Source organism: Hemitrygon akajei, chromosome 1, assembly GCF_048418815.1.
Source record: "Hemitrygon akajei chromosome 1, sHemAka1.3, whole genome shotgun sequence".
Taxonomy (NCBI): domain Eukaryota; kingdom Metazoa; phylum Chordata; class Chondrichthyes; order Myliobatiformes; family Dasyatidae; genus Hemitrygon; species Hemitrygon akajei.
Genome location: NC_133124.1, coordinates 206380172 through 206524350, shown reverse-complemented (window position 1 = coordinate 206524350; position 144179 = coordinate 206380172). Strand labels below are relative to the sequence as shown.

Sequence of the window (144179 nt, the reverse complement as noted above, 5' to 3'; positions counted from 1 at the left end):
GTCATTCAATGTCTGTAGTGAGATGCTGAAGATGTTCTATAGGTCAGTTGTGGAGAGCGCCCTCTTCTTCGTGGTGGCGTGTTGGGGAGGAAGCATTAAGAAGAGGGACGCCTCACGTCTTAATAAGCTGGTAAGGAAGGCGGGCTCTGTCGTGGGCAAAGTACTGGAGAGTTTAACATCGGTAGCTGAGCGAAGGGCGCTGAATAGGCTACGGTCAATTATGGAAAACTCTGAACATCCTCTACATAGCACCATCCAGAGACAGAGAAGCAGTTTCAGCGACAGGTTACTATCGATGTAATGCTCCTCAGACAGGATGAAGAGGTCAATACTCCCCAATGCCATTAGGCTTTACAATTCAACCGCCAGGACTTAAGAACTTTTTAAAAGCTATTATTAATGCTTTTTGAGATAGTGATTTAGATGCATATCATATTTTTTACTGAGTTAAGTATTGTATGTAATTAGTTTTGCTACAACAAGTGTATGGGACATTGGAAAAAAAGTTGAATTTCCCCATGGGGATGAATAAAGTATCTATCTATCTAATGTTAAAATTGTACAAGGCATTGGTAAGGCCGAATTTGGAGTACTGTGTACAGTTCTGGTCACCGAATTATAGGAAAGATATCAACAAAATAGAGAGCGTACAGAGGAAATTTACTAGAATGTTACCTGGGTTTCAGCACCTAAGTTACAGGGAAAGGCTGAACAAGTTAGGTCTTTATTCTTTGGAGCGTAGAAGGTTGAGGGGGGACTTGATAGAGGTATTTAAAATTATGAGGGGGATAGATCAAGTTGACGTGGATAGGCTTTTTCCACTGAGAGTAGGGGAGATTCAAACAAGAGAACATGATTTGAGAGTTAGGGGGCAAAAGTTTAAGGGTAACACGAGGGGGAATTTCTTTACTCAGAGAGTGATAGCTGTGTGGAACGAGCTTCCAGTAGAAGTGGTAGAGGCAGGTTCGATATTGTCATTTAGAGCAAAATTGGATAGGTATATGGACAGAAAAGAAATGGAGGGTTATGGGTTAAGTGCGGGTCAGTGGGACTAGGTGAGTGTAAGCGTCAGCATTGACTAGAAGGGCCGAGATGTCCTGTTTCTGTGCTGTAATTGTTATATGGTTATATTAAAAATCCAGTTCACTAATTTCAGTATAAAAAATTCATTCTACTTCACTCCTTGTTTTCTACTGATTCATTTATTCTACATGCCACTGGAGACAGATTCCATTTATTTACTCTGCCAAAATCCCCTTGCCTTTGAAAACCACTGTTAAATGGCAGCATGATGATGCAGCAGTTTGTGCTGCTGTCTGACAGCTCCAGGGATCTGGGTTCGATTCCCACCTAGGGTGCTATCCGGGCAGAAAATGAACACCCTCTTTGTTAGGTTATGGTTTTCCCCAGGTGCCCCAGTTTCCTCCACTTCTCAAGGATGCACGTGTTGGCAGGTTACTTGGCTACTCTTGGTGTGTAGGTGAGTGGTAGAATCTGAGGGGAATTGATCGGAATGTTGGATGAGGAGAGAATGGCTTTATTGTAAGGCTTGATGGACAATGCAGACCTGGTGGGCTGAAGGGCCTGTTTCTGCACTGCATGGCTTTATAACTCTTTGAATTCCCATGGGAATGAACTGACCAACTCCAAGACTTCCACATTTTTCTGTAAAGCAAGCTACAGTAGAGATTCCCGGTGAGGGAAATGAGGGGGAGTTTCCCAGCCATTCTGCATACCATGGACAGAGTTTCCTCATCAGTAATTCTACATTACAGTACACCAGTACTCCTTACCAATCTAAATTTTCATTCCCATGGTCAGAACCTAAGGAATCTACTTGTAGTGCAATAACATAGAAGCATAGAAAACCAACAGCACAATACAGGCCCTTCGGCCCACAAAACTGTGCCGAACATGTCCTTACCTTAGAGTTACCTAGGCTTACCCATAGTCCTCTATTTTTCTAAGCTCCATTTACTTATCCAGGAGTCTCTTAAAAGACCCTATCATTTCCACCTCCACCACTGCCGCCGGCAACCCATTCCACGCACTCAAATCTCTCTATGTAGAAAACGTACCCTGACATCTCCTCTGTACCTGCTTCCAAGCACCTTAAAACTATGTCCATTCGTGCTAACCATTTCCGCCCTAGGGAAAAGCCTCTGACTATCCACACGATCAATGCCTTGATCAATACTTACCGGCTGCCCGGCACGTTCCTCGCTGATTTGAATTGACACAAACAACGCGCATCATTGTACGTTTCGATGTACATGTGGCAAATATGGCTCATCTTTTTTTTAAAAAAATCTCTCAGTGTATCTGCAAACTTGTTAGACGAAACACAGCGCAAGCTTTAGCTAGTCCTGTTGCATTGTTTTCAGTTCAACAAGGTCCCTCTGGAAGGCTCGTCCAGAAGAGGCACAGGACCCATGGTGACTTGGCTGCTTGGAATCAGATTTGGCTTGCCCATAGAAGGCAGAAAGTATTTCTTTAACTTCATGAGGAGAAACATCACAGTAACAGGCCTTCCGGCCCAATGAGTCCATGCTGTCCAATTTAAGCTATGTGACTAGTTAACTGACTAACCCGTCTGTCTTTGGAAAGGTGAAAGGAGGTCAGAGCATCTAGAGGAAACCCACTCAGTCACAGGAAGGATGTACAAACTCCTTATGGACAGCGGGGCAATTGAACACAGGTCACTGGCATTGTAATAACAAAATGCTACCGTAGACACAAGAGGTACTGCAGATGATTGAAATCTAGGGCAATACAAACAATTTCCATTGGCCGTTTCTCCTCCTGCTGCTCCCTCCGGATTCTGCGGGCCACCCTCGCTGCTATGCGAAGATACCACAGCTCAGAGCCCTACTGTTCATTGCCTGCCATGGACAGCAGTCCTGACAATGGGCCTCAACTGTTCACTCCCATCCATAGATGCTGCCTGACCTGCTGAGTTCCTCCAGCACATTGTGTGTATCGCTATGCACGCTTGCCACCTCAGGGCACGTGAAATGTACCTGTGGCTACAATCGCATTACAGATCACCATGTGAAATAGGCCCTTAGTCCTGGTCCCTGAGTCTTATTTGAGCTGGAGACCATTAACTAGTGGTGTTCCATACAGGTCATTACAGGGTCCTCTGTTACAGTCGGTTTGTGCGTAAGTTTGTTGACGATACAAAGATTTGTGATGTCCTGGATAGTGTAAGTCTCCAAAGGGCACAGAGCAATATAGATCGGATGTAGTTATGGGTGGAGAAATGGCAAATGCTGTGTAATTCAGGGAAGTATGAAATGTTTACTTTGAGAGATTGGATGTAAAGGCAAAGTACACAGTTAATGGCAAGATTCTGAATAGTCAAGTCTATTGTCATTTAATGTACATACCATGAAACAAAACGTTTCTCCGGACCTGGGTGTAATGCACAATAGTACACAGAACGCGCATATAACACACAGTAACTTATTTTGTAGCCTGGGGAAAAGTACACACTTTTTTGGATCTTAAATTCCTTTATCTGTTTTAGATATTTTAATGCAGAAAGAGGGTGTTAAAATAAAAACGACAAAACAAATTTTAAAAAGCAGTTCCTGCTGTTACAATCTCAGCTTAATTTCGGTCCACACCCTCGTTACGTATGCAGTATGAAAATAAATAAAACAAAATATACAAAACCAATACGTAGTGGCAATTCTGAAAGAAACAATACAAAACAACATTAGAATCCCACCAGCTCTGTATCTTATAAACAATGTCAAAAATATGAATAAATACATCTCATTTTAACTAAGAGGTTAAAGTGACTTTGGCACACATGTTCTTAACTTTCAAACACATATAGGCTAACCCTGAAACGAGTTCTCCTCCTCACACTACTAGGCCGAAAAGGAAATTCACACACCCACACAATCCTGCCCTGATAAATTTACTATCGAAAATCTTTCCTCACCAAACCTAGGAAAAGCACTCAAGCGTCATTCTTCATAGAGCATAGCAATTCTTCCCTCTACTCCACACGTGCAAAATGACATCATTTTCTCTTAAAGGCACAGGCAGCCATTTTAGCATTACCGGGGTGAATACACAAGTGCACTTTAAAAATAAAAAAAGATATTCAACAGTCACCTGGTTATACTTATGAATGTAAGAATAAAATCTGTAGATGAATTGCGCATAAATAAACAAGGTAAATTAAATATAATGTACAGAACCGATTAACCCATGACACTTTGAATGGAATGTGGCTGGGAGTTCGGAAGCCTAATGGCCTGAGGGAAGAAACTCTTTCCCATCCTGATTGCTTTTGTTTTTATGCATCGGAGTCTCCTACTTGCTGGTAGAAATTCGATGAGGAGTCTGGGTGGTTTGGTGGGATCCTAAATAATACTCAGGGTCTTGAATATGCAGTGCTCCTGATAAATGTCCCTGATTGTTGGTAGAGAGATCCCTATGAACCGCCCAGCCATTTTCACAGTAGGAACTTCAGGTTCAATGCTCAGCTGCTCCCATAACAGATGGAGATGCAACTTGACAGGATGGTCTCAATGGTGCTCCTGTAAAATTCAGCTTAGATGGGGGGAGATGGGTATAAGTTCACGGAAAGTGTCTGCAGAAGTGTATGGGGTAGTGAAAAAGGCATGTGGCATGCTTGTAGTCTGAGTTCAAGAATCAGGAAGTTAGGCTGCATCTGGAATATTCATGAATTTCAGTTTGCCCCGTACAGGAAGGCTATGGAGCCTATGGGGACATTCTATGCTGTAGGTATTTAGGGTGCATGTGCTATTAAGAAGAGGTTGAACAAACTTCTTTTCTCAGGAACAGCGGAGGCTGAGGGGAGATGTGAAAGAAGTTTATAAAACCATGAGAGGCAAAGATAAAGTAGACATCTCTTTGCTTTGGCTGAGTCGTTCTTCAGTCTAGTAAATTTACTTGCAAACATTTCATCACCAGGCGAAGAGACTGATGATGTCTCCCTGGTGACAAAATGTCTGTAAGTAAATTGTTTGCCAAGATCAGAGAACAACTCAGCCCAACCATCAGCCACCCGAGCTTCACATTTTTTCAAATTATTTCCAGCATCTCTATCTTTTCTCTAGGGTTAGAATGTCTAGTACTAGAGGGCAGGCATATAAGATGAGATAGATAAGTTCAAAGGAGATGTGCAGGGCAAAATTTTTACTCAGAGAGTGGAGGTGCCTGAAATGCACAGTCAAGGATCATTTAAGGACCATAGGGTCATGTAAGAGCACAAACACAAGAGATTCTGCTGATGCTGGAAATCCAAAGGAACACACACAAAATTCTGGAGGAATTCAGCAGGTCAGGCAGCAACTCAGGGAAGAATAAACAAAAGCCGTTTCAGACCGAGACCCTTTGATGAAGGGTCTTGACTCGAAAAACTACTGTTCGTTCCTCTCCATGTTGTCTGACCTACGAGGCATTTAAGAGGCTCCCAGATAGGCTCATGAGTATGCAATGGAATGGAGGGATATGGACCATGTGCAAGAAGAAAGGAAGATGGGAAATTTTGCTTAATTAGTTGGGCACATTATCGTGGGCTGAAAGGACCAAGGAAGTGATAGATGGAATACAGTGTAAGGAAGTGTATGGCCATGCATTTTGTTACAAGAAATAAAAATGTAGACTATTTTCTAAATGGAGAGAAAATTAAAAAATCTGAGGTGCACAGGGATTTGGGAGTCTTCATGAAGGATTCCCTAAAGATTAATTTGCAGGTTCAGTCAATGGTGAGGAAGATAAATGCAGTGTTAGCAGTCATTAGAATATAAAAGTAAGGATGTAATTTTGAGGTTTTATAAAGCACTGGTGAGGCCTCACTTAGAGTATTGAGAGCAGTTTTGGGTCCCTTATCTAAGAAAGGATGTGCAGACACTAGAGAGGATTTCAAAGGAGGTTCACAGAAAAGATACAGGGAATGAAACACTTATCATATGCGGAGTGCTTGAAATTCAGAAGAATGAGGGGTAACCTTGTTGAAACCTATCGAATGGTGAAAGTCCTTGATAGAGTGGATGTGGAAAGGATGTTTCTTATGGTAGGGAAATCTAAGATGAGAGGACACAGCCTCAGAGCAGAAGGACATCCATTTATAATGGAGATGAGGAGGAATTTCTTCAGCCAGAGGCAGCTTTGGATGTCAAGTCATTGATTATATTTAAGGCTGAGGTTGATAGATTCTTGATAAGTCCAGACATGACGGGATATGGGGAGAAGGCAGAAGACTGGGTTTTGGAGGAAAATTGGACCAGCCAGGATCAAATTACGGAGCAGACTCAATGGGCCAAATGGCTTACTTCTTCTCTTATATTTTATGGTCCACAATTGTTGTGCTGGGAATGCACATCTCACACAAACTCTCATTGTTCCAGAACACATTCTATAAAATCAGGAAAGCTCAACAATGCCTCTGCTTTCTGAGGTGACTGAAGAGACTCGCGTCATTGTACGGATGTGCTGCAGAGAGCATCCTAACATACTACACCACTGCTGTTACGGAAGCTGCTCTTCTGTGGACAGGAAGCCTCTATGATGGCCCAATACATCACTGGCACCAGCATACCTGCCGCGAAGGACACTCCAGTGCTGACTATGATGATTTCCCCTAATGTGCAGGTGAGAGACAGGATATGGAGAAGTTCATGGTGATGGGTTTATTGTCACATGTAGCAAGGTAACATAGAAAGCTTTGTTTGGTATGCCATCCGTACAAATCATTTCATCATATCAGTACATTTGGCAGTAAGGCAGTGGCTTCACCAGCTACAGCACTGTCTCTTCCCCAAAATACAGGAACTTTAATATTCATGGAGAGGTTTTCAAAGGAGAGGTGATTGGTTGTATTATGAGGGGTGATTGATACGTTTGTGGCCTAAGGTAAAAGGAGTCAATTTTAGAAAACCTAGCACATTTATTTTTCCTACATTTACACACTTAGTCCAGCGGTCGTGGAGCATACGGATCCCTTCTTTGTAGAAGTTGGCATCTTGGACCTCCAGAAAGTGACCCACAACATGGGATGTTGACAAGTTTGTGGCCTGAGGTAGAAGGAGATGAGTTATTAACTTCAAACTTTCTGCATTTTCACCCAAAGAGTTGAACTACACGTGCATGTAATGAGAGCTGTATAACTCATCTCCTTCTACCTTAGGCCACAAACTTATCAATCACCCCCCCCCCCCCCACCCCCGTACATGTAAGAGTGGCCATTACTGGAGCCACAGTTTGGAGATCACTTGTAAATTCAGATTTTCAGAACAACAGAAATACCCTTTGCTCTGATTTCCTCCCACGTTTATTCCTGATTGAATGACTTAATATATTCATTGATTCTACAGCGATGGTGTGTAAACTTTGGACATTCTCCGCAGATCAGTGCACCTGTGTTGATTGCTTCTGCAAAGAGACAGACTTGAGGGACCAAATGTCTGACTCCTGCTCCTAATTCCAAATGCCTGGACATTACTGCTTTAACAACATCCAACACCCATACGTATGAACGAGAGGCCATATTATTATTAAATGCAGGTATCCCATTTGAGATTATGGGGTTCTTTAAGCTCTCTTTGTATTTATCACTTTTATCCAATTTGGGGTAATTGGATTAGCACTGGGTTTTTAATGTCTTGCTCTATCGCTGTCTTTGGGGATTATTGCTTCGTCTGGACGCTGGGGCTGCCTGATTGGCCCTGAACTCCGATGTGCTCCAGGGTGTATTTCAGTGGGGCTCTTCTTGCACGTTGCTCAGTCATTGTGGATCATTATCTGGTGAAGCTCTGACTGACATCTTCTGTGTATCATGAGTGATTTAATTTCTTCCAGATTCTCTATAGTTTGCCCAAGTTCATGCAAAGATTCCCACCTAAGCTAGTACTGTTTGCCTGCATTTGGTTCATATCCTTCTAAACCAGGGGTTCCCAAACCTTTCTACGCCATAGACGCCTACCATTACTGAAGGGTCTGTGGACCCCAGGTTGGAAACCCCTGCGCCTCATGCCTTTTAATTATTTTTTTTTGTACTTGCCTCCAAGACTTTCTCTGGCAGCTTTTTCCATATACCCACAATCATCTGCATGATTACCCCTCAGGTCCCCTTTAAATCCTTCCCTTGTCACCTTAAAAGCTAAGCCCTCTAGTGTTTTGATTCCCTTTTCCTAGAAGAAAAGACCATGTGTGCCTTCTATCGGTGCCTGTCCTCATTTTATACAGCTCCACAATCTCATATCTTAGTCTACTATGCTCCAAGGAATAAGGACCAAGCCTGCCTAACCTCTCTCTAGAATTCAGTCCCTCAAGTCCTAGCGATGTTTTCATAAGCACAGGAGATCCCTCAGGTGCTGAAAATCCACAACAACACACACAAAATGCTGCGGGAACTCAGCAGGTCGGACAATGGTGTAGTGAACTACATATACCTGTCTGGACACGCCCCCTGATGACTGCTCCTGTGGCTCCTCCCACAGACCCCTGTATAAAGGTGATGGAGGTCTGAGCCCGGCCTCTCGGTCTCCAGGATGTAGTATAGTGGTCACTCACTGCTTGTTCCTTCTTCCAGTCAATAAAAGCCGATATCTCGCCTTTACGTCTCAGAGTGAGTTATTGATGGTGCATCAAATGGAGAGGAACGTTCTTGTAAATCTTCTCTGCACTCATTCCAGTCTTAAGTACATCTGTAAAATAGAGCCTATTTGTTACCCAGGGGTAGCATATACTTAAAAGGTAAAGGATTACAGAAAATAACTTTTGGATTTCCAAGTTTGATGGAGAAGATGTTGGTATTAGTGTGACAAAATACCTTGTCTTCAGCACATATATATCGCTAGGGTGCCTAAGACTTTCACACAGTACTGACGTAATTTTGTGTATTGCACTGTACTGCTGACACAAAAACAAAACAAGTTTCATGACATTTGTGATTTTGATATGGGTCCCTAGTGTGGACTGGGAGTGGGAAGGGGGCGGGGAGAGGGGAATCGTCTTTGGGAAAAGGGGAAGGGAGAAGGGAGGGAATGGGAAGCACCAGAGAGACAGTCTGTACTGATTACTAAACCAACTGTTTGGAATCAAATGAACTTGCCTGGTGTCTCAGGGCTGGGTGTGTCTCCACCCACTCCACCCCCGCCCCAGCACTTCTTCTCTGCCACCTGTCCCACATGGCTCCCGTGGTCTCCGCCCTCACCATTCCCAACAGTCTTTGTTCCTGCCAGATTTATAAACTCACTCTCCGCTCCATGGTGACAGGAGGTACTCTGCATAAGTCTAGGGCACCCTAGCTACTTTTGCACAGTACTGTACATCCCTATGATCTACAGACTGGTATGCCAAATGGCCACAGTAAATTGCCTCTGGTGAATAGGTTAGTGGTTGAAGTTGGGGAGAGCTGATGGAAATGTGGGGAGATTGCTGTAGGATTAGTGTAAGTGAATGCTTCATGGTCAGTGCTGAGTCAGTGGGCCTGTTTCGGTGCTGTATCACTCTATAGCTGGTGGGATTTTAGTGGATGCATTTACAGCCATCCTTTTTCCCCTTGGGTCTTTACAAAATCACGAGCCTTTCAGCAGTGGACATTGAGACAGCCTTGACAATACTGTTCTGGATGTAATGGTTATCACAGTGCTTTACAGAACAGGCGACCTGTACAAACAAGAGAAAAATCTGCAGATGCTGGAAATCCGAGCAGCACACACAAAATGCTGGAGGAACGCAGCAGGTCAGGCAGCAACTATGGAAAAAATGTACAGTTGTCGTTTCAGGCCCAAACACAGGCCCCCCCTCACTGCCTGTAAGGAGTTTTTACGTTCTCCCTGTAACCACGTGGGTTTCCACTGAGTACTCCCGGTTTCTTGCCATTGTCCAAAGACGTACCAGTTGGTGGGTTAATTGGTCATTGTAAATTGTCCTGTGACAGTTGGAGGTTGCTGGGTGGGGTGTTTGGAAGGGCCTGAAGAGCCTACTCCACACCGTATCTCAATAAATAAATAATATTTTGTGTCTGTAGTTCACAATGATGCCGCAGTGCATTATATGTCCATGGAAACTTCTCTGCCTGAAGCATTAATTGTTCTCTAGTTCCAATGGGCCCACTGAAGAAACCAAATCAATGTTGTTTCTGATAACCTTTTTTTAATTGAGTGCCAGAAACAGAAGAGATGCAGGCTGTACAATTTGAACTATTTCTTCACCTACCTTTTCCAATATTTTTATTAGTTTCTACATAGAAGAATACAGAGTACAAGAACATGTATATAAAAGCTCAAAGAAGATTTTAAAAACTACCAATTACATTATATCTGTTCATAATAACAATCCCATTACTCTGTATCATTGTAAGTTAATCAATAGTTATATTGAATTATACTAATTTATTATAAAAAAAAGAATCTAACCCCTACCAAGACCAAAGCTGTTTATTAAGGAGAAAAGAAAGTAAAATACCTTCTCATATAATAAAAATTAATAATAGCCAACATCTGAGTTTAAACGACTAATTGAAGGTTTTGAAAATAATTCAGAAAAGGTCCTCACAATGTTTGAAAGTCTTGACAAGATTCAGAAATTGAACAACGAATCTTCTCTAAATCTAAACCTGACATAATGTCACATAACCCTAGAGCATGAGTAGGAGGAAAAACGTCTTCCCATTTAAACAAAAGCGTCCTCACAGCTATAAGAGAGCTAAAGGCCAAAATATGTAAATCAGATGCCTTCAGCTTAATACGTTGTCTGCAACAATACCGAATAGGGCTGTCAGAGGATTAGGCTTAAAATTGACTTTTAAAAGTAAGGAAAAAGTTTGAAAAACTTTCTTCCAATATTTTTCAAGACTCAGACAAGTCCAAAACATATGGATTAATGAACCTCCTCCATAATTACATCTGTCACTGTAGAGAGATATATCCGAATAAAAACGGGATAGCTTATCCTTAGTCATAGGAACTATTTCTCCACCTATAGAAGATAATTAACCACATTTCAAAATTACTGCTTGTAAGCAGGAACTGCAACAACTCCAGTCTTTCAGAACAACACACACACACACACACACACACACACACACACACACACACACACACACACACACACACACACATTTGAGGATATTTGAGGAGCTCTGAAGGTCAGGCATCAACTGTGGAGGGAAATAAACATTTTGAGCCGAAATCTTCTTCCCAAGACTGGAAAGGAAAGGGAAAGAAGGCAGAAAAAGAAAGTGGGTGGAGGGGAAGGAGAACAACTCTGGCGGGTGTTAAATGAAGCCAGGTGAGGAGGAAGGTAGTCAGAACCACCCAACACATTAATGACACCATGCCACCCACTATCAAGGACACACATAGAAACAGAAAGGTTATACTAAGATAACCAGACCGTATTCCAGAAAATCTGACCAATTGGCTGTCCTTCTCCTACCTGCATACAAGCATAAGCTAAAGAACAAAGCTCCCAAGATTAGGACAACAAAGAGTTGGTTGTAGGAGGCAGAGGAATGGTTACAGGATCACTTCAGGTCAGAGGACTGCGGATCTGAATGAATCCACCATGGTTATCATGGACTTCATAAAAAACAGTTGTAGACAAGTTTGTCACCACAAGATCATCCAGAGCCCTCCCCACCAGTGGACACATCTACACGGAACATTGTTGCAGGAAAGCAGCATCCATCATCAGGGACTCCTACCACCTAGGTCATACTCTCTTCTCACTGCTGCCATCAGGAAGAAGGTTCAGGAGCCTCAGGACTCTCACTACCAGATTCAGGAGCAGTTATTACCCATCAACCATCAGGCACTTGAACCAGAGGGGATAACTTCACTCAATTTCACTCGTCCTGACACTGTAATGTTCCCACAAGCTATAGACTCACATTCAAGGACACTTCATCATATGTTCTTGATATTTATTGCTTATTTATTATTATTATTATTATTATTAGTAGTAGTAGTAGTATTAATAATAATAATAATAATTTCTGTATTTACATAGCTGTCTTTTGCACACTGGTTGAACACTTAGGTTGGTGCAGTCTTTCATTGATTCTATTATGGTTATTATTCCATTAAGGATTTATTGAGTATGCCCACAAGAAAATAATCAGGGTTGTGTATATGGTGATATGTATATACTTTGATAATAAATTTGCTTTGAACTTTGAAAGGTGCCAGTAACATCACACACACCCTGACCATGGACTGTTTGTCCCACTCCCTTCAGGGAGAAGGCTATGGAGCATTCAAGCCAGGACCACCAGACCCAAAAAGAGTTACTTCCCCAAACACCTCCAGCCACTAACTACACACTACTTTATTATTTCCCATCAGTCACCTGTACAGCCTAGCGTTACTTTATGGCTTTCAGTCAACCTATATGTAGGAGCTATCATATAGTTATATTTATTGTGCTTTTTATTATTATTGTGTTCTTTACCTTTGGTGTTTTTTTTTGCTGGGAGAGTTAAGGTAGATCCAGTAGGTAAATTCCTTACAGAGGACTCGCCCGAGTTAAGTTTCTAGTGTTGAGACAACCTCCCTCCCTGGACCAGTGAACCTCCCAGAGGTGGTTTCTACACTCTAAACTTTGTATAATGTTGTTTACTTTGTAAATACATGCTGGAATTTATGTACTTACACACATTGTATTCCATACCCAAGCTTTAACCTCTGTCTGTCTGTCTAGGTACCATATCCGACGCGGACATTGGTGACCATGGTTTTCCATACAGATCTATCCCTCGTTCTTTGGATGACTTCCATTTCCTCAATGTGTAGCCACCTGGCTAGGCTTTTGATGTACATAAACTGAGGTCTTCCTCAAGGTTTGCTCCCCTCGATCTTTCTAGAGAGTGTGAGCTTTTCTAGTTCATCTTTCCGCATGATGTGTCCTAGGAATCTGAGTTGCCTTTCTCTTATTGTTGGTATGAGTGATCTAACTGCCTGGGCTCTTCTGAGAACTTCCTCATTTGATGTGTGTGTGGTCCATGATATTTTTAACATTCTCCTGTAGAACCATAATTCAGCTGCTTCAAGTCTCGGAGCTTATTTTTTATATAATTCTTTATTCTTATAATTGTGGAATTATGTTGTTTTAGTTGCACGTCACGCCAACACAACACAGCAAATTCCTAGCATATGTATCTGTGTAAGACAAATAAAGGTGACCTTGATCCTTAATCCTAGAAACATAAATGAGCACAGTCCCCTTTGCAAAAACTAGAAGAGTGTTAGACACATGAAATAACAGACTGCCGGAGCTCACAGAGGGTTACAGAACCAGCATGTCGACTGTTTTTCTCTCCACAGTTGCTGCCTGAATTGCCGAATGTTCCTGGCACATTCTGTTTCATATATTCAGCATCTGCTATTTTTTTTTATTCCTAATATTCATTCACCTGTTCCACTTCCTCAGAATGATTTGCATAGGCCGGGAAAACGTTTATGAAACGTTGGTCAAACCCCAGTTCGACTATCGTGAGCAGTTTTCAGGCCCTTATCACAGAAAGGATCCGCTGGCATTGGAGAGGGTGCAGGGGAGGATTTCAAAAACGGCCCCAGGGATGAAAGGGTTAACATCTGAGGAGCATCTGATGGCTTTCGGTCTGTTCTCTCTCGAGTTTCGAAGAATGAGGGGGAATCACATTGAAGCCTACAGAATACAGAAAGGCCTAAATAGTATGGATGTGGAGAGGATGTTTCCATTAGTGGGGGAGTCTAGAAGCAGAGGGCACAGATTCAGAATAGAAGGATGTCCTGTTAGAACAAAGATGAGGAGGAATTTCTTTAGCCAAAGGGTGGTAAGGCTGTGAAATTCATTACCACAGACGGCTGTGGAGGCCATGTCATTGGGTATATTTAAAGTGGAGGTTGGTAGGTTCTTAATTAGTAAGGGCATCAAAGGTTATGGAGAGAAGGCAGAACACTGGGCTTGAGAGGGATAATAAATCAGCCATGATGGAATGGTAGAGTAATCTTGATGGACTGAATGGCCTAGGTCATGGGGGAGTTTGCAGCGAGAAGAACTTGCTGGTAAAGGGTCAGTTCAGTCAGCCTGTAACATTTCTCTGTCGCAATGCTGATTTGGTGACTCAGAGACCAGTCACCCCTCACCGGCAAATTTCATTCACAGAGCCAGACAGGAATTACTCACAGACAGCTGCACATTAAATATTCATCAAACTGAGTATATTTCTTCTCTTGTGAAATTGACCAGGTTCCTCATCTTTATTTGAAGCTTGACAATTGAATTGTACTGGTCTATTTCAACAGACTGCCTGCAATTCTAAATGCGTTCTCTCTGTTTATTTTCATTTCAGCTGTAAATTTCGTCCCTTCTCATGAGTTACAGCGGTTTATAGACTGTAGTGTATATTGCAAAACTGCATTTGTACACCATTGACAGTGTAGTGAGTTAAGATGTACTGGGGTTCTAAAAAAAGAACTTTCCTTCTGCCTTCCAATTTTCTATATACTGTCTGCAATTTTTCATTGATTCTATCATGTTTCCTTGCACGCAAGAAAATGAATGTATATAGTGATATGTGCGTACTTTGATAGTAAATTTACTTTGAACTTTGTTAGCTGCTCTACAGTCACACTGTTGAGTTAAGTGGTTCTCCGTTGAAGACTCACTTCAGGCACCGGGAGTTCTCCGGAGTAGAAATGAGGAGAGGGGTTGTCTTCCCGATGGGATGATCTTCTCCTCTGGAAGTAAAAATTCACAAGGCACTTTTTCAAGACAGGCATTACCAAATCATTGTTTATGGTTGCTGCTGTGTACAAACTGACTGCTGACCATATTACAATGACAAGTGATTTAATTACACCTCAAAGGCTGCAAAGTTCCTTGGGAAAAGAATGAATTTTGTTAGAATCAAAGTCAGGTTTCATATCATTGGCATAGGTTGTGAAATTTGTTGTCTTTGCAGCAGCTGTATACAATGCCTGATAATGGGGTTGGGTGGGGAGTGGAACGTGAATTACAGTAAAGAAATAAAGATTCAAAGTGCATTTATTATCTAAGAATTTATAAATTAGACAACTTTCAGGCAGTTGCAAAGCAAGGAACCTGAAAGAACCCAATTAAAAAAAAGACCAACCCCCAGTGCCCCAGAGAAAGAGGGGAAAAAAGAAAACAAATCATGTAAACAGTAGAAGCGAGCAACAGCAACAACATTCTGAACCAAACTGAGATCCAAATACCTGGAGCAACGCAAAGCCTCAGTATTAGCAGGGCAAATCGCCGCAAATTTCATAGACAAGAGGTGCAGCAGTTAGGGGCAGTCTCATAGCCTTAGTGTCATGGAGAGAGGAGCCCCCAGACTATCTAGGCCAGTGTTTAAATTATCTGAACCGCACAATAGGACCTGGACCCACCACGACAAGTTACTCCAGGCCTAGATTTCCCTGCCACAGGAGCCATTCTTGACCTTTCCTAATTGGCTCAGCACCCAGAGTGTTCCAACCTCACAGTACACCATGCCTTCCAGTCTATGTTGGCCGGATTTAGGTTGTCCAAACAGCATATTGCACCTCACATTAGGACCTGGGCCTCGCTGAGGCGAATTGCTCCAGGCCTAGAACATGCAGCCCAGCGATCCACTTCAGACCTCAATTTTACTGCCAAAGAAGCTGCTCTCAACCTCTCCAAATCGGCTTGGCACTTAGAACGATCCACCTTCGCATCTTCGCACCCAGAATTCCTCTGTCCCATCTTCTCCCCTCTGAATCATTCACTCCAACCAGCATGGCTCCAACACCAAAGAGCATCAATTTTCCAGCGCACCAGCAGGGCACATCTCGCGAATTTACTTTGCCTTTGCTCGCCTCCTCACTGTTTGCAGTGATAGTTCACGACAATTTACTTCAAAAACAGCGTTATTACCAATGTTTTTAATCGAATTCCTTTGCTTTTGAACCACCATTAAGCTACCACACATCTTCAGTGGCACCGCCTTGAACAAGAGGCAATCACCTTGATACATATTAAATAGTTTAGTAGTTTATTAATAGTTTAATATATAAAATTGAATAAAAAAATTTAAAAAGTGGTGAGTTAACCCTTACATACTGTTTGGGTCAAATTTGACTCATTTTGACATTTGACAGCAGTAATAACACCCTAAATGCCATTTTTTAGCTGAAATTTGATGACTTTTCCTAAAGTGACCCAAAATGCACAAAAATGAAAATATTTAAAAATGTTATACTTTTGTACAGGTGCAACAATTTTTTGTACATTGAGGCAGTTCCGGGTCAAATTTGACCCGTATCTATTGAAATGGATTTTAGATCTCTGAAACATTAATTAAAGATTAATCACCCATTTATTAATGTCAGATAGGCTATTTATACATTCTAGATAGATCTGTGGTTCAAAACTTGGTAAAGACACTTGTTATAAGGGGATTCTTGGGCCGAGTCAAAATTGACCCGGACCATACTATGAAGGTATAGAATATGAACAGTATGTAAGGGTTAATGTTCATGGGTTCAATGTCCATTCAGAAATCGAATGGCAGAGGGGTAGAAGCTGTTCCTGAATCATTGCTTGTGTGTCTACAGGCTCCTGTACCTCCTTCCTGATGGTAGCAATAAGAAGAGGGCATGTCCTGGGTGATGGGGACCCTAAATGATGGATGCCTCCTTTTGAGGCATCGCTCCTTCAAGATTATATAACAAAGATCAGCTTTATTTGTCATGTGTACATCAAAACATCGATACATCCAGTGAAATGCATTGTTTTGCCTCACCATTGAAGGCAAGCCCTCTTCTCATTACTACCATCAGGGAGAAGGTACAGGAGCCCCAGGATGAACACTCAATATTTTAGAACTTCATCCCCTCTACCAAGAGATTTCTGAACAATCCACAAACACTACCTCACTATTTTGCTCTTTTTTCCCACTATTTATTTATCTTTCATATATTCTTATTGTAATTTAAAGTTAATTTTTATATCTTGCACTGCATTACAACAAATTTCACAACATATGTCTATGATGAACCCAATTCTGATCTGAGGGAACATTAACACACAGGTTTACCAAAGTTCAAAGTAAGTTTAGTACCAAAATACATATATGTCACCATACATAAGCCTGAGATTTGTTTTCTTGTTGGCAGACTCAGTAAATACAATTATTGTAATAGAATTGATGGAAGACCGCACCCAGCACAGCAGACAACCAGCGTAGGAAAGACAAGAAACTGCGCGAATAAAAAAGAAAAAAAAGTAATAATAATAAATAAATAAATAAATAAATATGGAGAACATGAGATGAAGAGTCTTTGAAAGTGAGTCCACAGCTTGTGGGAACAGAACATGAAGATACACGGAGTTGTGGATGGAGCTGTAGGTGGTCGAAGGTTTCAAGAGGATATAGACAGGCTGCAGAACTGGGCAGAAAAATGGCAGATGGAGTTCAATCCGGACAAGTGTGAGGTGATGCATTTTGGAAGGACAAACCAGAAGAGTACAGGATTAATGGTCAGTTACTTAAGAGTGTGAATGAACAAAGGGATCTTGGGGTTCAAATCCATACATCCCTCAAGGTCGCTGCGCAGGTTGATAGGGTAGTTAAGAAGGCCTATGGGATGCTAAGCTTCATTAACAGGGGGATTGAGATCAAGAGTAGAGAGGTCATGTTGCAACTCTACAAATCTCTGGTGAGACCGCACTTAGAGTATTGTGTTCAATTCTGGTCACCTCATTATAGGAAGGATATGGAGGCTATGGAGAGGGTGCAGAGGAGATTTACCAAGATGTTGCCTGGTTTGGAGAACAAGTCATATGAAGCAAGGTTAGCAGAGCTGGGACTTTTCTCTTTGGAGTGTAGAAGAATGAGAGGGGACTTGATAGAGGTCTACAAGATTATGAGAGGCATAGACAGGGTGGATAGTCAGTACCTGTTTCCCAGGGCACCAGAGCAAACACCCTTAATATGTACAAAATTAAGGGAGGGAAGTTTAGGGGAGACATCAGGGGTAAGTTTTTTACACAAAGAGTTGTGAGTGCCTGGAATGACTTGCCAGGGATGGTGGTGGAGGATAAAACATTAGGGGTATTTAAGAGCCTCTTGGACAGGCACATGGATGAAAGAAAAATGGAAGGTTATGAGGTAGTGTGGGTTTACTACTTTTTTTTTGAAGGATTATATGGGTCGGCACAACATGGAGGGCTGAAGGGCCTGTATTGTGCTGTAGTGTTCTATGGTTCTATAGTTCCATGTTGGGCAAGGGAAGTTGAGTGAAGTTATCCTGTCTGGTTCAAGAACCTGATGGTTGAGGGGTAATAACTGTCCCTGAACCTGGAGTTGTGATTTCTGAGGCTCCTGTACCTTCTTCCTGATGGCAGCAGCAAGATGAGAGCATCACTTATTTGGTGGGGGTATCTGATGATGGATGCTGCTTTCCTGCAACAATGTTCCGTGTAGATGGCCCAGTGGTGGAGAGGGCTCGGAATGATTTTGTGGTGACACGCTCGTCTACAACTGATTTATAAAGTCCATGACAACTATGGTGTATTCATTCAGATCCATGGACCCAAAGCGATCCCATAGCCACTCCTCTGCCTCTTACAACCAACTCTTTGTTGTCCTAATCTCAGGAGCTTTGTCCTTTAGCTTCTGCTTGTATGCAGGCAGGAGAAGGACAGCCAATTGGTCAGATTTACCAAAATATGGCCTGGGCATGGAATGGTAGGTATGGAATGATTGAGGGGTGATAACTATTCTTGAACCAAGTGGTGAGAGTCCTGAGACTCCCATGCCTTCTTCCTGATGGTAGCAGTGACCTGGGTGGTGGAAGTCCCAAATGATGAACTCTGCCTTCCTGGCTGTCAGGTGATAGTGAAGAACTCGTAGTCAGGTTCTTACCCTCTTGAACATGTCACATAGATCTGCCCTAAAGTCAAATCAGGAAGCGATGAGTTCAGTGGGGGTGGAGGAAGGTGTCAGCTGAAAACTGGAAGTGACGCAATGTGTATTTTGAAATTGAGAATGTACCACAACTCCTAAGGGCAGCTCTCATGTATTGCCACCCTTCCACTGCTAACTCAGAATTTCCACAAATTATGAACCCCAACTTGTATGCCTTTGGAATATGGAAGGTAAGTGGAGCACCCAGAGGAAACTCACATAGTCATGGGGAGAACGTACAAGCTCGGAACTGAATTCCAATCATTGGCACTGTAAAGCATTCTGCTAACCACTACCCTACCGTGTAATCAGCTTATCTGTTCTTGGTCTCTTTGTTAGTCATTCATTCTCAGACTGAATTAGGCCATTCAGCCCATCGAGTCTGCTTTGCCATTCCATCATGGCTGATTTATTATTCCTCTCAACCCCGTTCTCCTGCCTTCACCTCCGGGGTTCCAGTTCAGTCTGTCAGTACGCTGAGAGCACATCTAGAGAACTGTGCGTTGCATTGGTGCCTTGACTTAAAGAAGGTTGTAAATGCATCAGGTACAGGTCAGAGAAGGTTTAGTAAACTGATTACTGAAATGGAAGGTTAAGTCAAGTCAAGTGGAGTTTATTGTCATGTGCATAGATGCTGTTCAGATACAATGAAAAACTTAATTGCAGTAGCATTACAGCCATGTAGGTACAGATATCACACAGAATATAAATTATATATAAATTATACTCTCAATGGCCACTTAGCTACTGAATCTCTTTGCCATGTCTGCATGCTTTTATGCATTGAGTTACTGTCGTGTAATTGGCTGAATAGATATTTGCATTAACCAGCAGATGTACAAGTGGACTAATAAAGTGGGCAATAAGTGGATATAAATAATACAGAGGAGAGAAGACTGCCCAACAACCCACCTATTTAGCGCTAGCCCAATCACAGGATAATTTACACTGACCAATTAGCCTACTAATTTGCACTATGGGGGGAAATCAGAAAACCCAGGAATTCACAGGGAGAATGTACAAACTCCTTAGCGACGGTGCCGGAATTGAACTCTGAACTCTGTAATAGCGCCACACTAACTGCAACGTTACCTGTGCCCCCCCCCCCCCCACTGTAGCGTAGCTGTTAGCGCGACACTGAAATTGAAAACACTCGAGAGACTCTGCAGGTGGTAGAATCTGGAGCAAATAGACCAATTGCTGGAGGAAGCAACATCTGTGGAGTCAAAGGGATGGCTGGCATTTCAGATCAAAGCCCTGCATCAGGACTGACGGTCCAGAGAGAGACAAGAGGGAGGAGGTGAGGCAAGAACTAGCAGGCATTAGTTGAACCAGGTAGAGAGGGAGATAATTGTTTAAAAAATAAGGGATTGCTTGTCTAAGACAAAAAAATAAGAGGCAATTCAGTCAGAAGAATGAGAGACTTTGGAATTCTAAGACCATAAGGCATAGGAGCAGATTCAGGCTATTCAGCCCATCGAGCTTCTCCACCATTCCATCATGGCTGATTAATTATCGCTCTCAACCCCATTCTCCTGCCTTCTTCCCATGACCTTTGATGTCCTTATTAATCAAGAACCCATCAACCTTCACTTTAAGAATACCCAATGACTGAGCTTCCACAGCCATCTGTGGCAACGAATTCCAACAATTCACCACCTTCTACCTAAAGAAATTCCTCCTCATCTCTGCTCTAAAGGGATGCCTTTGTACTCTGAGGCTAGGATGGTGGAAGCAGCGGCTTTGAAAATTTTTAAGGTAGGGACTTGCAGGTTCTTGATAGGTCAGTGGGTAGAGGTTTACCAAAGGGTTAGGGAGGATTGCGGAGTGGGGTTACAGTCAGCTGCTGTGGGATCTTCAAGGGCCGAGTGGCTTACACCATCTCTTTTTTTTTCACCTCTGCCTTTCTGCTTTCTTTCTCATTTTCTGTTTTGGGGTGCAGGAGATTTCTCTTTTGCTTTTTCCCATTTTTTCGCTTGGGTGAGCCAAAGCATGTGATGGAGGTAGAAACCGGGAGCCAGAAGAACAGATGTGTACTTTCGTGCCCAATCCTGCATCTCCTCCATTTCTACCTGACATCAGAGGTGATATTTTTCTGCACGGTGGCGAGATGACAGGGAATACAGGGATGATGAATGAAAGGCACTACATGCACTTTAAGCTTGGCTTCGCGTGATGATAGCAACCATTGGAGATATAATTCACTGTTGGATACGCAGAGCCATGTTTCAAGCGTAGTTCAGTATCTTGCAGTATGAATTTTGTAATTGATTGAGACAGGGAATTTTCTAATGGTCAGAGAGACAGCTGGATTGCCTTTCCTCTGTGGCAAGTTACCAGAGAGGCCCAATACATCGCTCTCTTCATTGTGGGACTAATTTTCATAGTAATAGGAAAGCCACAGTAACCTTGAAGGTTTTAATAGACCCATACAATATTGCCCCGTTTCACAAGAATGTGATCCTTGGTCTCAATATGAAATGCTCCCATCTTAAATAACTCATTCTTTCTTTCTGTCTGTATCAGAACTGGTCATTTCTGTAAGTCAGCCATCTGTGACTCTGACTCAGTTTCTCTTTCTGTACTAGACTGACATGCTGGACATGTCCCTTAGCTCTACTATTAACAACATAAAGGACACTTAAAAAAAACATAATCTGCCTCTACTACAGATTTAATTATGTGGTCTTGCCCTATCAGAGATAATCCCTTTCTATTCAGTGTATCACCTTGTTCTATGGCCTTCTCTATAAGTGAATCTCTCTCTCTCTCTCATTTTGCAGGTTCCAGATCTATAAAGCTTAAACCCTGATTGTCTTTTCGCAGATGCTACCTAAACTGTTGAGTGTTTCCAGCATCTCCTTGTTTTAGAGAATTTGTTAACCTTCCTAGGAAAGTCGATTCCTTTTTCCTCCCATCCGAAAGGATTAGCTTCTTGATCTGACTTTTGTCCATTTGCCATCAGTTACATTCACGCAGATTTCCTCGTTAAATTGCAGAGGTAGGTGTGGAAGATCAGTCTTGGCTAGAGAGTTTGAAGAGTTGAGTAGGAGGGGTGGCCGTCGCTATTAAGCATGTACAACAAGAATGGCCACTTGGGCAAGGTACATGTAAAATTAAATTGCATCAGTGCTCCAGAGAGCATGGCAGCAGATTGAGGGAAGCTGATGGCTTCATTTATCAGTGGGATATGTGAATGATGCTTGGGCTTTGAGGCTACATGCATCATTACAGAACCAATTTTTGAACGTCCCCATTCAGAGCCAAAAATCTCAGCTCATCTATCCTCTTTGGACAATGTTCTTCTGATTGTCTTGTGTCCCATTGGAGCTGGCCCAGTTTCAGTTCTGTGCAATTCCAGACTTCTTTATAAATGACTTGCAGTCGCCAGCGCTTTGTACCTCATCACGCAATCCAATATTGCCGCAGAGCAAACCGTGTAGAGGTCCCGATGGAAAAGAAGTGATCAGAGCTGGCGTAAGCACTGTTGGCACCTGTGCTTCTCACAGCCCTGTCGCAATATGGTGGCTCCGTGAGCTCCCCACAGCCTCCTGGGGACAATGTGTGAAGACACCACAGTTCGTAAACCTGGAATGTTTAAAGTCAGGGGAGTGACTTACTTAGGTGGCCATTTTGGTCAGCATGGATGAGCTGGCCTGAAGAGCCTGTTTCCATGCTGTGTGGCTCTTCGACTTTATAAATCAACATTCTGTGATATAGTCTGTGAAGCTGCTTCAGTAATAGGGCTGGCCATTTGTATAAACTGGGGAGATGTTCTAAACACTGCTTCCATATTGAAGCTTAGATAGATAGATAGATAGATAGATAGATAGATAGATAGATAGATAGATAGATAGATAGATAGATAGATAGATAGATAGATAGATAGATACTTTATTCATCCCCATGGGGAAATTCAACATTTTTTTCCAATGTCCCATACACTTGTTGTAGCAAAAACTCATTACATACAATACTTAACTCAGTAATAATATGATATGCATCTAAATCACTAACTCAAAAAGCATTAATAATAGCTTTAAAAAAAAAAGTTCTTAAGTCCTGGCAGTTGAATTGTAAAGCCTAATGGCATTGGGGAGTATTGACCTCTTCATCCTGTCTGAGGAGCATTGCATCGACAGTAACCTGTCGCTGAAACTGCTTCTCTGTCTCTGGATGGTGCTATGTAGAGGATGTTCAGGGTTTTCCATAATTGACCGTAGCCTACTCAGCGCCCTTCGCTCAGCTACCGATGTTAAACTCTCCAGTACTTTGCCCACGACAGAGCCCGCCTTCCTTACCAGCTTATTAAGACGTGAGGCGTCCTTCTTCTTAATGCTTCCTCCCCAACACGCCACCACAAAGAAGAGGGCGCTCTCAACAACTGACCTATAGAACATCTTCAGCATCTCACTGCAGACATTGAATGACGCCAACCTTCTAAGGAAGTACAGTCGACTCTGTGCCTTCCTGCACAAGGCATCTGTGTTGGCAGTCCAGCTTAGACCAGATCCCTCCACCTATTGAACCGAGCAACCCCACACCTCCCCCAAACCACCACCCAATGCAGCTCACTGGTCCCTGCTTTGGTAATGAACCAATTTTACAATTAATTCCAAATGCCTGTGGGGCCTCACCCTTCTTGGTCCCTGTAACCTCACCTGGGCCCCACCAATTCTGGCCTATTATCCTTCCCTGATTTTAAGCACTCCATTACTTGCAACCATAGCTTGTGCCGCTGAGAGTCTATGGGTCTAGAATTCCCTCCCTAAGCCTCTCCACCTACCTCTTCATTAGACTACCTCACAAAGGCCTTTCCAGCCTTTGTGCTAACCTGGAGCCAGGGCTGGTCTGATGGCAGAGTGGACAAAAGAGAGAGAAAAGATCTGGAACACAAAACCAAACACTGTACGTAATCAGCAGATCAATCAGTACTTGTGGAGGCAAAATGGTTGAGCCAAAATTTCAGGTCAAATCCTTGGATCAAGACTGAAGATCTCAACTGAAACCATTTTGCCTCCACAGATGCTGACTGACCCTTAGTGTTCATGCAACGGACTGTTTTTGATCTAATAACAGTTCTGTCAGCTCCCTAAACATATTTCACCAAAGGCACTTTAGAAATGTAACTTGCAGTACATCAGCAGAGAGGAATAAAAATTGTTTGTTGTTGCAAATCAGAGTAGCCACCTCCCACCAAAGCTCTATAAACTGGCTCCCAACCTTAGCCCCAATACCTGGAGCCCATGAGTCCAGCAGGAGGGAGAAAAGAATGGCAAAATGTGACCATGTCTGTCTCCAGAGGCTCAGATCAGGATAAATGTCCTTTGATACTTCCAACAATCTTAACAATGCTGGGAAATATCCATTGCAGACAAAAGACATGAGAGAACCCTGGGCATTCTTTTAACACTTGCTTTGATTTATTTTCTCAGAGGTGTGGAGTTTGCATCAAAGAGGTAAAGTTACGGTGGGGAACTTTGGGAGGAGCCTAAAATGGATTATCTATTCTGGAAACTTTGCATGCTGTAGCCTTGTCCTCTGGGCTAGGATTCTGCCATCACTAGATTTGTCCTGGAAACCCCTTTTTTCGCTGTAGCTGTTTAATTGCCCACTACTGATCAGGTCAGTAGAGCTTAATTCTCCATTGGATGTGGGAATATGTGGTTCTGTCCATTCCATGGGGCTTTCTACTGTTCAGCATGTGCTGTGTTTTCTAATCCTGCTTGTATAAGTCAAGCCTCATAAGCAGGCCTCACAAATTTATCATCAGAATTATAGAATAATGCATCATGGGAGCAGTCCCTGTAAACCTATCTTATTCATGTATCTGTTCAACTATGCTAGACATTTGCAGGATTCTTTGGTGGCATACCAAATCTCCTCAAACTCCTAAAGGAGTATAGCCTCTGATGTAAACACAATAGATTCTGCAGATGCTGGAAATCCAGAGGCCAACAGGAGGACTACAGACTCTCCCACAGATGAGGCAGAAAGTGACTAGCTCAGCTGGTAAGCTATCCGTGAGGCAGTTCAATCTCCCTCAGAATCAGAACCAGGTTTCATGAGTTGAGTTGAGTTGAGGGCCTCTGTCGGTCAGAGTTGACTATGGACGTTGTGTTCTAGCTGTCCAGATACACAAGCCTGGGCAGTATGATATGGAGAGCAAGCTGTTGCCCATGTAGCAAGATCCCCTTCTCCATGCATCTGATGAACCCAAAGGAACGGCAGAGACCGATACAGTTTGGTACCGCAGGAGTTGCCAGTCAATATTGAACACAGTGTAGAACTCTTAGGTACTCCAGCTCCGGGTTTTTTCCTCAGGGTTCACTCCCAAAGCTTTCCTTATGAGTCGGTATAGCCCCAAGGCAGCGGAAGTTAGAGATCAGAGGTTTCTTCTCCTAGGTGAGCTGCCAACCACAATTTAATATCACTGACGTATATCGTGATATTTGTTGTTTTGCAGCAACAGTACAGGGCAACACACTAAACATTAAATTATAATAAATATATAAAAATATTAAATTTATTGGGTAGTGCAAAGAAAGCAAAAATAGTGAGATAGAGTAATGTTCATGGGTTGTTTGATTGTCCACTCAGAAATCTGATGGGGGAAGAAGGTGCCCTAAAACATTAAGCATGTGTCTTCAGTCTTCTGTGCCTCCTCTTTTACGTTAGTAATAAGAGCATGTCCTGGGTAACAGGAGTCCTTAATGATAGATGCTATGTTTTTGAGCCATTGCCTTTTGAAGAAGTCCTCAATGCTGTGGAGGCTGGTGCCCATCATGGAGCAGGCTCAGTTTTTCCAATCCTGTGCAGTGGCCCCTCCATACCAGATAGTGATCCAACCAGTTAGACTGCTCTCCACAGTACATCCATAGAAATTTGTTGGCGTCTTTGGTGACATATCCAATCTCCTCAAGCTCCGAATGAAATATAGCTGGTGCCGTGCTTTCTTCATAATTGCATCAATATGTTGTGTCCAGCATGCATCTTCAGAGTTGATGGTATCTTGGGACTTGAAGCTCCTCAACTTTTCTGCTGCAAGCCGTTCATAAGGACTGGTGTCTTCCTGAAGTCCATAATCAATTCCTTGGTCTTATTGATGTTGAGTGCAAGGTTGTTGTGTCAACACTCAACCAGATGATCTACCTCAATCGTGAGGAAAGTTCCTGTGGGACTGTAGATTTGGTGTGTAGTTTACACTGAATCAAAATCAGGTTTCATTGTCACTGATGTACTGTAATGAAATTTCATATGTAATGAAATTTGTTGCTTTTTGACAGCAGCACTGTGTAATATATTTTAAAAAACCATAGTGACATAGTGTTCATGGTCTCTTGAGAGGTCTGATGGCGAAGGGGAAGAAGCTGTTCCTAAAATGTTGAGTGTGTTTCTTTGGGCTCGTGTACCTCCTTTTTGATGGTAGTAATGAGAAGAGGGTGTGACCTGGATTGTGAGTGTCATTAATAATGGTGTTTCCTTCTTGCAGTATTGTTTGGATGATGTCCTCCAGTGGGAAGGCTAGTGCTCACGATGAAGTTGCCTGAGATTGCAACTCTCTACAGCTTTTTCCAATCCTGTGCTTTGGCATCTCCATACCAGTCAGTGATGGAGCCAGTCAGAATGCTCTACACAGTAGGGTCTTTTGTGACATACCAAATCTCCTCAGACTCCTGATGAAAAATAGCTAATGGCATGCCTTCTTCGTAATTGCATCAGTAAGTTGTGCCCAGGATAGACCCTCAGAGATGGTGATATCCAGGAACTTGAAGCTGCTTTGACTTCCCGCTGCTGACTCCTCAATAAGGGCTGTCATGTGTTCTCCTGACTTACCCCTCCTGAAGGTAACAATCAATTCCTTGGTCTTACTGACAATGAATGCAAGGTGATGTACCAAATCTCCCTAAACACCTAATGAGGTATAGCCGCAGGCATGCCTTCTTCATGACTGTGTCAATAAGTTGGGCCCAGGATCGATCCTCTGAGATGTTGATACCCAAACACTTGAAGTTGCTCACTGCTGGCCCCTCAGTGAGGACTGCTGTGTGTTTTCCCCACTTCCCCTTCCTGAAGTCCACAATCAATTCTTTGGTCTTGCCAACAACAGTGGTCTTATCATAACCAAATCAACTATTTCCTCTGCCGCATATGCCCCACCTTTTCATGAAAGAGTTATTCATCAGGTAACAACATATTACACTGATTCAGTTATAATAACACCACTGTTGTTGGCAGAGTCTCAGCTGGTGACAAGGAGGCATAAAGAGGTGATATAGATTGGCTGATTGAGTCATGTTGATACAACAACATTGCCCTCAACATCAGCAAGAATGTATTGGTAACTGCTACCACCAGGCCATTTCAACTCATCCTATCACAAATGTTCCCTTGGTTCTACACATTCCCTTCCTCCCAGCCCTGCACACAACTCTTATTGCTCATTTTGATGAAGGACTGTAGATTCAATATGATTTTTGTCACTATTTTCACTGACCTGCTGAGGTTTTTATCAGTTTTTATTTCAGGTTTCCAACATCTGCAGGTTTTTATTCATTTACTTTGCATGTAGCTTCACTAGGTCAGAACGTCATTTTGAATAATGCTTGGTGCTGCTCCTGACATATGAATTTCTGAGACTCCTCACCCTTTACCCAAATTCATGTGACTTTCTCAATCACATACAACTGCTGACACACTATTTAGTGCCGACTTGAGCAAAAGGTAATAAAAGCCAGAAATTAATTTACAAAACTTTGAAAGAGTATTTAAATATTAAAATGACTCCAGTGTTTCAATGTATTACTTTGTGTAAATCATCGCTGAGCTATCAAATATTTAAAAGCAAAGCATAAAATATTCTGCTTGTTATTATACTTAAAGGCAAACCAATTTCATGGATGTTTGCCAAGTCCTTTTCAATTCTGTCCAATTTTTTGAAGATGACATTGCAAAGCGTATGCTATGTTGGAATGTATCACAATTTCAAGCTGTTACAGCAAGTTGAAAAAAGATTTCCTGATTCTACATCAGATGCAGCTACGGAGAAGCTGGTGTTAAAGAGGCTTTTAGGCAGGCACATGAATGGAAGGATATGGATCATGTGGATGATGAGGAGATTTTGCCACAGTGCGCACTGGTAAAGATGGAGAACATTTGATGGCTCTGGGCCTGCATTCACTGGAACTCAGAAGAATAAGGGGTGACCTAATTAAAACCTATCGAATGGTGAAAGGCCTTGATAGAGTGGATGTGGACAGGATGTTTCCTACAGTGGGAGAGTCTAGGAGCAGAGGATACAGCCTCAGAATAGAGGGGCATCCTTTTAGAACGGAGATGAGGAGGAATTTCTTTAGCCAGAGAGTGATGAGCCTGTGGAATTCGGTGCCAAACTTTATATATATTTAAGGCAGGGGCTCATAGAGTCTTAATTGGTCATAGCATGAAGGAATATGGGGTGAAGGCAGGAGATTGGGGCTGAGAGATAAAATGGATCAACCATGATGGAATGACAGAGCAGAGTCGATGGGCCAAGTGGCCTAATTCTGCTCTTCTATCTTATGGTCTTATGGAACCCAAGACTGGAGGAAGGACAGATTCCTGTGTAGGGATGACAAACAGAGTCCACACTTAGGAATTCCAACAGAACGTTGGCGGCATGACAAGCGACACTGCAGGATGAAACATTCGCAAAACTAGGACGCTAAAATAATGCAGGTAACATGGTAACTTCGAGCCTATCGAAATAAACTTAACAAGGAAATATAAAAAAATGATTGTATCTCGTTATACAATGAACAACCAGTTCAGGTACAGTACTCTAAAAACCTCAGAGCCCAGTGCTTTCAGGCTCCCCGCACAGGCCAGAAGAGCTCATTACAGATTTAGCATCGTGTTCAGCACAGACATGATGTGATGAAGGGCCTGTTCTCATGCTGTACTGTTCTATGTTTTATTTTCTATATTTTATGTTCAATATCCCATATCCTAAGTTAGGTTGTACTTCAGCTTGCTAAAACACAATTGACTTTAGCTTATCAGCCATTTGGGGACCTCCACAATAACAACTGCAAATTTGGCCAATATCCAGTTTGAAATGGCATTTAGCTGGTTTACACAGAGGTAAGACCTGCAAGATTTCAGAGGGGACCTCAACCGACTTTGCAGGTTCCTCAACACTTTGCGGCTCGGCAAATAGCAAAAGATTTCTGCCCTTATTATCATTAATTGTGTGCCAGCTGGAGAGCAGTGAGGGGAATGTGGCTGCCACAGAGGGTGCAGAAGAGAGGGAACTCGCTTGAGAGGTGCTAATCCTGGTTAATTGAGATACATACCAGTAGGAAGCGGCAGAGCATCTATCTCAAGCACCATTTGAAGAATCTGGCAGGAGACAACTGTTACCTCCAGGTTACAGGTAATCTCAGCAAATGGAGTAACGCTGGAAGAGGTTTCATGTCAGACTAGCATGAGTCATCATGATCTGAACACTACAGATTACAGTTGCTGTGGGGAAGTCGTCTGAGGAAGTCAGTCATGAAGAATTATACAGATGGTGTAACCAAGCCATTAAAATAGTGGAACCAGAGGTTCATTCATTCATTCTTATTACATCTGGTGCAGGTAGGTGTTCACGGCACGAATGTGAGAGCTTTTATGTCAACTAACCTCTCCCAGCTGATTACTGGTGCTAACAACTATCGTGTGGAGGTCAACACGAAGGAATGCTATCTTTTTAAATCTCATCATGTGCTGTGTTCGCAATGCCTGCCTCCTCCACTGGAACATGAGACTTTGGCTACTGACCCCTTCATCGGCAGTCCACGAACCCATGAAATCTTCACTTGCCTGTTACCTCGCTGGCACTCAGGGCAGCAATGAAGGTCCTCCATGTCTGGCAGTGCTCACGGCTTCTGTCATCATGTTAGTCATGCAAGTCCCAGGTGGAGACTCAGGAATACTGTCATACTCAGATGTAGAAGGATTCGTCATTGCTGTTTCCATAGCAATTTTGTTTTACTAGTCAGGGCTGTTTGAGCTGAAACCCAAACCTGGAGGACTATGGACCATTCTTAGTCTGACCTTGACCCTTTGACCTGTTTGGCGTGGGTGACCCCACCAAGAGCCAAAGCATGAAGCCCTGACTCTAGCCAGCTTAGCTCTCCAGTTACTGAGGCACACAAGCCTCCAAAACCTACAACAAGGTTGTGGTCCTCTTGGAGGGAACCCATGAACACTTCCTCATTATTTGCCTTTTGCAAGATTTGTTTCTGTTTTGCAACTTACATTTTTTTTATGTCTTGCACTGTTCTGCTGCACAAAACAATGGATTTCACAACACATGTCAAAGTCAAATTTATTATCAAAGGACATTTATGTTACCACATACAGTACCACCTTGAGATTTATTTTCTTGCAGGCATTTACAGGAAAATCAAGAAACACAATAGAACTTACAAAAATAAACTATACATAAAGTTTGACAAATGATGATTGTGCAAAAGAAGATAATTTAAAAACATATTGAGAACATGAATAGTAAGCAGTTCTCGAAGACGAGTCTGTATGTTCTAGAAATAGTTCAGAGTGAAGTTATCCTTGCCAGTTCAGGAGCTTGTTGTTTGTAGGATAATAACTGTTCCTGATCCTGGCAGTGTGGGAGCTGAGGCGTCTATTCCTCCTTCTCGATGGTGGTAGCAGTGCTAATAAATCTGATTCTGATCTCTGCTCCTCTTCCTGCTATCACTCTCCACCCTCTGTTCCATGGCCCTCAGGCACAGGGTCTTTGTTCCTCTTCCTCTGGTACTAGCTGCCATTTTTACTTTGCAGAGCTATGCAGGTGATGATAGTCTCCATTGAGTCATAGGGGAACGCAGCTCAGAAACAGGCCTTTTGGCCCAACTCATCCGTGCCAACCATCTTCGTCCCCATTTCGTCCAAAGGCGAGAATGCCTGCCAATGATGGAAATCCAAGCAACATGTGCAAAATGCAGGAGGAGCTCAGCGTACCAGCATAAACAGTAGTTGTTTAGGGCCAAGACCCTTCATCAGGACGGTTAACTCTTTTCCATGGATGCTGTCTGGCCTGCTGAGCTCCTCCAGCATTCCGTGTGTGTTGCTGCATTTGGTCCCCATCCCTCTAAGCTTTTCCTATCGATGAACCGGTCCAAATGTGCTTTCAATGTTATTATTGCACCCGCTGCAGCCACTTCCTCTGGCAGCTCGTTCCATTCCTGGGTTTCCTCTGGGTGCTATGATTTCCTCCCCCATTCTGAAGGTGTACGGGTTAGGGTTAGTAAGTTGCGGGTTTGCAATGTTGGCACCAAAAGCATGGCATCACTCGCACAACCCTTGCTGATTTGATCTGACCCCAGCCACGTATTTCTCTGAATATTTTGATGTACGTGACAAATAAAGCTAGTCTTTATCTTTATTATTTTCTTTACTCTCACCCCCCCCCCCCCCCCCGTGTGTGGAAGCTACCTCTCAATATCTTTTAAATCTTTCCCCTCTCACCTTATACCTAGACTCTCTAGTTTTTAATGCCCTGGGAAAAGGAGTGTGTGCATTCACCCCTTTGATATCATACACCTCTCCAATGCTCCAAGGAATAAAGACCTAGCCCGGCATTTCTCTATAATTCAGTCCAGGTTAATACTCATAAATCTTTTTTGCACTCCTTCCAGCCTAATGGTGGCTTTCCTACAGTAAGATGACCAAAACTGTGCACAATATTTAAGGTCTCACCAACATCTTGTAAAGCTGAAAGATAACATCCCAACTCCCATACTTAGTGCCCTAGTTGATGAAGGCCAGTGAGCCAAATGCCTTCTTTTCTGCTCGTCTACTTGTGACGCCATTTTCCCAAAACTAGGTGCTTGGACACCCAGGTCCCCAGGGAGTTTGAATTTCCTACCTTGCTTTGACTTCCAATCTCTGTCGTGTCTTTGATGTGTACAGCAGGTTAGACAAACAAATAAAAGCAATGAAGACAAAGACAAAATTCAAAGTTCAAAGTAAATTTATCATCAAAGTACATATGTGTCACCATATACAACTCTGAGATTCATTCTCTTGCAGGCATACTCAATAAATCCATAACAGAATTATAACCATAATGGAATCAATGAACTACCGCACCAACTTGCACATTCCACTAGTGAACAAATACAAAAAGAAAGAAATAATAATAGTAAATAAACAATCAATAAATATCGAGAACATGAGATGAAGAGTCCTTGAAAGTGACTGCGTGGATTGTGGAAATATTTCAGTGATGGGGCAAGTGAAGTTGAGTGAAGATACCTACTTCGATTCAAGGGCCTGATAGCTGAGGGGTAATAACTGTTCCTGAACCTGGTGCTGAAGTCCTGAGGCTCCTGTACCTTCTTCCTGATGGCAGCTGCAAGAAGAGGGCATGGTTTAGGTGGTAGGTGTCCCTAATGATGATGAAGGCAATTACCACTGCAATTCTGATACTCAGCTGGATCTCCTGCAAATGCACTCAGCTGCTGTGGTTGGAGGATGAACTGATGAGAGCAGCCACACAACTTGAAGGTAAATCTCATATCCCATGATGCATCTTTCTGAGCAACAAGTGTCCAGCAGCGTAAACTGAGCTCATCCAAATTATGAAATCAAGGAGTGAACTTCAGAGAACTGATTTACAGAATTAACATAGAAACATAGAAAACCTACAGCACAATACAAGCCCTTCAGTCCACAAAGTTGTGCTAAACACATCCTTACCTTAGAAATTACTAGGTTTACCTATAGCCCTCTATTTTACTAAGCTCCATGTACCTATCCAAAAGACTCTTAAAAGACCCTATCGTATCTGCCTCCACCACCATTGCCGGCGCCCATTCCACACACACACACCACTCTCTGAGTAAAAAACTTACCCCTGACATCTCCTCTGTACCTACTCCCCAGCACCTTAAACCTGTGTCCTCTTGTGGCAACCATTTCAGCCCTGGGAAAAAGCCTCTGACTATCCACATGATCAATGCCTCTCATCCTCTTTGGCTCCAAGGAGAAAAGGCCGAGTTCATTCAACTTATTCTCATAAGGCATGCTCCCCAATCCAGGCAACATAATTGTAAATCTCCTCTGCACCCTGTCTATGGCTTCCACATCCTTCCTGTAGTGAGGCAACCAGAACTGAGTACAGAACTCCAAATAGGGTCTGACCAGGGTCTTATATAGCTGCAACATTACCTCTCGGCTCCTAAATTCAATTCCACGGCTGATGAAGGCCAATACACCGTACGCCTTCTTAACCACAGAGTCAGCCTGTGCAGCTGCTTTGAGCATCCTATGGACTCGGACCCCAAGATCCCTCTGATCTTCCACACTGCCAAGAGTCTTACCATTAATACTATATTCTGCCATCATATTTGACCTACCAAAATGAACCACTTCACACTTATTTGGGTTGAACTCCATCTGCCACTTCTCAACCCAGTTTTGCATCCTATCAATGTTCAGCTGTAACATCTGACAGCTCTCCGCACTATCCACAACACCCCCAACCTTTGTGTCATCAGCAAACTTACTAAACCATCCCTCCACTTCCTCATCCAGGTCATTTATAAAAATCACGAAGAGTAAGGGTCTTTTTTGAGTCATAGAACAGCACTGCACAGAAACAGGCCTTTTGGCCCATCTAGTCCGTACCAAACTGTTACTCTAACTAGACCCATCAACCGGCACCTGAATTATAGCCCTCCATACCCCTCCCATTCTTGTACCTATCCAAACCTCTCTGAAATGTTGAGATCAAACCTGCACTTATGCTAGCAGCTCATTCCACTCTTGCTCCATCCTCCGAGTGAAGATGTTTCCCCTCAGGTTTCCCTTAAATATTTCACTTTTCACCCTTAATCTATGACCTCCAGTTCTAGTCTCAAACGGACCTCAGTGGAAAAAAAAACATCCTGCTTACATTTTACCTTATCTATGCCTCTCTAATTTTGTATTCTTCTATCAATCTGCCTTCATTGTCCTGCGCTCTGGGGAATAAAATCCTAGCCTAGGCAACCTTTCCCTGTTACTCAGGTCCTTGAGCCCCAGCAACATCTTGATAAATTTTCACTGTATTTTTTTTTTGATTTCTTGGTCTTAAAATGTAAAGAGCCACTACACCCCTTTTCTTCTCCACACTGTTACTGTAGCATCCTCAATCATCCCTGAGATGCTGGGAAAGAGAGATCAGAGTGTGACTATAAGCCACGGAGCTGAAAGCCCCCCCTCTCCCTGCTATATTTATATTTGCAGCCAGTTTGCCTCATTATGGGTGATCCATTAACCAACAGAGGCACTGGGGATGCCCTTCTGAGTGCTTTACAGAGAATTATGAAGATTTATTGCACTGCATTTGAAAGGCTATTAAGCTGAAACACATCTCATTGTGCTTCTCAGTGGAGTATTCATTTCAAGCAAATACTTATTGGATAGCATTGTGTTTAATATTTCAGTAATATTTGAGTAATATTGTAAATATATTGTTTAATTAAGCACTCTTTGTTTGTTTAAATTATTTATTACAGGTTATATGTCAAAGTACATGAATGGCATATTTCATTACACCACCACAACAAAAGGGCACACCTCGCTACAGTAAAAATGAAACTAAACATACACAAGTTATCTCCCGGCTCCATGTTTTTCTTTCAATTAGTTTTATGCTTTGAAGTTATAAAACACACAGAGGTGATGAGGATGTTTTAAATGAACCCAAGACAATTACCTACTATACCTGTTGAACTGCAGTGAGAAATGGTTGAGTTAAAAAACTCAGTGGGTGCTTCTTCAGGAAGGGAGAGAGAGAGCCAGTCAGCTTTTAAAAAAAGGGCAAAAAATGAATGAACTTATAGGTTTATAAACAGTGAGTATCAGATGATAATAATTACAATTTTTTTAAAGCAGAATTGGCTGGCTACATCAGAAAGATAGACATGTTCAATTGCACAAGAGATAACTGGATATTGTATATTGAGTGAATTGAATAGCATTTTGAAGCAAATGAAATAGCTAATGCAAAACGAGTGCCAGTGTTACTGAGTATAATAGGTGGGAAAGCATACAATTTCCTTAGAGGTTTGACTGTTGCAAGCAAACCAGCCAAAATGAGCTTTGTTGATATTGTGAAACAAATGCAGGAACATTTACAACCAAAACCATTGTTGATTGCAGAATGCTTTAGGATTCATAAGCGGAAACAAAATGAAGGTGAGTCCATTTCAGCATATGTGGCTGAATAGAAGAGATTGTCTGAGCATTGGCAATTCACTGATAGGCTTAATGATGCAGAGAGATTGTTTAGTTTGTGGGATTTCACAAGGAAGTATTCAAAAATGGCTTCTAACTGAAGCATGTACACATTTAAAAGAACAGTTGAAATTGCTGTATCAATGGAAACAGCAGATGAGATGCAATTGAGTTGCAGCCAGGAATGAAAGAGAGCGTGAGCAAGATTGTGGTAAGGACAATACAGATATAAAGGTGAAATTTGCAGAAAATGCCACAAAGTAGGACGCATATGAAGAGCTTGCAAGGCAGACAAAAATAACTGGACTCACAGGGAAAAGTAGGAGATAAAAAGTCAAGCTGCAGTCTCAAAAGAGCACTAATTGACATGCTGTTGATGAAAAATATGATAATGATGAGAATGAGACAGAACTGAGTAGCCTTGAGATTTAAAAAGTGAACACTAATAATAGACGAGCAACATGGCTAACATTCAAAGTAAACAACAAATTAATTAAAATGGAATTGGACACTGGCTCAGCTGTTTCAGTCAACCCACAAAATGAGTTTGAATGGCATTTCAAAGATACTGAACTAAAACCTACAGATATGCAACTAAGAACTAATACTGGAGAAATATAACTCCTGTGGGAATAATATTTGTAACACTGAAATACAACACCAACAAGCCACATTGAGCTTATATGTGGTGAAAACAGGAGATCCAGCATTGTGGGGGTCATGATTGACTGAAACAACTACAACCTGACTGGAGGTCCATCTACCATCTGCATGCAATGTCCCATGCAAAAGAGTCAACTGAAAGCAAATTAAGAAAGGTACTGGATGATGCCCTAGCAGTGTTTAGGGATGGTTTTGGAAAACTCAAATATATCAGGAGTAAAGTAGTGTTAAATTAAAATGCCACACCGAAGTTTTACAAACGCAAACACAAGGAAACCTGCAGATGCTGGAAATTCAAGCAACACACACAAAATGCTGGCCTGCTGCATTCCACCAGCATTTTGTGTAAGTTTTACAAAGCCCATCTGATTCCTTATACCATCCTTGATAAAGTAGCCAGTGAACTAGATTGCATGGAGGCTGAAGGAATTACTTACAAGGTTTAATGGAGCGCATGGGCAATGTCACTGGTCCCAGTAGCCATGAAGAATGGGTCTGTCAGGATCGGTGGTGATTTTAAGGTCACCATTAACCCAGTACTGGAAGAAGATCAACGCTCTCTGCTGCCACGTTATGCATGCTGGGAGTGAATACCCTGCGGATTTTGCATCACCTTTCTTTAATGCTGCAAAGAAGAATTATGTACAGATTACCAGAGAGGCCTTGAGTCTAGTTTAGGGTATAAAATGGTTTACCCTGAACTTGTCTGGGAAAGAGTTGACCCTCATTACTGATCATTAATCGCTGGTGTCCATTTTCAATCCACAGAAGGGTGTTCCACTAACAGCAGCAGCACGAAGCAGAGATGGGCTCTGTTTCTTGGAGGACTCAATTACAAGATTGAATTCAAGAGGACAATAATTATGGAAATACTGATGGATTGTCCTGTTTACCATTGGAAAAGGAAATACCTGAAAAATTTACAAAAGAGGGCACTGTCTCAAGTTTACATGGGCACCCAAAATGGCTGGAAGGTACATCAGGAACTCTAGTTCCCCATTTTTACCAGCACCAGGATGAACTTGCCTTGACAGGGGTTGCCTTATGTGGGTATTGAGAGTTGTTGTACCATCCAAGCTGAGAGCTGAGCTTTTGGAGGAGGTATATGCTGGTTATCTGGACGCGGTCAAAATTAAATTCTTGGCTCAAAGCTTTGTCTGGTGGCCTGGCATAGATCAGCAGATCAAACAGCTTGCTGTGCACTGTTCCGGATGCCAATGTGTCCAGAAGAAAGGTATCCAGAGATGTCAGAACCACATCCTGCTATCCCACAGTTAACTCCTAGATCCACCATGGAGAAGGCCCCAAACCTGAGATTGTTTCACAGCCACAATTTTCACTTGCCAAGCAGAGCAACTTCCCTTGTCAGAAGAGGCATTATCCCACGTGAGTAAGAAACCCACCATAGCAATTAAAGCTTTAGGCCTGATTGGGACAATCAAAAGTTTAGTATGCTGTGGATGCCTGTAAGGTAGTTGTATTACATCAATATTTTATACATTGAGATGCATTCTACATTGTGTTGGAGTCTATAACTATTACTAACTATAACTAAATGTTATATATTTAACATTTCAGTAGTACTTGAGTTATAAATATATTGCATGATTAAGCATTTTGTTTGTTTAAATAATTCATTACAGGTAATATGTAAAAGTGAATGGCTTATGTCGTTACACCACCACATCATACTAAAACGTCTCACTAAAGCAAAAACCAAAAGTAGGTGTACACGAATTATCTCCTGCCTACATGTCTTTCTTTCAGTAAGTTTCATGTTTTGAAGTTTCAAAACATAACAGGTAGAAAAGAGATATAAATACTATGGTCGACTTGAGGTTCTGTGCTTAATGCGCCCACCCCCCCCCCCCCCCCCTGGCCTATTTATAAGTTGCTCTGGAGACTCTCCAGTTTGCAAAGATTATTATTACAGCACTCTACAGATCAGATGCACTCCCTTTCAGAGTCAATGTTTGCCAAAAGCTAGCATCCAATTTCATCTGCAAATCTGCTGACTGTACTCTTGGTTGCACTGGGTCTTAATCACCTGTTACCTCGGTGCTAGCTGACCCACCCCGGCCCTTGGATAACTAACAAGACAATCTTAAAATAGGCTTCAAAGATACAATTTAATGTCAGAGAAATGTATACAATATACATCCTGAAACACTCACTTTTTTTAAAAAAACCTCCGAACTCATTTCTAGTCACTACTGACCCTATAACCAGAGTCATCAGCACACTTCTTTACCATCTCTGAACGTAACTAACTGGCAGCTGTTACTTCGAAGCCTTCATTTCTGGAATTCCTTCCACAGCTTTCATGACTTTGCTCTTCTCCTTCAAGACACTCATAAGGTAAGATTAGCTTTATTTGTCCAATATACATCAAAAGATACAGTGAAATGTGTCGTTTGAGGATTGTGTTGGGCGGTCTGCAAGTGATGCCATGCCTCCGGCACCAACACAGCATGCCCACAACTCACTAACCCTGACCCTAATCATACATCTTTGGAATGTGGGAGGAAACTAGAGCACCCGGAGGAAAGCCACATAGACACAGGAAGAACATACAAATTCCTTAGAGACAGTGATGGGACTTGAGTCAACCTCCTCTCCTATCGGATTCCTTCTTCTTCGGCCCTTTACATTTTCCACCTAGCATCTCCCAACTTCTCACTTCATCCCCACCTTCCAGCTTGCACTCTTTCCCCTCCCTGACCACCTTTATTTTAGCTTTTTCCAACTTCCTTTCCAGTCCTGATAAAGGGCCTCAGACTGAAACGTTAATTCTTTATTCCTTTCCGCAGATGCTTCCTGACCTGCCGAGTTCCTTCAGCATTTTGCATGTGTTACACTGCAAATTGCCCATAGGTGGAGTTCAATCTGTAGGGATGGGGAGGTTGGGTGTTTGTAAGAGATGGAGTTGATGAGAACATTATTGGTGTGACTAGAAGTTTGAAGACTGAGAGATCACTGGACTGAAGGGCTTATTGTTATGCTCTAGGACAGCATAGTTGTATATTAGGTGCTATTTAATTACCGTTTACTGAGAGATAGAGTGTGGAAGAGGCCCTTCCGGCCCAGTGAGCTGCACCACCTAGTAAATCCATCAATTTAACCCTAGCCTATACACAGGATGATTTACAATGACCAATTAACGTACTAAACGGTAAGTTTCGCGATGTAAGAGGAACCTGGAGCAACTGGAGGAAACCCACATACTCACAGGAGAAACGTGCAAACTTTCTTATAGGGGATGCTGGAATTGAACCCCAAACTCCAACGCTCAGAAGGCAAGCACACAAAATGCCGGAGTAACTCAGCAGATCAGACTGCATCTATGGAAGTGAATAAATAGTGAATAAACGTTTCAGGCCGAGACCCTTCTTCAGAACTGAAAAGGAAGGGGGGAGATGTTCTGAGCTGTAACAGCATCGTGCTAACTGCTACACTTCCATGGCACCTACTGTTGCTGCCTGACAGCTCCAGTGACCTGGGTTCAGTCCTGATCCTTCGCGCTCTCTTTGTGGAGTTTGCAAGTTCTCCCTATGGTTTGTCAAGTCCTCTAAGAATTATATACTTTAAAGAGGTTACCATTTATTCTTCAGAATTCTAGAAAATACAGGCTTCAGTCTCTTTTTCTGCAATCCCAGAAATCAGTCTGTTGAATCTACACCGCACTCCCTCCCTGGATAAATATTCTTTTATAGGTAAAGAGAACAAAATTATGGCTAGTATTCCAGGAGCACTCTCACGGAGAACTTATATAATTGCCATCATTATAAAGTCTTTTTATGTTGATATACTGTATAATGAGTTCAGGCGTTCCAAACACACTACTGGAGCTAAAATATATATTGTGAAGTAATAAGAAAAAAGTACCTCTCCTTTTAATAATTCACTTGAACCACTTGCTCACTTTGTGTGCCTGTAAAATAATTTAATGCGGCTCGAGAAATTCTTATAGTTGGTGATAAGTAGCGAGGGGATGATGGTGTTGAATGCTCAGCTGTAATTAATAAACAGCAGCCTGGTGTATGTATGGCTGTCATCTAGATGCTCCAAATCCAAGTGGAGAGCCAGTAAGATTGCAACCACTGTAGGTCTGCTGTGATGGTAGGCAAACTGCTATGGACCCAGGTACAGCAGGTGGTGAAAAAGGCAAATGGTATGTTGGCATTCATAGCAAGAGGATTCGAGTACAGGAGCAGGGAGGTTCTACTGTAGTTGTACAAGGCCTTGGTGAGACCTGGAGTATTGTGTGCAGTTTTGGTCCCTTAATCTGAGGAAAGACATAGAGGGAGTACAGAGAAGGTTCACCAGATTGATTCCTGGGATGGCAGGACTTCCATATGAAGAAAGACTGGATCGACTAGGCTTATACTCGCCGGAATTTAGAAAATTGAGGGGGGATCTTATTGAAATGTATAAAATTCTAAAGGGATTGGACAGGCTAGATGCAGGAAGATTGTTTCCGATGTTGGGGAAGTCCAGAACGAGGGGTCACATTTTAAGGATAAAGGGGAAGCCTTTTAGGACCGAGATGAGAAAAAACTTCTTCACACAGAGAGTGGTGAATCTGTGGAATTCTCTGCCACAGGAAACAGCTGAGGCCAGTTCATTGGCTATACTTAAGAGGAAGTTAAGTATGGCCCTTGTGGCTAAAGGGATCAAGGGGTATGGAGAGAAAGCAGGTACAGGGTTCTGAGTTGGACGATCAGCCATGACCATACTGAATGGCGGTGCTGGCTCGAAGGGACGAATGGCCTACTCCTGCACCTATGCTTCTATGGTCCTTTCTCAGGCTGAAGTTAGTTCTAGCCGTGACCAATCTCTCGAAGCATTTCACCACAGTAGACACGAGTGCTACCAGGTGATAGTAATTGAGACGGGTTCCCCCTGCTCTTCCTGAGCACTTGTATGATTGATGTCTACTTGAGGCAGATGGGGCCCAAGACGGCAGCAGTGCAAGGTTGAAGATGTGCTTTGACAGTCCAGCCAGTTGGTCAGCAGAGGTTTTCAGCATCCTGCCGGGTACTCCATTGGGGCCTGACGTCTTGCGAGGGTTCACCCTGTTGAAGGATGTTCTGATGTCAGCATCTGAGGCAGGATCACAGGATCGCAGGATCACAGGATATATCAACATAGAGCAGTCATGAAAAAAAACTATAAGGAATCAGAGTGAAACTGCTTCATCGAGAGAGTGAGTAAAATTTAGAATTTACTATCTTTCGGACCAAGCAAGCCAACTTACATACATTTATTTGAGAGCAGTAGGGGAAGTACATCAGGGGGAAAAGATGAGGAGGATGTTCTGGTTGGGTTAGATGAGAAAGGGTGGAAGTTTCTGTCGAGCTTAAAACTCACCATGCCTCCATCAGGCCTAATGGCCATTTTCCATCATTATAAATCCGTAATGGTTTTCAAATTATAATACATCTCCACAGTACAATCCCCAGTCATGACACTGGCCCCATATCATGTTGAGAAAATGAATCTACTTATCAAACCTGCCTTTGGGCCTCATTACAGGAGGTCCATGGGTCTTATTTCCAATAATGTGAGAGCTCCACAAGATGCTTTAAGCTCTTAAATGCCTTTAGATACTCCATGGCCGTGTTGTGGTTAGCGCGACACTATTACGGCTTGGGGTGTCGGAGTTTGGAGTTCAATCCTGGCATCCTCTGTAAGAAGTCTCTGTACTCTGTGTGTCCTCCCCGTGGAATGCATGGCTTTCCACCAGTGCTCCGGTTTCCTCCCATGGTGCAAAGGCGTAGTGGGCATGTTAACTGGTCATTGTAAATTGTCCCGTGATTAGGTTAGGGTTAACTCGGAGTTGTCGGGGGTGGCTGGAGTGGCTTAGCTCGAAGGGCCAGAAGGGCCTATTCCACTTTGCATCTCTAAATAAAACTCGGTGGCAGCGAAAGAGACTCCAGGATGGTATGTTGCTCCCGGGTGCTAGGGTCCATGAGGTGTCGGAGTGGCTACTCTTAAGGGGGAGGGGTAGCAGCCAGAGGTCATGGTGCACATTGGCACCAATGACATGGGCAGAAAAGGGGAAGAGATCCTACGCTGTGTGTATATGGAGTTAGGGAAGAGGCTGCAGAGAAGGACCTCCAAGGTTGCAATCTCCTGATTACTCCCTGTGCCACAGGCTAGTGCCGAATGGGGTGATAGCACAGATGAACGACTCAGAGAGCCAATGGATGCCTGAGATGCACTGCCTGGTATGGTGCTGGAGGCAAATACATTGGAAGCTTTGAAGAAAAGTTTGGATAGGCACATGGACATAAGGAAGATGGAGGGATATGGACGTTGTTTAGGTAGCAGGGATTAGTGTTTGGGTGTTTTGGATTTGCTTTTTAGCTGGTTCAGCACAACATTGTGGGCTGAATGGCCTGTTCCTGTGCTGTACTGTTCTATGTTCTAAATAAATGTTCAGAGTGAGAGAAGTACTCAGTGTAGATGGATAAGTTTAAGCTCAGGCTTATCCCTAGCTTTAATTCTCTGCTGTCAACAAACAACCTGCTGGAAGAACTCAGCGGGACAAGCAGCATCTGTGGAAGGGAAAGATGGATCAATGTTTCGGATTGAAATCCTGCATCAGGACATTGCGGCTTCCTTATAGCCGTGGTTGGTGGAGCCAAACCTCACATCTCCTCTGTTTCCCATCCCTTCTCACTCCATAAAAAACAGGGTTTCAACCTGAAATGTCAGCAATGCCTACCCTCCCACAGTACTGGACAACACACAGTCCCTCCAAGCAGATTGGTTGTTGCTCCAGATTCCAGTCTCTTAAGTCTCCTCTATTCTTGCCAGCCCTGTGCTTCAATTAAAGTGGAACCCAAACAGATTCAGATCTTCTGTGCTAACCAAATGGTTGGAGTGTTCAAGGACACCTTTGGCCTCTCATTGCTATGGTCTGAGATTCCCATCTGCTTCAAAGGGACAGCAATCGTACTGGTGCCCAATAAGAACAGTTGAACAAGGACAGCAGAACAGGCTTGAAGGGCCGAATGTCCTTTTCCACTTTTCTCTCTCCTATTTCCTCATCCCCTCATATCCAGTTTATAAGCTTCTGTTGAATCTTCCTGATGCTCTTTCTGGCTGGCCCACTTTTGCGCAAGTCCTTAACGTCCTTTTGAACAACTGGGCAAACACTGCTCTCTGTCATATTTGAAGTCAGGAAAATATGGAGAGAGGCAGAGAGAGTAGTAAGAAAGAAATAAAGGATAGAGGACAGGGAGGGGGCAAGAGAGAGAGGGGGGCAAGGGATAGAGACGGGGAGAGAGAAAGGGGCAAGAGAGAGAGAGAGAGAGACAGGGAGGGGAGAGAGAGGGGGAGAGAGAGGGGGAGAGGGATAGAAAGGGGGGCAAGAAAGGGGGCGAGAGAGGGAGATGAGAAAGGGGGTGAGAGAGAGGGGGCATGTGAGAGAGAGAGAGGGGGGGTTATGTGAGAGAGAGGGGGGCAAGAGAGAGGGGGCGATAGGGAGGGGGCAGTGATAGAGAGGGAGGGAGAGAGAGAGGGGAGAAAGAGAGACAGAGGGAGAGCGAGAGAGAGTGAGAGAGAGGGGTGAGAAAGAGAGAGAGAAAGAGAGGGGGTGTGAGAGAGAGGAGGGAGAGGGAGGGAGAGAAAGAGAGAGAGGTGGGCAAGGGTGAGAGAGAGAGTGAGAGAAGATAGGAAGTGAGGAGAGAGGGGGAGGGGGAAAGAGGGGGAAGGGGCGAGAGAGGGAGAGAGCGAGAGGGGGAGGGGGAGGGTGAATCACATCTACTGAAAAAGTATCAATCAGAGTGATCAGTTCTATTTCCCTGAGCAACCACAAACCTGCCAAGTGCTTCCAACATTTTCTGATTCCCAGTATAACTAGAAGATTTGGAGAACAGATCTGCAGATGCCAAATCCCTAAACTTAGACACAGAATGCTAGGAAAAGAAAAACTGCAGCTCGGGAAGCATCTACGGAGAGAGAAACAGAATTAACGGCCTTTTGTCAGAACTGTTTTGATGAGCACAGTTGGTGCCTTCTCTCTGAGCTCTGATGGCGATTTTCTCCTGAGTTAGTGAAACATCTATCTGTGACCCATTGAAGAACTGTCTCCATTGCAATGGCGTAGCTTCAAGGCAGCCCCTGCTTCTTTCTTTGTCATTTGGTACAGAAAGAGTGAAGTCTATGCTGGAAGGAGTAACTAACACCCCATCTACGTTCTGTGGTTTCATCCCATACTATTACAAATTCCGTGTGGATATCTGGTGGGCAAAACTGTTTGATAATGGGAGCATGTCAAATGTATTGCTTGCCCAGAACCTCATAGTTAAAGTGTCAACATAACATCTATAAACTCATGTCTGCAATAAAGCATCTGGACTGTAACAATTAGAACGTACTATTTATTTATTTAATATATTTAATGATACTCTGTGGAGTAGGCCCTTCCAGCCCTTCAAGGCATGCCTCCCCCCCGCCCAGCAAATCCTGATAACTCTGACTAACCCTAACCTAATCACAGGACAATTTACAATCACCAGTTGACCTACCTGGTATGTCTTTGGACTGTGGGAGGAAATTGGAATACCCGGGTAAAATTCACGCATTCCACGGCGACTCCCTACAGAGGACGCCGGACCTGAACTCTGAACTCCAACGCCCCGAGATGTAATAGCGCTGTGCTAACCACTACGTTACCCTGGTGCCCGATACCGGATCTTCATCAACTGGAATCCCGGTCTAGCTGGTGAGGCCAGCATCAGTGGCTTCTCATATCATTTCAAAGAGGTTTATGTGCCATCCACATCAGTGAGTCTGGACTCTCATATAGGAACTGGTGGGTGAAGCACATTCTTGAATCACATCAGTGAAGCTCATGGGTTTTATAACAATTCCAATAGTCTATTGCAAATAACATACACTCAGTGGTCACTTTATTAGGTACCTCTCCTAAGAAAGTGGCCACTGACTGTATGATCATGGTCTTCTGCTGCTGTACCCCATCCAGTTCAAGGTTCGATGTGCTGTGCATTCAGAGATCCTCTTCTGTACACCACTGTTGCAACGTGTGGTTGTTTGAGTTACTGTTGCCTTCCTGTCAGCTTGAACCAGTCTGGCCGTTCTCCTCCGAGATCTTTCATTAAACAAGAGGCTTCCGTCCACAGAACTGCCACTCACTGGAATGCTTTCAGCACCATTCTGTGTAAACTCTAGAGACTGTTATGCATGAAACTCCCAGGAGATCAGCAGTTTCTGAGATACTCAAACCATTCTGTCTGGCACCAACAATCATTCCACAGTCAACGTCACTTAGATCACATTGGTTCCCCATTCTAATGTTTGGGCTGAACAACTGAACCACTTGACTACGCCTGAATGCTTTTATGCTTTGAGTTACTGCCACGTGATTGGCTGATTAGATATTTCATTACTTCACCAGAATTGAGTCCTTCAGCCCACCATGTCTGTACCAAGCGTGACGTTAAATTAAACTAAATCCCTTCAGCTTGTACTTGTGTCTCTGGTTAATCCAATAATTTCACTTCTGTATATTTACTGCAACCAGTGGTACATACAGGCTGACCCTTGGAGTATAGGGCCTGGAGAAAGATGTCTACATTGCCATCTTTCTGGAAATTAACATGAAATGTGATGGTTAGAGAGATACGTCTGGAGATTGTCTGGTGCTTGATGTTTGGAGAGTGGTGTCTGGAGATGTACATCTAGGAGGCTGACTTCTGGAGAGCAGACTGGAGACTGGACAGTATGTCTGGAGATTGATGTTTGGAGATAGAAATCAGGAGAACAGAGATAGAGAATGACTTCTGGAGATGGACTTCTGGAGATGGATGTCTGGAGATTGAAGTCTGGAGGTGGATGTCTGGAGATTGAACTCTGGAGATGGATCTCTGGAGACTGTAGTCTGGAGATGGACATCTGGAGAGTGGAGCCTGGAGATGGACATCTGGAGAGTGGAGCCTGGAGAGTGATGTATGGACAACAGTGTCTGGATAATGGCTCTAGAGGGTGGTGTCTGGATAATGGAATGGGAGAGTGGTGTCAGGAGACTGGTGTCTGGAAGTAATGTCTGGAGATGAACATCTGTCAGTTGACCTCTGAGGCATAAGGCTTGGACCTAGCAACTGGAGAATGGCAGGTGGAAGATGACGTCTGAGACTGATGCCGGCAACATAGATCTGGATCGTGAGATCTGGAGTGCATTGCCTAAAGTGTGACATTAAGTGTGATGGAAACATTAGCTGTAAGACATTTAAACAGATGGATGGATATATACTGTGCTGTCAATAGCTAAATAATGTGTGTCTCACAGAAGTGGTTCTGAAGCGACGAGTGTAGTACTTAAAGAGCGACTATCTGAGTGTGAGGTAAACCAACCAAAACAACTTCCTTGTGATTTCCAGGCCAATTTAAAAAAAATCATTCACAGTCTTTCTTGTTCTCTTTCAGCCAACAGTGAGGCGTCTCTACATTCCTCGTGTCCCTATCACCGACTCTTGGTAAAATTTCCTTACTCCGTTAAGTCAGAGACCACTCCTTTTAAATTATAAAAGTATGAACTATAAGATTATAAAAAGGGTAGATGGAAAACACCTCCCCCCTCCCACAGTGGAAACATCACATTTTAGAAGGCATAGCTTTAAGGTGAAAGGGGAAAGTTTAAAAGAGAAATGCAGGGCAATCTTTTTTTTTACAGAGAATGGTAGGCAGCTGGGATAGGCCACCAGAGTCAGAATCAGAATAAGGTTTAATATCACCGGCATATATTGTGAAACATGTTGATATGTGGCAGCAGTACAATGCAATACAAAATACTGTAATAAAAAAAGAATTACAATAACTATATTATATATACATAAAAGTTAAATTAACTAAATAGTGCAAAAAGAGGGGGAAAGAAGTAGTGGGGTACTGTTTATGAGTTCAATGTCCATTCAGAAATCTGAATGTGTGGAATGCAAACACCACAGCAAAGTTTAAGAATTATTTAGACTGCCACATGAACAGATATAGACCAAATGGAGTCAGCAGAGAAGTTTAAATTGGTGTCATGGTCGGCACAGAGATCAGAGATTCCTATGCTGCATTATTTCATTTTATTTAGAGATACAGAACGGTTACAGGCCCTTCCAGCCCAAAGAGCCTACACAGTCCATTTACCCCATGAGACAAATTAACCTACTAATCTGTACATCTTTAAGCTGTGGGAGGAAACCGGAGCGCTCCGAGGAGTCCCATAGGGAGAACATACGCACTCCTTACAGTCAAGACAGGAATTGAAGCCAGGTCGCTGGTAATGGATAGCATTAAGCAAACACTATGCTCAAATTCTATGTAAGTGGTGAGGCTATCTGACGATTCTGGCTAGCAGCCTTTCCAAGGAGACAACCAAGTATTTTTGTTTATTTTTAACTTTCTACCTAAATTACCTCAATATTAAGAAAACCATTCAGAGTCCCCTATAGTTCGCAGTGCCCTTTCCTCAGATTCATGCACCCTGGACCGGACCGGCAAACACTGGTGCAGAGCAGAAGCACCTCCTTGGCAATGTCACTTGGTTCAGGGCTGTTGTCTGCAGTCAGGCCAGTGGAACATTCCTCGTGCTACCAGCAGGTGGGACTCGGAAAACACTGCAATATTCAATGAAACCTGTGTTTGGCTGCGAAACCGCAGCCGGGCGGATGCTTTGCACTGCAGCGCCATCTGCCGGTCGTGCACTGTGCTGCAGGTTTGGATGAGGAGTGAAGAAGGTATGCTTGAAACCAGGGGCCCTGTGCGCTCACAGACTCAAAACTCCCACTGTAATTCATTGTCCGGTTTACTGGACTGGATGACACACCAGCATGAATGCAGGCTGGTGGTTCTACTTCATTAGGAATCTGAGGAAAGTTGGAATATCTCCAAAGACTCTTGCAAACTTCTATAGATGTACAGTGGAGAGCATTTTGTTTGTATCACAGCCTAGTATGGAGGCTCCAGTGCATAGGGTCACAAGAGGCTGTGGAGGGGGTGTAAAATCAGCCAGGAACAACCTTCTTCATCATCAAGAACATCTTCAAAAAGCAGTGTTCTCCAGAACATCCATTGTTAAAGACCTTCGCCATCCAGGAAATGCTCTTTTCTCATTATTTCTATCAGGGAGGAGGTAAAGGAGTTTGAAGACCCACACTTACCAAGAGAAGAAGGGCTTCTTCCCCTCTGTCATCGGATTTCTCAATTGTTCATGCACTAATGAACACTACTTCGTAATTGTTTTCTGTTTTGCACTGTTTATTTTGTCATTTATAGTGCAGTAATTTATGCTTTTGCTCTGTCCTTTTGCTGAAGATTTGCACTTGTGCAAGACATAAAATTACTATGTTGCAAAATTTAAATATATAGTGAAAGAGAGGAAGACTGGTGAATTCATGGGTTCACGGATCGTTAAGGGATCTGATGGTGGAGAGAAAGAAGCTGATTCGAAAACATTGAGCCATCTCTACTCTTCAAGACTGCTTTGAGCACACTGACTGGCACATGTTCAGGGAGGCTGCAACCGATGGCGACTCTACCATATAACCATATAACAATTACAGCACGGAAACAGGCCATCTCGACCCTTCTAGTCCGTGCTGAACGCTTACTCTCACTTAGTCCCACTGGCCCGCACTCAGCCCATAACCCTCCATTCCTTTCCTGTCCATATACCTATCCAATTTTACTTTAAATGACAATACCGAACCTGCCTCTACCACTTCTACTGGAAGCTCGTTCCACACAGCTACCACTCTCTGAGGAAAGAAATTCCCCCTCGTGTTACCCTGAAACTTTTGCCCCCTGTCTCAAATCATGTCCTCTTGTTTGAATCTCCCCTACTCTCAATGGAAAAAGCCTATCCACGTCAACTCTATCTATCCCCCTCATAATTTTAAATACCTCTATCAAGTCCCCCCTCAACCTTCTACGCTCCAAAGAATAAAGACCTAACTTGTTCAACCTTTACCTGTAACTTAGGTGCTGAAACCCAGGTAACATTCTAGTAAATCTTCTCTGTACTCTCTCTAGTTTGTTGATATCTTTCCTATAATTCGGTGACCAGAACTGTACACAATACTCCAAATTCGGCCTTACCAATGCCTTGTACAATTTTAACATTACATCCCAACTCCTATACTCAATGCTCTGATTTATAAAGGCCAGCATACCAAAAGCTTTCTTCACCACCCTATCCACATGAGATTCCACCTTCAGGGAGCTATGCACCATTATTATTACCAACTTAGAGGAGTACACAGCATCAGTGACAAGCTACATCAGCAAGTGCATCGATGACGTCACTGTGTCCAAGACCCTCACTACACACGCTAACCAAAAGCCATGGATGACCGCGGAGGTGCCTGCACTGCTGAGGACCCGTGACTCCGCCTTCAGAGCAGGCGACAAGGCAGCCCTAACAACAGCAAGGGCCAAACTGTCCCGGGCCAACAGAGAGGCAAAGCGTGCAGACGCCCAGCGAATCCACAGCCACTTCCAGGACAGCGGTGACACGTGGCACATGTGGAAGGGCATCCAGGACATCACCAATTACAGGACAACATCATCTGACTGTGCGGGTGATGCCTTCCTCCCAGATGCGCTGAATAACTTCTACGCCCGATTTGAGGCAGAAAATGGACGGGCAGTGAGGGAGTCCACCCTTCCTACAAATGACCAGGTGCTGTGTCTCTCCGTGGCCGATGTGAGAAGAACCCTGTGTAGGGTCATCCCACGGAAGGTTGCTGGACCAGACAACATTCCTGGTAGAGTGCTCAGAGGATGTGCAGACCAGCTAGCAGATGTTGTCTCTGACAACTTCAACATCTCCCTGAGCAGCACCACCATTCCAATGTGCTTCGAAGCCGCCACCATTGTCCCCATACTGAAGAAGTCTTCAGAGTCCTGCCTCAATGACTACCATCCCGTTGCACTCACATCCATCATCATGAAGTGTTTCGAGAGGCTCGTCATGAGGCATATCAAGACCCTGCTGACCCCCTCATTGAACCCCCTGCAGTTTGCGTACTGTCCCAACCACTCAACAGATGACGCCATTTCCAGCACCCTCCACCTGGCCCTAACTCACCTGGACAAAAAAGACACGTCTGTTCGAATGCTGTTCATAGACTTCAGTTCAGCATTCAACCAAATCATCCCTCAGAAACTGATTGGAAAGCTGAGCCTACTGGGCCTGAACACCTCCCTCTGCAACTGGATCCTAGACTTCCTGACTGGGAGACCTCAGTCAGTCCGGATTGGGAACAGCATCTCCAACACCATCACACTGAGCACGGGGGCTCCCCAGGATTGCGTGCTCAGTCCACTGCTGTTCACTCTGCTGACCCACGACTGTGCTGCAACACACAGCTCGAACCACATCATCAAGTTCGTTGATGACACGACCATGGTGGGTCTCATCAGCAAGAACGACGAGTCAGCTTACAGAGAGGAGGTGCAGCAGCTAACGGACTGGTGCAGAGCCAACAACCTGTCTCTGAACGTGAACAAAAGAGATGGTTGTTGACTTCAGGAGGGTACGGAGCGACCACTCTCTGCCGAACATCGACAGCTCCTCGGTAGAGAGCATTAAGAGCACCAAATTTCTTGGTGTTCACCTGGCGGAGAATCTCACCTGGTCCCTCAACACCAGCTCCATAGCAAAGAAAGCCCAGCAGCGTCTCTACTTTCTGCGAAGACTGAGGAAAGTCCTTCTCCCCCCCACCCCCCCATCCTCATCACATTCTACAGGGGTTGTATTGAGAGCATCCTGAGCAGCTGCATCACTGCCTGGTTCGGAAATTGCACCATCTCGGATCGCAAGACCCTGCAGCGGATAGTGAGGTCAGCTGAAAAGATCATCAGGGTCTCTCTTCCCACCATTACAGACATTTACACTACACGCTGCATCTGCAAAGCAAACAGCATTAAGAAGGACCCCACGCATCTCTCATACAATCTCTTCTCCCTTCTGCCATCTAAGAAAAGGCACTGAAGCATTCGGGCTGTCACGACCAGACTATGTAACAGTTTCTTCCCCAAAGCCATCAAACTCCTCAATCACGAGAAAATCTTCAGATGCTGGAAATTCAAACAACAACACACACAAAATGCTGGTGGAACACAGCAGGCCAGGCAGCATCTATAGGGAGAAGCGCTGTCGACGTTTTGGGCCGAGACCTTTTGTCAGGACTAACCGAAAGGAAAGATAGTAAAGAAAGGAAAGAAAGACTCCTCAATACCCAGAGCCTGGACTGACACCAACTTACTGCCCTCTACTGTGCCTATTTTCTTGTTTATTATTTATTATAATGCCTGCATTGTTTTGTGCACTTTATGCAGTCCTGGGTAGGTCTGTAGTCTAGTGTAGTTTTTTTTCTGTGTTGGTTTTACATAGTTCAGTGTAGATTTTGTACTGTTTCATGTAGCACCATGGTCCTGAAAAACGTCTCGTTTTTACTGTGTGCTGTACCAGCAGTTATGGTCGAAATGACAATAAAAAGTGACCTGACTTGACTTAAATAAGGAAACCAATACTGAATACAATATTCTGGATATGATCTCATCAATACCTTATATGAACTGAGGTGCTGGCAAACTTTCTTGGCTGTGAGATCAACATGATTGTTCATCTAGGAATGTGATGCTGTCAGCCCTGTCGAACCCAACACTGTTGATGTAGACAGGATGATGTGTACTCTGCCCCCACCCTTCTGGCATCAAAGACCAGCTCTTTTGCCTTGTTGACATTTACAGAAGGGTGTTACCATGACACCATGTCACTAAACACCCTCTCTCCTTCCTGTACACCATCTCATGGTTGTATGAAATGCAGCCCACGATGGTGGTATCATCTGCAAATCTGTAGATGGATTAGATAGTATTTATAATTTATAATTATTGTTACATATTAAGAAAGATGGAGACAGATCATTAAGTCTAACTAATTGACTGTGACATTTAAGCTCCCCACAATTTCCTGCCTTTCACATCTAACCCACATCTTCCTTTCTCTCTGATGTACTTACATAGCCGCCCTGAAACAAATAGAGCATCACAGCACTTCCTTGTCACAAGTCCTAGTTATGCGACCACTGACGCCAGGCAGACAAACTCTGAAGAGATTTGACAATGGCTCGGGTCACCCGTTTTGTAAAGACACTGCCCAGAAAAAGGCAACGGAAAACCACTTCTGCAGAAATATCTGCTAAGAACAATCACGGTCATGGAAAGATAAAGATCACCCTCATCATACAACACGGCACGTAACGATCAAATGAAAACCACAGAAACAGGCCCATCTGCCCATTTAGTAATGTATGCACATTGGCTCATCTACAGCACTAGGTAATAAATTCCAAATTTTAATCCGTCTCTGAATGGAGTAGCATCACTCTAATTCAGTAATAGATTTTAGTGACGACTCTACATAGATTTCATATCTCATATGAATGGAGACACTGAAGAATCGGCACATGTGGAATCTGAAGCAACAAGCAATCTGAGGAGCCCCTCCCGATGCAGAGTTTCAACTTGAAGTGGTAACAGTTCCTTCCCCCGCCCACACAGATGCTGAGTACCTCCCACAAATTCTCCGTTGTTTCACTCGATTGGACCCGACTGCAACGAGACATCTTCTCATCTGCCCTGTCAAGTACCTCATAATACAAAAGGCCTCTGCCTACCCGATCTTCCCTTTATTTTGCAAAATACTTTCCCACCCTTGTAACTACAACCTGCCACTCCAAGTATAAGCAATTCTTGAGTGGCATTGAATTATTTTACAGGCACACAGAGCCAGCAAAAGGCTCAAGGAAATTATTATAAGGAAAAACAATCTGGACAAAAATAAAAACCTTGAACATTCCTGGGCACTCTTCCAAGACAACAATCCACCCCAATCATATGCAGACTCAATACCTCCCAAGAACATTCCTGATTCCTTTCCCAACATTGCAAAGCAGTCTCTTGACCACAGTACCACCCAGACATAAAAATATGATCCTTTCTCTGGTGGGTTGGAGGGCTCAGCAGCTGTAAAGGGAAAGACGTCAAGATGATCTGTGGAAAAATAAATTCTTGACGCATTTTTGATGTCGCACCCAGCCATCTGGAAGCTGACGGTGATCTCATCCGTTGGTGTGTAAATATCAGGTGGTGTAGAGGGAGTGTTACAGATGATATGCATTTACAACCTCTACATAAATCTCACAATTAACTTTATCTGCAATGGAGGCAGATATGATAGGGTCTTTTAAGAGGCTTTTGGATAGGTACATGGAGCTTCGTAAAATAGAGGGCTATAGGTAAGCCTAGTAATTTCTGAGTTAGGGACATGTTCGGCACAACTTTGTGGGCCAAAGGGCCTGTATTGTGCTGTAGGTTTTCTATGTTTCTAATTTATTGGAAATAGAGGCAGGAGATCCTGGGCTCCAATTTATATCCCTGTAGTAATGATATTACACTAGCCAGCTGTTCTTTATTTTTTAATTATTTGTCCTTGGGAACTAAATGTTATTGGTGAAGCAATCCAAACCTAGTTGACCTGAGGGCAAACAGAATTAAAGCAATCATGTGGTGTTGGCAGATTCTCTAAGGTCTTTCAAAGAACCTTGGGATGTTTCCATTGCTACACAAATGCAGGTTGTTGCCGTTAGCAAGTTGGCTGGGTCTTCATGCCACGTAGCAACACGCAAAGCTTAGTGGGTCAGGAGGCACTTATGGAGAGATGTAGACAGTCAACGTTTTTGGTCAAGGCCCTTCATCTGGACTGACAGAAGGGAGATGGACAATACAAAGATGAGGGAAGGGTTGGAGCAAGATTCGGCAGGTGATAGGTGGATCCAAGCAGGAAGGTGGTAGGCAGATGAGAGGCGGGTAGAGCTGGTATGGTATCAGAAGCCGGAAGGTGATAGGCAGAAGTAACAAAAGGCTGAAGATTATAGAATCCGACAGGAAAGAAAGGTGGAGAGATGGAGGTGGGGAGTGCAAAGGGAAGTAGTGGGCACTTGCATTTGGGAATCAGAGAGCAAGGGCAGACATCCAGTTGTCCATCTGCCACTGAAAGTCTCATTTTAAAGTTGCAGTGGGAGAATTAACAAGGTGACTAAAGAAAGATTACTTGTTCTGTGGGTGGCAGATTTGTGAAACTATATTCTGATAAGGTAGGAAGGACAGATTGAGACCAAGCAAAGTGGAGATTAAATGTGGAGTTCAGAACTATGGAGGGGCTTCACAGAGTAAAAACAAACATGGAGTAATTTGCCTTTGGTCATAAGCCCTGATACTGAAGTCAATAAAGCTGACTGTGCAAATATAGTGAGAGTTGGCAGCCAATACTCATGGATCTATTTAATACTAGAAGCAAGAGCTGAATTTTTTCCCCAATGGATGAAAAGCTAAAATTCTTCCCAAAGGATGAAAATAAATGGAAACCATCAATATAAAAATGTGAAATGAAATAAAACAGCTTCCAAAAAAAGAGGCACAGATACTGTTTCAGATTGATGACCGTGCCCCAAACTCAGAGTCTGTTTACTACACAGGAGGAGGTCTGGAGAGAGAACAGAAGACAGCTATTCAACCTCTGCCATTCATTAAGATCATGACCAATACAATTTTGGCCTCGGTGATACTTTCTCGCTCATTCCCTGCAATATTTTGGCTTAGTCCTGATACAAGGTTTTCATCCAAAACATCGACAATTCCTTTATCCCCTACAGATACTGCTCAACCCATTGACTTACTCCAGTAGATTGCTTGCTAATTCAGATTCCAGACCCTTGTGTCTGCATTTCTTAACTCTTGTAGCTTATATGTCTGTCAGTCTCAACCTTGAAGTTCATAATTTAAAGTAAATTTATTATCAAAGTGTATATATGTCACCATATACAACCAAGATCTACTTTCTTGTGGGCATACTCAATAAATCCAATAACCATAACTACTGATGGCAGTAGTGAAATGAGAGCATGACCTGGGTGGTGGGGACCCTGAAGATGGATGCTGCTTTCCTGCAACAACGCTCTGTGTAGATGTGTTCAGTGGTGGAGAGGACTTTACCTGTGATGGACTGCGCCATATATGCTACTTTTTGTAGGATTTTCCATTCAAAGGCATTGGTGTTTCCAAATCAGGCTGTGATGCAGCTGGTCAAAATACTCTCCACATACATCTATAGAAATTTGTCGATATTTTAGATGACATGCCAAGTCTTTGCAAACTTCTAAGAAAGCAGAGGCAGTACCGTGCTTTCTTCGTAATTGCACTTACGTGCTGGGCTTAGGACAGGTCCTCTGAAATGATAACACTGAGGTATTTAGAGTTCCTGATCCTCTCTGCTTCTGACCTCTTAATGAGGATTGACCTTCTTCATGGATTGTCACCTTGTCGTGGTGGAGAAACTTGTGTGGTCCTGAGATCCCGAGAGCGATGCCGTCTGGATCTATGCTCCTGGTATGGTCATCCGTGGCGGTAAGGTCGAGGGTGAGGTCCCTGACAAAGAACAATCCAACCAAGACCTCAATGGTGGAACAGGCAGATGAAGTTACTTCGATCTCAATGGCTGTGAAGGAGGATGAAGGCCACAACAAATCCATCAGCTCCAATCGTCATGGTTTCCATGCCATTGGAATCAGTTGGTTGATTTTTGAAGTATCATGTGCTTCTTGGAGTGCAACATCAAGTACACGTTAAACAAATACACGCACAGGTGTCTTCGCTCTGTGGGCCTTAAAATTGGACTCATAAGTCACTTGAGAGCCCATAAGTAGATAAACGGAATGAAGACCATCATCCCCGACCTCGAGGGATAGCCACGACAACGAGGATTGACTCATGGAACTCCGATGTCCTCCTCCTGAAGTCAATAATCAGCTCCATGGTCTTGCTGACATTGAGTGAGAGGTTGTTGTGGCACCACTCAGCCAGATTTCTAATTTCCTTCCTATATACTGATTCATCACCACAATTGATTCAGCCTATGACAAAGGTGTTGTCAGGAAACTTACAGTAAGTATGGCATTAGAGTTATGCATAGCCACACAGTCATAAGTGTAAAGCAAGTAGAGCAGGGGGCCAAGCGCACAGTCTTTTAGTGCACCTCTGCTGATGGAGATTGTGGCGGAGATATTGCTGCCAGTCCAAACTGAGAGGAAGTGAGGATATTGAGGATCCAATTGCGCAAGGAGGTATTGAGGCCAAGGACTTGAAGTTTATTGATTAGCTTTGAGGAGATTATAGTTTTAAATGCCAAGCTGCCGTCAATAAAGAGCATCCTGACGCATGCACCTTTGCTGACCAGATGTTCCAGGGTTGAGTGAAAACCTAATGAAGACCTGTTGTGGATCAGGCAAACTGGAGTGGATCCAAGTTGCTTCCCAGGCAAGAGATGATATGTTTAATCACCAACCCCTCAGAATGTGTCATCACTGTGGATTTAAGTGCTACTGGACAACAGTCATTGAGGTTGGTTATGCATTCTTCTTGGACACCAGTATAGTTGAACCCTGCTTGAAGCAGGTGGTTACCTCAGACTGCCTAAACAAGAGGTTAAATATCTCAGTGAACACTCCAGCCAGTAGATCAGGTCTTTAATGCTCGGCTGGGTACACCATCTGGGCAGATGCTTTTTTGTGGTTCACCCTCCTGAAGGATGATCTCACGTCAGCCTCAGAAACTGAAATCACTGGATCATCGAGAACTGCAGGAGTTCCTCTATGGCTTCACGGTCAAATTGAGCATAGTAGGCATTGAGGTTATCTGGAAGTGAAGCCCTGTTGTCACCCATGTCACTTAATTTCATTCTGTAAGAGGTGATAGCATTCAAGCCCTGCCACAGCTATCGAGCGCCCTCCATTGATTTAAGCTTAGTCCGGAACTGCCACTTTGCCCATGAGAATGCCTTCTAAAGATTGTATCTGGATTTCTTGAACTTTCTTGGTCACCAGACTTGAATGCCCTTTTTCTAACCCTCAACAGATTGCAAATGGTTCATCCAAGGCTTCTGGTTGGGGAAGACTGAATGATCTTGTGGGGACACACTTGACTATGGCACTTTTCATAAAGTCTGTGACAACCGTGATGTATTATTTGAAATCCACCGATGAATCCCTGAACATGGTCCAGCCCACCGACTCGAAGCAATCCTCTGCCTCCCATGTCCGCTCTTTGTTGTCTTAATCTTTGGAGCCCTTCTCTTTAGCCTCTGCCTGTATGCAGTAGGAGAAGGACAGCCAAGTGATTAGATTTCCCAAATGCGTTCTAGGCATGGAACGGTAGGCATTCCTTAATTTACTATAACGGAGGTCTAGTGTGTTGGAACCTCCAGTGTTACAGGTTTTATGCAATTGAGCAGGGATTTCTTCAAACAAGTCTGATGAGGTCCCTGACTATGATTTGAAATGAATAAATTTGAAGAAATTTAATGACCACAGTGCTCTATGGTAGAGAATTCAAAAGAGTCATAGCCCTCTCAGAGAAGAAATTCCTCCTCATCCCCACCTGAATTGGCAGCCCTTATTTGAAAACTAGGTACCCTAATTCTAGATATTTCTTACTGCTGGACATCTCCTTTCGGTATTAACCACATCATGTATCTTCAGAATCATATACTTTATGTTACAGTAAAGTCGCTCCATTCTTTGTAGTCCAGAGTACAGATACAGGGGGTGGCATGGTAGTGTAATGTTATTACAGCGCCAGCTCTGAGATCGTGGTTCAATTCCCACCGCTGTTTGTATATTCGCCCCATGATCTCCCGGTGCTCTGGTTTCCTCCCACATTCCAAAGATGTACGGGTAGGGCTAGTGAGTTGTGGGCATGCTATGTTAGCGCTGGAAGCGTGGTGACACTTGTAGGTTTCCCAGCACATTCCTCGCTGTGTTTCAAAAGAGCTCATCCTTAAATCTTTATCTTCTTTGATCAGCCTCTCTTCATGCATTAACCCTTCATCCCAGGAATCACTTTAGCGAACATATTATACACTACCTCCATGGCAAACACATCCTTCCTTAAACATAGAGGCCATCTGCAGCTATGTGTAAAGTTGCATAAAGATTTCCTCACTTACCTATTCTACGCCTATTGTAATAAAGGGTCTCAGCTCAAAACATCAACTGCCTATTTCTCTTTAGAGAAGTGCTGGAGGAACTCAGTAGGTCATGCAGTCTCTATGGGGAGGAATAAACAGTTGACTTTTGAGCTGAGGCCCTTTGCAGGATTGGAAAGAAAGGGGGAAGAAGCCTGTATAATAAAGCTGAGGGAGAGGAAGGTGTACAAGCTGACAGGTGATAGGTGAACAGAGTACAAGCTGGCTGCTGATAGGTGAAAGGAGTACAAGCTGGCTGCTGATAGGTGAACAGAGTACAAGCTGGCTGGTGATAGGTAAAGGGTGTACAAGCTGGCTGGCAATAGGTGGAAGGAGTACAAGCTGGCTGCTGATAGGTGAAAGGAGTACAAGCTGGCTGGCGATAGGTGAACAGAGTACAAGCTGGCTGGTGATAGGTGAACAGAGTACAAGCTGACTGCTGATAGGTGAACAGAGTACAAGCTGGCTGGTGATAGGTAAAGGGTGTACAAGCTGGCTGGCAATAGGTGGAAGGAGTACAAGCTGGCTGCTGATAGGTGAAAGGAGTACAAGCTGGCTGCTGATAGGTGGAAGGAGTACAAGCTGGCTGTTGATAGGTGAAAGGAGTACAAGCTGGCTGCTGATAGGTGAAGGGTGTACAAGCTGGCAGGTGATGGGTGAATGGAGTGCAAAGTGCAGGTGATTGGTGAAGGGAGGACAAGCTGGCTGGTGATTATGCTTCTGAGTTCCTCCAGCATTTTGTGTGTGCTGCTCTGGATTTCCAGCATCTGCAGGATCTCTTGTCTTTACTCCATTAACCTCAGCACTTGATGTAATGGGGAGCTAACCTTTTGTGTTCCACACAGCAGGAGCCTGAGATCCCTTTGTGCTGCAACATTTTCCTGTCTATATTTAATTACTGAATTGCTTTTTCATTCTTCTTTCCTCAATAGATAGCTTCCCACGTTATGCACCATCTGCTAACACCCTGCCCACTCACTTAGCTGTGTCCCTGGTGATTTGGATCCACGCTAACTCCTCATGAAGCAACCCACTTTTCTTCTCCCACTCTTTTCCAAGAGCCCAGCAGGTTATTCCCCTCTGAAAGTTCTGGTTGACTACATTTCACCTCACCAAGTCAGCAGTGAATTACAGGTCATGATCACTTTCGACACGTACAAAGGTTTCTCCCACATATCGCCACTATGTCACCTCCCCATTACACAGAGCAGTACAGCAGGATAGGGCACTTCGGCCCACAATGATGAGCCAATGCTTTAACCTACATCAAGATCAATCTAACTCTTCCTTCCCACATAACCCTCCATGTACCTACCTAAGAGTCTCCTAAATGTACCTAATGTACCTGCCTCTACCATTAACCCTGGCAGCACGCTCCATGTATGCACCACCTTCTGTGTTAAATAAAAACTCCTTCTGGACATCCCCCCTATACTTTCTTTCCAAAATCTTTATGGACATTTCCACTCTAGGAAAACGTCTTTGGCTGTCCTCTTATCATATTGTACACTTCTATCAAGTCATCTCTTATCCACCTTTATTCCAAAGAGAAAAGCCCTAGCTCAGTCAACCCTTCCCGATAAGACATGCTTTCTAATCCAGGCAACATCCTGGCAAATAACCTCTGCACGCGGTAAAGCTCCCACATCCTTCCTCTAATCAGGCGACCACAACTGAACACAATATTCCAAGAGTGGTCTAACCAGAGTTTTATAGAGCTGCAACATTATCTTAATGCTCTTGAACTCAATCCCCTAACAAATGAAGGCCAACATACCACACACCCTCTCAACGTGCGTTGCAACTTTGATCGATCTATGGACATGAACCTCAAGATTCCTTGGTTCTTCCATGCTGTTAAGAATCCTGCCATTAACTGAGTGTTCTGCCTTGCATTGAATCTTTTTATACTGCAAGTGTTTAGGAACCGGTGGTAGGGAGATTATGGGGCTAATGGTTGGAAATTCAGCTGTTTTGATCTAAAGATAAGTGTACAAGACCCTGAAAGAATTTTTTTTAAGTGCAGGACAATGAAGGGGCAATAAAACAGGACTTGCTATTTTTCTAAGAAAAAAGGAAACTTCTGTGGTAGGGTGAGACCAGATCAAATGGGTGAGGAGGACGTTTTCTCATTTGAACAGGTATTATCCTATCATAGATAATCCCTTTGTTTTATCAATCCCTCCTGCTACCTTCTCTAACAATTTAAAATTACAATTTTTCATTCTCGCTGCCTAAGCAAAGCAGCCAGCCACCCCGGACATTCACTCTTCTTCAATCAAGCAGAAGTTGCAAGAGCCTGCTAAAACCCATCACCCCAGGCTCAAGGACAGCTTCCATCCCACTGCTATCAGACTCTTGATCAGACCTCTTGTACAATAAATTGGACTCTTGTCCTCACAATTTTCCTCGTTACAATCTTGCACCTTAATTGTTCACCTGCACTGCACTTTCTCTGTAGCTGCATGAACATGAGATGCTGGAAATCCAAGGCAACACACACAAAATACTGGAGGATCTCAGCAAGCCAGGCAGCATCTATGGAAATGAATAAACTGTCGACGATTCGGGCTGAGACCTTTCATCAGAACTGGAAAAAAAGATGAGAGCAGCAGAGATCACAGAGGGGGAGCAGTGAGAGAGAGTTTCACTGAACCACTGCCAAAGAGAAGATTTAAACTTCTTCGGGTAGGCATCCCTTGAAGTGACTTTGCTGTGTAGTGCTAGAATCACAAACATGAGAAAATCTCTAGATGCTGAAAATCCAGACAACACACACAAAAACTGAAGGAACTCTACAGGTCAGGCAGCATCAATGGAAAGGTATAAACAGTTGACATTTGAGAAGTCATCTCTTTTTTCCAGTCCTGATGAAGGGTCTCGGCCCGAAACATTGACTGTTTACTCTCTTCTATAGATGCTGCCTGACCTGCTGAGTATTTCCAACATTTTATTTTTATTTCACATTACCAGCATCCTTAAGCATTTTTAATATATAATCATTAGTTAGTGTCTATAAAAAGTATTCACCTCCCCCCCCGGAAGTTTTCATGTTTTATTGTTTACAACATTGAATCATAATGGACTTAATTTGGCTTTTTTTGACACTGATCAACAAAAAAACACTCCTTTCATGTCAAAGTAAAAACAAATTTCTATGAATTGCTCTAAATTAATTACAATTATTAAACACAAAATAATAGATTGCATAATTACTCACCCTCCTTCAAGTCAGTATTTAGAGGATGTACCTCTTGCAGCAATTGCAGCCTTGAGTCTGTATGGAAAGATTTCTACCAGCTTACCACATCTGGACACTGCAAATTTTCCCCTTTCTTCTTTACAAAACTGCCGAGGTCTGTCAGATTGCATGGGGATCATGAGTAAACAGCCCTCTTCAAGTCCAGGCACAAATTCTCAATTAGTCTGAGGTCTAGACTCTAACATTAACTTTGTTGTTTTTAAGCCATTCAAGTGTAGCTTTGGACTTATGCTTAGGGTCATTGTCTTGCTGGAAAACAAATCTTCTCCCAAGTCACAGTTTCTTGAAGACTGCATCAGGTTTTCTTCCAGGATTTCCCAGTATTTTCCTGCAATCATTTTACCCATTACCTTCACAAGCCTACTGCTTGCACAAGCCTGCTGCAGTGAAGCATCCCCACAGCATGATGCAGCCACCACTATGCTTCACAGTAGGAATGGTGTGTTTTTGATAATGTGCAGTGTTTGGCTTATGCCAAACATAGCATTTAGTCTGATGCCCAAAAAGCTCGATTTTGGTTTCATCAGACAATAGAACCTTCTTCCAACTGACTTCAGAGTCTCCCACATGCCTGTGGAATACTCTAACTGAGATTTCATGTGAATTTTTTTTCAACAGTGGCTTTCTCTTTGCCACTCTCCCATAAAGCTGTGACTAGTGAAGCACCTGGGTAACAGTTATTGCATGCATAGTCTCTCCCATCTCAGCCACTGAAGCTTGTAACACCTTCAGAGTTGTCATACTCTTGGTGGCCTCCCACCCTTCTTGCATGGTCAATCATTATTTGAGGACGGCCTGCTCTAGACAGATTTATAGCTGTGCCATATTCTTTCCATTTCTTGATGATTGGCTTAACTGTACTCCAAGGGATATTCAGTGTCTTAGAAATGTTCTTAGATCCATCTTCTGACTTGTGCTTTTCAAGAACCCTTTTGCAGAATTGCTTGGAGCATTCTTTTGTCTTTGTGGTATAGTTTTTGCCAAGATACTGACTCACCAGCAGCTGGGCCTTCCAGATACAGGTGTATTTTTACTACAATCAATTGAAACACCTTGACTGCCCACGGTGATCTCTATTTACCTCATTATGTGACTTCTAAAACCAGTTGGCTACACCAGTGATTATTTGGTGTGTCATATTAAAGGGGGCGATTACTTTCAATCAATTATTTTGTGTTTTACTTTTCAAATAATTTAGATAACTTCGTAGAGATGTTCTCAGTTTGACATGAAAGAGTCGTTTTCTGTTGATCAGTGTCAAAAAAGCCAAATTAAATCCAATGAGATTCGATGTTGTAAAAAAAAACATGAAAACTTGAAACAAAACAATAAAACATGAATACTTTTTATAGACACTGTATATTTTTCATGCAAAGACACAGCATGGACAAAAGGCTTATTGGCCACTTCCAAGCGGTACTTTTTCTGTGAGTTATGACTGTTGGCCTTGAACCACAAACTGATGGGGGGGGGGGGGGGGGGGGAAACATTGCTATTTATTCCAGCTGAAGCTGTATGATAACATACACTTCTATCTAATTTTCATGGGAGAAAGAAAGAGAAAAACAGGAATAAAAACAAAACGTTGGAAACATTCTCACAGGTGAGGCAGCACCTGTGGAAAAAGAAAGTTAGTATTTCAGGTTGAAGAGCTATAAAATAGAGAGATTTTTAAAAAAACAAGTTGCAGGGAATGTTGGGGAGAGGTGGGTAGAACAAAGGGAATGCCTTTGCTAGGGCGAGGTCAGGGTTGTTAGCTTTACAGAACCATCCGGTTAATACATTAACAAGAGCAGTTATGAAGAGAGAAAAACAGCCTGAAGGGCAAATAAAGCTGTGATAGTCTGGCCCAACCAGTTGCTGAAACCAAAGCCAAAAAGAGACTGTTGTAAATATCTAACAATCAATTTCTTTTATATGAGGCAAACTCAGGTTTTTCTTTAACTAATAAATATTTTGCAGCCACAACTGGCTAGTTTCAGTACAAACAAGAAAATCCATTAAACTGAAGTGATTGAATCCTGTATGGAGTCCAGAAGGTTACCATATACTGAGTGACACGCACAAAATAAAACGGAGGAACTCAGCAGGTCAGGCAGCATTTTTGGAGAGGAATAGACTGTTGACATCAGGGTCTTGGCCTGAAATATCGACTGTTTATTCCTCTCCATTGATACTATCTGACCAGCTGAGCTCCTCCAGCATTTTTGTGTGCGTTACTCTGGATTTCCAGCATCTCTTGTGGTTGCAATATGCTGAGACAGAGATCGAGTGCTGTTCCTCAAATTTACATTGAACTTTGTTGGAACAGTGCAGAAGGCAACAGGTATATAGGTCAGCATGGGTGTTAAGACAGAGAATTAAAGTGATGGCCGCTGAAGACTGAATAAAAGTATAAGGATACATGAGACTCTGAAAATGCAGGAAATCTTGAGCAAAACACACAATATTGGAGAAGCGCAGCAGATCAGGCAGTATCGATGGAGAGGAATAACCAGTCAGCGTTTTGGGCTGAGACCCTTCATCGGGACTGGAAAGGGAAGAGACAGAAGCCAGAGTAAGAAGGTGAAGTGAGGGGTGGAGTACAAAATGACAGGTGATAGGTGAAACCAGCTGAGGTGGAAGATGGGTGGGTAGGGGAGAGGGTTAATCCTGTCTTTTAAAAAATTAAATTATTATAGATTTGTAGTGTCAGACAGCACAGAAGTAGGCACCTCAACCCAGCACGCCAACGCAGGCCCTCAAGACCTACTAACAGTGAACAAAGTGGGAGAGAAACTCAGCACATCAGGCAACATCTATGGAGGGCAATAGACCTCCATCTTTTCATCATAGCTCTCTTCCCTCTAACTTCCTGTCCAGTTGAAGGGCCTGGACCGTAAACATCGATAGAGGGAAATGGACCATTGACGTTTCATGCCAAAACCCTGCATCTGGGCAGAAAGCTAAAGGGAAGATAGCAGGCATAAAACAATGAAGGTCCACTTGCCTCCATAGATGCTGCCTGACCCACTGAGTTCCTCAAGCCATCTGGGCTTTGCTCCGCATTCCAGCACCTGCAGTTTCTGCTAAGACCCATTCACATTGATTGACTCCAGTCCCACTTCCCTGGAATCAGCCTGTAGCCCTGCCGATTCAAGTGCTCATGCGGCTACTTAAATACACTGTGCATCTCTGCGGGCAGTGAGTTCCAGATTCCAACCATCCTCTGGGTGAAAACATTCTTCCTCAGAACCTCACGGAATCTTTGTTCTGGCTCTAGAGGCGTTGTTCATTTTGTACAAACATTACTTCCTGTATGTACGCTGTTTTTTTTTAACCTCATTTCCTGCACGGATTAACTTGGATTTCAACTTGGAGCAAACACGGTAGAAAGACATCCATCTCTATCCACGCTTGCATTAGCAATATCTTTGAGTATTAAGTTTTCTTAAAATAGGTAAACGTTTAGTACTTGTACTTTGAAGGAAGTATTATATTTATTATTTATCACTTTTAAGCTATCGTCATGCCACAAGTTCACTCCAGTCCACATCAAAGCTATAGAATGTTACATGGGTGGATCAATTTGTTTAACACTGATCGTGTTTAATTGTCATTCAACCAAGCATGAATACCCATGAATACAGACAAAAGAAACAATGTTACTTCCGAATTCCTGCCCCTCATAATATTCAGGCATGTGACAATTCTGTATTGAATCTAATACAGGTTTTATTTAACTTTCTGCAGTTTCACTAAGTTTTCTCATTAAACATCCTGAAGAAAGCTTCTGGCTCAGGTGATTTTTTTGAGAAAGTGTTTAACTCTCTGCCTAGCTTTGTACACAACACACTGTGAGGGCAGGAGAAATTCCTATTCCCTTCACTAAGCTTTTGCCCTTTTATTTTATCCTCATCTGCCACAGGGAGAAGTAGCTTACATTTCATGCCCTTTATAATTTCGAACACCTCAATCAGTCCCTTCTCAACCTCCTTCATCCCATGGAAAATAAACCTATCCTATGCAGTCTCTCCTCATAGCTAAACTGATTCCTGGCAGGCAACGTCTTGGTAAACCTCCACCACATTCTCTCCAGTGCAAACATTGCCTTCCTATAGTGTGGCTGCCAGAACTTGTATACGTTATCCCACTATGGCCCAGCCAATGTTTTACAACATCCTTGCTCTATGGCTCCAGCAAATGAAGGCAAATATAATTCACTTACCAGTCCAAAAACTGCTCCTGCCACCTTCAAGATCCTTGGATCCAGGGGTGTTAGGGTAGTGGTTAGCACAATTGCTTTACAGTGCCAGCAATCACCAATTGGGTTCAATTCCCACCGCTGTCTGTAAGGAGTTTGTACATTCTCCCTATGACCACGTGGGCTTCCTCTCACATTCCAAAATTGTACGGGTTAGATGTGGGCATGAAACATTGGCACAGAAGGGTGGCAACACTTGTGGACAGCCCCTAGCACAATCCTCGCTGTGTTGATTTGATGCAAGTGATGCATTTCACTGGATGTTTTGATGTACTTGTGACAAATAAAGCTGATCTTTACGTTGTACACCATGGTCTCCTGTTCCTTGATAATTTTTGGGTTCGACCATTCAAGGTGTATGTTTTAACATTACTAACCCTTCCAAAGTGCTTCCTCACAGTTTTCAGGATTATTTTCAATCTGCAATCACTAGATCATCGATGTCATCCTTTAGCCCAGGGGTTCCTAACCTATACGGGCGGCATGGTAGCGTAGTGGTTAGCTCAATGCTTTACAGTACCAGTGACCCAGGTTCAATTCCTGCCACTGACTGTAAAGATGTACATTCTCCACGAGACCGCCGGGTGCTCTGGTTTCCTCCCACAGTCCAAAGATGTATTGGTTAGTAGGTTAATTGGTCATCGTAAATTGACCTGTGATGAGGCTAGGATTAAATCAAGGAATTGCTGGCCAGCACTCCTTGAAGGGCCAGAAGAGCCTATTCCATGCCATATCCCAATAAATAAATAAATATTTTTAATGCCATGGGCCCTTACAATTAACAGAATGGTCCATGGACCCCAGGTTTGGAACCGTTGCTCTAGCCTAAGACTGCCATACTGACTGGCAAACACATCATCAAAATGTAACATCATCTGCAGATTTACCAATCATACCCCCTTTATTGAAGGTTTAAGGAGATACGGGCCAAACACAGGCAAATGGAACTAGCTTAAGCAGACTATTTGGTCGGCATGTTTGAGTCAGACTGAAGGGCCAGTTACTAGACTATATAACTCTATGACTGACTCTATTTAATCATAAGACCACGAGATATAGGAGCAGAATTAGGCCATTTGGCCCATTGAGTCTGCTCTGCCATTTCATCATGGCTAATCCATTTTCCCTCTCAGTCCCAGTCTCCTGCCTTCTCCCCATATCCCTTCATGTCCTGACCAATCAAGAATCTATCAACCTCTGCCTTAAATATATGTAAAGACTTGGCCTCCACAGCTGCCTCTGGAGATTCACCACTCTCTGGCTAAAGAAGTTTCTCCTCATCTCCATTCTAAAAGGACACCCCTCTATTCTGAGGCTGTGTCCTCTGATCTTAGACTCTCCCACCGTAGGAAACACCCTCTCCACATCCATTCTATCAAGGCCTTTCAATATTCGATAGGTTTCAATCAGGCCATGCCTCATTCTTCTGAATTCCAGTGAATACAGGCCCAGAGCCATCAAGCACTCTTCATATGACAATCCTGGTATCATTTTCATGAACCTCCTTTGAACCTCTCCAGTGTCAGCACATCCTTTCGAAGATAAGGGACACAAAATTGCTAACAATACTCCAAGAGAGGTCTCATCCGTGATTTATAAAACCTCAGTATTACATCCTTCCTTTTATATTCTAGTCCTTTTGAAAGTTAACATCACATTTGCCTTCCTCACCACTGACTCAACCTGCAAATTAACCTTTAGGGAATCTTATAAGGGGTCCCAAGTCCCTTTTCACCTAATTTTTTTTATTTTTTTCTCCATTTAGAAAATAGTCTACCCTTTTATTTCTTCTACAAAAGTACCTGACCATACACTTCTTGACACTGTATTCCATCTGCCTCTTCTTTGCCCATTCACTTAATCTGTCTAAATTCTTATGTAGCTTCTCTACTTCCTTAAAATTACCTGCTCCTCAAATTTTGCAACAAAGCTACTAATTCCCTCAATGTGTTTAACAAACAGCAGGAATGCGCCAATCCCAATTTGCCCTGAATACCATGAGCTCTACCATTTCCATAACGACCTTTAAAACGACAGTCAGGGTTACTGTCTCCAAAACGCCTACCTGCTGTACTCAGCTACTTGACCAGCCACATTCTGTGTGGCTGCTTTCTCTAATACTACAAAGTGCTCATATTTGCTTTCTTTGGCATAGCAGAGACCACATTGTGAGCACCAAATGATTTTTTTTCTTGAGATAGTGGTAAGAGATGAAAAGTTTTTTTTAAAGAGATTGTGGAGGCATTAGTAATGATCTTTCAAGGATCGCTAGATTCTGGAATGTTTCCAGAAGACAGGAAACTTGCAAATGTCATTCCACTCTTCAAGAAGAGAGAGAGGCAGAAGAAAGGAAACACTCGGCCAGTTAGTCTGACCTCAGTGGCTGGGAAGATGTTGGAGTCAATTATTAAGGATGTGGTTTCGGGGTACTTGGAGGCACATGATAAAATCAGCCGCAGTCAGCATGGTTTCCTCAAGGGAAAATCTTGCATGACAAATCACTTGGAGTTCTTTGAAGAAATAACAAACAGGATAGACAAAGGAGTATCAGTGGGTATTGTGTACTTGGATTTTTAGAAGGCCTTTGACAAGGTGCCATACAGGAAGCTGCTTAACAAGGTAAGAGCCCATGGTATTATAAGAAAGATACATGGGTAAAACAGTGGCTGATGGGCAGGAGGTAAAGTGTGGGAATAAAGGGAGCCTTTTCTGGTTAGCTGTGGTGTTCCACAGGTGTCTGTGTTGGGAACTCTTCTTTTTACATTATGTGACAATGACTTGGGATGATGGAATTAATGGCTTTATGACCAAGTTTGTGAATGATACAAAGATAGGTGGAGGAGCAGGTAGTTTCAAGGAAGTAGAGAGGTTACAGAAGGACTTAGACTAATTAGGAGAATGGGCAAAGAAGTGGCAGGTGGAACACAGTGTTTGGAAGTGTATGGTCATACACTTTGGTAGAAGAAATAAAAGGGTAGACTGTTTTCTAAATGGGGAGAAAATTCAAAAATCTGATGTACAAAGGGACTTGGGAGTCCTTGTGTAGGATTCCCTAAAAGTTAATTTGCAGGTTGAGTCTGTGAAAATGCAATGTTATCATTCATTTCAAGAGGACTAGAATATAAAAGCAAGGGCATGATGTGAGGCTTTATAAAGCATTGGTGAGGCCTCACTTGGAGTATTATGTACAGTTCTGGACCCCTTATCTTCGAAAGGATGTGCTGCAATTGGAGAGGGGTCAAAGTAGGTTCACAAAAATGATTCTGCGATTGAAAGGCTTGTCATATGCAGAGTATTTGATGGCTCTGGGCCTGTACTCACCAGAATTCAGAAGAATGAGGGGTGACCTGATTGAAACCTATCCCCTGCTGTAAGACCTCGATACAGTAATGATACAGTTGTCATGGGGGATTTCAACATGCAGGTAGACTGGGAGAATCAGAATGGTACTGGACCCCAAGAAAGGGAGTTTGTGGAGTGCCTCCGAAATGGATTCTTAGAACAGCTTGTACTGGAGCCTACCAGGGAGAAGGCAATTCTAGATTTAATGTTGTGCAATGAACCGGATTTGGTCAGGGACCTCGAGGTAAAGGAACCATTAGGAGGGAGTGACCATAATAAGATACGTTTTAACCTACAATTTGAGAAGGAGAAGGGAAAATTGGATGTGTCAGTATTACAGTTGAACAAAGGGAACTATGGAGCTATGAGGGAGGAGCTGGCCAAAGTTCATTGGAACAATACCCTAGCAGGGAAGACAGTAGAACAAAAATGGCAGGTATTTCTGGGAATAATGCAGAAGGTGCAGGATCAGTTCATTCCAAAGAGGAAGAAAGATCCTAAGGGGAGTAAATGGTGGCTGTGGCTGACGAGGGAAGTAAAGGGCAGTATAAAAATAAAAGAGAAGAAGTATAACATAGCAAAGATGAGTGGGAGACCGGAGGACTGGGAAGCTTTTAAAGAGCAACAGAAGATAACAAAAAAGGCAATACGCCAAGAAAAAATGAGGTACGAAGGTAAACTAGCCAAGAATATAAAGGAGGATAGTAAAAGCTTCTTTAGGTATGTGAATAGCAAAAAAAAGTTAAGACCAAAATTAGGCCATTGAAGACAGAAACGGGTGAATTTATTATGGGGAACAAGGAAATGGCAGATGAGTTGAACAGGTACTTTGGATCTGTCTTCACTAGGGAAGACACAAACAATCTCCCAGATGTAATAGTGGCCAAAGGAACTAGGGTAAAGGATGAACTGAAGGAAATTTATATTAGGCAAGAAATGGTGTTGGATAGACTGTTGAGTCTGAAGGCTTATAAGTCCCCGGGACCTGATGGTCTGCATCCCAGGGTACTTAAAGAGGTGGCTCTAGAAATTGTGGATGCACTGGTAATCATTTTCCAATGTTCTATAGATTCAGGAACAGTTCCTGCTGATTGGAGGGTGGCTAATGTTGTCCCACTTTTCAAGAAAGGAGGGAGAGAGAAAACAGGGAATTATAGACCGGTTAGCCTGACGTCAGTGGTGGGAAAGATGCTGGAGTCAATTATAAAAGTTGAAATTACGACACATTTGGATAGCAGTGGAAGGATCAGTCCGAGTCAGCATGGATTTATGAAGGGAAAATCATGCTTGACTAATCTTCTGGAGTTTTTTGAGGATGTAACTATGAAAATGGACAAGGGAGAGCCAGTGGATGTAGTGTACCTGGACTTCCAGAAAGCTTTTGATAAAGTCCCACATAGGAGATTAGTGGGCAAAATTAGGGCACAAGGTATTGGGGGCAGAGTACTGACATGGATTGAAAATTAGCTGGCTGACAGGAAACAAAGAGTAGTGGTTAATGGGTCCCTTTCGGAATGGTAGGCTGTGACCAGTGGGGTACCACAAGGTTCGGTGCTGGGACCGCAGTTGTTTACAATATACATTAATGATTTAAATGAAGGGATTAAAAGTAACATTAGCAAATTTGCTGATGATACAAAACTGGGTGGCAGTGTGAAATGTCCAGGAGGATGTTATGAGAATGCAGGGTGACTTGGACAGGTTGGGCGAGTGGGCAAATGTATGGCAGATGCAGTTTAATGTGGATAAATGTGAGATTATCCACTTTGGTGGCAAGAACAGGAAGGCAGATTACTATCTAAATGGAGTCAAGTTAGGAAAAGGGGAAGTACAACGAGATCTAGGTGTTCTTGTACATCAGTCAATGAAAGCAAGCATGCAGGTACAGCAGGCAGTGAAGAAAGCTAATGGCATACTGGCCTTTATAACAAGAGGAATTGAGTATAGGAGTAAAGAGGTCCTTCTGCAGCTGTACAGGGCCCTGGTGAGACCCCACCTGGAGTATTGTGTGCAGTTTTGGTCTCCAAATTTGAGGAAGGACATTCTTGCTATTGAGGGAGTGCAGTGTAGGTTCACAAGGTTAATTCCCGGAATGGTGGGACTGTCATATGTTGAAAGATTGGAGCGACTGGGCTTGTATACACTGGAATTTAGAAGAATGAGAGGGGATCTGATTGAAACATATGATTATTAAGGGATTGGACAAGCTGGAGGCAGGAAGCATGTTCCCGCTGATGGGTGAGTCCAGAACTAGAGGCCACAGTTTAAGAATAAGGGGTAGGCCATTTAGAACAGAGATGCGGAAAAACTTTTCCACCCAGAGAGTGGTGGATATGTGGAATGCTCTGCCCCAGAATGCAGTGGAGGCCAAGTCTCTGGATGCATTCAAGAGAGAGTTAGATAGAGCTCTTATAGATAGCGGGGTCAAGGGATATGGGGAGAGGGCAGGAACGGGGTACTGATTGTGTATGATCAGCCATGATCACAGTGAATGGCGGTGCTGGCTGGAAGGGCCAAATGGCCTACTCCTGCACCTACTGTCTATAACACAGCCTCAAAATAGAGGGGTGTCGATTTAGAAAGGAGATGAGAAGTAGTGAATCTGAGGAATTCGTTGCCACAGGTGGCTAGCCTCCAACCTGATCACATGAATATTGATTTCTCTTTCTGGTAACATATTCCGCCTCCCCCTCCCCCCTTTTCTATTCCCCACTCTTGCCTATTACCTCTTCTTACTTTCCTCTCACCTCCCCATGATGCCCTCCTCTTTCCCTTTCTCCCGTGGTCCACTCTTCTCTCCCATCAGATTCCTTCTTCTCCAGCTCTTGACCTTTCCCACCCACCTGGCTTCACCTATCTGCTTCCCCCCCCCCCCACCACCTTTTTTATTCTAGCATTTTCCCTCCTTCCTTCTCAGTCCTGAAGGAGAATCTCAGGCAGAACCCTTGACTATTTACTTTCATAGATGCTGCCTGACCTGCTGAGTTCCTCCAGTATTTTGTCCATGATTCTTACGGAAAACACACCTCATCAGCAGAATTAACATAACACTGATGGAGGAACTGGGAGAAAAATGCAAATACAGAAAGCAGAGAGCAAAGCCCTGTGGAGGACTATGGGCTTGTCATTAATATTAATTACTGGTATCCCCAGGGAAGGGGACACAAAAGCCAGTAGATGCTGGGATCTAGAAAAACAATTTGCTGGAGGTCGAGGAGTATCTGTGGGAGGAAAAAGAATTATCAACGTTTCAGGTCGGAACTCTGCAGCAGGATTGGTGCAAAACCGGAACACCAGGAGTTCTTTACCCCTGCAGATGCTGATCGGCTTGCTTAATCTCTCCAGCAGACTGTTTTTATCTTGGGACTGATAACATTAATAAAAAAAAGCACAGAATCAAAAATGGAACTTGAGAGATTGACAGCAAAAGTTGCGTGTGCGTGCGTGCGCAAAATGCAACACCAGTGAATCAGGAAAAAGTTTGAGGGCTGGAGAAATCAGAACGTGTGACAGACAGGAGAAACAATCTAAAGATCCAAACTGAATATAAATCGGAACCAATAAGAGGTAACTAAAGAGACACTTCCAAGCTCCAATCATTTGATCGTTGAAGATATTTTCCACTGAAAAAAAACATACAAAAGTAAACTTTAACAACACGACATCTTCACATGTCAGACTGAACAAACAAAGGCACAGACTACGTTGAAGCGCATGCGCCCTCTACGTATCAACGGGCAAGCGGACCTGGGTGAAGCAGGTGCAGAGAAACAGAGGGCGCATGCGTATTCCTTTAGCTCCACTCGGAGCGGACCGGCAGGAACGACTGGGAGGACTGCCGGTCCTCCAAGCTGATAGAGCGGTGCAAGTGAAATCCATTAAAGAGGGAAAGCAGGTGTTTTTAAACTGGTGGCTGATCGCATACAGCAAACAAGCGGAGGTAGAAGATTGTGTCTCTCTTCTTTAAAAAAAAAGCAACTAACGTGTAGAGGAGGCTCTTCTCAATTCGGACTGGGTAGAATCACCAGTGTAACCCGCAAGAGAGCAAGAACTCAGAAGTGGGCCGGTTGGAAAGCTGCTCCTGAGTCGGCAAGGCGGACCAAGTTAGAGTCAAGCCGGTCAAAGCAAGTTCCTTGTGGGGAAAAGGCAGGCCAGTTCGAGGCGGCATTTCATTTCCCGAAACTGACTCTGAAGGGGAAACCAGTACCTCCTCCACACAGGCACACACTCCACGTGGTTCCTGAAGGGGCACAGTCGCCCCACGGATCCAGAAGTCGTCGTCCCCCTCCTCCCTCACCCGGGGGGGGCGGCGGATCTTCCCGAGTCTTGGTGAAGGGAATCGTTCTAGCACCAACTTGACTGACATCCAGCAAGCACTGTCAAAAGGGGGCTACACAGAGTGAGATCGCCGAGTGTGGTGGGTGGGGGAGAGCAAAAGCGGACCCAATAGAGGCGGCTCCCTCGGCCCAGCCCCGCCCCGCCCACGACAAAAGCGGAGCGGACAGGAGTAACGAGGTTCCGCGCGCCGCCGGTTTGAATCCCAACGGTCGCCCGCAGCGATGGTGTCCTGGCTCCTCTCCAGGCTGGTGGTGTGAGTATGCAAGCCCTCCTCGCACAACCTTCACTCAGTGCGAACTCTTCTCGCTCGATTCGGTTCCCAAATCAAGAAGAACAGTAACCCCCCCCCCCCCCCATTTAAAACGCGTCCCCGTTTGTTTCAGCAGAAGAAGCCGCGGAGTTAGTTTTCCGGGTCGCCGACCTTCTTTGTGAAAATGTTAAACTCGTGCGGAAAATTGCCCTCTTGTGCGGTGCAAAGCAGTTTGCGACGGTCATCGGTGGTATAATAGCGGAGGAGTGTACTCCGTGGGTCAGAACAGTGTGGATGGGCTGAATGGCCGTTGGCGCTCTTTGAAAATGTGGGTACGAGCTTTGAAGTCATTAAGAGCAATGGTGTGGATCATGACAGGGAAGAAGCGTTTGAATAATCTGCTAAAAGTTATTATTCAGTGGGTTACTAACAAACTGGCTTAAGGGGAGGAAGTGAATATTGCTTATTTTGATTTGTAGTTGTAGTGATAAGATCCCAGAGATTGTTGGTTAATGAGATTGGGGCACGGGGAACTGGAGTGATACACTGGCACTGGAGTTAGACACGAGAACTTAGAGCATCAAAATAGAAGAAATAAAAATCTGAACAAAATTATTTTTTGTAATAAATCTCTTATCTGTAGTGGGGAAGGAATTGATGTTTTGTATTGAGCCCTGCATCTGGGTTCAAATGGGTTGAGAGCTGGCTCACTGACAGCTTGAAGTCAGACTAGAAACAACTGCTGGAAAAGCTCTGCAAGTCGGGCAGCATCCGTGGCGAAGGAAACTGTCTTTCCGGTTAATAATTAGAGCTCGAAAAGTGAGGAACCAAGCACATTAAATGTTTCAGGGGTGGTAAGAATAAAACTGGCTCTTAATCATTTAAATTCTATTAGAGGCTAGCAAGAAAGAAAGTATAATTTGAAACTGAAAAATCCAGCAATATCTTTAGGGGTTGGTGTGGGAGTATTACTTGATGCTATAACTCCTTTAGATGCCATAATAGATCCTAACAGTCCTAATGTGTTCTGATCAAAGGCAAGTTGCTGTTTGTTTTGCTTGTGTAGGGCGATGCAGAGCAAATGATGGAAATGACGATGCAGAGCAAATGATGGAAATGAGAGTGGGGGTCAGATCAGTGAAGGGAGAACTACTGGAAGCTCTGGGTCATTCCTGGCAGACTGAACAGTGTACAGCAAAGCTGTCAGCATGTCTGGGTGGATAAAGCTTTGGAATTGTACCAGAAGCCTGTGAAGACTTGGTCCCAGTTTTCAGCAAACTAAATGGCTTAACGAGTTTTGAGGTACTAGCAGTACCGCAAAGTATGAAAATGGGAAATCAACCAGATCTTGTTGGAAGGTAGAGCTGGGACAAGGGGCCCAATTTCTCATATTAATTTTGTTTGTTATTCACCCAGATGAATGCAAAAAGTTGAACCAAATTTGAAAACTTTAAGCAAACACACTCAAAATGCTGGTGGAACACAGCAGGCCAGGCAGCATCTATAGGAAGAAGTACAGTCAACGTTTCGGGTCGAGACCCTTCGTCAAGACTGACGGATAAAAGAGATAGTACAAGTGGGAGGGGGAGACCCAAAATGATAGGAGAAGACAGGAGGGGGAGGGATGAAGCTAAGAGCTGGGAAGTTGATTGGCAAAAGGGATGCAAGGCTGGAAAGGCGGAGTATCGTAGGATGGAAGGCCTTGGAAGAAAGAAAGGGAGGGGAGCACCACAGGAAGACGGAGAACAGGCAAGAAGTTACTGTGAGAGGGAAAGAGAGAAAAAAATTAAAAATTAGGGATGGGTTAAGAAGGGGAGGAGAGGCATTAACGGAAGTTAGAGAAATCAATGTTCATGCCATCAGGTTGAAAACTTTATGAAGCTTCTGTTAACTCTGCATTTATGGGTTTCGTACCAGTTTGGTAACCAGTTGCAGAAGTTGCAGTGCTTCAGGAAGGCATTGCCTTCTCAATGGCAATTGTGGATAGGCAATTAACTGCTCGATCAGCCACATCACATGAACAAGTAATTAGAAAAGGGCATTAAAGAGCAACACGAGCCACAGAAAATAATTTTTAGTTTAGAGATCAAAGTTGCAGATGCTAACAATCTGAATTAAAACACTGCTGGGAACACTTCTGTGGGGAAAAGAAACAGGTGAAGATTCTTGGACCAGAGATGTCAACAATTCTCTTTCTATATTTGCTGTCTGACCTGCCAAGTGTTTCCAGCAACTTCTGTTTTTAAAAACTTAAAGTTGGATTGTCACTGCAAAGGAATTCTGTTCAGATTTAATTATTGTGTAATTGTCCTTTTTTTGTGTTCAGTATTCAGGATTTTCATCCATGTTATTTTGTCCTATAAATATATATGACATTTGCAAGCAGATTTTATTTTGTAATGGTGATCAACTTATTTTGCAGTCATTTTTTTGGTAGCATCAGAATTAAGCACTGGCAGCCAACCAGAGCTTAGTCATCTGCTGTATGATGACAGGTAATTAAGGACGAGTTTGAAGAAGATGATTAGCCTTATTTAACACATGTACATCAGAACATCATAACTTACAGTTTATGTCAAATCAAATTCTGAGGATTGTTCTGGACAGCCTACGAGTGTCCCACCCTTCTGGCGCCAACATAGCATGGCCACAACTTACCAGCCACGACTGTACCTTTTTGGAATCTGGGAGGCACATGCCGCAAACCTATGCAATCAGGGGAGATGTACAAACTTCTTATAGGCAACGGCAGGAGCTGAACCCTGATTAGTGATCCTTGGTGCTATAATGGCGTTATGCTAAGTTCATGGGTAATAGACTCCATTTGCCTTGATGTGCATCATTTAAAATGTTCTAAAAATGACTGCGCCAATACCAAATGATACATAGCTACAGTACATGACTTAAGTACCGGTACTTTTAATAAAGTAAAAATTACAGAATGTGGATCTGAAAGCAAAGTGCTAGAAGATGAAAGCTGCAAAGGCTGTCAATCTTAAATACCATTCTGCAGAGTACCAAAGTCATGCATGAGTGTATGTAAGGTTAATCCAGTAGAGTTTTGGACACTTAGAGAATCAAGGAGTGTATCAGTGTATAGAGAATCAAGAAGGTAGACGTGAGATTGATAATTGCCTGTACAAAAAGTGTGATGCAAGATCTGCCTGATCCACTGAGAAAGTCTAGCAATTTGCTTTTATTCTACTTTTGACCTGCAAAACAAAAACTGATTAACATTGCTTATCTTATATTTGGTACTTTTTTTAATAAAAAATATTTGACTGAGTACTTCCTTTGCAACAGATGGTAAGAAGCAAAACATTTAGTCCCTTGAATCAGTCAATGCTGGTCTGTGCCTCCTTTTTCCTTCCTCTTCTGAACAGTCTAGCCATGATCTACACGATCTGTCTGCTTTTTTAAAAATTAAATGCAACTTTTTTTTTCTGCAAACCTAATATCAGATCAATTTTGCTGTTATATATGTTACGAAGGGCAGTTAATCAGCTTCAAAGTTTTGTTTTTGTCCTGTTTGCATTTTCTTTGATTTTCTATACATTCAAAAATTTAGTGACCTACTCATGTATAAACTTAGTTGTGTCTGGCTCTGCAGTAGAAAAAGATTCAGTTCTAACCACAGGCAAGGTCTTAGAGGACTGGCAAGTAGCTAATATTGCTTCATTATTGAAGAAGGGAAATAATCTTGTAAACAATAAACTGGCGGTTTTGTGCCAGTGGTAGATAAATTACTGGAGAGGATTCTTCGGGATAGGATTTATGAACAGTTGAAGCCTTGGCTTAATTAGAAAGAGTCAACATGGTTTTAATGGGGCAAATCATGACTTGCTAACTTGACTGACTTTATCAAGAAGGTGTTTGGAGGTGGAGCTGCGGATTTTCGTACAATGTTTGACAAGATTCTCATGAGACATGAACCAGGAATTAAGATTATGGGATCCATAATGAATTGACTATCTTCAGAATGAAGACCATAAGATATGGGAGCAGAATTGGGCCATTCATAATGAGTCTGCTTCGCCATTCTATCATGGTTGATTTATAATCCCTCTCAATCCCATTCTCCTGCCTTCTCCCAGAACCTTTGATGCCCTGATTAATCAAGAAAATATCAACCTCCACCTTAAAGGCCTGCAGAGCCCAGTAACATGGCCTGCAGAGCCAACTGTGGCATTGAATTCCACAGATTCACCACCCTCTGTCTAAAGAAATGGATGTCTCCATTCTGGGGCTGTGCCCTCTTGTCATAGACACACCCATAATAGGAAACATCCTCTCCATATCTACCTTATCGAGACATTTCAATACCTGATAGTTTTCAATGAGATGCCCACACATTCTTCTAAACTCCAGCAAATACAGGACCAGAGCCATCAAATGTTTCTTATGTTAAGCTTTTCATTCTTGGGATCATTCTCATGAACCTCTGTAATGCCAGCACATCTTTTCTTAGATAAGGGGCCCCAAACTTCACAATACTTCAAGTTTGGTCTGATCAAAGCCTCAGCATTACATCCTTGCTTTGTTTTGTAGTTCTCTTGAAATTAATGCCAAAATTGCATTTGCCTTCCTTAACGCTAACTCAGCCTACAAGTTAACCTTTAGAAAATTCTGCATGAGGACTCCCAAGTCCATTTGTGCCTCTGAATTTTTTGAATTTTCTTCTCATTTAGAAAATAGTCTATACCTTTATTCCTTCTATCAAAGTGCACGCCTACCCTATTTTCCATCTGTCACTTTTCAGTTCATTCTGCTAACCTAAGTCCTTCTGTAGACAGCCATGAATTCCTTCATCCTGATAACTGGCATATGATGTGAAAAGAAGCAGTCCGAACACTGATCCCTGCAAAATAATTCTAGTCACTGGCAGCTAACCAGAAAAGGTCCCCTTTATTACGACTGTTTGCCTCTTGCCAGTCAGCCAGTGCTCTGTCCATGCTAGTGTATTTACTGTAATGCCAAGGGCTCTTGTCTTGCTTAGCAGCCTCATGTGTGGTACCTTATCAAAGGTCTTCTGAAAATACAAGTAAACAACATCCACTGACTCCTTTGTCTATCTTGCCAGTTATTTCCTCAAAGAATTCCAACAGATTATTCGGACAAGATTCTGACAGTATGAAGCCTCCATTGTTCGGGGTTGACCATGGATATTGCATCCTATCTGTCTAGATGTGCAAGCCTTGGCTGTACAATATGGAGAGCAAGCTGTTGCTCATGTAGCAAGCTCCCCCTCTCCACGCATCTGATGAACCCAATGGCATGGCAGAGACCGATACAGTTTGGTACCAGCAGTATTGCAGGGGTTGCCAGTCAGTATTGAACTCGGTGTAGAACTGCCTTAAGGAATCCAGCTCTGGGTTTACTCCCAATACCTTCCTCATGAGTGGATATAGCTGGAAGGCAACAGAAGCTTGAGATCAGAGTTTTCCTTCTCCTAGGTGAGCTGATAACAGTGGCTGATGAGCCCATCTGCCTAAATTGACTAGTTCATTACTAATGCCTCCACAATTTCTTCAGGTATCTCTTAGAACTCTGGGGGTGTAGTCCATCTGGTCCAGGTGACTTATCTTCTTTCAGACTTTCCAGCTTCCCAATAGATATGGACAGTGAGGGGGCAAATGGAGTATAACCTGGCCAAATGTGAAGTGTTAACACATTGGGAGATCTAATGTAAACAGACAGTGCACAGTTAATGGCAGGACTGTTACTGCTGTTGATGAGCAGAGGGATCTTGAGGTACAAATTCATAATTGCCTGGAAGTAGCTATATAAGTTGATAGGGTGGTAAAGAAGGTATTTGGCATGCTTGTTAATTGAGCAGCTGAGTTCAAGAGTTGGTAGATTATGTTACATTTTTAAAACTGGTTGGTCTGTATTTGGAGTATTGTATTCAGATCTGGTTACACCAGGGTGTTGTCTTAGAAGAAGGTGCTGAAGAGGTTTACCAGGACATTGGCTGGATGAGAGAGCATGTGCTATAAGAAGAGGTTAAACAAACTTGTGGTTGTTTTCTCTGGAGCAGTGCAGTCTGAGGAAATATCTGATAGAAGACTGAGAGGCATAGATAGACAGCCAGTATCTTTTATTCCCAACGGTTGAAATGTCCAATACCAGAGAGCATGCATTTGAGATCAGAGGGGAGAAGTTTGATTCATGGGAGATATCAGGGCAAGTCATTTTTTACAGTGGTAGGTGGCTGGAGTGCACTGCCTGAGGTGGTGCTGGAGGTAAATACAAATGGGTTATTTAAGGGGCTCTTAGACAGATGAATGTACCTGGAATGGAAGGATATGGACATTGTGTTGGCAGAAGAGATTAGTTTATTTGACATTTGATATTTAGTTAGTTTGGCACAACACTGAGGGCTGAAAGGCCTGGTCCAGGACTGTACTCTTCAATATTCTTGCAGTGAAGAAATTTCTTTTCATTCTGAAATTGAGTGGCTGTCCTGTTCTAGACTGCAGTCAAGGGAACCAGTCTTTGGCCATTTTCAATATACTTTATACTATGCTGATCAAGCCTGGAGTTAGCAAGGCCTGACTTTTAAATCTTTGCACTAGAATTGATTTTAATTATTAACTTTTCCAATCTTTTATCAGCCAGTGTGAAATTTGAATAAATTAATTTAAAAACTAAAGTTTGTTAACAACAGTATGTGCTGTTAGCCAACTAGATTTTGTCTCCTATTTGATTGTTAATTGTTCACAACTGACCTACTAATGCCTGACACGTCGCTGTTGACTGGATTAAAATAAAGAGCTTACACTGCGTTCTGGGCCACTGCATAGTTTGGCCCTTTATTCATGATGACTGTTGACTTTTTTGTGTGTATTCTGACGTGTCTAGCACCAGGTGATCTCTAGCATTGTTGTACAATGCTTTGGTTTCTGTGACATCCTCTCATGTGTAAATGAATACTTACTCTTCTCCATAGCAAGCTGTGTATCCACAACCTTGATTCTGAACTATCCCACAGCAGCACTTCTGGTGTTTGCACCTCCTTTTCAATGTTTGTTCATTTTGTGCCATGTCATATGACGTAGGCAATCGTGCTCTTTCCATGACCGTGATTGTTGTCAAATTTTTCTACAGAAGTGGTTTGCCATTTGCTGCCTTTTGGGCAGTTGTTTTACAAGACAGATGAGCCAGGCCATTATCAGTACTGCTCAGAGATTGTCTGCCTGGCGTCAGTGGTCATATAACCAGGACTTGTGATATGCACCAGCTCACCAGCTGTTGATATGACCATCCACCACCTGATTTGACCCTGATTGGGTGGGGGGGGTGGTTTGTGGCTGTGCAGGTACTACATCTTGCCCAAAGGTTTGTGGAGAAGTGGAGAGAAGGAGTGCCTTACACCCCTTTTGGTAGAGACATGTCTTCACCCCACTGCCCAACTATATCAATGACATGCCTTTAAAACCCTCACTGGGATATCTGGACTCTATTCTTTTACTACGTTCTTGCTGCTTCCCACTTTAAAAGTGTGAGCTTGTTCAAGAGTGTTTACATACTGACTGGAACTAAATTGTGTCTTGCTGCTTGTGTCTATTGACTAAGTTTGCTCCTGGTCAAGCAAAGCTTTTAAAGATGATAACACAAAATGCTGGAGGTACTCAGCAGACCAGGCAGCATCTATGGAAAAGAGTAAAATTTTTAAATATACTTGGTTTTTAGTCTTCAAAAGTTATTTATCTCTCTGCCTTGTACAGTCCTCGGCAATCTTTGAATTTTTAAGTTGCATGATTGTTTATTTCTGTTTTCATCCTCACTAGTGGTTGCTTCACTTTCAACTGACTAGTTAGTTCTCTAAGTTATGCAATTCCCTTGGACCTCTTCCCACTTCAACAACAAAATAAACTTATCTTCATTGTGAAGTTGTGTCAAGTTTTGATAACTCTACAAACTCCATAAATAGGTCAGCACGTTTCTTTTCCCCTTCTTCTGATTTTGCATTATCCCAAAGCACTGTACTAACAAATGACAAGCTTTGGAGATATAGTCACTATTATAGGGAAATCCTTCCATTATACACTGGTGTATGTACTGGAAGAATAAAACTATTGTTTCAATATATTTTTTTAGGGCCAGTTATTGGCCAGGACTCCATTAGATCTGACGATAGTATTGTCCAGAAATTTTTCAAATGTCAGGAATGAGGCAAAAACCTTTTGGCTGCAGCCATTGCAGAATACTGATCAAATCAGACAGGGTGAGCCTGTATCAATGAGCAAGGAGGTAAAGATTAACAGTAGCAGAAGGAGCCTGAGCACGCACTTTCCTTCCATACCACAAACTGGTCTGGACTGTTTTAGGTAAGAAACCTGTTTTGCGGGTACTAACATAGAAACATAGAAAATAGGTGCAGGAGTAGGCCATTTGGCACTTCGAGCCTGCACCACCATTCAGTATGATCATGGCTGATCATCCAACTCAAAACCCTGTACCTGCTTTCTCTCCATACCCCCTGATCCCTTTAGCCACAAGGGCCATATCTAAGTTCCTCTTAAATATAGCCAATCAACTGTTTCCTGTGGCAGAGAATTCCACAGATTCACCACTCTCTGTGTGAAGAAGTTTTTCCTCATCTCGGTCCTAAAAGGCTTTCCCCTTTATCCTTAAACTGTGACCCTTCGTTCTGGACTTCCCCAATATCGGAAACAATCTTCCTGCATCTAGCCTGTCCAATCCCTTTAGAATTTTATAGGTTTCAGTAAGATCCCCCCTCAATCTTCTAAATTCCAGTGAGTATAAGCCTAGTCAATCCAGTCTTTCTTCATATGAAAGTCCTGCCATCCCAGGAATCAATCTGGTGAACCTTCTCTGTACTCCCTCTATGGCAAGAATGTCTTTCCTCAGATTAGGGGACCAAAACTGCACACAATATTCTAGGTGCGGTCTCACCAAGGCCTTGTACAACTGCAGTAGAACCTCCCTGCTCCTGTACTCAAATCCTTTTGCTATGAATGCCAACATACCATTTGCCTTTTTCACCGCCTGCTGTACCTGCATGCCAACCTTTAATGACTGGTGTACAATGACACCCAGGTCTTGTTGCATCTCCCCTTTTCCTAATCAGCCACCGTTCAGATAATAATCTGTTTTCCTGTTCTTGCAACCAAAGTGGATAACCTCACATTTATCCACATTAAATTGCATCTGCCATGAATTTGCCCACTCACCTAACCTATCCAAGTCACCCTGCATCCTCTTAGCATCCTCCTCACAGCTAACACCACCGCCCAGCTTCGTGTCATCCACAAATTTGGCGATACTGCATTTAATTCCCTCGTCTAAATTATTAATATATATTGTAAACAACTGGGGTCCCAGCACTGAGCCTTGCGGTACCTCACTAGTCACTGCCTGCCATTCTGAAAAGGTCCTGTTTACTCCCACTCTTTGCTTCCTGTCTGCCAACCAATTCTCTATCCACAACAATACCATACCCCCAATACAGTGTGCTTTAAGTTTGCACACTAATCTCCTGTGTGGGACCTTGTCAAAAGCCTTTTGAAAATCTAAATATACCACATCCACTGGCTCTCCCCTATCCACTCTACTAGTTAAATCTTCAAAAAATTCTATAAGATTCGTCAGACATGATTTCCCTTTCACAAGTCCATGCTGACTTTGATGATTTCACCTCTTTCCAAATGTGCTATTATCACATCTTTGATAACTGACTCTAGCATTTTCCCCACCACCGATGTCAGACTAACCAGTCTATAATTCTCTGGTTTCTCGCTCCCTCCTTTTTTAAAAAGTGGGGTTACATTAGCCACCCTCCAATCCTCAGGAACTAATCCAGAATCTAAGGAGTTTTGAAAAATTATCACTAATGCATCCACTATTTCTTGGGCTACTTCCTTAAGCACTCTGGGATGCAGACCATCTGGCCCTGGGGATTTATCTGCCTTTAATCCCTTCAATTTACCTAACACCACTTCCCTACTAACATGTATTTCCCTCAGTTCCTCCATCTCACTAGACCCTCGGTCCCTTCCTATTTCTGGAAGATTATTTATGTCCTCCTTGGTGAAGACAGAACCAAAGTAGCTATTCAATTGGTCTACCATGTCTTTGTTCCCTGTGATCAATTCACCTGTTTCTGACTGTAAAGGACCTACATTTGTCTTGACCAATCTTTTTCTTTTCACGTATCTATAAAAGCTTTTACAGTCAGTTTTTATGTTCCCTGCCAGCTTTCTCTCATAATCTTTTTTCCCTTTCCTAATTAAGCCCTTTGTCCTCCTCTGCTGGTCTCTGAATTTCTCCCAGTCCTCAGGTGTGCCGCTTTTTTTTGCTAATTTATATGTTTCTTCTTTGGACTTGATACTATCCCTAATTTCCCTTGTCAGCCACGGGTGCACTACCTTCCCTGGTTTATTCTTTTGCCAAACTGGGATGAACAATTATTGTAGTTCATCCATGCGATCTTTAAATGCTTGCCATTGCATATCCACCGTCAACCCTTTAAGTGTCATTTGCCAGTCTTTCTTAGCTAATTCGCGTCTCATACCTTCAAAGTTACCCTTCTTTAAGTTCAGAACCTTTGTTTCTGAATTAACTATGTCACTCTCCATCTTAATGAAGAATTCCACCATATTATGGTCACTCTTACCCAAGGGGCCTTGCACGACAAGATTGCTAACTAACCCTTCCTCATTGTTCAATACCCAATCTAGAATGGCCTGCTCTCTAGTTGGTTCATCGACATGTTGGTTCAGAAAACCATCCCGCATACATTCCAAGATATCCTCTTCCTCTGCACCCTTACTAATTTGGTTCACCCAATCTATATGTAGATTGAAGTCACCCATTATAACTACTGTTCCTTTATTGCACACATTTCTAATTTCCTGTTTAACGCCATCCCCAACCTCACTACTACTGTTAGGTGGCCTGTACACAACTCCCACCAGCGTTTTCTGCCCTTTAGTGTTATGCAGCTCTACCCATATCGATTCCATATCCTCCAGGCTAATGTCCTTCCTTTCTATTGCATTAATCTCTTCTCTAACCAGCAATGCTACCCCACCTCCTTTTCTTTCCTGTCTATCTCTCCTGAATATTGAATATCCCTGGATGTTGAGCTCACATCCTTGGTCACCCTGGAGCCATGTCTCTGTGATCCCAACTATATCATATTCATTAATAACTATCTGCACATTCAGTTCATCCACCTTGTTACGAATGCTCCTCGTATTGACACACAAAGCCTTCAGGCTTGTTTTTACAACACTCTTAGCCCTTATACAATTATGTTGAAAAGTGGTTCTTTTTGCTTTTTGCCCTGGATTTGCCTGCCTGCTACTTTTACTTTTCACCTTACTACTTTTTGCTTCTACCCTCATTTTACACCCCTCTGTCTCTCTGCACTTGTTCCCATCCCCCTGCCACATTAGTTTAAAGCCTCCTGAACTGCAGTAGCAAACGCTCCCCCTAGGACATTGGTTCCAGTCCAGCCCAGGTGCAGACCGTCCTGTTTATACCAGTCCCACCTCCCCCAGAACTGGTTCCAATGCCCCAGAAATTTGAATCCCTCCCCCTTACACCATTTTTCAAGCCACGTATTCATCTGAAATATCCTCCTATTTCTACTCTGACTAGCACGTGGTACTGGTAGTAATCCAGAGATTATTACCTTTGTGGTCCTACTTTTTAGTTTATCTCCTAACTCCCTAAATTCACCTTGTAGGACCTCATCCCGTTTTTTACCTATATCGTTGGTACCTATGTGCACCACGACCATTGGCTGTTCACCCTCCCATTCCAGAATGTCCTGCAGCCGCTCAGAGACATCCTTGACCCTTGCACCAGGGAGGCAACATAGAATCCTGAAGTCTCATTTGCGGCCGCAGAAACACCTATCTATTCCCCTTACAATCGAATCCTCTATCACTATAGCTCTCCCACTCCTTTTCCTTCCCTCCTTGTGATCCTAACAGAATCACAAGCTGACAAATAATCTAGAAGGGTATAGCACCAAATGCACAGCAGGTTACTAGAAGATTGCAAGCAGGTAAGCAAATGTAAAGGAAGTCTAAGTTACAAAGAAAATCAATAAAAACAATCTGGATTCTAATCCAACAACGCCAAGGATAAACTCAAGTGTTTCTGCAGGTATTGGAAATTGAAAGTAACAAATACAAATGTTGAAGAAACTGAGCAAGTCGGGCATCATCTATGGAAAGGAATAAAGTGTCAACCTTCTGCACCCAGACCCTTCATTGGGATTGGAAAGGACAATAAAAGAAGCCAGAATAACAAAGTATGGGGTGGGGAGGGGGGGGGAGTACAAGCTAGAAGGTGATGTATGAAGATGAATAGAATGGGGAATGAAAGAAGAGAGAATGGGAGGGGGAAATATTTTTGGAAGTTCGATGTTCATGCCATCAGGTTGGAGACTGCGTATATGGAATATGAGGTCTTGTTCCTCCAACCCAAGAGTGGCCTCATCGTGGGAGTAAAGGAAGCCATGGACTAACTTGTCAGAATGGGAACTGGAATTAAAATGGATGGCCACTGGAAAATCCTGCCTATTGGGGACAGAGAATTTATTGAATGAAATACAGTGTACAATAGGCCCATCTTGTCGTTCGAGCTATGCTGCGCAGCAACCACCAAATCAACCATAGCCTAACCATGGGACAATTTACAATGGCCAATAAACCTACTAATTGGTTTTTCTTTGGACTGTTGAGGTAAACCAGAACACCTGGAGAAAACATAGGGAGGATGTACAACCACTGACGTATAGATTACTTAAGAATTGAACTAACTCCGACAACCCTAGCTGTAATAGCATCGTGCTAACTGCTGTGCTACCATGGCGCTCAAGATGGTGCTGGCATGAATATTGATTTCTTTCATTTCTGGTAATTTTCCCCTCCCCCTTCCCTCTTCTTCCATGCCCTACTCTGGCTCCCCTGCCTCTGTCTTCATCTGCCTATTGCCTCTGCCTGGTGCCCCTCTTGCTTCCTTTTCTCTCATGGTCCACTGCCCTCTCCTAGCAGATTCCTTCTCCTTCAACCCTTTACCTTTTCCACCTACCACCACCCAGCTTCTCACTGCCTGACCTACTGAGTTCCTCCAGCATTTTGTATGTGTTAGTCTGTATTTCCAGCATATGCGTTATCTCTTGTGTTTATAATGCAGCTGAATTTCTGATGTGGGAAATTAGAAATTTAAATGCTGGACCTTCACCAGAAGAGCTCCCTTTATCTGTGTAGCATTCTAGTTATTAGAACTGAGTCAGTGGGATATTGAGGACACCTCATTGAGGATGTGATGGGCATATTAAACTCATTCTGGTAATCCATTTCTTTAATTGGCCTCATTCTGAGCAAATCTTTGGTATTTCTCCATTTTAATTAAAGCCTCTAATTCTCACATTAGGTGGTAGCAATCAGCTCTGAAGTCCTGGATTGAAAATGTCTAGAATAACCCATAATTTCTTATCTTACTGCAACCAACTAACTACAGACCTGTAACTTGCAGTTTATTAGGCCTTGATGAGACTGCTCGTAAAGCAAGCTAACTTCCCAATAAATATACTGATTCGTTATGTACCACGTTGTATGATGTGGTGATCATGCTCTTTCTGTGAACTTGATTGTGCTTGGCATCCCAATATATTACTACTGTTAAAAAAGCTGGGTGAATGTTACTTCGAGGTATTGTCACTTGAAGGACTGGTTCTGTCTTATAAATGTAATTATTTATTTATGACCAATGGCTTTTCAAAACAATATCTGATTTGTAATCCTATGACAAATCACTTCTGGCAATTCACTGCTTTGATTAGTTGTTATTGATCTTTTTATTTTCTAAACATTCTCGAAGATCTTAACTCAGTGATTGCCACAATAGAATTAAAAGCAAGGTATTAAAGTTTGTTGTTATTGTTTGTATTTGAGTGGATGTAGGTGTTCATATACAGAAAACAAATTTGTCATGTAACTAATGACTGCGTTCAGTCCTGGTGATTTTATGTAACAAAAATACACTTATCTTGAAGGCAGTGCAGTGCATTACTACATTCCTTCTACAGATGAACGGGCTGCCTTTTGAGGAAAAAATTGAGTTTGGAAGAAATGGGGTGATATTATTGAAGCACTGTACTGAGGGAGGTTTGACAGGGTAGATGGGAGGCTGTTTCTCCTAATTGGGGAGCAGCTTAGAGCTAGGAAGAACACTTTAGAGTAAGATATTAATTTTAAGACTGAGGTAAAGTTGTATTGTTTGCATAATGAAAATTAATTAAATTTGCATCTTGCATCATTATAAGTAACTGAAAATCTCTTTACGGTATTCAGTAAGGAGACAAAGACCATGTGCCATGCTAAAATGTCTTAAACCCCTGCATAGGCACAAGACTTCCTTGATCTTGTTCATTCCTCTTGCACTAAAGGCCCAAGTTTTGCACTGAACTCCAGTAGCTTGTTTCAGGGCTCTGTGTGTGTGTGTGCTGTGATTCTGCTATTCGAGTTATTATTCCAGTTGTTTGTATGCAGATGGATTAAAAAGTGCAGCAGCTGCAAGTTAGCATTAATTTGCTATCTGGACAGTCTTTTTTCCTTGAGGGGTAAGATAGGCACATTAAACTCATTCTGGTAGTCTTTTTAATTGGCCTCACCACTTTTATTTAGTTCAGTTTGTTGAAGGTTTTATTGGGGATGGGAATCAAAGTCTGTGTTGTCAACAATTAAGTCCTCTCAATAGTTGAAACGTGTGTGATTAAAGTTCTAGCTTCAACTTAATGCAGCATTCAGAACTCTGTATGATACTGGATAACAATCAACTCACTGTGGCTTTACGTAAATTAATTTAAAAACCAAGATCCAGAGTGACAAATGGTTTTGGATCTCAACCATTAACTCTGGGTCTCTTTCCACAAATGCTTCCTGGCTTACTCAGTATCTCCAGCATTTTATGCATAGGAGCTGGAATAAGGATCTCAAATAATTTTGTTTCAATGCAATAAAATCTCACTCAATTTCTAGAAAACATCTTTTGAGCTGTGCCTGAGATGTAGTAATTGCCTGTGATGACTGAAACAGAGTGTTAGCATGCTGCAGTAATTTGGTTTCTAATTTGAATATCCATTGAGAATGAAACCAAATTTGGCAGTGATGGCTTGTACAGTCAGGCATGCTGTACATGATTCACTTGATTGAGATATTGGTGAACAGTTATAGTTCAATAGTTCAGTTTAATATAAGAATGTATACATGTGTTCAATCTGAAATTTTCACTCTTTGCAGTTCACCACAAAGATGAGAAACCCAAAAAATGAATGACAGAGAAATGTTAGAACCCCCAAAGCACCCCTCCCCTTCCCGCAAGCAGCAGCAGCAAAACATCAACGCTCTGCTCACTTCACTTATTTCAACAGCAAGTGTCAGCGCCCACCACCCACCAAGCAAGCAATAGCAAGAACTTCAAAGAGAAACCTCTGCTCCCCACCCAACTTATTTCAACTGCAAGTGTCAGCGCCCACCACCCACCCATGATTTGAAGTCCAACAAAAGCTATTGTTCACCTAGCAAATTCGACAGGCCACTGACAAGGGCCAGAAAGGTGCCCCCTTTCATAGCAAGAGTGGAGACCAATAAAACAAACCAGTTCACTGATTACAAAGTTACAGTCTGCAGCATCACTTTTATTCCCAGTTTCTCCATAGAAAGGGTGCAGAGGAGATTTACAAGGATGTTGCCTGGATTGGGGAGCATGCCTTATGAAAACAGGTTGAGTGAACTCGGCCTTTTCTCCTTGGAGCGATGGAGGATGAGAGGTGACCTGATAGAAGTATACAAGATGATGAGAGGCATTGATTGTGTGGATAGTGTGTTGTATGGAAAGGCTTTTTCCCAGGGCTGAAATGGTTGTCAAAAGAGGACACAGGTTTAAGGTGCTGGGGAGTAGGTACAGAGGAGATGTCAGGGGTAAGTTTTTTTTTTACTCAGAGTGGAGAGTGCGTGGAATGGGCTGCTGGTAACGGCAGTGGATGCGGGTACGATAGGGTCTTTTAAGAGACTTTTGGATAGTTACTTGGAGCTTAGAAAAATAGAGGCCTGTGGGTAACCTTAGTCATTTCTACGGTAAGGACATGTTCAACACATCATTGTGGGCAGAAGGGCCTGCATTGTGCTGTAGGTTTTCTCTGTTTCTATGTTTCTCCAACTCAAAAATCGGCAGCAAACTCATCCTCACCATTGAGAGTGAGAGAGTGATTGCCTGAGTACAGAGGTCTCCAACAGCCTCATCCACTGTCGCAATGATGTTCCATTCTCCCACAACGCTGCAGTTGGCAACAGCGATATGGAATTGATGTGGTCACAGGGCCTCACTCTGAAATAACGCGTCTTCCAGACCACATCCTAGAGATATCGAAAGCAGCTGGTTAACAAGCTCTGGAGCGGGAGCCATGGGTGTAAAGAACCACAGTTTGAGTGCAGCTGTAGGTCACAGACTCCAACAGAACCCCATCCAGCCTGAAAAGGAAGAAAAAGACATTAAAGAGGAGAAATTAAGCCGTTTCACTGATGAGCTCGAAGAAGCCGGTCTCTAACGACTTCTTAACTCCGCTGTACCATAACTGTAATAGTTATGCAGCTATTCCTTAATTCTGAGCTCTTTCAGAAGAGAGAAATTGGATTACATCACACATTTTGTGATATTAGAGTGGGGAGAAAGAATTGATACAATGTTATTTTCTCTTGTGCATTACTGCTGTGGTGTTCTTAAACATTTTCCTAGTTTATGTTAAGCTTATCGTACATTAAGTGTATCATAATCACTTACTGTTATATTGCTTAACAGACTAATTCAAGGCAGTCCCCTCTATATCAAAGTTGGTTTTCTTTTGCTTCAAGCAAAAACTAAATGCATGACATAACAATCCACTTCCAATATTCCATTACCAATTACAGTGATGGCTTTGATTATGTTGGCAAACAATATTCAAGTTATTTGTATGTTAAACAATTACCTGTTGTATATCTGCACAATCCCATTTCTGTGCCCACAGATAGTAATTTAAAAATCTTACTGCATGCAGAAAACCTTAATTTGTGGATAGCATTCAGTCTGTACCCTGATGTTTGTAGGCTGTGAGCTGTTTTGTGAGCAGGTCAGGTAGCATCCATTTTTTAATGGGTTTGCAATACTTTTGCAAATTACTACAAGCTTGAGTTTGATTGTTGAAGGAATAGTTTGTTGAGCTGCAATCTGTAATACAATGATTAAAATTTGAGTGATATTTATCCTTTTACTGGGAAAAAATATTGATGGTTATCTAGTCAACAAGTCATCCATATTTGCAGTAATCTTGGGCCTGAATACTGTAGATGTGTTCTTAAGTAAAAATCGAAAATGCTGGAACCGTCTCATAAAGGGTCATTGACATGTGACATTAACTCTTTCTCCTTTCACATATGGTGCTTGACCTGTTGAGTGTTTCAGCACTTTCTACTTTTTTTTTCAGATTTATAGCTTACACAGCTTTCTTGATTTTTATTGATCCTTGCAAATCCTCAGCATGAACAATGTGCTAATTAGTCTACCTTAAGGTAGAATTTCTTTGTGGAATTCATTCTTCTGAGAAAAGGGGTTTGAGGCCAAAGGGAGAGGAGACTAATTAAGGGATATTTTGGAACAGTGTGCTGTTGAAAGTGGGTGTGTAGGCAAGTTATGTATTTATGTGGTTAATATGACAGAATCCAATGTGTGTATGATCTGCGTGTGAATTTTTCTTTGGAGGCAGACTCACTTGTTTTGGGCATAGTTCCACTGGGTCAAGGCTGTACCCTATCAAAATGTATGGTAATTCGTATGCAAAAGTACCCATTTTATTGGATATTTTTAATTGGAATAAGACCATAAAGGCACAGGAGCAGAATTAGTCCATTCAGCCATTGAGTCTGCTCCATCATTTCATCATGGCTGACCCATTTTTCATTCAACCCCCTTCTCGTCTTCTCCCCATAACCTTTCACGCCCTGACTAATCAAGAACCTATCAAACTTCCACCTTAAATGCACCCAGTGACCTGGCATCTACAGCCACCTGTGGCAACGAATTCCACAGGTTTGCCACCTTCTGGCTAAAGAAATTCATCCAATCTCTTTTCTAAATGGATGTCCCTCTGTTTGAGGTTGTGCATTCTGGTCCTAGACTTCCCTACTAAAGAGTGGATGTAGAGAGGATGTTTCCTATCTGGGCCTTTCAACATTCAATAGATTTCAATGAGATTTCCCCTCTCCACACCATTCTTGTAAATTCCAGTGAGTACAGGCTTAAAACCTTTACTCACTGCTCATATGATAAGCTTTTCATCCCAGAATCATTCTCATGAGCCTCCTCTGAACCCTCTCCAGTGTCAGCACATCTTTTCTTGAATAAAGGGCCCAAAACTTTTCACAATCCTCCTAGGTAGGCCTCAGCATTACATCCTTGCTTTTATCTTCTAATCCTCTTGAAATGAACGCTAGCATTGCATTTGTCTTTTTCATCACCAATTCCACCTGCAATTTGACCTTTAGGGAATCTTGCATGAGGACACCCAAATCTCTTTGCACCTCAGATTTTTGAATGAAGGGATGGTATTTTCAGTCATTGCCATTTTGGGCTGCATCATTGTGTGCTATGGAAGCTGCAAGGCATCAGACCACAAGATCTTATACAAACCTGCCAAGAGGGTCAGCAGGGTGTCCATCTGTTCTGTCACCTTCCCCACCCTCTGTAGAGTTGTATGTGAAGGGTCCAAAGTATTGTTCAGGATGCCTATCACCTATCCCATGTTCTCTTTGACCACTTACCATCAAGAAGGGAGTAGAAAAGCTTCAGGTTCAGGACACCCAGACCATGTAACAACTTCTTCACAGCCTGTGAGTCTAATAAATACCCTGCCACCACTAAGGTCTTGTCATTAAGACACCAGCTGTTTACACACTACATGCACTTTGCATTATATTTTAATTATTTACTCGTGGCAATGTTTTTAATGTGCTGTGTGTAATGTATGTTTTGTGGGTGCATCATGTATGTTTTATTTGATTTGTATATATGTACAGTCAGATGACAATAAATTTGAGCATTAACTAGTCTTCACATTGTTGAAGTAAGCTGCTCTCAATTCTGAGTGATTAACCAGTGGCTGAGTATATCATTCCCATCCAATGTGGATAGCCTACCAAAGTGCAAATTAAAATACAAACAAAACTGAACTTTTATTCTATCACGATGGATAGCTTAAACTGAAGCAATCCTAACTGAAGTTCCAAACATGGAATTATGACAAAGCTAGGGTGCAACTATTCATTCATGAGTTTGGAAAGAAGGAATGGGAGTGGGTCCTTGCAAAGCTGCAGGAATCGAGAGATTTTTATCTTGATTGGAAGAGTGGAGTGATAACTGATTGAAAAGGAAGGAACAACATCAGAAGACTAGATAACTTGCTAATAGTGCAAACAATTTGGTTTATATGGGATCAGGTTGAAGTCTAGGAAAGAGGTCAACTGGACAAGCTAAATTACTAGAACCTGTGGTGGTGGGGTTGTGTGGTATGGAGAAACCAGAGAAACAGACAGACATACTTTATAGATTCTGAGGGAAATTGGGTTTCATTACAGTCGCACCAACCAAGAATAGTGTAGAAATATAGTAATATAAAACCATATGCACATTTAAGTGTGAGGGAGATTTGTGAGCTAGTGGGCAGCACAGAAGTGACGGGGCTCTTGAATTTGTCATTGCATTCTACAAAGCAGATTGCTTTAAAATGATTTGTAATGTAAAACGTTTTTATCAGTTTACAGTTGTCTGCTTGTAGGCAGGTATCTGGGGTTGCTCATCATGGTGAGATTGAAACAGGGGCCCACAGAGACGGTGAGAGATCCACTTTTGCTCTTTTGTTGCCATATTCCTAGATTGGTTTTGATGGAAATAGTGAACAAAACCAAAAAAAAGTATAAACTGAAGCTTGTAGACCTGATTTTATGCCATTTTAACTGAATCTTGAGCTCTCCTATCAGTAGTTTAGTTGATCCGCAGTTAATTTTCCTGGTTTCCTTCAGGTGGCTGTCAAAGTGAATTGGGCATGCCTATTTCAACGCTTTGGCATATTTTGTTGGCTGTTCCATGCTTGTGGGTTTTACTACTTAAAGAAACCCAAAAGCTTCTGAGCATGAGGAATTGCAACTGTTGTTATTTTTAACAGTTGGAATTGAGCTGTGTAATGTTTGAGTTGGTATGAAGTGTTTTTTTTAAGGGGCAAGTTGGATCTAACAGAATTTTCCAGGCCTTAAAGTTTCCTGCACCAAGTTTTACGGGGGGGGGGGGGTGCGGGTGATATATAGCTGAATGAAGAAATTATCGTCCCAAAATAGGGAATAGGAACTCTGACAGCAAACCACAAGAAAGCAAACTGGTTTACATAAGCCAAGCTAAGCAGTTGTTTGACTGAGTTTGTTTTCTTAATGCTGTCAGTTTTTGCATCCATGCAGCGCAGTGATGAACTACTTGTCACTGTGTTTGACATTTTGTTAGGAGTGCAGAATTCTGAGACTACAAATGTGCCCTTTAAATAAACATTTACTCAAACCTGTTTAATACCAGAAACTTTTAAGTACCTTACACCAGACCTGTTTTTCTACAACCACTTGTTGACAAAGAGCCTTTTGAGGAGTTGATTTTCCAATATAAAAAGTTGGTTAAGGGTTAATCTGATGATATGCTTTAAAATGACAAGATTCAGGTGATCTTATTTTTTTAAGTCCAGATTTACAATTGTATCTAATTACACATCTACCCCTTTTCTGTGGCAGAGCTCAATTTGTTTATATTTACTATATTCAAATAAGGGTGATGTGTTTCCATCTGATAATAGACAAGCAGTGTTTTAAGCATCTGGTAGGGACTATTCATTATGATGCTGTGTTCTTAATTTGAGGATCGGTGACTGTTTTGCTATTCATCAAAATCATGACTTTTTTTTACTTCAGTGCCATTTCCAGTACTGTCACCATATTCATTGATTACCATTATTGCACAAAAATCTATTAACCTGTTTCAAATGAATACACTCTTTTTTGACTGCAGTCTTGGATGGAAAAAAGTCCCAAAGATTCCTCTGTCTCTCTACATTTAATTCTCAAATTGTGCCCCATCTTGGAAAAATCCTGTTTGTCAAGCCCCTGGGAATTTCAATATTGAAGACATCCCTTGACTCTTAAGAATGCAGGCCCCGTGTCCTCTGCTTCTCATTTGGCAAACCTGCCATCTCTGAAATCAGCTTAGTGAACCTTCACAGCACTTGTATGGCAACTGAGTTTCTTTTATAAGGTGACTGAAATTCTGCTTTGAGTGTGATTTCACCAAGGCCCCTGTAAATATAATGTTTCCTTCTGTAATCAGGTATGCTCCTAATAAACCATTCTCTATTATTTGCCCTACTTATCACTAGCTGTATCTGCAGGTTGACTTTCAGTGACTTCTGTGTGAGTACATTTGTCTCTTGGCACTTGACCAATCTCTCACCATTTAACAAAAAATCTGCTTTCCTGTCATGTGAGGTTATCCATTAATGCACATTTTCCCTATTATTTTCCATTTATTATGTACTCGCCTTCTCAATCAACATGTCCATATTGAAGCCCATTTGTATCCGCAGGTGCCACGTGCGCCGATTCAACCAATCACAGATCAGAAAACCCAGAAATTCTCTCCCCAGCACTTATTTTTTGAGCATTGTTCGCCTCGCATTTTGTTCGGTTGCTACTTTGTTTCTGTGAAAAAATGGCTCCTAAAAAGCAACTAAGTGGTCAAAGCAATTCCTCAAAGGCTAAGAGGGAGTGTAAAGTGCTCTCTCTCGCCAAGGAAGTAGAAATCTTAGATCTTTTGAAAAGTGGCGTGTCGCTGGCCGAAGAGGTCCTCAGCCCTCAGCCTTCTCAGATCCTGACTTTAGTATTATTGAGCCTCCTCCAAAGCATCCTTATTCCCTAACAACTATTTACATAGCATTTCCATTGTATTGGGTATTATAAGTACTGTAAACTAGAAATGATTAAAAGTATTACTCGTTGTTTGAGCATTGTTCGCCTCGCATTTCGTTCGTTCGCTACTTGTGTTGTGAGCGAGAGGAAGGAATTTAAAGCTAGTAAGGGATGGCTGGCTAGCTATGTAAAACGCTACAGCCTCAGAACTTAAAGATCACGGGAGAATCGGGATCGCAGCAGCGTTCCCTGAAGAGCTACAATGGTTGCGTTTATACTGAACATGTACTGACTTCTTTTTTTCTTGTCATTATTCCCTAAACAATAGAGTATAACAACTATTTACATAGTATTTGCATTGTACTAGGTATTATAAGTAATCTAGAGATGACTTGAAGTATATGGGAGGATGTGCGTAGGTTATATGCAAATACTACGCCATTTTATATAAGGGTCTTGAGCATCTGCGTTTTTTGGTATCCGCGGGGTTCCCGGAACCAATACCCTGCGGATAAGGAGGGCCGACTGTACTCATCTAATTTAATTTAGTTACCAAACTTACAACTATGTCATTTGATCTCCTTGGCCCAGTTACTATAGATCAGTGGTTCCCAACCCTTTTTATATTTTGATTGACTGGTCACTGTGTGCCCCACAAATCCATACCACCAAATTGAGTAGAGTCCATTCATTCCTCTTTTTGCAATACATGTCAATACATTCCCCCACTCCATGAGATCTATATATTAACTAACCTCCTGTATAGGGCCTAATCAAAATTATATGGAACTTCAAAATGCATTTACATTCACCAGTCCCACTTATCTACTAAACATGTTACATTCCTAGAGAACCCCAATTGGACATTAATTTCCCTTTGTAAATTCATATTGCTGTTTTAACATTAGATTCCAACCATTTAGTGTAAGAGGTTGATAATTTCCTACTTTGTTATATTGTTCCTTACTTAAGTAGCACTACTTAAATTTTACTTTTTTATATTGGAAGCAGGCTTGCGTTTGGTACTTTGTATCCTGCATACGCATCTTATAAAGCCGTCAAGACCAAAAATGTGAAGGAATATGTAAGTAAGCTCTACTTGTCATTGCTGTCTAACCTTGCTGCTTAAACCCCTTGTGGTTACAGATGGCCAGAAGTCAGCCATAGAGACTTTGGTCCAATCTGTCCTTCCCCAGTGAGCTAGTCCCATCTGCCAGCATTTGGCCCATTGCCCTCTAAACCTTTCCTATCATGTGCTTATTTAGACGGTAACATTGCTGATGTACACCAACTTTTGTGTGAAGAAGCTGTCCCTGATGTTCCTTTTAAATCTCTCACCCCTGGTCTTAAACCTATGCCATCTTGTATTTAGCACCTCTTACCTGGGAAAAAGACTGTACTCCCAACCTATGATCCTTAAGATCTTGTATGCTTCTAACAGGTCAACCGTCAATCTTTTAAGTTCAGACAACAGCTTGGTAAATAGTACAATAGTGTCATCTATGAAAAGTCACCTGACCATTTAAACTCCTGCTCAATGTCCCATAATAAAATTCTGCAACACTCCTAGCTGAATTAACATGTGTTACTTGAAGGATTATAATGACAATGGGTTGAATGTAACCAGATTCCATGTGGCTGTTCATATTCTATGGATCCCATGATAATGATTTAGCTTTTAAGTCATTACAATTAGTTATATAACAACTCGAGAATATGATGATGTTGTTACCAGTCTGGTTGAAATGTATTACTTAAAATGATTCAAAGTAACCATTTTAAGCCAAGGTATGGAATTACTGTTGGAGCATACTCTAAATTAATATGAGTTTAGTCTTGGATAGCCTTTTGGAAAATATGTAAAAGAGGCCTTATGTTTTCAGCCTAATTAAATCTTAATTCTATCAACCCCCAGCCTGCCATTTTTAACCACAATTCCAAGTTCCTCAGTTCTTCTTATTCCATTTACATGCTAATCTTGACTGATGATCAACTGAAGGCTGAAGCTATTCCCCTTGGTAAAAATGCATCCCTTTCCTAAAATACATCAAATGGCCTTATCCATTCCTTTCCCTTTCTCCTTCCTCTTCCCCTCCCCCACCTATTTATCTTATCAAATCCAAAGTGAACCAATGTAACTCTTCAATCTTGTAACTTCATTTATTCTTAAAATAAATAAATGATTATTATCACTAAATTCACATGAAGAAACAAGTGAAAAAAAATTTCTGGCATGATCAGTGCTTCCAGCATCTGCTCAAATTGCTGTCAAATTAATGGGCACTATTTATTTGTATTCAGAAGTTGTACCGTTGAAGACTGCTGCATGTGAAAGATCCATATCCGCAGGTTTGAGCACATAATTACCCCTGAGTTGAAACACAGTGGACACCAAAAGATGGTGAATTATAATTCAATTTAAAATGGGTATGTGTGCTGCAAATTTATTGCTGTCATCCAGTTTTTTTTTACTGTGTACTTCACCTGACATTTGTTGAAGTCACATTGTTTGCAGCAATAGTACAGTGAAGATAATAATTGCCAGTGACGTTCAGTGTGCAATAGTTTACAATTCGGCTTACCATAAGGTGCAGAAGGAATCTTTTGCTCCACTTTCAATAACTGAGGAATTGTCAGCTATTATCTGAATCATCAATCCCATTGTTAAAGCGGCTTGAAGGATATTTTGTTATCAATTATGGTCTGTGTCTTAATAACATACTAAAGTAGTTGCAGAAGTTATAAGATAAAATGAGTGGAGGTTGTATACATTCAGCATCCCCTCTCAAGTGACTTGAAAAGAATTCAAATCCACAGGAAGCTCTGGTGATTTTTTTTGGCTGTTAAGAGTTTTGTTTACTCTGAGTTGATCCACCAGCATCTGAGCATGGGGAAACTGGTTAATGGTTAATTACTCAGCCAAACAAAGTACCGTAGATTCCGGACTACAGAGCGCACCTGATTTTTAGCCGCTGGCACTAATTTTAGAAATAAAATCATTTTTTTAAATGTAAAGGCCGCACCGGATTTTCGGCCGCAGGTGTCCCACGTTGTAATATGAGATATTTACACAGAAAGATATTACACGTGAGGATTTTTTTAACTTTTAATTAAATCCATATGGTAACAAAAACAAATACATATTGCAAATGCTTTTTTTCGAACCGTGCCCGTACGCGGCTACTTTTAAATATACGTTGCGTATACTTCTTTACTGAACAACATTCCAATATCTCCTAACGACTGGTAAAAAATATATATACTGCAGCCTACCAGGAAAAGTTATTGATACCTTTAACTTAAAAGCAGATTTCGCTCAGATCCAAAGCCGCTCGCGGAATCCGCTCCCCCCCTCCTTTCCGTTTCATCGCAAACGGCATTTAAAAGCAGATTTCGCTCAGATCCAAAGCCGCTCCGCCGCTCGACCCCCTCCTTTCCGTTTCATCGCAAACGGCATTTTCCCACAAGACGCCGCGAAACCGGGTGTGTCGTCATAGCATCCCGCGATGTAGTACAGAAAACAAATATAGTTTAAACTAAGAGGGTAGGTAGCACAATGCTTCGAGTGTTTTCCATGTTGATGAGGGTGAGTACAAATGACTGATTTACAATAATTTAATTGTGAAAGTGCGCTTGATTTATCGTACAATTTCATTGGACCTCTGTGAACTACTCATCAATTTTATTGGTCTACTGTTACGAGGCAAAATGTTTACGAGGCGGCATGAAAAAAACCTTGCATTAGCCGCATCGGATTATTGGCCGCAAAGTTCAAAGCTGTTCAAAATGTGGGAAAAAAGTAGCGGCTTAAAATCCGGAATCTACGGTAGTTTGAATAAAAGCATTGCCTATCCAGAAAATGTATGCTGCATTCCAACTTCCAACATCATGCCTTATTTTAATTGCTGAATCCCTCCATCTAAGGGTTACAACTACAGAAACTTTCTAATCTAAGCATTGTCTCCCCCCCACAAGAAATAAGGTGAGTGAATAAGTTAAACACAAACTATGTGCACTACTTCAAAGTTCAAAGTAAATTTATTATCAAAATACATGCTGCCTATGTCACCGTATATTACACTGAAATTCATTTCCTTGCAGTCATTCACAAAGAAATACAATAGAATAAAAGAAAACCAATGTACAAAGACTGACAAATAACCAATGTGAAAAAGCAGACAAACTATGCAGATACAAGTTAAAAGTAATAATAATAAATAATACTGGGGACATGAGTTGTAGGTTGTGGAATGAGCTCAGTGTTGAGGTGAGTGAAGTTATCTACACTAGTTCAGGAGCCAGTTGGGTGAAGAGCCTGGTGGTGTGGGACCTAAGGCTCCTGTACCTCCTTCCTAATGACAGTAGCAAGAAGTGAACATGCCCTGGGTGGTGGGGTCCTTGATGATGTTGTTGTGGCAGTGTGTTTTGTAGATGTGCTCAGTTGGGGGGGGGGGGTGGTTTTGTGTGACAGACTGGGCTGTATCCACTGCTTTTGTAAGTTTTGGTTATTGTCTCATAGCAGTGAGGTCATCTGGCTTATTGCCAATGGTATTATCCAGTCATGCTCCCTTGTGGACTCTGATCTCAGCCTTTTACATTTCTTCTACACCTCTTCCATCTTGAGTGCACCCTATAACCTTTTTTGTTGACACTTATCATAATGGAGATTTCATTAAGCCAGAAGTAGCTGTGGGGAACGTGACCTTGAACACACCCAAGTTAAATGAATTGGCTATGCAAGGGAAACACTGCATTGCTATTCTGTCTGGTTGGAAAACCTTATTAAATGCACAAAAACAAAAGATTTGGAAAATATAATCAGGCTTGTTTTTCAGTTTGTAGGCTTAAGATTCCTTTGTGTCTTAGTCATCAATAAACTTTCACTACCAACTTTCATTTTGGAGTCTCTGAATTTTAGTGGCTACAACATAGTGCAATTTAATTTGGATGACTAAGTTGCTTCCATTCATATTTTCCTGGCACCAAAAGTTGGAGTAGGTTTTTGGTGATTACAATTTTTGGCTTGCTGAACAGTTAAGGAGGTGTGACCAGCTCTTATGCACAGGGTGAAAAAGCAACGTAGCTTACCTTATACAAAATATGGGTTGCTAACCTGTAGACACTCATTTGTGTTGCCTTTGGAACTTGTTACATTAACTGTATGAATAATGCTCAATAGGTTTAAGGAAAGTGCTTACTATGCTTTTATATATTGGTGACACCCAACGCATACTGGGAGACCGTTTCACTGAACACCTACGCTCTGTCCACCAGAGAAAGCAGGATCTCCCAGTGGCCACACATTTTAATTCCACGTCCCATTCCCATTCTGATATGTCTATCCATGATAGCCTCTACTATCAAGATGAAGCCACACTCAGGTTGGAGGAACAACACCTTGTATATTGGCTGGGTAGCCTCCAACCTGATGGCATGAACACTGACTTCTCTAACTTCTGTTAATGCCCCTCCTCCCCTTCTTACCCCATCTCTGATGTATTTAGTTCTTTTCCCCCTCCTTTTTTTTCCCTCTCTTTTTGCCTATCACTCTGCCTGTTCTCCATCTCCCTCTGGTGCTCCCCTCCCCCTTTCTTTCTCCCTAGGCCTCCCGTCCCATGATCCTTTCCCTTCTCCAGCTCTGTATCCGTTTTGCCAATCACCTTTCCGGCTCTCAGCTTCACCCCAACCCCTCTGGTCTTCTATCATTTTGCATTTTCCCCTCCCCCTCCCACTTTCAAATCTCTTGCTATCTTTCCTTTCAGTTAGTCCTGACGAAGGATCTCGGCCTGAAATGTCGACAGTGCTTCTCCTTATAGATGCTGCCTGGCCTGCTGTGTTCCACCAGCATTTTGTGTGTGATGCTTACCATGCTCCCTGATTACAGAGTTTGTGTCAGTGGCTTCATTCAAAGCCATCTCAGGAAAAAAAGTCTGATGGTTAGAAGTTGCCCTGCAGTTGACACTGGATAGCTGTGTTTTCCTTTTACAGCCACCTCTAACCAAATGTTTAAGATGTTTATTAAAGTTCTGAGTCTGACAGGCACTTCAACCCACTGTGTACTTGCTTGCTGTCATGTACTTGTCATTATGATCACTTTTTCTAGCACATAACACTTTTATGCCTTGAGTATTCAAGTGCTTGTCTAGATATTTAAATGTGAGAATCTCAGCCCCCATCATGCCTTGGGCAGTTAGGCAGTGCACTGCAGATTCCAACCATCCTCGTAGCAGGGATTCCCAACCTTTTTTATGCCAATGAGCCTTATCAATATCTGAGGGGTCTATAGGAAAAATCTCCTACATTCTACTGATCTGTTTCTCTCTGTCTCACGAGGTACTTCCCCTCCCCTTCATTGCCTCCTTTACTCCAAAGTAAACAAGCTCATTCTCACCTTATAACTGAAAGATACTATTGCAGACAACATCCTGGTAAACATCCTTTGCATCTGCTACATTGCAGTCATGTCCTTTGAAGTTTAATGAATAGAGCTATACACCACTTATGGCCTAACCAGTGTTGCATAAAGTTATAGCATAACCTCGCTGCCCTTGTCTTCATTAGAATGCAGGTATATGGCTTCTTAACCAATTTATCCTGCTTTGCTGCTGCCTTTTTGGATATTTACTGTTCATCAAAATTTCTCTTTTTCTTCATGCTCCCTGGGGCACTATTGTTCATTGCATTGTATCAAATGCATCACCTCTTTGGATCCTTTTAGAAATAAGAATTGGTCAGTTAAACGTGGTGCTGGTGAATCATGATGACGTATTGCGGACTATTTACGTAACTTCTAAATATCCTTCTGAATCACTCTCGCTGCACTCTTTCACCTGTAATTTCCCTTTAAGCAAAGTACTACTGAACTTTCATAATGAACTAGCAATTTCATGATCTTCTGAAGGATTTGGTGGATTTGCTTCTCAAGTGCGCAGATACATCACCTTTAAGCGGATGATGGTACATCACCATGGCTGAAAAAGAGGGAGAGGGGCAGGACTCAAAGCCAGGTTGAAACACTAATGATTGAACTTCCTCTACCCAGCATCTTGTTAGCAAATGTACACTGAAAAATGAGATTGAGGACCTAAGGGCAAGATTGCTTTATTGTTAGGAAATGAGGAATTGTTATGTTCTGTGTTTCACAGAAACATAGCTCACTCAGGATATGCCAGATATGTGGGTAAGACTTGAAGGGTTGGAAACATAAAAAACCTACAAGACAATGCAGGCCCTTCGGCCCACAAAGTTGTGCCGAACATGTCCCAACCTTAGAAACTACTAGGCTTACCCACAAGCCTCTATTTTTCTAAGCTCCATGTACCTATCCAAAAGTTTCTTAAAAGACCCTATCGTATCCGCCTCCACCACCGTTGCCAGCAGTCCATTCCACGCACTCACCACTCTGAGTAAACAAAAACTTACCCCTGGCATCTCCTCTGTACCTACTCCCCAGCACCTTAAACCTGTGTCATCTTGTGGCAGCCATTTCAGTCCTGCAAAAAACCTCTGACTATCCATACAATCAATGCGTCTCATCATCTTGTACACCCCTATCAGGGCACCCCTCATCCTCCGTCGCTCCAAGGAGAAAAGGCCGAGTTCACTCAACCTGTTCTCATAAGGCACGCTCCCCAATCCAGGCAACATCCTTGTAAATTTCCTCTGCACCTTTTCTATGGCTTCCGCATCCTTCCTGTAGTGAGGCAACCAGAACTGAGCACAGTACTCCCAAGTGGGGTCTGACCAGGGTCCTATATAGCTGCAACTGTGTTTCTCAGTACACAGGATAGACCGGACTGCTGATTTGGAGAAGGCAGAAGGTGCAGGTCTGTGTTTCATGATAAACTCTTTGTGGTACTGGAATTCAGCAGTCTTGTCACACTGTTGTTCCCTGACCTAGAACATCTGATGACTATTTGCAAATAAGTGATGACTATTCTACTTGCCACGAGAGTTCTTCTCCCTGGTCTTGACCACAGCCTACATACTGCTAAAAGCAGATGTTAAAGAAGCACTCAATGTTCAGAATGTCGTGGTTAGCAAACATAAAACAGCCTACCTTGACACTTTTCAAATCATAGTTGGGGACTTCAGTCAAGCTTGCTTGAAGAAATCTCTGCCCAATTATCATCAACATATCACCTGTCAGGGCAGACATCCCAACATACTTGACCACTATTTATACTACAATTTAGAATACCTACCATTCGGTGTCTCGACCATATTTTGAGAAATATCACTTTGTTGTCCTCCTCCGACCCAATACAAGCAGAGGCTAAAGAGCAAGGCTGCAGAGATGAGAACTACAAAGAGGTGGGTTGCAGGAGGCTAAGAAGAGGCTACAGGATTATTTTGAGTTGGTAGATTGGGCCATTCAGGAACTCATCAGAGGATCTAAATGAATACACACCGGTTCTTATAGACTTCATAAAAACAGTCATTGACAAGTTTTTTTAGCACAAAATCATTCAAGAGTCTTACCTGACCAGAAACCCTAGATGAACCAATAAGCTTCAAATCCTAGGCCTCAATACCTCATGTAACTGAATCCTTGATTTCCTCGCTTGAAGACCCTAGTCAGTTCAGATTGGGAGCAACATCTCTACAATCTCCATCAGCACAGGACCACCATAAGGCTGTGTGTTTATCCCCTTCTGTACTGGGTTTATACTTATGACTGAGGCTAGGCACAGCCTCAAGGCATATTTAAGTTTGCTGTCAACCCCACTGGTTGGACAAATTAAGGGTGGTGACGAATCAACATGTAGGAGGGAGATTGAAAATCTGGCTGAGTAGTACCATAACAGCAACCTCTCACTCAATGTCAGCAAGACCAAGGAGCTGATTATTGGCTTCAGGAGGAGGAAACGGAAGATCCATAAACCAGTCCTCATTAGAAGATCAGAGGTGGAGAGGGTCAGCAACCTTAAAATTCCTCAGTGTTATCATTTCAGAGGATTTGTCCAGAGTCCAGCACATAAGTGTCATTACAAAGAAAGCACGGTAGTGCCTCTACTTTCTTAGAAGTTTGCAAATATTTGGCGTGACGTAAAAACTTAATGAACTTCTAAAGATGTGAGTTGAAGAGTATATTGAATAGTTGCATCATGTACTGATATGGAAACACCAGTGTCAATGGAGAATCCTGCCCAGGATTTACTGCTCAGTCCAACACTGGTAAAGCCCTCCTCACATCTAGTCAGAGTGCTGTTGCAGGAAAGCAGCATTAATCATCAAGGGCTCCCATCCACCATTCAGTCCATGTTCTCTTGTTGCTGCCATCAGAAAGAAGATATAGGAGCTTCAGGAACCACACCACCAGGTTCAGGAACAGTTATCACCACTCAACCCATGATGCTCTTGAACCAGAGGAGATAACTTTACTCAACTTCACTTACCCCATCACTGAACTGTTCCCACTAAACAGAGCTCACTTACATGGTGTTTTCCTCTCATGTTATTGATATTTGTTGTTTATTTATTATTCTTTTGGTATTTGCACAGTGTTTTTATTTTGCACATTGGCTGCCTGACCTGTTGGTGTAGTCTTTCATTGATTCTATTGTGTTTCTTGTATTTACTGTGATTACCTGCAAGAAATTGTATCTCAGGGTTGTATGTGTTGACATATATGTATTTACTTTGAAGTTGCTTTCAAGTTTGGCACAAATCACTAAATTTCTGCTGTACCATAATATGTGCTGCTTGAAGCATACAAGAAAAGAAAACGAAATGATTGGGAACTTTTAAAGCTATCTCATAAACTACTTCATCACCAATTCTACACTGCCCTGTACCACTTACCAAAACCTGGAAGCACGATAGTTTGATGCTGTTTTAATAATTCCTCTAATATTTGGCCCAAATTTTATTTTCTAGTATTGGCTCTTGGAGAAATATTTCACCTGCATTTAGGTTTGGTACAATTGACTTGCCCACAGCAAATTAGAATTTGTACTTCACCAGGAGTTGACCTAATATTTCCCTTTCTTCCCCCTCCACCTCAGTTTTTTTTTATTTTCTTTTGCTTCAGGAAAGTAGCCTGTTTCAGTAAATTGGATACAGAATGTATGTTTTTCTCTCATTCTGAGTTTCTAATAAATCAATAACCATTTGATTTCTCTCTAGGTCCGATGGATGATGTACTGGATTGTGTTTGCAATCTTCACAACAGTAGAAACTTTCACAGACATATTTATTTCTTGGTAAGTTGTAAAACATCTCAAACATATTGAAGGAGGTGATTTAAAAGATGCGTGTATGTTTTGTATTGTGATTTTACTGAGGAATGAATGCTTGGAGATCACAGACAGTTATGTCTGGCAAGAAGATGACGGAGAACAGTGAGGGAAGGTAATTTGTTGTGATAATAGAGAAACTGTCCAAACCCTGCAGTTTGGAGACGGAAAAGAAGTCCCTCCATGTTTATACTATTTTGCACTTGAAAGCGATTAAACCTCTCGTGCCTATGACAAGTCTAGGAGTTGCACTCATTCCTTAGAGATTCAAATGAACAGGTAACATGCAAATTAACTTTGCTTCATGTGAGGCTGATTACTGCCTTTTAGTGGCATGCTGTGTTGTTTCTAAAATTATCAGTGTCAGTTCTGAAGGATGCCTTGTGCATTTCTTTGATAAACTGACTTATGCAGACTTTCATATATTTCTTCCCTTCTGATATCTTGGCATTTGCAAATGCTCAAAACCTGTTATAGTGAAATTCTTCTATTATCTGCACCCTCGAGCCTTTGGATTTCTTTCCAGACTGCTGGTGATAACTTCAGCAAACTTGAATTCACTGCTTTAAGATGGTGTGCTACACTAATAGTATAACTTTTCCAATGAACTAGTTGAGGGAATGTGGGAAAAGGATCTTTGCTATGTTTAAAGGAAGCATAGGAACAGGAGCTCTGGGTTTAAAGGGAGCTTTGGAAAATGGATGAGGCAAGTCACAGCCCACTGATTTCCAAAAATCAGATAACAGATTAATGCAAGACTGCTTTGCCGTGTGATTATCAGTAAATGGGATGAATTTTAGATTTAACATTGTATGTGTTAACCCAAAATTAGTTATTAGAACTTCTGGGTGAATCCTGATCAATCTTCCATTCATGCCTTTTGCGCGAAATATAATATTATGTACTCAGTTTTTTTGCTCACTAATTCCTTTCTGTCTGAAGGTTTCCATTCTACTATGAAATAAAAGTTGCATTTGTGGTCTGGCTTTTATCCCCATACACGAAGGGTGCCAGTATGATTTACAGGAAGTTTGTTCATCCTACTCTTTCTTCAAAAGAGACGGTAAAGAAACAGTTATTTCTTGATTTATACTTGGTGGAGGTATTTAATAAGCTGCAGTAATTCCTTAAACATTCTGAAAGCTCATAAGGTTTAGTTTGTGCAATTTATTTACTGCCCGTTACATTGCTGCCATTTAGGGTAGCAATCGAGGTTCTCCATCTCTGGCAGTGGTCAGGACTTCCTTCATGTCAGTAGCTTTCTCTTGGTTTTCACTACTGTCAGTCATGTAAGTCAGGGACACAGTGCAGTCAGATGTAGAAAGATTCTTCATTGTTGTTTCCATAAGTTCTGTTTTGCCAGTCAGGATTGTTGGCCTTAAGCTGAACCCTCAAACCTCAGTCTAGTGGACCACTCTTAGTCTGGCCTCTACCCTTTGACCTGTTTGCTATGGATGACCCTACCAAGAGCCAAAGCATAAGACCCTAACTCCAGCCAACATAGCTCTCTGGGTCACTGAGGCACGCAAGTCTCCAAACCGTGACAAGGTTGTGGTCTTCTTGGAGCAGTTTGTGCAACAATGTAGTTTAAATGCCTATGAGTTCAATTAAAACTGGACAAAACTATAAATGAGCTTTTTTTTAAAAAGCTTTGTATATTTGTTTGACTCAAAGTAGGATATTTCCCTTGTGTTTTACCTGGAACTGCTTGAAATGTACTCTACCTTGCATGTTCCGTGGTTTCGTTCAACATAATATTTTTATTTGGCACAGCTGTAAAGTCAATTTGTGATTTCCATATTAGATTTCCTTTGACATCGGATGTCAAATACCACTAACCCATTTTGCAGCTACCTAACTTTTTTAAGTATTCTGATATTATTTTTGGTCCCTATTCACTTGCTATCTCTTTACCTGTCACCTGATTGCTCCCTACAGAACTGTATGCCGAACAGTGACCATATGCTGGATACAATCATGACTCCTTTCTGCTCTAATAAAGGTAGAAAATACAGTAAAAGTTCAGCTGGTCAGATAGCATCTCTAGAAGTGGGGGGCGGGGAGAATAACATTTGAGGTCAGAGACTCTTCATTAGAACTGAAATGTTAACTCTTTCAGCAGATTGATGCCTGAACTGCTGAGTATTAGCAGCATTTTGTGTTTATTTCTGATTTCTATTTTTTAACTTTCACTAATTTCTAGTCATTTTTCATTTAAATAATTTATTCGGTAGATGCAATATTTGATTATTCTAAAGTTCATTCAACAAAAAATTTTAAAATGGTATACTTTCAGAATTGTGTGAAAGCTTTTGCCTTTTAAAGCAATCAGTGCCTCAACTGTAGATGTTTGAAACCTTATGGCAATATTGCCCTTTTGTTTAGATGCTCAAAACTGCAGCAATTTGATCAACACAATCGTGTGGTTTTGATGCACAATAACCCTAAATAAATAAAACTCCCATTTTACTTTTTAATGCCATTGAATTTGAGGAAAAACAATGATTTTTTTTAATATTGTGGTATATTTTGTTGCTGAGCTTGTCTAGCTGTGAATCTATTCTTTGCCTTGTTAAGAAAACCAGATTATGACCAGTTGAGTACTGATTTCTGTTTACTGTAAGTAAAATATTTAAAGCTACTTGTGTGACTTCTTGATGGGCCCCCAAAACAAGCTGGCCAATTTTGAGATTGGTCTGTTGCATTAGATGGAAACTATAACTAACAAGATGTACTGAAATACTTCCCTTTTTTTAAAGAAAAAAAAGTCTTTCCTCATCATGAGATCAAACTTATGATTAAAATGCTCAGCAGCACACAAAATGCTATAGGAACTCAGCAGGCCAGCCACCATCAATGGAGAAAAGTACAGTTGACATTTCAGGCAGAAACGTCAACTTGTAGCGGTGTGCTACACGCAACGCTAAAATAACGACACGGAGTCGGTAAACTGCAGTCAAAGATAAAGTTTATTCCAACTTCACAGTCTTGTTTTAAACTCTCCCTCTCCCGCCGGATGCCTCGAGAGGCACGTACTGACACCGCCTCAGGCTTTCTCCCTTTGTTCCGGACCTAGCCTTTGTGCCTGCACACTGGCTAATTGTCAGTCGGTTCGAGTGTGCTAGTAATTGGGTCGCCACATAACTCCCCCCAGAACCGGCGATACACCCCCCCCCCCAATGTCCACAGTCTGGGCCGGACCCTGTTTGGGACGTCGGCCTCTGCGCCGCGGTGCCGGAAACTCGACCGGTTGCGCCAAGTCCACATGGGCCAGTTTGAGTCGGTCCACCGTGAAAACCTCCTCTCTCCCCCCAACGTCCAGCTCGAACGTGGACCCGTTGTTCCTGATCACCGTAAACGGCCCCTCGTAGGGCCGTTGCAGCGGTGGCCGATGCCCGCCCCGTCGTACAAACACAAACTTACAGTTCTGCAGGTCTTTGGGTACGCAGGTCGGGTGCTGCCCATGCTGCGAAGTGGGTATGGGGGCCAGGGCACCGAGCCTCTCGCGTAGTCTGCCCAGGACTGCTGCAGGTTCTTCCTCTCGCTCCCTTGGGGCTGGTATGAACTCCCCGGGAACGACCAGGGGTGCGCCGTACACCAACTCGGCTGACGAAGCGTGCAGATCGTCTTTGGGCGCCGTGCGGATGCCGAGTAGGACCCAGGGAAGCTCGTCCGCCCAGTTAGCTCCTCGTAGGCGGGCCATGAGAGCCGACTTCAGGCGATGGTGGAAACGCTCCACCAGTCCATTCGACTGTGGGTGGTAGGCAGTGATGTGGTGCAGCTGAGCCCCCAACAGGCTGGCCATCGCTGACCACAGGCTGGAGGTGAACTGGGCGCCTCTGTCGGAGGTAATGTGGGCCGGTACACCAAAGCGGGACACCCAGGTGGCGATCAGTGCCCGGGCGCAAGATTCAGAGGTGGTGTCGGTGAGCGGGACCACCTCTGGCCATCTTGTGAACCGGTCCACGATAGTCAGGAGGTGCCACGCTCTGCGCGACACTGGCAGGGAGCCCACGATATCCACATGAATGTGGTCGAAACGCCGGTGGGTGGGGTGGAACTGCTGCGGCGGGGCCTTGGTGTGTCACTGTACCTTGGCCGTCTGGCAGTGCATGCACGTTCTGGCCCATTCACGGATCTGCTTGCGGAGTCCGTGCCAAACAAACCTGCTGGAGACCATCCGGACGGTAGTGCGGATGGAGGGGTGCGCCAAGTTATGAATAGAGTCGAAAACACGTCGCCGCCAAGGTGGCGAGACGACGGGACGGGGCTGGCCGGTGGCAACGTCACAGAGTAGGGTCCTCTCACCTGGGCCTACGGGGAGGTCCTGGAGCTGCAAACCGGAGACTGCAGTCCTGTAACTCGGGATCTCCTCATCTGCCTGCTGTGCCTCTGCCAGCGCCTCAAAGTCTACCCCTTGGGAAAGGGCGTGAATGTTAGGGTGAGAGAGCGCATCCGCCATGACATTGTCCTTACCCGAGACGTGCCGGACGTCCGTCGTGTATTCAGAGATGTAGGACAGATGGCGCTGCTGGCGGGACGACCAGGGATCGGACACCTTTGTGAATGTAAAGGTAAGCGGTTTGTGGTCCGTGAACGCGGTGAAGGGCCTGCCTTCTAAGAAGTACCTGAAATGCCGGATTGCCAGGTATAGCGCCAACAGCTCCCGGTCGAAAGCACTGTATTTGAGCTCGGGTGGCCGCAGGTGTTTGCTGAAAATCGCCAGGGGTTGCCAGCGGCCCGCGATGAGCTGCTCCAGTACCCCACCGACTGCCGTATTAGATGCGTCCACTGTGAGGGCGGTAGGGACGTCCATTCTGGGGTGCACTAGCATCGCGGCGTTCGCCAAGGCATCCTTCGTTTGAATGAAAGCGGCGGCGGACTCCTCGTCCCAGGTAATGTCCTTGCCCGGACCGGACAGCAAGGCGAACGGGGCGCATAATCCGGGCAGCTGAAGGGAGGAAGCGGTGGTAGAAATTGACCATACCTACGAATTCCTGAAGGCCTTTGATCGTGGTGGGTCGGGGGAAATGGCGGACCGCATCTACCTTAGCGGGCAGAGGGGTTGCCCCGTCTGTGGTAATCCTGTGGCCCAGGAAGTCAATGGTGTTGAGCCCGAACTGGCATTTGGCCAGGTTGATTGTTAGACCGTAGTCATTCAGCCGGGCATAGAGTTGTCGGAGGTGGGACAGATGCTCCTGACGACTGCTGCTGGCAATGAGGATGTCGTCCAAATAGATGACTGCGAAGTCCAGGTCGCGTCCCACCGCGTCCATCAACCGCTGGAACGTCTGTGCGGCATTCTTCAGGCCGAACGGCATGCGGAGGAACTCAAAAAGGCCGAACAGGGTGATGAGAGCCGTTTTGGGGACGTCGTCCGGATGCATCAGGATTTGATGGTATCCGCGGATGAGGTCTACCTTGGAGAAGATCCGTGCGCCGTGCAGGTTTGCTGCAAAGTACTGAATGTGCGACACAGGGTAGCGGTCCGGTGTTGTAGCCTCGTTCAGCCTGCGGTAGTCGCCGCACGGTCTCCAGCCCCCTGTCGCTTTGGGCACCATGTGCAGGGGGGAGGCCCATGGGCTGTCGGACCGCTGGATGATCCCCAATTCCTCCATCCTCTTGAACTCCTCCTTCGCCAGTCAGAGCTTGTCCAGGGGAAGCCGCCGAGCACGGGCGTGGAGGGGTGGTCCCTGGGTCAGGATGTGGTGCAGTATGCCGTGTCGGGGCATGGCTGCCGCAAACTGCGGTGCCAGAACCGATGGGAAATCCGCCAGGACCCTGGTGAAGTCGTTGTCGGACAGCGTGATGGAGCCGAGGTGAGGGGCTGGCAACTGGGCTGCACCCAGGGAGAACGTCTGAAAGGTCTCGGCGTGAACCAGTGTCTTCCTGGGCAGGTCGACCAGTAGGCTGTGAGCCCGCAAGAAATCCGCACCCAGAAGCGGTTGGGCTACGGCGGCCAGTGTGAAGTCCCACGTGAACTGGCTGGAGCCGAACCATAGCTGCACCGGACGGGTGCCATAAGTCCTTAATGTGCTGCCGTTCGCGGCCCGCAGGGGGGGACCCGGCGCCCTGCTGCGGGTGTCGTAACTCGTCGGAGGTAAGACACTGATCTCGGCACCGGTGTCGACCAAAAACCGGCGTCCCGACCTGCTCTCCCACACATACAGGAGGCTATCCCGATGGCCAGCCGCCGTAGCCATCAGCGACGGCTGGCCCTGGCGTTTCCCGGGAACTGGCAGGGCGGGCGACAACGGCGGGCTTCTGCGCCCCACTGCTGGTGGTAGAAACACCATTGCCCGTTGGGCTCCACACCCTGGCCTCTGGGTTTAGCGGGCTCTGCGGCCGGGCCTGGACTGGTTTGCTGCTGGACCGTGGCCGGGTGATCAGTGAGATGGACGCCCCACTCCCCTTCTTGGCGTTCCACAGCAAGTTTACCCGGGCTGTCACCTTCTGGGGGTCGCTGAAATCCGCGTCGGACAGCAGCAGGCATATGTCCTCGGGCAGCTGCTCCAGGAATGCCTGCTCAAACATGAGGCAGGGTGTGTGTCCGTCGGCCAGAGACAACATCTCATTCATTAAAGCTGATGGAGCCCTGTCTCCCAAGCCATCCAGGTGCAGTAAACAGGCAGCTCACTCGCGGCGGGAGAGCCCGAAAGTCCTTATGAGCAGGGCTTTGAATTCCGTGTACTTGCCGTCCGCCGGGGGAGACTGTACGAACTCCGCGATCTGGGCCGCTGTGTCCTGGTCGAGGGAGCTCACCACGTAGTAGTAACGGGTGTCCTCTGAGGTTATCTGCCGAACGTGGAATTGGGCTTCTGCTTGCTGAAACCATAGGTGAGGTTGTAGTGTCCAGAAGCTTGGCAGTTTCAAGGAAACCGCATGAACAGATGCGGCGTCATTCATCTCCGGTCCAAAAACGTTTGGACCGTCGGGGTCACCAATTGTAGCGGTGTGCTACACGCAGCGCTAAAATAACGACATGGAGTCGGTAAACTGCAGTCAAAGACAAAGTTTATTCCAACTTCACAGTCTTGCTTTAAACTCTCCCTCCCCCGCCGGATGCCTCGAGAGGCACGAACTGACACCGCCTCAGGCTTTCTGCCTTTGTTCCGGACCTAGCCTTTGTGCCTGCATGCTGGCTAATTGTCAGCCGGTTCGAGTGTGCTAGTAATTGGGTCGCCACAAACTGTACTTTATTCCATAGATGCTGTCTGGCCTGCTGAGTTCCTCCAGCATTTTGTGTATGTTGCTCGGATTTCCGGCATCTGCAGATTTTCTCGTTTGTGATTAAAATGTTCCATTTAGTTGGACATTAAGCTTGGACAATTGTTCCCCTTCTTGGTTGGACCTCATATTCTTTGTTCCTTTGCTGGAATGTTTTTCTTCGTGCATCTGCTCCATTCGGTTACAATCCCATCAGGGTGTCCCAAGCGCTTCAACTGCAGGTTCTGCATCTAAGCACAATCCTGACCTTGCCTGCTGTTCATGCAATATGTTTACCAGCAGGTGCTGAAGCACATCAACTCAGTATGATTAAAGAAAGATAGAGAGTGGAAATCAATAATACTATAATGTTCAAGCGCAAATTTTGGTGTAGATGATTTCCCACTAAGCATCGTCCCTATAGCTGATTCTGTGGTCTGACCTTTGTGCTTTCCATTTTCAAGGTTCAAAGTAAATGTATTAAAGCGCACGTATGTCGCTATAGATTCCTTGAGATTCATTTTCTTGTAAGCATTCACAGTAAAGACAAGAAACATAATAAATTCAGTGAAAGACTGACAACAGGATGGACAAACAACCAATGTGCAAAAGGCAACTAATTGTGCAAATACACAAAAGAAAAAAGAAAAAAATAATGATTATAATAATAAATAAGCAATAAATATCGAACATGCGACGAAGAGTCCTTGAAAGTGAGTGCATTGGTTGTGAGAACAGTTCAGTAATGAGGCAAGGGAAGTTACCCCTCTGATTCAAAAGCCCAATGGATGAGGGGTAATAACTGTTCCTGAACCTGGTGGTGTCAGTTCTGAGGACGTACCCTATATCAGGGTGATAACAGCAATAAGAAGAGACCATGCCCCAAATCGTGGGGTCATTGATGATGGATACTGCTTTCCTGCAACAGTGCTCTGCAGGTATGCTCAATGGTGGGGAGTGCCTTACCCATGATGAACTGAGCTATATCTGCTACATTTTGTGGACTTTTCCATTCAAGGGTTTTGCTGTTTCCTTATCAGGCAATGCTGCAGCCTGTCAATATACTGTCCACCACCCATCTATAGAGGCTTGTCAAAGTTTTAGTTGACATTCAAGTCTTTGCAAACTTCTAGGAAAGTAGAGCCCGTGTCGTGCTTTCTTTGCAATGGCTCTTGTGTGTTAGATACAAGACACATCCTCTGAAATGATAACAATGAGGTATATAAGGTTGCTGTCCCTCTCCACTTCTAATGCCCCAATGAGGATTGATTATGGACTTCCAGTTTCCTCATCCTAAAGTCAATAATCATCTTGTTCTCCTGCAAATGTACATACGCCAACAAAAGGCTAAGTTGAGAAGTTTCATACTCCAGTGTTTTAGCCTGACTTGGAGTCCTCCCTCTCTTTCTGCAGTGGTGGTGTACTCTCATCTGTTTAAAAATGTCATGCCTGCATGCCTGAGAGTTACCTCTACCAAGTCATTCAGAAGATAGTGAAATCACTAGTTCATTAAAACAGTTCAAAAGTATGTTACTTAAAGGGAAATTACAGGCTGCAGATTACAGTGAGTAGTTCAGAATGACATGGAATAAAGTAATGGGCTGCATATTATCTGCACAAAATCTCAAGGCAGTAGTTGTTACATAGGCAACAAAGCAGCAAATTGCTACGCAACAAATGCCACTATAGCAAATGAATGAACAATTTTGATACTTGATAGGGGAAGAATAGGGTATCAGAAGTGCTGCTTATTCTTGGGATGGGTTTATGATACCTTGTGCTTACCTGAAAAAGATGGTGGGCTCTTTCACCAAAGCCTGGTTTGAAATGTTTCAGTTGCTTCTGCAGTCCTTCCAGAGTATCATCCTGGATTAGTGTTTCAAATCACTATAGGATCTTTAGTCCAATCATTTGATAGTGTTACACATCCTGAACTTGAAAATTGCTTTGTTGGACTGATCTGTTTGTACAGGGTAAGTGTCTGAGACAACTGGGAGAACATGCTTTTAAGGAAAGCAAGGTGGCCAGTTGTCATTTGGAATGTTCATGGCATTTACAAGTTATTTGAAAACTATTTTTAAAGGGTGATGAAGCCAGTTCTTTTGTATTGCTGTCGTCTTTTCCAAAGCATCAGAGCAAGTGTCATTACTGACGGTGACTGGTGCCCTTTTTAACTTATCAACTCGAACAGTCATCTCCTATAACAATGAACAAATTAATTTATCATCCTTTTAAGTATTGACCTTCAGTTTTTCTGACACTGAGCAACTTAAATAGTTCCATTGCATGCAACCTTTCTAGACGTTGTGCAGGAAGAGTGTTTTATGTTAAGTGTTGTGCTGTAAATCCACAATGCTGAGATGCACAATCTTTCTTTCTGCATGACAGCAGACCTATTATGTAGCTTTCAGTTGAAGGTGCATTCCCAAAACTACATCTGTTGCTTCTCACTTTAATTTCCCTCCCTTTAGGATATAGATTGCTACATCCTACAAGCCAAAGAGCGTAGCTATGAAACCATGGTAAATTTTGGCAGGAAAGGGCTGAATATGGCTGCAACTGCTGCTGTCAGTGCTGCTGCAAAGGTATGTATCAGAACAGTTCTTCTATTTTAAATTGTGCTCGGTTTGGTAGTTCATTTCGGGAAGACAGCAAGTCAAGTTTAGAAATGGTTCCCTTAAACCCATTTGCTTGACATTCTGCTCTTTTTAGTTAGATTCCTCACCTTACAACTTCCCTCAGTTATCTGTTGTGTTGTTCACTATTGGATACCACCTTTATCATTCAAAGGTTCATTTATTATTAAAATACAGGCAGTCCCTGAGTTATGAACATCCGACTTGCGGACAACTCATACTTACGAATGGAGGGAGGACAACGCCGTCCGCCATTTTAAGTCGTTGCCATTAACACTGTTTTGAGTGTGTAACTTTGTATTTGGCTTAAATATTTCTTAGCAAGATTCACCCTGACCATCCCTTTTCCAGTCAGCACCGCAACAGCTTGTCCCATTTAACCTGTCTCAGTGTGGGTGGATTTTGGGACCCGGGGGAGCAGAGGACCTGCCGCCTGCGGCTGCTGCTGTATTTTTTTTTAAGTGCGATCATGAACAAGAAATGCTGATCAAGTCAACTAGTTCCTAAAGAGAACTCTGATAGGCCAGTCAGACGGTTCACTTCTCCTCAGCGATAGAACATAAAATCCGCAGTTTTCTGTTCTGTTGATGGAAAACGATCGCGATTGAAAATAAAGTGGAAATAATAAAGCGATTAGAAAGAGATGAAACGCCATCAGTCACTGGAAAAGCTTTGGGCCACAATCAGTCAACGATCGGAACAACTTTAAAGGATACAGGTAAAGGATGAAGTGAGAATAATGGAGCATGTGAAAGGCCCTGCCCCGATGAAAGCTACAATTATTACTAAGCAGCGCAGTGGTTTAATTATTGAAATACATACGTTTCTTAAGTGTTTTATATGCATAGAAAGGTAAAATATATATTAAGACAGATGTTTGACTAACTGACACTAAATAATACCGGATGTACCTGTTCTGACTTGCATACAAGTCCGACCTAAAGACGGACTTGGGAATGGAACTCGTTCGTAACCCAGGGACTGTCTGTATACAACTCTGAAATTCTTCTCCTCCAGAGAGCCATGAAACCAAGAAAGAAAAGAACAGCAACATAGTCATCAACCCCCAAATCCTCCCAGCCCCTCACAGTAAAACGAACAAAAACACAACAGGAATATCGTCCCCCAAATCGCCCTCCCCCACACAAAAAAAACCCAAGAAAGATCGGGCAAAAACAAAGAATATAAAAATCTTAAGACTGGAGGGGGGTAAAAAAGGGTCCATAGTCCATGTTCATATCCATATCCAAAATGCAGAAAGCCTCCGTAACATTCTCCGTACACAGTGGCTGGTTACACATGCCTCTCTGACAGCAGTGATCCCACCAGCAACCAAAAGGCAGGTAGCCAATGCTCACCTTTTGCATTCACCTGGACATTGCTTTAAACGGCAAATAATGGAAGAGTCAATTGGCAAAATGAAGTTGAACGTCGGTTCGCGCCCCCCCCCCCGCCCCCAAACAGCCTTCTCCATAGGCTCTATATCCTATCATTGCTCTCTGAAGAATTTTCCCACGTACTATCACCTGCTGTATTTTGCATTTGGATTTTAATTTACCAAGGAATGAACTTTTCCCATTTAATAATATTTACATTTGAAAGCTAAACGACCTACAAAAACGTATGCTAAAAATTTATCTGCTGCACTATAATTAGGTCCATGTGATGTTATGACTTGTCAGCTTGCACGTTGCTTTATGCCCAAGTTTCAAACTGCATTGCTAAACAAGGTAAAGGGGAAAAGGATAAACAGGACCATACATGCATAACAAGCTGACAACATGTCACGCTGCTAATTTAGCATCTTACAATTTGCAGTTGCTGTTGAGTCACTTATAAAATGTTGTGTTTTTGAAATGTTGCCCAAGTGTTCATTTTCATCAGCATCTGTTTTAATGTTTCTGTAATGTAAGATTCTCCATTCTGTCTACGTTACACTGTAGGTATAACGTGCCTTTCTTGCTTCCCCTGTATTTTAGAGTCAGGGAGCTCTTGCTGGACGACTAAGGAGTTTCAGTATGCAGGATTTAACAACCATCCCAGTCGATGAACCAACACATTACAGAGATCCTCTTTATTCTGAGGATGAGCAAATGGAAAGAGATCCCATCTTGGTATCAAGAGGAGAGTATTGTGAGTCATTTACTTTGTGGAATTTTCATTGAGTAAATAAGCAATACAGCAAGATTAGTTTGAAGACAAAGTTAGTTTTATTCCCAGTCCAAAGGTTAAGCAGGAATTGAAGCTTGTGATGTATTATGCAAGGGACTCTATAAATGCAATGAGAGATTCTGCAGTTTGAAAAGCTGATTTTTATGTAAAATGAAGTGTGATTCTTGCATTCTGCATATAACATCTGGGCTACAAGGTAACCATATCAATGTCCTGAGCAACACACACAAAATGCTGAAGGAACTTAGCAGGTCAGCAGCATCTATGGAAAGGAATAAAGAGTCAATGTTTTAGGCTGAGATCCTTCATCAAGATAGGAATGAAAGAGGGAAGATGCCAGAGAAGGTGGTGGGGAGGGGAAGGAGAACAAGCTAGAAGGTGATAGGTGGAGTCAAGTGAGTAGGGGAAGGAGGGATGAAGTTCAAAGTAAAGTTATTATTAAAGTACATGTATGTCACCATATACAACCCTGAGATTCGTTTTCTTGTGGACATAATCAACAAATCTATAAAATAGTAACTATAACAGAATCAATGAAAGACCACCCAACTGGGGTGTTCAACCAGAGTGCAGAAGACAAAAAAAACTGCAAATGCAAATATAAATAGCAATAAATACGAGAACGTGAGATGAAGAGTCCTTGAAAGTGAGTCCATTGGTTGTGGGAGCTCTCAAATGATGGAGCAAGTGATGTTGAGTGCATTTATCCCCTTTTGTTCAAGAGCTTGATGGTAGAGAGTAGTAACTGATCTTCAACCTGGTGATGTGATCCTGAGGCTCTTGTACCTTCTACCTGATGGCAGCAGTGTGAAAAGAGCATGATCTGAGTGGTAGGGATCCCTGATGATAGATGCTGCCCCCCCCCCCCCCCCAGGACAGTACTTCATGTAGAGTGGCTGGGAAGGCTTTACCCATGATGTACTGTGCCGAATCCACTACTTTTCATAGGATTTTCTGTTCAAGGATATTGGTGTTTCCATACCAGGCTGCAATGCAGCCAGCCAGTATACTCTCCACTACATAAATTGGTCAATTTTAGATGTCATGCCAAATCTCTGTAAACTGCTAAGGAAGAAGAGGCATTGCCATGCTTTCTTTACAATTGTACTTGTGTGCTGGGCCCACGGCAGGTCCCCTGAAGTAGTAACACCAAGGAATTTGACATTGCTAACCCTTTCCACCTCTGATCCTCCAATGAGGACTGGCTCCAAGGACCTCTAGTTTCCTGCTTCTGAAGTCTATAATTTGTTCCTTGGTCTTGCTGAAGTTGAGTGAGAGGTTGTTGTTATGACACACTCAAGCAGATTTTCAATGTTCTTCCTACTGTACATGCTGCTTTGTCACCAGCTTTGATTTGGCCTATGACAGTGGTGTCATCAGCATACTTAATATGGCATTTGAGTTGTGCTTAGCCATAAAGTCATAAGCGTAAAGCAAGTAGAGCACGGGACTAAGCACAGAACCTGTGCTGATGGAAGTCATGAAAGAGATGTTGTTGCCAATCAAAACTGACTGGTGCCTATAAGTGAGGAAATCCAGGATCTACTTGCGCATGGAGGTACTGTGGCCAAGGTCTTGGAGCTTATTAATTAATTTTGAGAGGATGATGGTAATGAAAGCAAGAAGCTGGGAGGTGATGGCTGGGAAAGGTAAAGGGCTAAGAGGTAATTTAATAGAGAGGAGAGTGGACCGTGGGAAAATGGGAAGTAGGAGGGGTGGGGAAACAGGGGAGTTGATAGGCAGGTGAGGAGAAGAGGTAAGAGGGTGGCCAGAGTGGGGGGTTTCAATATGAGGGAAGGGGTATTGGGGGAAAAATACCAGAAGTTGGAGAAATCAATGTTCATGCCATCTGGTTGGAAGCTACCTGATAGAATACTAGGTGTTGTTCCTCCAACCTGAGAGCATCCTCATCATGGCAGGAGAGGGTGCCATGGACTGGCACATCAGAATGTGGATTGGAATAAAATGTTTTGCCACCGGGAAATCTTTTTGTGGATGAAGCGTAGGTGCTCAGAACCAATCCCCAATCTACGTTGGGTCTCACCGATGTAGAGGAGGCCATATAGTAGACGACCCCAACAGAATCACAAGTGAGGATTTGCCTCAGCTGGAAGGACTGTTTGGGTCCTTGAATGGAGGTCAGGGAAGATGTGAATGGGCAGGAGTAGTACTTCACTTCTGCTAGCAGGGGTAAGTGCCAGGAGGGAGATCAGTGTATAGGGGAAAATGGACAAGGAATCTCAATTCCTGTGGAAAGTGGGTGGGAGCTAAAGATGTGTTTGGTGGTAGGGTCCCATTGAAGGCAGTAGAGGTTGCAGAGAGTCTTGTGATGGATGTGGAGACTCATGGGATGGTAGATGAGGATGAGAGGATCTCTAACCCTGTTAAGGTGGTGAGAAGATGTGGTGAGCACAGATGTCTTGTAAATAGAGGTGTAGGTGAAGGTATTATCAATGGTAGAGGAAGGGCAACCCTCTTCTTTGAATGAAGATGGATATCTCTGATGTCCTGGAATGGAAAGCCTCATCCTGGGAACAGATGTGGCAGTAACAATGGAACTGAGAAAAGGGAATGGCATTTTTACAGGAAACCGGGTGGGAAGAAGTATAGTCAAGATAGCCATAGGTTTATAAAAGATATCAGTGGACAGTTTGTCTGCAGAAATGGAGACAGAAAAATTGTGAAAAGTAAGACGGGTGTAAGAAATGGACCAAGTGAATTTAAGGGCAGGGTGGACATTGGAAGCAAAGTAAATAAAATTGGCAAGCTCAGCATTGGTGCATGAAGTAGTACTAATGCAGTTGTCGCTGTAGCACAGAAAGATTTGGGAAGCATTACCAGAAGAGGCTTGGACCATGACTTTCCACATAGCCAGCGAAAAGGCAGGCATAGCTGGGTAATGCTCAGTAAGTGCTGGAGGAACTCAGCAGGCCAGGTAACATCTATTGGAAAAGGTAAACAGTTGACATTTCAGGCTGAGACGCTTCATCAGGACTGGAAATAAAAGATGAGATGTCAGAGTAAGAAGGTCAGGAGAGGGGAGGAATAAGTACAGGTAGTAGGTGTTAGGTAAATTGGGGGGGAGTGTAAAGTAAAGAGCTGGATGATCAATTGGTTAAAGAGATAAAGGGCTGGAGAAGAGGAAATCTGATAGGAGGGACAGAAGGACGTGGAAGAAAGAGAAGAGGAAGGTGATGGACAGGTAAGGAGATGAGGTGAGAGTGGGAAATGGGAATGGTGTGGGGGTGGGGGGAGAGCGGCACAGTACCAGAAGTTTGAGAAAGCAATGTTCGTGCTATCAGGTTGCAAGCTACTCAGATGGAATACAATGTGTTGTTCCTGCAAGCTGAGTGTGGCCTCATCACTGTAGTAGTGGAGACCATGTACTGGCATGTCAAAATGAAAATGAGAAGTGGAAACAAAATGGGTGGTCACTGGGAGATCCAGCTTTTTCTGATGGGCAGAGCATATAGGTCTCCCAGTCTAAGTCGGGTCTCGCTGATATATCAGAGCACTGGATACAGTAGATGACCCCAACACACTCACAGGTGAAGTGTCACCTCACCTAGAAAGACTGCTCTGAATGGCAGTGAGGGATGTGGTGTAGACCCAGGTGTGGCACTTTTCCACTTGCAAGGGTAAGTACCAGGAGGCAGATCAGTGGGGAGAGACGAATGGACAAGGGAGTCGTATAGGGAGCAATCCCAGCAGAAAGTGGGGCAGAGGGATGGAGATGTGATTGGTGGTGGGATCCAATTGGAGACGGTGAAAGTTACAGAGAATTAAGTGCTGGATTAGGAAGATACTTGGGTGGTACATGAAGACAAGCGGTACCCTATCCCTAGTGAGGTAGCAAGTAGATGGGGTGAGAGCGAACGTGCAATATGGCAGAGGTGGGGTAAGTAAGAGCAGCATTGATGGTGGAGGGAGGAAAGCACCTTTCTTTGAAGAAAGAAGACATCTCATTAGTTCTGGAATGAAGGGCCTCATCCTGAAAGCAGGTGCGGCAGAGATGGAGGAATTGAGAGAAGGGGATGGTGTGGTTTTTACAAGTGACAGTGTGGGAAGAGGTATAGTCCAGTTAGCTGTGTGAATCAGTGGGTTTATAAAAAATGTCATTAGAGAACAGAGATCGAGAAGAGGGAAATTTGAAGGCAGAGTGGAAGTTGGAGGCAAAGTTGACGAAGCTGACGAGCTCAGCCTGGGTGGAAGAAGCAGCACCAATGCAGTCATTAATGTAGCGTAGGAAAAGTTGGGGAGTGATACCACTGTAAGCTTGGAACATGGGCTGTTCCATGTAATCAACAAAAGTCCAGCATAGCTGGAACCCATGTGAATGCCCATGGCAACACCTTTGGTTTGAAGGAAATGAGAAGAGCCAAAAGAGAAATTGAGAGTGAGAGCCAGTTCTGCCAGATGGAGGAGAGTGGTGGTAGAGGGGAACTGGTTGGGTCTGGTGTCCAGAAAGAAGCAGAGAGCTTAGGGGCCTTCCTGGGACCTAGCTGGGGCCCATGGCTACATCTTAAGTTTGGAGAAAGTGGGAAAAGCCGAAGAAGAAATTGTTGAGGGTAAGGACCAGTTCTGTCAGAAGGAGGAGGGTGGTGATGGAAGGAATGTGGTTGTGTTTGTTATCAAGAAAGAAATGGAGAACTTAAGGCCTTCGCAGATTATAACAGCAGCCCCTTTGTATGCAGCTTTGATGGTGAAGTTGGGATTAGTGCACAGTGGAGGGCAGTGCAGAGGGGTTAAGGTTCAAACTGGAGTTGCTGAAGTCGAGTTGGTTGATGTTTCATTGGCAATTAGAGATGAAAAGATCCAGAGAAGAGGGTAAACCAGATTGGGGTGTCGAGGGAGATGAGGAGGGTTGGAGACAGGAAAAGGGTTACTGGTGTGGAATGGGGAATCCTTGCCAAATTTGTGGGCTTGAAGACAGAGGCAATAGAAGAAGAGCTCAGCATCATGGTAGGTGAGGAACTCGCTCAAGTACAGGCAAATGAGGGCAAAGGTAAGGCCCTTGTTGAGGACAGAATCACCTCAAGAGGGGAAGGTATGAAGATACGGCAGGGATTAGAGCTAGAATAAGGATGATCAAGGACACCTCAATGTCCTTGTGTATTCTATGTAGTCATACTGCCTTCTGGGCAATAAAAGTAAGAAAGGCTGAATTTGTGACAGTAAAGACTATTATGAGTCATGGTGACGATGAATGTACAGACTTCAACCATTTTTAGGTTTGATCTATCTCTGGATCCTTTCTTTGGCCAGGGGCTGGTGGATCTTTGGGGTCTGTTGCCGTGGATGACTGTGGAAGCTAAATCCATTGGGTGTGTTTTGAGTAGAGTTTGATGGGTTCTTGATTGGTGGGGGCATCAAGGTTTGTGCAGAGGGAGGGAGGTTGGAGTGGCCATAGTTGCAGGTTTGATGGGCTGTGTGGCTTAGTGCTTCATTTGCGTCTTATGATCTTGTTTGGGGTTGGGGATAGGTTCGGAGGAGATGGGTCGGCACCATGGGGGATCGTGGTTGCGGTGGACAGAGCAAAGTTTTTGACAAAGCGTTTTCCCCCAAAAGTGGAGGGAGATGGGATCTGCTGGTGATTACCCATTTCAGTTCAATTTTCCATTCCCATTCCGGTGTGTCTGTCCATGGCCTCCTTTGCTGCCACGGTGGGGCCTGACTGTGGTTGGAGGAACGGCACCTCGTAGTCTATTTGGGTAGCCTCCAGCCTGATGCCATGGGCATTGATTTCTACAACTTGTGGTAATATCTCAACTCTCCCTCTTGTTTTATGTTCCCCAGTCTGGTTGCCCTCTTGTCCCTTCTCTTCTCCTCACCTGGCAATCTCTTTGTTCCGTGTCCTGCTACCCTGTCCTACTGGGCACATGTGTGGTGCTAGGGGAAACTTTATTTGGTCTGGTGGCATATGTGGAGGAAGAGAACAGTCTATACTTTGGGCAGGGGCACTTCATCAGGGCTGGAAGGGAGGAGGCAGAAGACAATGCGATAAGGAGTACAGGTTGGTGGCTGGGACGGAGTGAGTTGAGTGGGGGAGGGGCATGATATGGAAAGGTGGATGGCTGAGGAGGGGATTTTGTCCTCCCACTGCCATGGCAGATTTCCCCTTTTTCTTTACCACCTCATGTGCCTCCATATCAGCACATCATTCTCTATAACTTCTGCCATATTCATTGGGCTCCTACCACTAGGCACATCCCCCCTGCCCTACACCACGTGTCTCACCAACATTCAGGGTCATAGGCATCCATTCCAGGTGAGGCGACACTTCACCTATGAGTTTGTTGGGCTCATTGACTGTGTTTAGTACTCCTGGTGTAGGCACTGCTGCATTGGTTGCATCTGATGTGGATCGGGGATTGCTTCGTCAAGTACCTTTCAAATGAATACCGAGACTTTAGACCTACTCCAGGAATTTAGATCTTAGGTCTCAGTTTGGTTCAGAATGCTGTTGATGCTCGCTTCTATTGTTTATATGACTTTGTGGGTTTTTTTTCTCTCTCTGTGGAATTGGGGTCGGTCTTTTTTTTATATATTTGAGTTCTTTCAAGTTCCTTGCTTTGCGACTGCCTGTAAGTAAACAAATCTCAAGGTTGTATAACTTATGCATTCTTTGATAGTAAATGCACTTTGAAACTTTGCTTTGTCTGTCACAGGGAGCCACTCATTTCAATTTTATATCCCATTCCCATTCTAACATTTTCATAAGTGATATCTGAAGACGGTGGCATCCATCACTAAGGTCCCTCACTACTCCAGGGCATGCTCTCTACTCAATATGTTAGGGAAATTTAGGCAACTCTTAGATAAGCACATGGATGAAAGTAAAATAAGAGGGCTCTGTGGGAGCGAAGGGATGCATTGATGATGGAGTAGGTTAAAAGGGTCAGCACAATATTGTGGGCCAAAGGGCCTGTACTGTTAATCTTATGTATTGATATTTATTATGGGTAGTTTTTATTATTATTGTTTTTATGCTGCATCAGATCTGAAGTAACAATTATTTTGTTCTCTTTACACCTATGTACATGAAATGACACTAAGCAATCTTGAATATTGAAAAATCTGCATTTTTATTGCAAAATTATGAAAGAGTTACACATGCTACACTGTATGTATTTGGAAAGTTTGATACAATCTTCTGTCAATTTGTTGAACAAGGCAACTGCAGTCTTAGACTTTAATATTATTAGTTAACGGGGTAGATATGCCGAGTTGCATAAAGCTGATGTCTTGTACATTAGCTGCCACATGAAAGTTCATGTTTGTATTGAGTAGCCTAGAAGTTTGCCAAGTTGCACTACTCCTCACAGAATGGCCAGTGAGATGCTGAAAAGCAGTCAGCTCATGTACCCCAGTAATGACTACTGGTACATGAGAGGACTAAAGGACTTCTGTCAGTGTTTAAATTTAAAATAATAATGCTTTTTCTCTGCAGCCAAAAGATCTCGAGACACTGCACTAAAACACCAATATGCAGAGAGTGACTCGCAAGATGACGACAAATCTGATGGAGAGGCAGAAAGCCAAAGGTGTTCAATACGCCGTCAACAGTTGAGTTCCAAATCAATAAGACGAGGGCAGGTGACAAGAAAGAAAGGACAAGGCAAAGTGGTAAGAGACTGAGCATAAGCATTCAAGAAACAGGGCGTTTAAGAACTTAATTTTCTGAGCATTTGGATGGGTACATGGAGGGATGGGGCTTGATGGGTTTTGGAGTTATGGGCCAAAGAAGGAAATTAGAATTTGCATGGTGGCTACTTTGTAGAGATGGATTTCTTGGTCTGAAGGGTTCTATCCATGCTGTGTTGTTCTCTGACCACTTTCCTGCACTAATACCATATCCCTTATTCTTTTAATGTCTAAAAATCAATTGTCTTGCAATTATTCAGCAAATTAACACTTTGAGAACCCTTGGATAGGGTATTCTGAAGTTTTACTAGGTCGTAAGTGACAAAATTCCATGTCCATCCTGACAGCCGGTCAGTCCTTCAGTTTGAATCTTTGATCCTAGGGTAACATCATAATGAATCTAAAGCCCTATAAGAATTTAGTATGTCACAATGATATCACCTCACTTATTTACTGTACTTTTCTATTTAGAGATGGGCTCATTCTTTTAAGCTGTAGAGAACAAGGCAGCTACAGTCTTACATTTCATTAGTATTTGGTTAACAAGACAGACAAAGATGCACAAATTTGAAGTCTGTCTACTTAATATTCTTTCCAGTAATCTGTCTGGTGAATCTCCCTTTATTGGAATCATAAGGAGAGTACAATCCTTGCATCATAAAACCAGACCTGTGATCACTGTTCCAGGAGCAGTTTCATCGAGCCCCCATGACATAAAAAAGTCCATAAGTTAGGCCATTCAGCTCATCAATTTCTGCTCTGCCATTCCATAATGGCTGAAATGTTATCCCTCTCAACTCCTCTCTCCTGCCTTCTTTCCAAAACCTTTGATGCCCTTACTAATCAGACCCTATCAACCTCCACTTTAAATTACCCAGTGATCTGTTGTAAATCTAGTCAAGAAGAAAAAAAGAGCTTACAAAAGTTTTAAAAAGCTAGGTAATGATAGAGAGCTAGAAGATTATAAGGCTAGCAGGAAGGAGCTTAAGAAAGAAATTAAGAGAGCCGGAAGAGACCATGAGAAGACCATGGCAGACAGATTAAGGAAAACCCCAAAGCATTCTACAAGTAGGTTAAGAGCAAGAGGATAAGACTTGAGCGAATAGGACCAATCAAGTGTGACAGTGGAAAAGTGCATATGGAACCAGAGGAGATACAAAGGTACTTGATGAGTACTTTGCTTCAGTATTCACTATGGAAAAGGATCTTGGCAATTGTAGGAATGACTTGCAGAGGACTGAAAAGCTTGAGCATGTAGATATTAAGAAAGAGGATCTACAGGAGCTTTTGGAAAGCATCAAGTTGGATAAGTCACCAGGACCGGATGAGATGTATCCCAGGATACTATGGGAGGCGAGGGAGGAGATTGCTGAGCCTCTGGCCATGATCCTTGCATCATCAATGAGCACGGGAGAGGTTCCGGAGGATTAGAGGGTTGCGGATGTTGTTCCCTTATTCAAGAAAGTGAGTAGTGATAGCCCAGGAAATTACAGGCCAGTGAGTCTTACTTCAGTGGTTGGTAAGTTGATGGAGAAGATCCTGAGAGGCAGGAATTATAAAAATTTTGAGAGGCATAATATGATTTAGGAATTGTCAGCATGGATTTGTCAAAGGCAGGTCGTGCCTTACAAGCCTGATTGAATGTTTTGCGGATGTGACTAAACACATTGATGATAGTAGAGCAGTAGATGTAGTGTATATAGATTTTGGCAAGGCATTTGACAAGGTACCCCATGCAAGACTAATTGAGAAAGTAAGGAGGCATGGGATCCAAGGGGAAATTGCTTTGTGGATCCAGAACTGGCTTGCCCACAGAAGGCAAAGAGTGGTTGTAGATGGATCATATTCTACATGGAGGTCGGTCACCAGTGGTGTGCGTCAGGGATCTGTTCTGGGACCCCTAGTCTTAATGATTTTTATAAATGACCTGGATGAAGAAGTGGAGGGATGGGTTAGTAAATTGTGCTCAGTTCTGGTCTCTTCACTATAGGAAGGATGTGGAAACCATAGAGAGGGTGCAGAGGAGATTTACAAGGATGTTGCCTGGATTGGAGAGCTTGCCTTATGAGAATAGGTTGAGGAAACTTGGCCTTTTTTCCTTGGAGTGATGGAGGATGAGAGGTGACCTGATAGAGGTGTATAAGACAATGAGAGGCATTGATCATGTGGATAGTCAGAGGCTTTTTTCAAGGGCTGAAATGGCTAGCACGAGAGGGCACAGTTTTAAGGTGCTTGGAAGTAGGTACAGAGGAGATGTCAGGGGTAAGTTTTACGCAAAGAGTGGTGTGTGTGTGTGTGGGGAATGGGCTGCCAGCGACGGTGGTGGAGGCGGATGTGATAGGGTCTTTTAAGGAACTCCTGGACAGGTATATGAAGCTCAGAAAATTAGAGGGCTATGGGTAACCCTAGGTAATTTCTCAGGTAAGAACATGTTTGGCACAGCTTTGTGGGCGAAGGGCCTGTATTGCGCTGTAGGTTTTTTATGTTTCTATGATTTGGCCTCCACAGTTGTCCATGACAATGAATTCCACAGATTCACCATTCTCTGGCTCAAAAAATTCCTCCTCATCTCTGTTCTAAAGAGATGTCCATGTCCTCTGATCTTAGACTGCCCCACTATAAGAAACATCCTCTCTACACCCACTCTAGCCCTTTCAACATTTCCGCCCCTCCCCTTCCCGCACCATTCTTCTAAACTCCAGCGGGTACAGACGCAGAGTCATCAAATGCTCCTCATGCATTAATTCTTTCATTTCTGGGATTATTCTTCTCTGGTGTCTTCACTATTTTAATCAGAACTACATGCAGTAAAGGACAAAATGGCATTTGTTTCTATACATGCATGTTTACTTTGAGTTATTCCTGTACGGGGGCACCTTGGTTCCCAAGAATGTCAGCTATCACAATTGGAAGGGGTGAGGGAACTTGTCTAATTATTTTTTTACCGAAGTAGCTGACTGTATCTTTCCACATTCTATTCCTTTTGTAATGTCCTCCTCAATTGGGCTATTATATACCTCATATTCCACAGTGTCGCCTAGCTTCCTCTAGCTTTCCATCATCAGCAAACAAGGATATAATATACTTAGTGACCTTGTAAAAGTAGATTGTAAAGAGCTGGAGCATCAGCTCCTTATGACCACCTAGTCATCGCCTCCCAACCTAAAAACATGCAATTTTTCCTAACTTTACACATCTTCTCTTAACACATGTTGTTCTCAATGCCATCTGCTCCAATTTTGTTTAATAGCTTGTTATGTTGTTCTTTAATGAAGGCTTATTGCAAATTCAAATACACCACTTCCACTGCATTCTCCCCCTTGTTACAAGGTCAAATTGAACTGATTTGATTTGCATAATTTCCTTTTGAGGAGTTGATATTTCTCTGCTCAGTCCCTTCATTATTTCCAAAATATACCAATTATCACTAGATTCCAGCATTTTTCCACCACTGATGTTAGCCCTGTTTTGCTCCCCTTCCTTTAAATAGGAGGATGACATCAGCTACTTTATTATTCCCCATATGAATCACAGCTGGAGCTTTCCCCTCCAAGTTCTTATCCAGCCCAGAGGAAATGATTTGAAAGGCAGTCTTAGGAATACTTGTACTGCATCTGAGATGGCTTATATTGCCCTTGCTAGACAGTCCCTATTACTACATCACTTTGACTCTTCACAACTTGATTAGCCTATTGTATTGCAATGGTCTGGTCAGATTACACATCCTCACTGCTTTCCCTTCTCTTAAGTACACAGTTTGGACTATTTCTTACTTTACAGAATTTGAAATCTCTGAACTCCGTACTCGGTTGTCACTGTAGCCAAGCCTTTTATTACCAGGCATCACTAGTTCTGATTCAGTTATGTTCTCATCCAAAAACATTTATTTTTCCTTTAATAACCATATAACAATTACAGCACGGAAACAGGCCATCTCGGCCCTTCTAGTCCGTGCCGAACGCTTACTCTCACCTAGTCCCACCGACCTGCACTCAGCCCATAACCCTCCATTCCTCTCCTGTCCATATACCTATTCATTTTTCTTAAATGACAAAATCGAATCTGCCTCTACCACTTCTACTGGAAGCTCGTTTCACACAGCTGCCACTGTCTGAGTAAAGAAGTTCCCCCGGTATTACCCCTAAACTTTTGCCCCTTAACTGTCAACTCATGTCCTCTTGTTTGAATCTCCATTACTCTCAATGGAAAAAGCCTATCCACGTCAACTCTATTTATCCCCCTCATAATTTTAAATACCTCTATCAAGTCCCCCCTCAACCTTCTACGTTCCAAGGAATAAAGACCTAACTTATTCAACCTTTCTCTGTAACTTAGGTGCTGAAACCCAGGTAACATTTCAATAAATCTCCTCTGTACTCTCCCTATTTTGTTGACATCTTTCCTATAATTTGGTGACCAGAACTGTACACAATACTCCAAATTTGGCCTCACCAATGCCTTGTACAATTTAAACATTACATCCCAACTCCTATATTCAATGCTCTGATTTATAAAGGCCAGCATACCAAAAGCTTTCTTCACCACCCTATCCACATTAATAGCTTTCAAAAATCAAGCTTCTGTATCCTGCTGCTTAACTTCATTGAAGTGTTAGCTTCCAAACATCCAGAAAATTTAGACCAGGTGAAATTTCAATGCTGCAATTCCAGCAAGTTGCTTTATGATACTTTGAGGACCTCTAGTGGGTAAAAATGGGCCTACATGCTATTTTGATTTTTGAATTACAGTAAATCCCAATTAATTGGGACTAGTACATTTTGGCCTAATTAAGCAGATGTCCCAATTAGCTGAAGTTACATGGAAATAGTTAAAAGGTATATAAAAAAAAAGACAAAGTACTGTTTAACGGAGTATCAAATTATGTATTTAAATGTAATACAGGTCAAATTAGAATACTACCAATGCTAGTATAGTACTATAAAACTGTAGTAGTTCTTAATAGTTATCAGCAGAGGAATTCACCTGGTGTACGCTGCCACGTATGGGGTTTCCAAGGAGAAGTAGTGCCACTAGTAAAGGAGCTTGTGTTCATTCTGGGACAGCTCACTCACCTTTTGGTCCTCACTGGACACAGCCCTCACCTATGGCTTCAAGTAGTTGTTTGCATGCCACAGCGAGCATACCCTAGTACACCACTTCAACAGATGTGCTAAACCTGGTGAGGCTACTTGAGCAAAGGGCATGATAAGAAAAAGTCATGGTTGCCTACTGCATCCAAGGAAAACCCCAGTTTGTGACGACTACTTGTACCGCCGCTGGACCTGGATTTCCAAGGTTGAGGGTGGCTTTTTGCACACTTTTCTCTCGTACAATGTTTCACTGTCATTGTTGATACAATGGACAACCAAGAAGCTGCCATCTCTTTTTATCTGACTGTAAATGAACTGAATTAGCGCAGACATCTAGTGCAGACAATGGACTGCTTTCATACAATTCTTTTGATTATTGCATCCTCCAAATCTTTTTCATTGTAACATATAAGATTGTTGATACCTTCAAATTCTTCAGAGTTTCTAACTTGAAGTGGTGAAATCATTTCACTTTCACTCTTTTGCATTTCTGGCATCTTGAAAACACAGTGAGCATAAAAAATTCTAATTTGTCTTGCTGCTTATTTCTTGCCAACTATTAGTGGCAAAAATCACTGCTTTTTGAACATGCAAATGTTGCTATTTTAAAAACTGTTCACTGTAAGCACAGTGTAGTGGCTAACGGCTACAAAGTTCCCTCAACTGACGTTAGTTAGAAACTGTTTGTCTCTGTTCCAATTAACTGGCACAGTGTCCAAATAAATGAAGTGAATCCGGGCTATTTTCTTGAATAGATTTTGTTCTTTAAGAATTGTCCCAAATAAGTACCTGCCCTGACCTAATTGACTGGAATCCACCGTATTGTAAAAAGGATAGGATTACTGTGGGGGGGGAGGTGAGGGCGAGGGCATAGATTATGAGATTCTTGTGGCACAGTCTAGACCAAAATGTACTATTTAAGAATAATAATATTCATCTTCTCAAGACATTCAAGATATTATTTCAAATGGTATATTGTGATTTTTTTTTTTTAACTCCAACAGATGCAAACCTAACCCCTATCCCATCTTTCCTGCCCATTTCTGGTATTTGTCTAGTAAACCTCTCAACTGCTTCAATGCTTTCCTTATCCAAACTGACAATTTGTACTCTCCAGTTCTGCACACAGCAGTGCCCTATATAACTAAAGCATGTATTTCTGTATTCAGTCCTCCCTGTATTGCTAACATGGGTAACTTAATTACCTGCAGCACCTAAATGCTAACATTTTTTAATGTGCATTAGATGCCCAAATTCAATGCTTCTTAGTGCTGTATAATCTCACCATTTAGATGACACTCTTAATTTTTTTCCTTGCCAAAATAGATGATTTCATTTTTTTCCCACACATTATGCATAGGTTGCCAGCATTTTGCCCATTTGCCCAGTCTACATCCATTTGTATTTTCTCGTGCACTCTTCAGGTTTGGTTTCTTATCCATGTTTCATCAACAAGTATTATCCAATTATTTTGTGTAAATTAAATCCATTTTGTGACCTTGCACCTTACTGTCTATCTGCACTGTACTTTTCCTGTGCTGTAACACTTAATTCTGCACCCTGTTACCTTGTATTACCTCAGTGCACCTTTGTAATGAACTGGTCTGTATGTAACACAAGTATTTCATTGTTCTTCAGTATATTTAACAATAATAAAACAATTATTAAATATTATTTAAATTATAAAAGATTGAGATATTAATGCAGATCCCTGTAGCGCAGCACTCACTCCACCTTTACAGCCAGAGCACTCCATTTATGAGACTTCCTATTGGTCAGCCAATTTTATCCATATCAATGTGCTAATTTCCTGAGAAGAGCTTACATCTTTCACAGTAATCATTAGTATGGTATCATATCAAATACAAGTTTCCCTTTATCTACCAAACTGCATTTCTCTTTAACAAACTATGCTGAATATCCAAAGACTTTCTAAGTTGCTCTACTGCTTCTAACATTTTCCCTCTGACCAAAGTTAAGCCATCTAAGAACTTTATTCTGAAAGCCTACCTGCTTGTTTAGATGCTTTCCTCAATGCACTGAGTAGGGAGGTTTCTGCTTTCAAGCTTCCTAATTCCCAGCAGCTCAAAGCAAGATGCTGGGATTGTTTTAGTATAGAATTCCACTTTTTGTAACATCTAAAATGTCAATTTCTCTTGTCTTAGGGTATGATAAAACCAGTAAAGTCGGGGTCAAAGAAGAAGATGGTGCAGTCTAATGTTGACTCTTTGTAAATATCAGAAAAAGTAATGTGACATTCAGGACAAGCAGTAAACTGCACAAACCATGGGTAAAAGTCACCACTGGTGTTTTTAAATTACTGGCAACTTTGAAATAGCCAGATCTTATTGTGTGATTTGTTTATTGTCAAAGTTAGCCCTTTCAAGGGTTAACTGCTTTAAAGACAGTGGCAAAGACTGGACCATAATTAAGGATGCAAAACTGTCATCAAACTGTGTGTTGGAGAACTAGTTTGTAACTAAATTGAAAGCAATGAATAAATGGGCACTGTGTGTGTGTGTGTGTGTGAAAATTCCTATATTTCCATCTTTTGGTGGATGAAACTTTCTGGTGGATGTTACCTTCATGACATAAGTCTACTATGTATGTGGCTTGTTCCTAGATTGACAAGACAGCAAGTCACTAGAATGAACTTGTGTTGATTGCAATCAACTATGTTGAACACTGCATTTTACAGTACTCGCATTTTTAATTTAACTGCAGTTGAGAACACCTCAATTGGTGTTAACACAACCAACTGGTAAGTTTTCTCAGGTACAATCTTGATGGCTCTCAGTGCTTATGGGATAAACTCGCTACTTAAATTAAAACTTTTTTGGCACATAAGTATTGGAAATGTAAACACTGCAGAATCAAAATGAAAGGTCTGCTTTTCAGTTTCCATGTTTGTACAAGAGGATGTAATGCGTTGTTGAGTTCAGAAGTAATGATGTCAGCAGAGCGGAGTCTGGAGTGTGGTACTACAGAGAAACTAAAGTCTTAAGAAAATGAAAGGTGGGTGTTTATTGCAGCAATGATCTGTGAAAAGGGCTGAACATTGTGTCTTTTATACAAGGAGGTCTGACAGTTCATCAGTGCCCTGAGACCATTTTCTGGTTCAAACGCCTGCCAAAGGAAATCCTTGTGACCCATTGCAGCTCATTTTCAGTAATTGTTGGTGTCTGTTTGAACATCGATACTTTGAGTCATTCAGTTTGTCAGCAACTTCCATTTGTACTCTTGCAATTTGTAATCAAAGAAGAACCCATGAAACAGGATAGAAATGCCACATCAGAAGCTTGAGCAGATAATCGGGCTCCAATCTAAATGCTGTTAAAAGTAGTATCTGGTTTTTTTTGTCAGATATTTGAATCTTTCCTCATAACTCTAACATATCACTGTCAGATTGATATTGTTAGACACCTAGGATCAAATCTCAATAGAAATTCTTTAGATCCAATCGGTGACAAAACAGTAATCACAACCAGTATTTTAAATTGTTTCCAAGCCAGGTAACTTGTATCTAAATAATTTTAAATGTCTATGCATATTTCTAAATGTCTATATATTAAAATGTATATTTTCTCTTTCTTTTTCAACTGTTGTACTACTGAAAAATAAATATGACTACCCTAACCCCCTTTCCACTAAGTCTAATGTTATTGGTGCTACAATACAATACAATGTTTCCCTACGTTGTCCTACATTGCAGTGTAGTTCGTACGATAACAAGTGTTAATGCTCAAGTGATGGATAAAAACCTCGTGATAAATCATTAAGTCCTTTTTGGATATTTGAGTAGATAAGTAGTGCCGCTGAAGTACTGCCATGAAGACTGGGAATAACTCAGCAGGCTGCCTGTTTAATATCTCGTGCTTTTGTTACAAATTGGTGTGGTTCAATAATATATTAATGTACAGTACAGAAGAGGAGTAAAGCACAATGGATTTCCCAGCACAATGTCTGGAATGAAATGTGTTGGACAGTCATTTTTTTGACACTCTCAATTGAGTTGAATTGCTATTGAAACTTTGAAGATTAATGGAGAGAAGCAGGATTCATTTAAACTATACGTTTTTATGAAATGTAGCAGAATAGATAGCAAGTGTGAAGCTCCCCTTGATCAAATTGTGTACTTGATATCACAAGGGAGTAAGTGTGTCACTTAGAATCCTGCAATGTATTCATTCTTGATAATCCTGTCTCTTCTATTTTGTTATTATACGATATCCATTGTTTCTTAATCCTTTACTGAGTGGCCTTTTAAATCTTGGCTTCAGAATAGAAGTTGTTGGCTATTAGTATTTTATGCCTTGCCCTTTTTTTTTAAACTTGTCCTGCTGTTATGCAATTGTGTCCAGTCAAAGCTAAATTCGTTACGATTAAATAATCTTGAATTGGTAAGTTTCCTGTGTGGTCACAATTTGATGATCCCCTCAGCTAGCTATGCTATTGTCTTTCTAGACCACCAGATGGTGCCACCATGGTTGAAAATTGAAGAAGGGACAGGAAGCAGTGTCATCTGGGGTGTTAATTATTTGCTTATTTGCCTAACAATTGAAATGTGCAAAACACTATTTGCAACAGTGCAATGTCTCTTCAGTCTTTGAGATTTGTTTCATTGTTTCCAATGTTCAAACTAGAGAAAGAGTTTCCCATAGGCTTCATTTGAAAGAAAGTTTTGCATATAAGGAATTGCATGTTTTGTTAAATACAAGATCTAAAAATTGCAAGGGAATCCTGTGGAAGGCAAAGTTCAACGGCTGCGATCCTTCAAACATGTTTTTGCTATGAGTTTTCGTACTGAGTTTTGTTTTCATCTGCAATGCAGCTAAGTACAAAGCAGCAACAATAAAGAGGTGATAAAGATTTGAATTACTAATCTCTGTTCCAGAATATTTGGACCTGAGAAGCCATATGAATATTCCCAGGAAGTGCCTAGAGTGAGCCATTGGAACAACCCAATGCTCTCCATCCAAGACATTCTTGAAGGCTAAAAGCAAATCTTAATAATTATGGTAGCATTGTCATTCAGTACTGTATCTTGGAAATTACTTTTATGCAATAACCTTATACATGAAGTTTGGCTTGTAACTTTAATTTCCTCCCATAGGATAAGGAGATGCTTACCTTTTTGTTTGTTTTGTTCTGTGCCTTTGCAAGCCTTGGCACACAACCGCAATAGAGCCTCCAGACTGGAGCCTGTCTCAGACATTTGCTCCTGATAGATATTTGGATTGGGAGAGGCTGCTAATACTTGGTTTCTATAATGAGCAACTTCAGAATAAAAGCCAGACAGAGACGGCTAGAAGAAAACTAATTTTTTCTTGTAGTACAAGAAGAACTCAAGTTTTGGCAAGTTTGGAATTTCATTTGGGTATTGAATGACAGTTGGCTTCTTCAGAGGAACCTTTAGCCATGTGCACCATATGAAAGTGGCTTTCATATTCAGTGACTTTGTCAATCAGTTCTTTTGCTGTTGACCCATTCCATTCCATCATCTACCTTTCCTGAAAGGACTTGCTTTCAATTTGCTGGCTTCGCAGCTGCCCTTGGGCATCACATACAAGTTACCATTTTGTTTTGCTTGGGTGGCTAGGTACTCAAAGCCATCGGGCTATTTAACACATCAAACATCATTTCAGGTTATTGCTCTGTTCACTCCCAACATTCTCAATGCAAATGTGTAGCTGGATATGATCAAGAGCTGTCTTTGTTCCTAGGTCCAGCTTGTTACTCATTCAATATCTAATAAGTCAGCTTAAATCTTTGACCAGCTTTTTCTACCTGGCCAGTTGGTAGAACTATTAAACATTTTCATCCTTTCCCATATTCATGTTTTATTTTATTTCTTGATATTGAACTTCAAAAATGCACTTGGTGTAGCTTAAAATTCTTGTATGTGAGAAAAGTGATACATTGAAGTCCCCGCTGGTGTCTTGAATACACAAAAGATCACACAATGCTATTTTAGTAATGGAGAACCTTCCCCAAACCTCCTAAATATTTTCCACTGAATGTTGGCAAAACATATTTAATTGATTATCAGATTGTTTTAAAACGAGTACAGGAGCAACAAACCTCGGTGTATGGGTCACATATTACAGTGCAGGGACAGCTCAAGAAAGTATGAGTCTTAAAGTAATACAGCATAGAAACCAGACCTTCAGCCCTGACATCTGAGCCAACCATCATGTACCCATCTATACTAATTCCATTTACTCAGTTGCCAGCTCCTTGCCATCTGATCCAGAATGAATCCTCCCTTTGGATGAAACACCTACTTCCTCAGCATCTCTCAACCTTGTACATCACTTATCTAAAATAATGTCTTGGAAAAACTTCCTAAACCCCTCTCTCAACAGCATCTGCTCAAAGGAAAGCAAACCCATCCTTTCCAGTCTTGTTTCATAACCTGAAGCATTCCATCCTATGCAACACCCTGATAAATGAACTCTTTGCACATTCTCCAGTACAATCATACTCTTCTGACCAGAACTAGACACAACTGTGACCCAAACAAAATTAAATGAAGTTGTACCATAACATCAGTACTCTCATATTCCATGTTCCATATACACCAGCTCAGGAAGGCAAGCATCAGTATGCTATTTTTCTTCACACACTAATTAAGAAAAAAAAAAGAATTGAGGGTTGGAGGCACAGTTCAAAAGCAAGGGGGTTATGTCTATATCTACGCCAACCCTTTTCCTGTTATGGACTCCAGGTTGAGAACCCCTGTCCTAGAAATTGGAATATAGTATTTGCGATGAAACCATCTAATTCTAGTTGCATTTTAGGGAAAATGCAAAGTCCTTGGGGACATTCTAGGAAAAATCCTACTAGCTAATCCTGAGAAAGAGATTTTAGTTAATGTTCATACACTGGATAAAGTGGAATTGCTCTCCTTAAGGCACAGAGGTTGATGAGTAGTCAATAGAAGGGGTTCCAAATAAGGGCTTTGATAAAGAAGCCAACACTTGACAACTGGGTTAAGATCTAGAAGATAATAAATTTAGGGCAATTGGAGGAAAAATTATTTGAAATTGTGCAAGAAGAGCCATTTTCATTCTGAAGTAAATGTAAACAAAGAACAGTACAGCACAGGAGCAGGTCCTTCAGCCCACTAAGCTGAGTGACTGTTCTACTTATCAGGTGTTCTCCATGATCTTGACTGTATTTTACATACTGTCAAAAGCTGCTGTTCATCAGCCCCTTGAGATATTGAATGGTGTCATCTTCAAACAAGAAGCAGCCTACCTTGTTGACTTTCATTTCATATTTAGGGACTTCAATCAGGCTTGTTCAAATAAATCTCTACCCAATTAACATCAATATATATGTACCACCAGGGGTCCCAACACAATTACCACTGCTATATCATGATTAGGAATGCCTATCTATCCATGTTTTACTGCATTTCAGGAAATCTCATCACTTGGCTGAACTTCTGCCTGTGTACAGGCAGAGGCTAAAGAACAAGGTTCCAGAGATAAAGGCAATAATGAGGTAGTCGCAGAAGGCAGAGGAGTGGCTACGAGATTGCGTCGAGTGGGACTGGGTTGTGTTCAAGGACTCTGGATAATCTGAATGAAAAACAGTCATAGACAGGTGTGTCCTCACAAAATTGTCTTCCCAAAGAGACACCCTGGATGAACCATGAGATCAGCAATACACCAAGGGCCAGATTAGTTGCATTCAAGTCTAATGACCACACACAATACAAGAGGTTCAGGTGTGGTCTGGAGAGCCATCTCACGCGTGAAGTGGCAGTTCAGGGCCAAAGTTGAATCACTGAAGGATGCTTGACAGCTGTGGCAGGTCTTGAAAGCTATGACCTCCTACAAAGTAAAACCAAGCAAAATAGATGACAATAAGGCTTTACTCCCAAATGATCTCAGTGCCTTTTCTGCTTGCTTTCACCATGAAAATATGGAGGAACCCTCACAAATTCTCACAGCCACAATGACCTTGTGATTCTGAGGCCTATGTGAGTGCATCCCTCAGGAGGATGAACCCACAGAAAGCATCCAGCCCAGATGAGACACCTGGTGGCCAAGTACTAAAGAGGTTCGCTGATCAACTGACTGGACTGTTCACCAATATCTTTAACCTCTTCCTTCAGCAGTCTAAGGTACCCTCCTGTTACAAGCAGGCTTCAATTATACTAGTGCCTAAGAAGAAGGTGGTAACCTACCTCAATGACTATCATCCAGTAGCATTTACAGCCACTGTGATGATTTGCTTTTTAGTGGTTGATGATGAAATATATCAAGTCCTGTCTGAGAGGCATCTTGGATCTATTCCAATATGCCTACCATCACAGCAGATCCATAGCAGATGCCATTTCATTGGCTCTTCACTCAATCCTGGAACATCTGAACAGTGAAGGTGCATACAACAGGATACCCTTTATCAACTACAGCTTGGCATTCCAAATTATCCCCTCAAAACTAATCAAAAGCCTTCAATGCTTGGCCTTGATACCCCTTTAGAAACATAGAGAGCCTATAGCACAATACAGGCCCTTTGAACCACAAAGCTTTGCCTTACCCTAGAACTACCTAGACTTACCCATAGCCCTCTATTTTTCTAAGCTCCATGTACCTATCCAGGAGTCTCTTAAAAGGCCCTATCATTTCCGCCTCCACCACTGCCGCCAGCAGCCCATTCCACACTCTCACCGCTCTCTGTGTCAAAAAAATTTACCCCTGACATCTCCTCTGTACCTACTTCCAAGCACCTTAAAACTATGCCCTCTCGTGCTAGCCATTTCAGCCCTGGGGAAAAGCCTCTGATTATCCACACGATCAATCCCTCTCATTATCTTGCACACCTGCATCAGATCACTTCTCATCCTCCATCACTCCAAGGAAAAAAGGCCGAGTTCACTCAACCTATTCTCATAAGGCATGTTCCCGAATCCAGGAGGCATCCTTGTAAATCTCCTCTGCCCCCTTTCTATGGTTTTCACATCCTTTCTGTAGTGAGGCAACCAGAATTGAGCACAGTACATCAAGTGGGGTCTGATCAGGGTCCCATATAGCTGCAACATTACCTCTCGGCTCTTAAACTCAATCCCACGGTTGATGAAGGCCAATGCACCATGTGCCTTCTTAACCACAGTCAACCTGCGCAGCAGCTTTGAGTGTCCTATGGACTCAGACCCCAAGATCCCTCTGATCCTCCATACTGCCAAGAGTCTTACCATTAATACTATATTCTGCCCTCATATTTGACCTACCAAAATGAACCACTTCACACTTATCTGGGTTGAACTCCATCTGCCACTTCTCAGCCCAGTTTTGCATCCTATCAATGTCCCGCTGTAACCTCTGACAACACCCCCAACCTTTGTGTCATCAGGAAATTTACTAACCCATCCCTCCACTTCCTCAACCATGCCATTTATATAAATCATGAAGAGTAAGGGTCTCAGAACAGATCCCTGAGGCACACCACTGGTGACCAACCTCCATGCAGAATATGACCCATCTACAACCACTCTTTGTCTTCTGTGGGCAAGCCAGTTCTTGATCCACAAAGCAATGTCCCCTTGGATCCCATGCTTCCTTACTTTCTCAATAAGCCTTGCATGGCATACCTTATCAAATGCCTTGCTGAAATCCATATACACTACACCTACAGCTCTTCCTTTGTCAATGTGTTTAGTCACATCCTCAAAATATTCAATCAGGCTCGTAAGGCATAACCTGCCTTTGACAAAGCCATGCTGACTATTCCTCATCACATTACCACCTCTCCAAATGTTCATAAATCCTGCCTCTCAGGATCTTCTCCATCAATTTCCCAACCACTGAAGTAAGACTCATTGGCCTATAATTTCCTGGGCTCTATCCCCTTTCTTGAATAAGGAAACAACATCCACAACCCTCCAATCCTCTGGAGCCCCTCCCATCCTCATTGATGATGCAAAGATCATCATCAGAGGCTCAGCAATCTCCTCCCTCGCTTCCCACAGTAGCCTGGGGTACATCCTGTCCGGTCCCGATGACTTACATTCAACTTCATGCTTTCCAAAAGCTCCAGAACATCCTCTTCCTTGATATCTACATTCTCAAGCTTTTCAGTCCTCTGAAAGTCATCCCTTTAATCGCCAAGATCCATTTCCATAGTGAATACTGAAGCAAAATATTCGTTAAGTACCTCTGTTATTTACTCCGGCTCCATACACGCTTTTCTACTGTCACACTTGATTGGTCCTGTTGTCTTGCATCTTATCCTCTTGTTCTTCACATACTTGTAGAATGCCTTGAGGTTTTCCTTAATCCTGTCTGCCAAGGCTTTCTTATGGCCCCTTCTGGCTCTCCTAATTTCATTCTTAAGCTCCTTCCTGCTAGCCTTATAATCTTCTAGATCTCTATTATTACCTAGTTTTTTTGAACCTTGCTTTTGTAATTGGATCCCCAATTTCTTCACCTGCAGACATCAGTCAGCCTGGATTGACAAAACCATCTCCTCCACAATTTCCATCAGCAAAGGCACGCCTCAAGACTGTGTACTTAGCCCCCTGCTCTATTCACTTTATACTTATTACTGTGAGGATAAACACAACTCTGATCCTATACTTAAGTGTGTTGATGACACCAGTGTCATTGGCCAAATCAAAGTTGGTGACAAATCAGCATTTAGGAGGGAGATTGAAAGTCTGCCTGAGTGGTGCCACAACAGCAGCTTCTCGCTCAATGTCTGCAAGACCAACAAGCTGATTAGTAACTTCAGGAGAGGGAATAGGAGATCTGTGAGTCCTCATTGGGGATCACAGATGGAGAGGATCAGCAACTTCCAATTCCTCGGTGTGATCATTTCCAGGGATCTGTCCTGGACCCAGCATGTAAGTGCCATTACAAAGGAAGTGTGGCAGTGGCTGCACTTAGAGGTTTGCCAAGATTTAGCATGGCATCTTAAACTTTGAAAAACTTCTTAGATGTGTGGTGGGATGTACTTTGTATTTTGACTGGTTGCATCATGGCCTGATATATAAACACCAATGCCCTTGAACAGGAAATCCTACAAAAAGTAATGGATACAGCTCAATTCATCACAGGAAAGCCCTTCCCACCACTAAGCACATCTGCATAGAGTGTTCTCACTAGAAAGCCGTATCCATCACCAAGGACCCCACCATCGGGGCCGTGCTCTTTTCTCATGGCTGCCATCAAGAAGGTGTAAGCTTCGGGACCCCGCCACAAAGTTCAGGCATGGTTATTACTCCTCAACCATCAAACTCTTCAACTGTACTTGTCGCAACATTTAAATGTTCCCACAACCAATGGACTCACTTTCAAGGTTTCTCTGTCTCAAGTTCTTTATTGCTTATGTGTTTATTATTATTATTTTCTTTTGTATTTGTACAGCTTGTTGTGCATAGGTTATTTGTCCATCCTGTTGGGTGCGGTCGTTCCTTGATTCTATTGTGTTTCTTGGACTTAATGTGTATGTCCGCAAGAAATCAAATTTCAGTGTTTTTTATATATAAATACACACACACACACACTTTGAACTTTGGACTGAACAAATTAAATTAATAAGCCCATGTCCAACTAAGCTGATCCCTTCTGCCTACACAATGTCTATATGCTTCTATTTCCTTCTCATTCATGTGTATCTAAGAGCCTCTTAAATGCCTCAATTGTATTTGTGTCTGCCATTATGCTTGGCAGTACATCCTAGGCACCACTATACACAATATTTTTAAAATAAAAATCCTCTCTTCCAAGTCTCCTTTGAATTTAACCCCTCACCTTAAATGTGTACCCTCTGGTATTTGACCTTTGGGAAAAAGGTATTTGCTGCCTACATCTATGTCTCATAAAACCTCTGTCACATCTTCTAAGCCCCTTCTGCTCAGAAGTAAGCAACCTCTCCTTATAGCTTATAGCAAACCTCTTCTGCACCTCTCCAAGGCCTTTACATCAGGGATTCTCAATCTTTTTTATGCCATGGACCAATGCCATTAATCAAGGGGTCCATGGACGCGAGGTTGGAAACCCCCTTCTCTACATCCATTCTATAATGGGGTGAACAGAACTGAATACAATACTCCAGATGTAGCCTAGCTAGAATTTCTAAAGCTGCAACAAAACTTCCTTACTCTAGAACTCAATTCAACTAATAAAGTTGATAATAATGTCATATGCAACTCTACATCTAAATTCACTGCCTAAATGGGTGGTGGTAGCAATTTCATATACTTCGAAACAGGTGTTTGGAGGGGGGAAAAGTTGCATGAGTAAGTCAGTGGTGGATAAGGGACAGATTATAGAGAGCCAGTACAAGCTTCTTGGAACCATTACATGATCCTTTCCTGTCCTGCGTGCACAATACGGGTATCTGACAAAACTGAAACCTTTGTTAACTGAGCTGCTCTAATTTTGAATTATCTGGAAGGCAGACCCAACTTTCATCAGATTGCTGCTGAATATTTTTTGCTAGCTGATAATATCAAGCAAAAACTGAAAAGACAAAGGCATAGATCTGTTCAGATATTTATTTAAGTGGTTGTACTTCATATTATTTAAATACATTTGGCCAGGCGACTGAAAGTATTTATACACCAGCCTTTCCCAATGGCAGCATTCTTGCCTCTGTTTTGAATTCAAGTCACGCATCCAAGACATGAGCACAAATATCTGAGCTGGCACTCCAGCACAGCACTGAGGCAGTGCTGCAGTTTTGACAGTGCTGATGAGACTTTAAACCAATGCCCTGTCTGTTCTCAGGTGGTCATCAAAGATCCCATGCCACTCAGTCCTTAATGCCTTGACCTAGCTTCTGGATGTTGTTCACCATAATACATGTGACTTGGGTTTTATTTTTGGTTTAACCTTAACTATTACGCATTGTAGCTGCCTCTTTGTTCTCAAATCATGATCATATTTGTTTAGAAGTCCGAATCCAGTCCGAATATTATGCTTCTGAAGATGAAGTATTAGTCATTGGTGGGACTAGATAAGGGCATGGGTGACCAGTATAGTATGAAACAGTAAGAAGTCTTCTGGTTCGACCTTGACTCGGGCAACTGAGGTACCTGCGTAAGTGAAAAACAGTCTGGGAGTTATTGGAAGTACTTACTTTGGGATAATTTTTATTTTGTAAAATATGGCAAAGGTATTACTGAAGTTGAAGTACTAGGCTTCCAATAAATGTCAAATTATCTGTTGATTTTATAAGCTTCTGAGGCCATCAACCATTTTTAAATTTGCACGCAGAAGTTTCAAACAATCCAAAACTTAGTTTGAGATGGAAAGCGCCCAGCGGTGGGTCTTTGAGAGGAATGTGAGGCAGCACTGTTAATGTGCCAGTTCAGGTTTCACAGACATCTGAGCCAGAAGGCGACTCCTGGCTGGTGATCCTGCCTCCTTGCATGTTGCAGTTTTTATTAAAAACCCTGAAAGTGCTTGATTTGGCATAAATGAAAGCATTTGGAATGTTTCAGTGGAACCTTGGTCAGCGTGATTCAGCCCAAGTACTGGCACAGGAAATTTGTTGCTTTTGCCTCTGCATGTCTGCCTGTGGCCTGATGCATCTTCAAGCATTTGCTATGGAAAACGCTCCTGTGTAACTTCTCGTAGTTGGCTGGATGGCTGAAGGATTTTGATGGGCGGGCATTCTATGTGCTCCCTCTCCCTTGTTGGAGCTTAGGTGCAGGTGTGCCAGAGATGCAGCTTCAAAAGGACATTAACATACAACAGTACAGCACTGGAGCAGGCCATTCAGCCCACAATGGCTGTGCTGACCATAATGCCAAAAGAAACCAACC

General features: G+C 42.8%; 1 protein-coding gene and 1 long non-coding RNA gene across 5 annotated transcripts; one reads left to right on the top strand and one right to left on the bottom strand.

The window, feature by feature from the left end:
* The first annotated feature begins 72601 nt into the window (after positions 1–72601).
* LOC140734810 (receptor expression-enhancing protein 1-like) lies at positions 72602–134032 on the top strand. Of its 4 annotated transcripts, none has more exons than XM_073059368.1 (8): positions 72602–73400; positions 96422–96494; positions 105539–105615; positions 106591–106711; positions 115326–115439; positions 117470–117623; positions 125113–125288; positions 132562–134032. In XM_073059368.1, exons 1-8 carry the CDS (start codon positions 73369–73371, stop codon positions 132628–132630), a joined length of 816 nt encoding a protein of 271 aa, XP_072915469.1. In that variant the 5' UTR covers positions 72602–73368; the 3' UTR covers positions 132631–134032. The 4 variants fall into 4 exon arrangements, with proteins under 4 accessions (XP_072915469.1, XP_072915488.1, XP_072915497.1 ...); XM_073059387.1 differs by having other exon boundaries at positions 72603–72749; XM_073059378.1 differs by lacking the exon at positions 72602–73400 and adding an exon at positions 73709–73725.
* Positions 89059–114750, bottom strand: LOC140734828 (uncharacterized). Its single transcript, XR_012100625.1, has 2 exons — positions 114640–114750; positions 89059–89911 (listed from the first exon to the last, which is right to left on the bottom strand). It is a non-coding gene; the product is annotated as an uncharacterized lncRNA (long non-coding RNA).
* Positions 134033–144179: the final 10147 nt, after the last annotated feature.

What these genes read in the sequence shown, in the direction of transcription:
- LOC140734810 (XM_073059368.1), top strand. Translation starts at nt 73,369, where the DNA reads ATGGTGTCCTGGCTCCTCTCCAGGCTGGTGGT. An exon ending in CTCTTTCTTCAAAAGAGACG is followed by an intron (nt 106,712 to 115,325) that starts GTAAAGAAACAG and finishes CCCTCCCTTTAG; the next exon opens with GATATAGATTGCTACATCCT. An exon ending in GGTATCAAGAGGAGAGTATT is followed by an intron (nt 117,624 to 125,112) that starts GTGAGTCATTTA and finishes TTTTCTCTGCAG; the next exon opens with CCAAAAGATCTCGAGACACT.